Here is a 144,179-nt window from a genome sequence, read left to right as displayed (position 1 = left end):
GAGACTGTAGAGTTACAGCCTAAACTGTTGAGGTAAAAAAAAAATTACTGTATATTGTCTGTATATATGAACAGCTTATAGTAGCATTAGGCTTTGTGTCCACCGGGGACGTTTTTTTCAAGACAGACTACTTTGAAAAGCAAAAAAAAAATCTCAGAGCGTTTGCCTGAGTCTCGCGACTGCCGCGGCGCCACTTGCTCAATGTTGATTGGTCGGCCGAAAAAAGTTACCTTGATGAGCGCCGATCCTCTCAAAGTTGAACTAGTTTCAACTTTAGGCGCTGGGAGTGCTCCGCCCAAAAACGCTGGCCGCAGAGAGCGCTAAAACGCGAGGTGCGGCACTGGGAAAAGGAGCGCGCCTGTCGCCTGGGAAGCTGGGAAGCTGATGGGTGGGTATCGGACGTTGTGGACAGCGACTCCTACAGGTCGGTTGGTGCGCCTGCACAGTAGAATCAGGAAGCGACGGGGGCGGCGTCCCTCCAAAGCGCAGACCCCCGACGCTGAAAGATCGCGCTGCGCAGGTGAAAAGATGCCACGGCTGCTACCTCGAGTACCGGAGGGGACTCGTGCAATGTATGGCTTAGTCCACATTGCAGCCGGCTTGTGGGAGGCATGGTCAGTTCGAGACAGGGGAGGGTAGAATTGGACGATATGAAATTGGGATGGGAGAAAATGGGAGAAAAAGTAGATAAAAAAAAAAGAAAGGAGCTGACAACTCATAAAACGTCCCCGGTCGACCGGGCCCTTAGAATGGAACTGAAGTAACTCTACTGCCGGAGTGAATTATTTCAGCTCTCTTTTCGCCTGCTAACGAGGTCTCTTTCCATCCCTCAGGGTTCTTTGCTGATGGAGGAAGCTCGGCCCAGGGAGAGTTCCTGAAAGCTGCCAGTGCTCTGAGAGAGTCCTACCGCTTCGGCCACACCAACTCAGAGGCCCTGCTCCAGAAACAGGGTGTCGAGGGAGAGTGAGTCCCCGTTTCAAGTTCATGTTGTTGTCATCTCTGCTCCTTTCTTGTTCACGTTTGCTTTTGTTTCCTGGAAGGTTCTTCTCCTCTTCCACCTCGGGGCGAAACTCGGCCTGTGTCTGAAAGCTTGTACTACTACTATAGTCACAACTGGTACAATGGCTTCTGCAGTTCACTCATTGCTTGTTAGTGGAATTTAACGCCAAAATAGTTTCAAGCGAGTGTCTGTAAAATACCCACTACGTGGTAGGTAATGTGAGATCTTTGCTAATAATGCATGTCATACTATCTCAGGTGAGGTTACTAGAGTATGTAGGGGTGGGCGATAATGGCCAACGTATTGTATAATTTCTACACATTTTCACAAGTTGCAATATGTAATGTATCGCAATATTTTTGACTGTACTGTTTAATTTTTACTATGTTTACAACAGTACAGACCAACGTGTAACAATACGGTGCTCTATTTGTAGCCTTTATAGGCAAGGAAAATGAGGCTTAGACTAAAGTATCAGCAGAGTCAGAGCGGCTATGTTCTGAATAGAGAGTAAGCAAGGATTGTGCAAGAATTGTATGATAATCTCCCTGTGAACACGCATCATGATTAATTATAACGGGTGACGATCTCCCTGTGAACACGCATCATGAAGAATTATAACGTGTGACAATCTCCCTGTGAACACTCATCATGATGATTAATTATAACGTGTGACAATCTCCCTGTGAACACGCATCATGATTAATTATAACGGGTGACGATCTCCCTGTGAACACGCATCATGATGAATTATAAACGTGTGACGATCTAAAATCGTCATAGTGCCCAAACCTCTGCGAGGAGGACCCTTGTTTTTGTGCCGCATTTGTCTGATCGGTACCTTTTTTCTTTGCTTGTTCCCAGGGCCGTCGTCCTGTTCCGCCCACCTCGTCTCAGCAACAAGTTTGAGGACAGCACCATCGCCTTCAGCGAGGACAAGTTCACCAGCAACAAGGTGAAGAAGTTCATCCAGGACAACATGTGAGTATCTCTTTATTTGTTTTGTTTTTTCTCTTTTTTCTTTTCTTTTTTCTTTAGCCAATGCAACGTTGTACAACCAGGCGTGCTGGTTTACTGTGTGCTGCTGAGTCACCAGTCCTCCTGTTGGGAAGTACAGGGACCAGCCTACATATGAGGACACAGTCTGCATTATACACTATGAGGACAGACCGTCTGCATGATACACTGTGAGGACAGACAGTCTGCATTATACACTGTGAGGACAGACGGTCTGCATTATACACTATGAGGACAGACGGTCTGCATTATACACTGAGGACAGACAGACTGCATTATACACTGAGGACGGTCTGCATTATACACTGAGGACAGACGGTCTGCATTATACACTGAGGACAGACAGTCTGCATTATACACTATGAGGACAGACTGCATTATACACTGAGGACAGACAGTCTGCATTATACACTATGAGGTCAGACTGTCTGCATTATACACTATGAGGACAGACCGTCTGCATTATACACTATGAGGTCAGACTGTCTGCATTATACACTATGAGGACAGTCTGCATTATACACTGAGGACAGACGGTCTGCATTATACACTATGAGGACAGACGGTCTGCATTATACACTATGAGGACAGACCGTCTGCATTATACACTGAGGACAGACGGTCTGCATTATACACTATGAGGACAGACGGTCTGCATTATACACTATGAGGACAGACCGTCTGCATTATACACTATGAGGACAGTCTGCATTATACACTGAGGACAGACGGTCTGCATTATACACTGTGAGGACAGACAGTCTGCATTATACACTGTGGACAGACAGTCTGCATTATACAGTATGAGGACAGACAGTCTGCATTATACACTGAGGACAGACAGTCTGCATTATACACTGAGGACAGACAGTCTGCATTATACACTATGAGGACAGACAGTCTGCATTATACACTATGAGGACAGACAGTCTGCATTATACACTATGAGGACAGACGGTCTGCATTATACACTGAGGACAGACGGTCTGCATTATACACTGTGAGGACAGACGGTCTGCATTATACACTATGAGGACAGACAGTCTGCATTATACACTGAGGACAGACAGTCTGCATTATACACTGAGGACAGACGGTCTGCATTATACACTATGAGGACAGACGGTCTGCATTATACACTGAGGACAGACGGTCTGCATTATACACTGAGGACAGACAGTCTGCATTATACACTGAGGACAGACAGTCTGCATTATACACTGAGGACAGACAGTCTGCATTATACACTGAGGACAGACAGTCTGCATTATACACTGAGGACAGACAGTCTGCATTATACACTGAGGACAGACAGTCTGCATTATACACTGAGGACAGACAGTCTGCAGCAGACACTGTGAGGACAGACTGCATTATACACTGTGAGGACAGACACTGAGGACAGACAGTCTGCAGTCCTTTGCCTCCAGGCGTATCGGTGTGCAAGCTGAGCCGTAATATTATTGGATGCTTGCTTGGTACACGTGGACACAGTGGCACCATGGCACGTCCAGAGTCGTGAGTTTTCTCACATCAATGGATTCAATCTCCTAGTCTCGCCACATGTGAGTTTTCAGCCTGTTCACAAGTGAATACCAATGGAGTGATGGTAACCTATATTATAATACTCTAATAATGGAGTGATGGTAACTTATATTATAATACTCTAATAATAGTGATTGTAACCTATATTATAATACTATTAAACAGCTTTGCAGAACTTTCACTCCGGTGTTCTTGACCCAGTATTTGGAGACTTGTCTACTAAAACGTACTGAAACATTTTTGGTGGAAGGCTTTCTCAGGAATGGGAGGTTCTGTTGATTCCATTGCAGTACATTGTGGGGTGTTGCCCAATGAGACGACAGTATGAGTTATTGTGTAGCGATGACCTCACCATTGCCCTAAATGTAATCATTGTCTGTGGAGAAAACGATGTATGAGTAGAGCTACATGGAATATGAAGGTATACATGATGCCAACGTATGGATTTTTACTATACAGTCATCCACGATATATATATTATTGTATAATATAGATTCATATTTTTTCAGAAAATAAGAAATTTTCTGTCCCCTGAATAGAAGCACTCAATCCTGGGGTGGTGTATATCTCTCCTGTCATTGTGTTATTAATACGATGGACTATACATAATGTCTCATCCCTCATTGTGTTATTGATATAGTATACATGTCTCATCTGTCATTGTGTTAATGATATAGTATACATGTGTCTCATCTGTTATTGATATAGTATACATGTCTCATCTGTCATTGTTATTAATATTGATATAGTATACTATACATATGTCTCATCTGTCATTGTGTTATTGATATAGTATATATATGTCACCTGTTATTGATATAGTATACATCTGTCATTGTGTTATTGATATAGTATAATAGTATACATATGTCTCATCTGTCATCTGTTATTGATATAGTATAATAGTACAAGTCTCATCTGTCATTGTGTTATTGATATAGTATACATATGTCTCGTCTGTCAATTGTGTTATTGATGTAGTATACATATGTCTCATCTGTCAATTGTGTTATTGATATAGTATACATATGTCTCATCTGTCATTGTGTTATTGATATAGTATACATATGTCTCATCTGTCATTGTGTTATTGATATAGTATACATATGTCTCATCTGTCAATTGTGTTATTGATATAGTATACATATAGTATCTGGCAGATCAGACCCTCGCCTTTTTATTCATATCTTGTTCTTACCTTTTTATTCTCATTTTCATTGTCATTTCTATTACCCTATTATTATTATTATTATTATAGGACCCTCCCTGTGCTGCCATGTCCCCTGAATTTCCCCAAGGGTATTAACGAAGGAACATCTTAACTCATCGTTGACTAGCACGCGATTTAAAGAGGTCTTCATGATGACATGTGGGAAACGCAGCTTGTCGGTAAAACAACCTAATGGATTGGTCAACAAAATCCACAACTGTTTGTCGACTTAAGAATTTATTTAATGGAGAATGACCAGTGTGAATATGACCTAAAGACGAGCAGCAGTTGACGGGTTCTTCTCCTCCTCCCGTCAGCTTTGGCATGTGCCCCCACATGACGGACGACAACAAGGACCAGCTGAAGGGCCAGGACCTGCTGGTGGCCTACTATGAAGTGGACTACGAGAAGAACCCCAAGGGATCCAACTACTGGAGGAACAGGTACACTCCTCTTCTTGTACTAATAATAATTATGAGCAACATATTATTTGTACAATACAAATTTCATACAAGAATTGCAGCCCAAAGTGCTTCACGGCAGAAAAATAAACATAAAAGTAGCATAAAATAGACGGAATAAAAGCAATGCAGAGAATGAGAAAAAGGGTAAAAGCAATGCAGGTAATGATATAAATATTGACTCACACAGTTTAAAACCTCAGTCTTTCTTCCCCGTTTGATACAACATTCAAATGGCTCTCACTTAATGACAGTGTGGATGTAGTGAGTGCAAAGTGTCATTAATAGCAGCAGAGTAGGGATTTCTGGCACCGTGTCGCCTACTTCCAAGGTGCAAGGAGGAGGGAATAAAGTCTAAAGGGGTCAAAACTCCAGCAAGACTTCTAGTGTGTGTGTGTGTGTATACAGTATGTATATATATTAGAACAACCTTTCAACACGAGACATTTCTTAATGGGGCTTGGGAAGCTGATGTCGGGTGACGTCACAAAGCCGCCATTAGTAGTTGATCTCTCCCATTAGTAGGTTCAAGTTTCTTTAATAGTTGTCATACAGAAGTACAGAATACTTTTATACAAAATGCTTCTTACTTAGTAGTTGATCTCTCCCATTAGTAGTGGATCTCTCTGCTGACTCATGTGTTGACGGTCGGATTTCTTGGGGGTAAAAGGTGGTTTGGAGGTGATGTTGTGTGAAAAGCTCACGACCATCACAGGGGAAAAGTCCACCCTTTTTAAATTTAATTTAATTTTACCTTTTATTTAGCCAGATAAAAGTTTCTTATTTACAATGTTGATCTGGTCCAAGAGGCCCCAACATGAATACAAAAAAAAAATATATATATATATATATATATTAATAATAAAATTCAAATGCAGTTAATAATCATACAAATAAACGCATGCACAGCCTATGTACAAAAACAATTTATCGAGGGGGGAAGTGTGTGTGCGCACGCATTTGTATGCAAACGGATGCATTTGTCTACTGTCTAGGTGCGAGTATGAAGATTAATGAGTGCTTGTATGTGTGTGTGAGCGAGGGTGTATGCAAGTGTGAAACTGGGGTATCAGCAAGAGCAGGAGGGATCTACTAAGACTGTTCAGTATATTCTTGAAGGCAGTCGGTGAAGTAAGAGCTATAAGTTTAAGGGTGTCTTGAAAAGCGTTCCAGTCATAAGTGAAAGTAATTTCGGCCAAAGGTGGTCTTGATTCTCTATCCCTTCCTCGTACATTTTACAGTTGTAGTGATTTTTCAATGCAATGGTGACCGGTCTCCGTAGCAACCGTCTAAAACTTTCCGCCCACTGCCATGATCCCACCACACCGCAGTCTTTATGCTCCGGTTTTAAAGCTTTCCCCCCAGAAATATGGTTTCAGTTTAATGAGAGACGGCTTAAAGAAAAACATTTTCAAAAGAATCACTGAAAGAATGACCAAATGACTTAACTTTTGTGTTGCAGGGTGATGAAGGTGGCCAAGGGTTTCCTGGACCAGGGGAAGAAGCTAAACTTCGCTGTGGCCAACAAGAACGTCTTCGCCCACGACATCTCGGAGCTCGGCCTGGATGTCGCCTCTGGCGAGGTGCCCGTGGTGGGCATCCGCACCGCCCAGGGAGACAAGTTCATAATGACGGAGGAGTTCACGTAAGTGACCCTGTGTGATGTCGGAACTCGTCGTCGTTTCCACCTAAAAAGTTGTTTTCAGAAGTGTCTTTAGCGTGTGTTCGAATCCAGCTCCCGGCGTTGTCACCAGCTTGGCTGGCCGTTCACACTAACACAATTGGCAGTATTAGGGGGTGGGGAAAGCTGGCGGGTGGGTCCTGGGCGTTGTGGACAGCGACCCCTACAGTTCGGTCGGGGCGCCTGCTCAGCGAGGGTAGGATCTGGAGAGATGTAGTGCGGCCTCCCACACACGTTACACTCTCCCAGTGACTATCTGCGCGGCCAGGCTGGCTGCACATGCGTCGGAGGAAAGCATGTTACAGTCTCCGGCCTCTCTGACCTACGGTAGGGGAAAGTGCGCAACAACCAGGAAGGGGGTTGGGAATTGGCATAACGACTAATCGAAAAATCGAAAAAAGGAGGGGGGGAAAAAGATAATAAACAAAAAAAAAGTATCTTTAGTTTTTTTGTTTTTTTTTTACCCATACGCCCATACCCCTCATTTGGGTATAAAAAGTCAAACCAATATTATGTAGGTCCACAAAATCCGTCTGCTGTCCATTGTCAGTAGAACAGCTCCAGACTTTATAACTGAGGACATCACATGTTTGAATCCTGCTTTGCTGGCTTCTGGCTTTGGGAGAGAGTAGCTCATGTTCATAAGATATTGAAATGGCAATATTGAATATGTGAAATCTTAACATGTTGTTTTTCCTCCACAGTCGTGATGGAAAAGCCCTGGAGCGTTTCTTGCAGGACTACTTCGACGGCAAACTGAAGCGCTACCTCAAGTCGGAGCCCATCCCAGAGAACAATGATGGACCTGTCAAGGTGAAGCACGGCTACTGACTCTTATTCTCTACTGCATAATGTGCAGCAGCATAAAGAACAACAAACGTGAATCTTCTCTGGCTAGCCAGGTGCATCGTTCAGCCTTAAAACATTAATCTTCTCTGGTTAACCAGGTGGATCCTTCAGATTTAAAACATGAATCTTCTCTGGTTAGCCAGGTGCATCGTTCAGCCTTAAGCCATGAATCTTCTCTGGTTAGCCAGGTGGATCCTTCAGATTTAAAACATGAATCTTCTCTGGTTAGCCAGGTGGATCCTTCAGCCTTAAAACATGAATATTATCTGGTTAGCCAGGTGGATCCTTCAGATTTTAAAACGTGAATCTTCTCTGGTTAACCAGGTGGATCCTTCAGCCTTAAAGGGGCTATGCACTGCTATTCCTAGCACTATTTGGGCAACTTTACACAATTCCTGTTAGTCTATTGAAGACATTTGTAATTTTTTTTTCAAAAAAATTCATTGTTTTATATTTCTAATCAAGTACTCGAAACCATCATTTTTCAGCCTCGAGAAATCAGGCTGTTATGGCCTGGCTCCGCCCATAAGCACTTTGAGTGACAGTCAGACCACAGTCTGCACTGGTAGAGGGAGGGAGGGAGGGGGGGTAAGAGAGAGAGAGAGTTCAGTTCAGTTCAGAGTTTTTATTTGCCACATGGAATAATACAATCATAGTTTCTTCATTAAAAAAATCATAAATAGTCATTCCATGGACAAAAGGAGCAGGAAGAAGAATAAATCTTATAGTTATATAGTTACCTGCCCCTTATTCCTAAACTAACATGTATTTTCTTAATGGTCGGCGTATAACCTTATTTACACAAATAATCATTTATACCATGAGAGAGAGAGAGAGAGAGGCCCCTCCCTCTCTCTTCCTTTTTTTCTTTCTATCACTCCCGTTCGGAGGTGTGTGTCGCGCGGACCTCCGTGCGGCAGGTCCCCCCCCCCCAAGTGCTCTCTCTCTCTCCCTCCCTCCCTCCCTCTCTCTTCCTTTTTTTCTTTCTATCACTCTCCCGTTCGGAGGTGTGTGTCGCGCGGACCTCCGTGCGGCAGGTCCCCCCCCCCCAAGTGCCCCCTCTCTCTCCCTCCCTCCCTCTCTTCCTTTTTTTCTTTCTATCACTCTCCCGTTCGGAGGTGTGTGTCGCGCGGACCTCCGTGCGGCAGGTCCCCCCCCCCCCCAAGTGCCCCCTCTCTCTCCCTCCCTCCCTCTCTCTTCCTTTTTTTCTTTCCATCACTCTCCCGTTCGGAGGTGTGTGTCGCGCGGACCTCCGTGCGGCAGGTCCCCCCCCCCCCCCCCCCAAGTGCCCCCTCTCTCTCCCTCCCTCCCTCTCTCTTCCTTTCTCTCGGCTCCCTCTCGGCTCTCTCTTCCTCTCGGCCCCGCAGCCCCACTCGCTGTCTAGTCTAGGTAGAATGGGGGCGGGCATTAGCTCCAACCACAGAGCCAATCGCATCACTGTGTCTATCCACAGCGCCCAGTGACGTGCTCAGGGACTTCAAATCAAAATGACCCGATTTTACTAGAGGCACAGAGGGGTTGGGCTGAAACGGAGCAATTCGCCAATATGGTATTTAGACCCTAAAACACATTGATACGAACTCCTATTACTATAATACAATGCTAGAGACTGAAAAATGACATTTATAATGCATGGGACCTTTAAAACATGAATCTTCTCTGGTTAACCAGGTGGATCCTTCAGCCTTAAAACATGAATCTTCTCTGGTTAACCAGGTGGATCCTTCAGGTATGAAGAGGCCTGAAACGTATTACTGTAGCAGAGGTTCTGTTACTTCAGTGAAATAGTTACATAACCTCTTAAGCCCGAGCCCTATTATCTGAAAATCAGTTTTATGACTAACGTTCAGGTTTGTGGGAGATGATCCCGAAAAATAAGAAATAAAAAAGTCAATCCAGAAGTCGGATGATTGAAGGGGCCTGGTGTGAGCTGGGAAGTGTAGTTTTTTTTGTAATTTGAGCCCTGGGTCTCTTCTCTCAAAATACTACACAAAGTTAGGTCGCGCCAAATCCTTGCGTCAATCCTCGTCTTTTTCCGACTAGATTTATATAACTAATATTTCACTAAGACTTAACCATTGATAAACAAACATAGTGCTGAAATATACACTTTGACTGCTGTTTTGACAGGGTTAGGGTCTTTACTCTTGGCTACATTTGGGGGGGAAAACTCAACATTAATTCATACATTCTGTAGAGATGGATTTATGGCATGATGTCATTGTCGGTCCGGTACCGGACCGCTCGGGCTTAAGAGGTTAAGAAATTATTTTACTTCAGTGAAATTTGTTACTTAAAAAAACTACAAAAAATCATTACGATGAGACCCCTCTTTCCCCTTCAAATATTATTGTCAAAAGAAGGTTTGGGGTATTTTATTTCAACACTAATATCGCATGAGCAGTGAAATCCAGTATGTTTTACTGTAAACAACATAATGTCATCATGGTACTCGCAACCTTGTTTTACTCAAGTAAAATACTTGAAGATGACTCGAGTTGAATGAATTTGCAGGCTGTTAAAAGTAGTCCAAAGTGGTTCGAAGCTTTTCCCTCAAATCACCAACACTCCTAAACAAGACTCTGCTTCATATAAGGGTTCAAACCAGGGTGGTGTTGATGTTTGGCTCTGTTCCATCTGTCCAGGTTTTGGTGGCTGAGAACTTTGACTCCATCGTGAACGACGACAGCAAAGATGTGCTGATTGAGTTCTATGCTCCATGGTGCGGCCACTGCAAGAGCCTGGAGCCCAAATACAAAGAGCTGGGAGAGCTGGTAAGTGACCCTCAAGGAAAGGAAAGATATGCGTGTATGCACACACAACACACGCACACGGAAATAAATACTTTCTAGACGCACACAACCTATAGAATGTTGTAGTTCCTTCTCTCTCCTCTACTCTCCTCTACTTCTCGTCCTCTCCTGCTTCTCTTCCCCTCCTCTACTTATTACCTCTCCTACTTCTCTTCCTCTCCTCTACTTCTCTTCCCCTCTCCTCTACTTATTACCTCTACTTCTCTTCCCCTCTCCTCTACTTATCACCTCTACTTCTCTTCTCGCCTCTACTTATCACCTCTACCTCTACTTCTCTTCTCCTCTCTTCTACTTCACTTCCCCTTTCTCTACCTCTACTTCTCTTCCCCTCTACCTCTACCTCTCTTCCTCGCTCCTCTACTTATCTCCTCTACCTCTCTTCCTCGCTCCTCTACTTCTCTCCTCTACCTCTCTTCCTCTCTCCTCTACTTCTCTCCTCTACCTCTCTTCTTCTCTCCTCTACTTCTCTTCCCCTCACCTCTACACCTCTCTCCTCTACTTATCTCCTCTACCTCTCTTCCATGCTCTACTTCTCTTCCTCTCTCCTCTACTTCTCTACTTCTCTTCCTCTCTCCTCTACCTCTCTTCCCCTCTCCTCTACTTCTCTACCTCTACTTATCTTCCCCTCTCCTCTACTTCTCTACCTCTACTTATCTTCCTCTCACCGCTACTTATCTACCTCTCCTCTACTTATCACCTCTACTTCTCTCTACCTCTCTTCCCCTCTCCTCTACTTCTCTCTACCTCTCTTCCCCTCTCCTCTACTTCTCTCTCCTCTACTTCTCTTCCTCTCTCCTCCACCTCTCTTCCCCTCTCCTCTACTTATCTACCTCTACGTCTCTCTCCTCTACTTATCTTCCTCTCACCTCTACTTCTCTACCTCTACTTATCTTCCTCTCACCTCTACTTCTCTACCTCTCTCCTCTACTTATCACCTCTACTTATCACCTCTACTTCTCTTCTCCCCTCTACTTCTCTCTACCTCTCTTCCCCTCTCCTCTCTACTTCTCCTCTCTCCTCTACCTCTCTTCCTCTCTCCTCTACTTCTCTTCCCCTCTCCTCTACCTCTCTTCCTCTCTACTTGATATGTTGATTTTTCATCACTACTCCCTATGTAGGCTATATTATGTGTAATTTATTTTACACCCATACTAATGTTGGAAGTGGGTTTCAAGAGCATCTGTTAATGTCTAAAATGTAAACTGTCTTGTAAGTAACTTCATCCTTCACCCTCAACAGGTGGCCAATGATCACCATATTGTCATCGCCAAGATGGATGCCACAGCCAATGATGTGCCATCACCATATGATGTCAGAGGGTGAGTTACGAATCCTCATTCCTAATCGCTCATTAAAAACAATGGTTTGAAGAATGTTGTCTAATGCTAACCTAATAAATGTGTTGTACTGTGTGATTTTATTAATCTCTTAATGCTAACCTAATAACATGTGTTGTACTGTCTATGGTTTTATTAATCTTTAATTTTCCCTTTCCTATGGTTTTATTAATCTTTAATTTTCCCTTTCCAGGTTCCCCACAATCTTCTTCTCCCCAGCAGGACAGAAACAGAACCCAAAGAAATATGAGGTGAGAACCAGGCTATATCTATCTGTGCTTAAAGGGGAATGTCGCCCATTTTAAGAATTCGCATATGTTCTTCCTGTGTCCCAGGAGAGTTTAGTGAGTATTTGTGAACTCTCACCACTCTTTCCTAAAGCTAGAAATCTGAGAGAGAACCCTCCAATCATCCAAAGTTGCTGGGATGTAGAATCTGAGGCTGCTCCATAGACTGTGAAAAGGGCCTATGATTCTATAAGGCCATCAAATGTTGTCCGATCAATAAATTAGGGTATAGGAAAAGCAGGGAAGGCCTTTTCTGTGTGGAGTTTGCATGTTTTCCTCATGTTTTGCATCCCACAGCCTAAATGTCATGCATGCTAGTTACATACCGCTGCTGTCGGGACAAAACCTCATAACTCCAAAAACCCAACTTTTCAGCAGATTAAAAAGAACTAACACAGATTTGAGGGTGAATAGAGTTAGGAGGTTTAGACAGATGATCGGTTTAATGCTTTTCCATTGTTTAAACTTTGTAAAACCCACACACACATATGGAGGATGATCTATGGAGTTGATTTATATAATAAAAAATGGAGTTATGAGGTTTTGTCCCGACAGCAGCGATACTCATGTCATTACCCTGGCATTAGAACTGGAGTTGGTCCCTGGGCGCCAGACTGTGGCTCCACACTCACTGTTCTCTAAATAGACAGGATTGGTTAAATGCAGAGGACGCATTTGGAGCATAATGTAAATGTACTTGCCTTAAACATATCCTGTTCTGAACACATACAACCTTCGGCTAATTTGTCCCCGTTGTTGCTGTTTTTTCGCCACAGGGCGGTCGAGAGGTCAGCGACTTCCTCGCCTACCTGAAAAAGGAGTCCAGCAAGCCGATGGTGGCTGCCGATGAGGATTCCAAGGAGAAGAAGTCGGAGCTATAAAGGAAGTTCCAGATTGTGGAACTTTCAACGTCTCCTCCTCCCCTCCCCCCTCGGAGATTTATTTTGGGGGGGGGGGTGGGGATCCCAAACGGAGAAAGAACTAAATTATATTCCAATCTCTTTAGTGAACTACCGAATGCTCTGAAGCCAAGTCAGGACGACGTGGCCCTACCGTGTGGCTCCTCCGCCCCGGTGGGAATACTGTGGAAGGCTGGGAGGTTGGTGTGGCCGGGGCCTGCCTGATTTTAAAAAACAAAAGCCAAAAAAATACAAAAGTAATGTTTTAGGAAAGGGGGACGGCTTTGAAATTGAGATTATATCCCTGGGTCTGTCTACTACACCTCAAACTGATGCACTTTGGTTTAAGATCAATCTACAGTCATCGCTTTGTTTTAGTTTTTTTTTCTTGTTTGTTTGTTTTCCCTCTTCTGGACGAAGGGTGCTGGTTATGGTGAATTCCTTTTTTTTCTTTTTTTTTGTACCACATCTTTGTTTTTGTACATTTTGGAAGGATTGTGAAATAAAAAGGCCCACAAAACGAAAAAGGAACTGTATGATTTGCTTCATGTAAAAGTATTGTTTGTGATGCTAGTATGCCTAATGGGTTGGTTGCCGTCAACTAATGCTTTTGCAACTTTATTTAATTTTTTTTTCTGGGTGATATCGTTGCATTACTGCTTTCAAGAGGGATATGTAGCTCGGTTCTCTCTTTAGATGCAAAGCAGTTGTACTGTATGCAGAGTCATGGTGCTGCATCGTCAAGTCCTTGTTTCTCTATTTTAAAAGGGGGAATTCCATTGAAATTAACTTCTACTGTTTATAAAGTATACATTTCCTATTTGTCATTCAAATAAGGAAAGTTAAATGTGATTGCATAAAGGTGCTATAGATGACATTCAGCCATTAGATGTCGCACTAGTGCACTCATCTCATTTACCCAATCGGGTGCATTCCACATGGGGAAATGGGAAGAGGCAAGGGAACATGTAAAGTAAATGTTGAACCTGCAAAATATATTTTTTATGATTGTCATTAATCAAAATGTTTCTTGCTGAATGTTATTTATAGCACCTTCAATTTAATTACATTGCCGGAGACTATGTAATGCACCTAAATTAAACATCTACAATTGCTTAAAACAACCATGTAGATGTTTTACGGTGGTGCGGGAAATTACATTTCAACCAGTTTGTGCAATTCCAAGGATGTCACCGCATTGCATTTTCTTTACCTGGAGAGCTTGCAACAACAATTTCTTGGTAATTTTTGTAAAATGTCAGAATTTCAACCTAAAGGTGTATTTTGGTGGAATTCCTCTTATTTAAAAACTATATATATATATATAATAAAATGTATAGGCCCAGCCCTAGCCAGTAAATGACATGCATGCTGTGTTAAGTCATCATAAAACTGGTATGTCTACATTTGAATCTCAGGATGATGGTAACATGTTGTCTGGTGATGGGCTTCATAAAACATGTCCTGGAATAGTTACTTCCAGGAATTATCATTACCCTACTTCTACAGATTTGTGTATCCAGTAACAACACGTACAGGTAGTGTGAGATATTTACTCGCGTTCGGTCAATCAAATTACGATATTCCATCACCCAAATTGACTCTAATATCTGACTGTATTCAATATTCATATTGTCATGGTTATCAATCATATCCATCCAATAATGAAAGGTAGAAATGTCTTCCAACGGTTTATTCCAAGTGCACACAATTTACAGACGGGAGACATTGCAAGGAAATTGAGGAATTGATCATTCTGCCAAGAGCAGGGAGTAACGAGTGACTTTTATCTTGTCCATAGGCCAATGGAAATGCTTCTTCAGAAATGGGATCAGAAGCTATAGGCTAACACAAAGTCTAAACATGGTTAAGATACCAGACTTTAAGACTAGTGGTCTAGAATTACCACTTGGTTCAACAGTTTAGAAAAGCTGAGGACAGTCTCCTGACAACAGGTGGCTGTTGTGAGGAATGTGATGGCATTCCCTGTGTGCACACCACACATAGAACCTCACTTTACCACAGTAGATAAGTACATTGTAGATGCTTTTTAAGTAATTTACAATATATTGAATTATAGACTGATTGATATGGTAGATTTATAGATATGGATATTCTTATATTCACAAAAAACCTGCTAGATCCTGACAGTAGATGCAGAAATGTATAAGGTATTTTATAAGCTCTAGTCTAGGGCCTGAACATGCCATGTAACAATCCGACAGTGGCATGGCTGCATTTCTATAGCACGTTTCTAGTACTAGTACCTGTATGGGTGGCCCCAGTGGATAAATCCTCTAAAACTCTGGTTAATGCCAAGCACTCTACCTATTGACGCAATGCTATGCCGTTTTAATATATCTGTCTTTTGTGTCACTGTTTTTATGCGCGAATATGAAACAAGTAACACATTATTTCATAAATAATAATGAAATAATATGTATACGCAATAACCCTCCAGTCCGGTAGGTGGCATGCATTTCAGCATTGGGAACCCAATTGCAACGACGCGAAACCGAGCAACAACAACAGGAGCCAATCGCGACAGAGGATTCAGACCACGAGGTTAACGTCAAGTAGCACACAGCCGCTGCTACACGTGTCGCCGGAACAGGTACATGTTCATGTTTTAACACATTGATTATTATACATTATGTCTGTGTATGTCAGTTAAAACACTATTATTACTATGAGCTATACCTCTGTTTTTTAGTAATCAATGTCGTCTTTCGAGATATGATTGTTTATGTGATTTGCCGTGCCCTTAATTTGCTATGATGTTGCTGCTGCCTTTAGCCAACCGTTAACTAGCCCGTTAACTTGAGACGGAGACAGCACCGGAGACCTTCAAGAATAGATAATAATGAACCCCGTGTTCCTCCTAGTTCTGCATGTAGAACCCTCTGTTTACTTTGTCTGCTCCTTGTTGTCACATTGTGATTCTTCCATTGCCCGAAAGAGTTCTGTAATATTGCTAGCTTGCACTGTTGGGCCTTATGTAGCAGTACTGTCTAGACTATCTGTATGTTATGATTAATTGAAAATGGGGGACCCTGATGTAAACGAGACGAAAGTCTTTCTCTGGTCTGCATCCCCTTAACGATTGTATGTATTGAGCTATACTGTATCCATTCTGCAATCTGTTAATAAAGTTTTCAATCAATCAATACGCAATGTTATGCAGCCTCTATATCAATATATAATTGGGTGACATTTCAAAATAAAGATAACGTTTGCATAGGTGTAACGTTAATTGTGCAGTTAACACGTTTAAGTACCAGTAAGGAATTCGTTTATTAAATTGCATAGCCTGTAATAAAAATGACCTTCTCTATCTACTTCCAGATAATATGTTTCATATGCATGATGTGCTGATCAATGGCAGAATCCTCAAATAGGAATCCACCTCACGGCTCCTCATGGGGGCTCCTCAAATGCAGGAAGAGCATGATGAGTGGAAATGTGGGGAACGCCCAAAACAGGACAAAACGCCAGCAGAAGAACAGAATAGCCAGTTTGAAGAGAAAGAGGATAGAAAACGTCAATGAGACGTTGGACACTAACAAAATATTCAAAAAACCTAAATCCTCTGCGAGTCATAAAGGACAAGAGGCCCATAGCGATCTCCGCTCCCAGGACACAAGGACTGACGTGTCTGACACTGGACACCAGCTGTCCAGTTCCCAGACGTGTGCTTCTGAAGAGCCCAAAGCACCTGCCGGCCAGAAGCCATCTACGGCTCTGAGAGACATTTGGGAAGTGGACAGTGGTTTCTCCTCCGAGACGAGTCCTCCGGCTAGCGGGCGTAGCTCCCCCTGCCAGTGCCCGTGCCCGACCACCGTGGTGGCCTTGGACTGTGAGATGGTGGGCACGGGGCCTGGTGGGCGCAGTAGTGAGCTGGCCCGCTGTAGCATACTGGATTACCACGGCAACGTACTGTACGACAAGTACATCCATCCCTGCCAGCCTGTCACAGACTTTAGAACCCGCTGGAGCGGCATCCAGAAGCACCACCTCCACAACGCGGTGCCTTTCTCTGAGGCCAGGAAAGAGGTGAGGCTTGAAGAGAGGTCTGCAGTCAAATTCAAAACAGAGTGATGCACAAAATAACTTAAAAGGAAATTAATAATTTAAAACGATGAATAAAGTGTGCATGAAATAATAGGGGAAAGAAAACGTTAGGAACTTGTTACATTCACCCACACAAGGGCTGAGTACTCACCCCCGCCTCTCTCTCACACACACACACACACACACACACACATACACACACGCACACGCTCCCAGCTCTCTTTCTCTCTTGCCCCTTCCTCATCTCTCTTGCCCCCCCTCTCTCTCTCTATCTCTCACACACACACGGAGTCAGAAACAAACATAGTATCAGTGAGAGTATCAATAATACACCTGAGTGAAGTCTATTAAATTTTGTTTTTTCTAAAGTTAATCGTGAGTTAAAAAAAATAGTGGCGTTAATAGAATTGTGCGTTAATACTGCGTTAACTTTGACAGCCTTACTCGATACTAGGGATGCCCCGATCACGTTTTTTTGCCACCGATACCGATCACCGATCGTCTATGAGCCATATCGGCCGATACCGATCGTTTTGCTTTTATAAAAAAAAAAAAAACATCTGGGCATCCCTACTTGATACCCCGCCTATACCATCTGAAATCCAACACACACATCAGACCTAAACTAAACAAAGCGCAGTACCATGTTGTCATCTTTTGCCTAGAGGTCAATGTTTGACCTCATTACAGATTTGACCTTTTAACATCTTATTTGACCCACATCCCATGTTTGGTTCAGGGTGGCCCGTGATTGAATACATTTTTTTTTCTCAGATATTCTTCTTCTATATAATTCTTCTATGTCAGCCAGGAAGGATTACATCCTGATCTGCCTCTAGTGGATAGATTTTTCAATCCTTCAGGTACACGCAAAATATGCAGGCAAGTATGTGTGAACAATGCATTTCACAACCCAGCCACGCTGCGGTTAAAAGCAAGTACACACACAGAGAACCTAAGATGCACATTAACTCATTCTCTGCCACGCTGGGAACGGGATATGGCTTTGTGCTGCCACGCATTAAACAATGGGGTCGGTCACCTTGTTTGCAGGCAGGGACCGAAACTAAAGCCCGCCGCCCGCCAGGGGCGGTCAGTTTTTACCGTTGGCGCTTGACACTTAGAGGGCTGCCCGCCGTGTGACGTGTAATCACTGTGTGACGTGTAATCAATCAAGTTCATAACGATACTCTTATTTTGAAAATCTGTGCGGGTCTCATTTCCGCCCCAAGCGCATCTCCAGTCATAATATCGATGGCTCTGGCAGTTAGCAACAATTAGGTTCGTATGATACTCTTATTTTGAAAAGAACCGTGGCAACGAGTCATATCCGCCCAGCCCTGCAGCGGGATACTATTGGCTAAGGGCTTCTGCTCGCAGTGCTCATGTCAACACAGGCAGTCTGCTCTAGAAGAGCGGACCTCCGTTACAATGACCCAGTCAACTATTCACTTTTAGTTTAATACATGACGAGGCATTGTCTAACGGTATCTAGCTGGCTAGCTACTGATAGCTGCTGATATCAACAAATGCTCCAGCAATAGTCGACTCGAGTGCATAATACCTCCGTTCCCTCGTTAGCTCGCGTTAGCTATCTCACGTTAGTCGATCTGTCCCAGTAAACTAAATTGTCTTAACGTTATCTACCGGGCTAGCAGTAGCTACAGATAGCTCCTGATATCAATGTCTTATAACATTGATTGAATGCGTATTCTAGCTGAGGGCATGTTGAATGTGATTTGACACAAGAACAGTAACGTTATAAATGGGTCCAGCTGCATCGCCGGAGAATCCTTGCATGCTGAATGTAGGGTCTAGCTGAATATAGGGTCTAGCTGCAGGGCCGGAGAATCCTTGCTGGAGCTGGAGGCTACTCAAGTATACACACACAGACAGTGGAGCTGTTTGCAGATAGCAAGCATTTTGACTTATTGCGTGGTGGCGATGTCTCGCAGATAATACAACTACAAGTATGATTATATAATATATTATTTTATTTAAAACATTTTTTTTTATATAAAATATATATATATATTTTTTTAATCAAAAAATTTTTGGCAGGTAAGAAATATGCTTGGCGGGTAGACTCTTCCCATCTACCCGCCACTGGCCGGTGAGTCAAAAAGTTAATTTCGCTCCCTGTTTGCAGGGCTATAACTATATATATATTTTTTTATCCACTTTTTTTATCCTATTTTTCTCCCATCCCAATTCCACTGTGCCAATTCTTCCCTCCCCTGTCTTGAACGTTGCTCGCATATGCTCCCCACTGGCCGGTTGTAGGGAGGATGGAAGCCTTGCATCACGTGTCCCCTCCGATACACAAGGAGGCAGCCTGTCACATCTTTTCACCTGCTAGCGCGGACTCTCATTGGCGAGGTGTAACGTGTGGGAGGCTCACACTACCCCCGCCATTTCCTGTCTGCTGTGCAGGCATCCCCAACCGACCTGTAGGAGTCGCTGTCCACAACGTCCAGATTACCACCCATCGACTTCCACCCGCTAACTCTGCCAATTGAGTTAGTATGACGGCTGGCCCAAGCCGGAGGCAACGCCGACAGCCGGAGTCGAACCCGGTGTTTCTTGTGTTGGTGACTAGTGCAATGTCCGCTGCGCCACCCAGCCGCCATGGCTATAACTATATTCTATATTATAGCTATGGATGCAATACTATGGCCCATTTGACATCGAGTATCTATCGTTCAAGATGTGAAAAAGATAAAAAAAAATCATCCATACATTCCCATTTAAAAAAAAAATCTTTTCCCCCCTCCTTTTTCCTCCGATTTTCTCCCATCCCAATGTTAGTCATTATGCCAATTCCCAATCCCCTTCCTGGTCGCTGCGCACTTACCCCCCACAGTCGGTCTGGGAGAGTGGAGGCTATCGCGTGCTTCCTCCGACACGTCTAGCCAATCAACCGCTTCTTTTCACCTGGCAGCGCGGACTCTCACTGAGAGGGTGTAACGTGTGGAAGGATCACACTACCCCCCTTAGATCCTATCCGCGCTGAGCAGGCGCCCCCACCGAACTGTAGGAGTCGCTGTTTACAACGACCCGGACCCACCCCACCAGCTTCTCCCACCCTCTAATACTGCCAATTGTATTAGTGTGAACGGCCAGCCAAGCTGGTGACAAAGCCGGAGCTGTGAGCTGGATTCGAACAGGCGAATCCAGCGTCTCCGGCGTTGGGTGACTAACGCAATCTCCGCTACGCCACCTGACCGCCCTCTCATACATTCCCGTTTTATACCGTGGTGAATAAGTATGGTTTTAGAGCGGTTTAGGGTAATTCCTGGGAGGCTAGTAATAGCCTGTGACGTATATTATACTTAATCCATTGGCATTTAATCCCTATACACGCTACAATTAAAAATTCAAATGCATATGATCGGTATATAATGTTCCATCACCAATGCATGAAGGGGGGGGGGGGGGTCGTTTCTGATTAATTGATTGTCAATAACGGCATTCGTTAGTACAACAACGTACGCTGATCAGGGTGATGGCTATGAAAACGGGGCACAATCAAGCTGAAATTGACGTTAAATTGCTCTTATCTGTGGCCGGTGGGATTCCAAAAAGAATATTCCAATTATTTGATTGCCATCTGGTAGTCCGTATGTCCATTTGCCTCACGACATAACCCCATCACAGCATAATGAATCGGGGGTCTCGAAAGAGATTCAATGCGATTGGGTGAAGCCCTCTGTCCAGGTTACTAGAAAAGTCCGCCCGGAGGCATTTCATCAACGCACAGCCCCATACACAGTCTTGGACTTTTGCGATCTCAGACTCATTCCCTATGGTAACACCAGCCTTCCTGGATGGATACTGAATGGAAATAGAGAATAAAAGCAATAACGATCAAATAACGAGTATACTCGTCGTTGGCAGTGAATGAGTTAAAGTGCTGGGAGAAAACTTGAGTCTGATGAGCAGCTGATTGTATAACTTATTCTGACCCACTTCCAAGTCATTCCTGACATGGTGGCATACTTAGCGTTTCCCCCCCCCCCCCCCCCCCCCCCTATGTTCCAGATCCTAGCCATACTAGAGGGCAAGGTGGTTGTGGGCCACTCTGTTGACAATGACTTCCAGGCCCTGGATACCTACCACCCAGGTCACATGGTCCGGGACACCAGCCGCTCACGCCACCTCACCCGCCTGGCTGGCTTCGCTCGCGGCCACTGTGCTTCTCTCAAGATCCTGACAAACAAGCTGCTGAATAGAAGGATACAGGTAACTGTTCATACTTTCCTATGGCAACAAAAAAACTGAATGCACGTGTCACTCGGACATCCTCAACATTCTATTAGTAGGCTGTACGTGTCACAGCCAAAGACATGCTCAACGTTCTATTAGTAGGCTGTACGCGTCACAGCCAAAGACATGCTCAACGTTCTATTAGTAGGCTGCAGTGCACGTGTCACAGCCAAAGACATCCACAAAGTCAGACCTCAGATGAAAACACAAGCTGTCCTCACGCGCAGGTTTTAATGTTCTCTTCCTCATGTGCATTGAAGGTGCTATGTATAGATAACATTCAGCCACTAGATGTTGCATTAGTGCACCAGCGTGTAATTAATCTAATCTGGTGCATTCCACACAGGGAAATGTGAAGTAGAGAGAGGATACATGCAATTGCAACATGTAAACAACAACATTCATTTTGGACCCGCTAGATCAGGGGTGGCCAACCAGTCAGAGACTAAGAGCCACAAAAATTACAGTGGTACCACAAAGAGCCACACCATATACCAGCGTTTCTCAACCTTTTTTTTCAGTCACGGCACCCTTCATGTGTTTATAGGTCTCACCCTCTGGCCTCTGAAGTTGCTAATGTCTTTTTTATTTGGGCCTCACAGGGTTAAAAGTACCCTGTGAGACCCACGGTTGCAAAATTACAAAATCACTTTTAGCCATTTAAAAAAAGAATGTTTATTTAAAAAATGTTAAAGGGGAACTATTTTACTATTTCTTTCACTATTTGGGCACTTTTACACAATTCCTGTGAGTCTATGGAACACCTAGGTTTTTTTCAAAAAAATAAAATGCATTGTTTTGTATTTCTAATCAAGTACTCAAAAACCGCATTTTTCTACCTCAAGATCTTAAGCCGTTTTGAGGCTGGGCTCCAACCACTGTGTGGCCTGGTGCCAACTGCCACATCAACTGCCACATTATTATGCAGCTGAGAAATTTCTGACATCACAGATATGCACATTTTCAGATCACTCAGTTCAGTGAGGGTGAATATTGTGAGAGGAGAATTGGAAGAATGCGCCAATATGAGAATTAGAGACATAGATCCTATTAACTCTTTCAGTGCCACGCCTGGTTTTCCATTTTACCGCTTGAATGCCACCATCCGCGCCAATGTTAACGTTAATATCGCCTAATCTATGTTTTAAATTATGGCTATGTGTCTAATCTGCCCATCGCATTATCAAAGACTATTTTCCAGACAGTGCTGTGAAGGCAGATTGTTTTTTTATCGCGTCGTTGCCGTTTCAGAGCAGTTAGAAAAGCCCCCGTTTTGATATAAAAAACAGCTCATTCTGGAGCATTCTATGAAAATCGTCTTTTAGTGGAATATTCCACAACGTTGATATTCGTCGGCCTTTTTATGAATCGTTTTCAAATAAACGCTAGATGATCAATATTATACGTGCACGCACGCACATTACGGCCGCGCGCGGATAATCGCCTCGTTGATTTCCTCTCTGAGTTTTACATTGAAACCAAAAGAAGACATTTCACAAAACAGCTTATAACTTCATCAAACTTACTCTGATTATCCTACCACTGATAACATAGAGTCCTTACCTGACATCAGATGGTATCCAACTGGTATATTCCAATTCCTGATCACCATTCGAAAAAATCGATACGTGTATGGATCCAACGCGACACAGTGGATCTCCATGATCCGCGGGGATCTGAGGCTCCAGAATGAACTCTAGTAACCCCTGCTGGATCAGTGAACTGGAAAATGTGGAGTACCGGATTTTTTTCCCCATTCATTTTCATTGAGTCCATTCCAAAATCACTTATGTCATCTGGGAGACGACAGGGGGCGCTTTTTTCCACAGTGATCACCGGCGCAGCTCGGCAATACTCGGGTAGGCTCGGGTGATGCAATAATTTTTCAGATCGCAAAAAAAAAAAAAAATTCAGAGAAATCTCGTGAGTGGCTAGCAACCACCTATAAAAAAACACGAGAAATCTCGTGAGTGGCACTGAAAGAGTTAATATAAGTCCACATAGCTAAGAAACAATGGTAAACACTGAAAAAGGCCATTTATAAGATAGTTCCCCTTTAAGCACATGTATAGTCAATTGGTCCTGTTGTTCAGCCTCACAATGCTATTTGATAGTAAATGTGTTTATATGTCCCACCCTCTGGCCTCTGAAGTTTCTAATGTCTTTTTAATTTGGGCCTCACAGGGTTAACCTCTTAAGCCCGAGATGACAGTAAAAGTGTATATTTTCAGCATTACGTTTGTTTACCAATTATTTTAACTGTTATTAGTGAAATATAAGATTATAGAAATCTCAGGGCATTGAGTCGGAAACCGGCGCATATTGACAGGAGGAAATGGCACATCCAAAAGTGAGTATAGTCTTTTGAAGGAAGAGACTCAGGGCTTTCAAATTTAGAAAAACGACCCTACCAGCACCTGCCCCTGTCAATCATCTGACTTCTGGATTTACTTTTTTATTTCTCTTATTTTTTGGGATTATCTCCCACAAACCTGAACGTTATTGCCATAAAACAGAACGCAGTTAGTTTCTCTACCTTTCTGTGAACGTCGCAAAAAACGGTGTTGCAATATGATGAAAAATTTTGGAGAAATTTACATTATAAAAAAGATGGCAGAATTCAGTACTGTATCTACAAAACCTTCTGTTTAATCATCTTCCCTTTATTCATTTGCTTAGATTTTTCAGGTCTGGTCAATTTTAGCATGGTGTTATTCACAGTCAAAGATACATTTTTTTTTTAAATAGAATTGATATTCTCCTTTGGTTCATTACAATTTACTCAAGCCTAGTAACAGACACTATTTCTGACACTGATCCATTATGTCCCTAGATTCAGATACCAAGAACATGCAAATGGACCATTAAAAAAAAAGTGTATTCTAAGTCATTATGGAATGAGTGACATAAAAAAAAAAAAAAGTAAAAAAAAGTAAAAAAAAAAAAACGTTTAGTTTTTTATGGATGGAAGAGCCGCACATTGACGGGCAAAGAGCCGCATGCGGCTCGCGAGCCGCGGGTTGGCCACCCCTGCGCTAGATGCTCGCAAAGTGCCGTGACTTGCGTGCATGGGCATGAGGGCCAGATTTCGGGCTGGTGTAAGTTAAGACGTTAACAAGACCCTATTATCTGTGCCTGGTCACATATGTTCTACGTTATGTGCGCAATGTGCCTAAAGTCAAGACTCTACAGTACTGAAACAGGGAAAAAATTTGCGAGCACATGTGACTGTTCGATGACCTAAACTTGATTGATTGATTGAAAACTTTATTAACAGATTACAGAATGGGTACAATACAGTACGGCTCAATACACACAATTGTTAAGGGGATGCAGACCAGAGAAAGACTTTTGTCTTGTTTACATCAGGGTCCCCCATTTTCAATTCATAGTGACATTTATGACATACATGACATACAGATAGACAGGACTGTTTCATCAAGACATTTATGACATACACGACATACAGATAAACAGTACTGTTACATCCAGACATTTATGACATCCAAGCAGTGTTAATTTTGGCAGCTATTTTAATTTTAGTCTTCGATGATCGATGTCATACTGTGACACTGAAAAGAAAAAATATTTCATCAACTAAAATATACAGTACGTCACACCCCGCGCCTCTCCCTGCCGTCTGCAAGTGGCTAATCTTGAGTTTCCGACCCCCCATTAAGCTAACCATGGATAAATCCAGAAAAGGGAAAGTCTGAGGAAAATAGAGGGTTTAATTCAGCGTGGACAGATTAATTTGCTTTCACGACTAGCGATGCAGGCTTACCTGTATGTCTGATATGTGGTGCGAAATTTGCGAACAATGAAAAATTTACTTTTTATTTGATAGATTTTCCACAAATAAGGGAAGGACTCAAATAGAGCTGCATAGTTAAGGGTTTTATTTCAAAGTCGGTCTACAGACACCAGTGTTTTTTCTCCTCTTCTGTGTTTTATTTAAAAATAGGTCTACACAGCCAGTATTTTTTCTCTTCATAAGAGTTTGAGGTTTTCCTTTGTTATAACAGGTAAAAACAGCAATAAAAAGTCAAACATTTTCTTTTTGTTGCTTTATAATTCCATTAATGCACCAAACTGTGCTATAAGTATAAAGTATAATAAATATCAAATTACTTTGGGTATGCAATTGTCAGGCGTTTTATGCTAAATGTGGGGTATGCTTGGGGATATATAAAACGTTATACACTGTGTTATCTTCATTTTAAGGGTAAATAGGTTGTGTGGCTCCCTGAGCATTTTATTTTGTGGGAGGGGGGAAAAGTGGCTCTTTTGATAGTAAAGGTTGCTGACCCCTGGTCTAGCCAAAATCCTATCAGCTGATTCACAATAAGTTCAGTAGAAGGCTAGAAGCCCAATAGTAACCAAACATTCCTTGAAATGGTCAATAGATTCCGAAATAGTCAGACATGGAATGGAACATATTCTGATTTAAATTGCTTATTTTTCTTTGTAACCAACAAAGCAACATTAGGATAGTGTAAATACACAGTACACACTGATTGCAATTCTCACTGGGACCTACTGTACAAATTTCACACACGTCACACACATTCCCTTTTGTCCGTCGAGTCGTACCGTAGATCGCTGACGTCACTTAAAATGGCGGCCTCCATCAGAGCATTCGGCTAACAGTAGCTTAGCGAACCTGCCACCGCACTTCTATGTGCATAAAGTGTGGTAACAAAATATCACAGCCCCTAAGACTGGGAGCATTCTAACTCTACTGAGCATGTACCCAACATTATATGAAAAATAAAGTCATTACGATGTTTTAGTGCACTTCAAGCGCTAAAGGGATACATTAACAACTTATATTAGTAGGGTCCATCTCACTCTGTGTTAGTACTCATCTGTGTCTTTTCTTTTCATACCAACATTACCTTTTTAAGTGATGATCGTGGTCTTGTCCTTGTTGTATCCATGTGTAATGTTGATAGTAGTGGGTGTACACAGACGAAGGAGTATCTACGGGCCGGGGAGAGCCTAGCCATCCTCTTTAGCATCCGTCATCTTAAATGCTATGTTCTTTTGGTAGAACTCTTCGGCTGCCGCAGAAGTGTTGAGAGAGTAGCAGATTCCATTCATGGTTATTGGCATAAGCTCATTAAGCTGTAGTCAAGAGAGACCTGGGACGCGGTTTTTAGCCTTGCGTAGCTTGGCTTTTAGCTATCGATTAGCCGAAACATAAATGGGAAATGCTGAAATAATAACGTGAATTATTCTAAAAGTTATAATTATTTTGTCTCATCTTGTTTTAGTCAACATAAATTAAGAGAGAATTCGTCATGGTTTTTGTAAAGTACCGTACATTTTTGTGTCCTCAGATGTAGTCAACTATAATGCATAAATAATGTAGTCACGTTAGTGTCACATGATCTACATTAATGTGACGTCACGTCTCATCGGGGGGGAAAAGCTTTTTTTTTTTTTTTTATCTTCCCCTCCTTTTTCCCGATTTTTCTCCCATCCCACCCTTCCTGGTTGTTGCGTACTTTCCCCTACTGTTGGTCCGGGAGATCGGAGACTGTCACATGCTTTCCTCCGACGCATGTGCAGCCTGGGGCAGGCCAACCTGGCCGCGCAGGTTCTCACCGGGGAGAGTGTAGCGTGTGGGAGGCCACACTATCTCTCCTCAGTTCCAACCCTCGCTGAGCAGGCGCCCCGACCGAACTGTAGGGGTCGCTGTCCACAACGCCCAGGACCCACCCTTCAGCTTTCCCACCCCCTGATACAGCCAATTGTATCAGTGTGAGAGGCCAGCCAAGCTGATAGCAACGCCGGGAGCTGGATTCGAACAGGCGAATCCTAGTGTCTCCCGGTGTTGGTGACGAACGTAGTCTCCGTGCGCCACCTGCCCCCCCCGGGAAAAGCTTTGTTGACAACCATATTTAGTCATTATTTTCGTTGACAATTAACACTGCATACACTACTGTTTAAGAGAGTTTCTAAAAGAGAGTATATACATTTGAGGGGGAAGAAACTGTACTAACGTTAGCTGATAATGTCAACCAAGCTGGTCCCCGATTTTTTTTATCCCCGGTTTATTTCTCTTACAGTGAGGGTTAGTGTGAGTCTCTTGCTCTCTCTCTCTCTCTCTCTCTCTCTCACACATGATTAAAAACGATTGTTCGAAGGTCCGTTCGAAAAACCCTGCCGAAGTTTGAATCCTAAAAACAGGCTTCAGGGACAGCTCTACACTGGGCTAATCATTAGGCTACAGATGTCCACGGTTGCTATACAAACACACTTTTATTTATTTTTATCCACTTTTTCTCCCATCCCAATTTCGTATTGTCCAATTCAACCCTCCCCTGTCTCGAACGCTGTTTCTTGCCTCCCACAAGCCGGCTGCAATGTGGACGAAGCCATACATAGCACGAGTCCCCTCCGATACTCGAGGTAGCAGCCGTCGCATCTTTCCACCTGCGCGGCGCGATCTTTCAGCGTCAGGGGTCTGCGCTTTGGAGGGGCGCCGCCCCCCATCGCTTCTTGATTCTACTGCACAGGCGCACCAACCGACCTGTAGGAGTCGCTGTCCACAACGTCCGATCCCCACCCCTCAGTTTTCCCTCCCCCTAATACTGCCAATTGTATTAGTACGGATGACCAGCCAAATTGAAAACAATGTGGAGAGCTGGGCTCGAACCCAGCGTCTCCAGCATTGGTGGTGAGTGCCTTGCCCACTGCACCACCATACAAACACACTCTTTAACTTACATACAGTTTCATTCTTCCACAAACAATATTAATTTCTTGGCATTCAACTGCAGGCTACATTTCTCTCCTTTTTCTCACTCTTAACTCCGTCGTTCTCCCCAGCTCAGAGGTCAACTAGAGTGCAACAGCGCAATATGCATCATGTGATTGGTTAATTGTTTAACAAGCTCTATTTCTCTAAAGTAACAAAGTATTTATTTGCAGGTTCACTGAGTAACGGGTGAAACAATTCTGAGTGACCAACTTGAATCAGTTTCTCCCTGAATGTTCACAATGTATATAACTATGTATGTAATGTACAAGAAAATCAAATACTGATTTTTGGCAACGATTGAAGTTTCGAAGCATTCAGGGTCAGCCCCAGCTAGGCCTGCCACGATAACACATTTTGCTGGGCGATTAATTGCCCCCGAAAATATCGCGATAAGCGATATTATTGCGACCGGTTAGAGAATTTTTTTTTTTTGAGAAATTTATTTCCCAAAACTTTTATTTTGAAGCCCACCGCTCCGTCTTTTCCTGTGTTTTAGACTTTTATTTTGAAGCCCACCGACCGGACCGGAAGTATTGTTGTGATTATCAGGTACTTTCAATAGGGGGTATCTGCAGAGCCGCAGAGCCAGGCTGGACGGGTATAAGTGGTCTGGACAAGTATAAGTGGTCTGGACAAGTAGTTGCGAATGGGGGGGGGGGCGGGGTTCGTCTCGTTTACATAGGTACATTATACATGGACAGTAATGTTACATCTAGACATGTAATAATAGAGTAAACTTGTACCCATACAGTGTTACATCTAGATATACCAGATCTAGTAATAATAGAGTAAACTTAACTTTCGTCTCAGTAACAATGTTCATAAAGTGTACATCTAGACATTTATGACATACCAGATCTAGTAATAATAGAGTAAACTTAACTTTCGTCTCAGTAACAATGTTCATAAAGTGTTGAGTGCTACAGTGTAGGTTAGTTTATTAGGACAAGTGCATGACAGTAAGGTTAGTTAGGGTTAGATTTTTTTTATTTAGATAATGCAGTAGTGAGTCTTTAGTCGACGGCGAAAGATTAGACGGGATTCGGCTGTCCTAACTGGGGTGGGTAGTTCATTCCACCATTGTGGGGCAAGGACTAAGAATAGGCGACTTCTCTTTGATGACCCGACTTCTCTTTGATGACCCTCCCGGAGCTTGGATAGGAGTAGGAATAAACTGTACATATACAGCACTGTTTGAACCTGGCACACAACATACTTCACATGTCATTTTTCTTTTTGTGGAGACGAAGATGATGAGTACCGGTCTTCTCCTCGGACATATAAAATCAGTTTTTCAATACAAGTACGCAGGCATGCGTTGTTCATGGGACGGGGTAGCACGGTGTGCTACCTCACTGAGTATTAAAGATTTGAGCAGAAGCGCGTGCACGCACATGCACGCGCTCGCGAGAACGCGCTGCCCTCGACTCGGCTCGTTGTGTTTACCTGCCTCCCGGGCCCCGGCGCTACCTCGCATTATCATAACAATAGCCGCTATAGGCTGGTGTCTTCAACCAGTCTGGGACTCTTTGTGATGTAAATATGGAACGTCCCAAGTTGCCGCTGCCCACAGAGTGCACCGCCGTCCAAAGGTGAACGACGGCGAACGAAGGGCCAAATCAAAACAGCCGTCAATTCCGAATTGACAACTGTTTTGATTCAACCCCCCACCCACCACCACTCACCCCCGGACAACAACACACTCTGCAAACAGCAGCAACCCGGGACATTCCATATCTACATCACAAACTTCGGGACTGAGTAGATAATTAATTAATCTTCTCTTTATTTTTATTATTTATATTAAAACTGAATCAAACCATAAACAAGGTTGCCTGTTGGGATGTTAGATCCTAATGTGAAAAACTGATTTTATATGTCTGCACTTTATGTGCTCATTTTATGCCTGTCTTAATTCTGTTGTGAAGCACTTTGAGCTGCAGTTTCTGTATGAAAGGCTATACAAACAAAGTGTATTATTGTGCGCGAGGGAACATATGCGCATGCGCGCGGGGCCGCGCGCCGTCATTATCCTGCGTGCCGGCTCAGTCCATAATAACAACGCAACACTGCAAGTACGACTCAAGACACAGAACATTAGTATCCAAGCTCCGGGAGGGTCATCAAAGAGAAGTCGGGTCATCAAAGAGAAGTCGCCTATTCTTAGTCCTTGCCCCACAATGGTGGAATTGTCCTAATAAACTAACCTACACTGTAGCACTCAACACTTTATGAACATTGTTACTGAGACGAAAGTTAAGTTTACTCTATTATTACTAGATCTGGTATGTCTAGATGTAACACTGTATGGGTACAAGTTTACTCTATTATTACATGTCTAGATGTAACATTACTGTCTATGTATAATGTACCTATGTAAACGAGACGAACCCCCCCCCCCCCCCCCATTCGCAACTACTTGTCCAGACCACTTATACTTGTCCAGACCACTTATACCCGTCCAGCCTGGCTCTGCGGCTCTGCAGATACCCCCTACTCGGTACTTTGGGTACCAGAAAAGTCACGTGAAACACTGCAGACCACTGATTGGTCAGAATAGAGACGCGTCTCTAGGATTTCATAATCATTATGTTTGCAACAGGCACAAGTGCAATAAACAAAGGATACAGTCACTGTGTATTCTGCCTCATTTATTGATTAAACAAAACCGACATCAACACAATTTGCCACCGAGCGGAGAGTTTAGTCTCGCAAAAAGATCGCTGACTTGTTAAGGCTTGTTGTTAGGTTAGGTGCTAATGTTGTGCTAGCGTTTTAGCATGGCTATCGTACATAGCGTGATCAATATAACTCGCTATTGATTGTTTGTATGAGTAACGTTAATGCTAGTAGAATAGACACAACGTGAGGTAATCACCATCCATTTTAAACCGGTTATTACCTAATGCTAACGTTAGCAAATAGACGCGACTGGTAACGTTACAGCTTGTTAGCCTAATGTTAACGTTAGCATAGACAGCCTAGCTAACGTTAACGCTTGTAGAATAGACACAATGAGAGGTAACGTTAGCGTTAGCAGAATAGACACAACGAGGGTCTCGTTAATGTTGTTATTGATTGATTGAAAACTGTGTTTACTCTGTTTGTATGAGTAACGTTAATGCTAGTAGAATAGACACAATGAGGGGTAACGTTAGCCCCACGGAGCTCCTGTGCTGTGCTCTGTAGTAAAGCCAGCGGCCCGCCTCCCAACACGGACAGTGACTGACAAGGGGCACTGGGTCCGCCTCATTAAAACAAACGCGCAAATAGCAATTAATCGCGCCCGTCAAAATCATTGCATTCATTTTAATTATCGCGGCAATTAATCGATTTATTGCTTATCGCGGCAGGCCTAGCCCCAGCTGATGGTTTATAATCCTTGCTCACTCCCACCATTTTAACTCTTTGACTGCCACACTGTCATTTCAATTCCAAGAAGATCCGGCGGACTGTTTTTTTTTTCTCTACTTTTTCTCCCCATTTTCTATTTTTCTCCCATCCCAATTTCGTATTATCCAATTCTACCCTCCCCTGTCTCGAACGTTGTTAGACCATGCCTCCCACTGGTTGGCTGCAATGTGGACGAAGCCTTGCATCACGTGTCCCCTCCGGTACACGAGGAGGCAGCCGTCGCATCTTTTCACCTGAACAGTGCGATCTCTCAGTGGCGAGGAGTAACTCGTGGGAGGCTCACGCTGCCCCCGTTGCTTCCTGATTCTGCTGTACAGGCGCACCAACCGACCTGTAGGAGTCGCTGTCCACAACGTCCGATCCCCACCCACCGGCTTTCCCACCTCCTAATACTGCCAATTGTATTAGTATGAACGACCAGCCAAGCCGGAAGCAACGCCGAGAGCTGGGCTTGAACCCAGCATCTCCTGCGTTAGTGGCGAGCACCTTGCCCACTGCGCCACTTAGCCGCCCTCCGGCGGACTGTTTAGAAAAAGAAAAGAAAACGCAAGTATTCTCGTTTTTGGCGGTCAACGGTTGGCTTTGAAAAACGAGAATACTCGTTTTTGGCGTTCAATGAGTTAATATAGAAGTTATTCACTTAAATTGTGATTACACTACCATGTCTATGGTGGAGGAAGGGAACCTCTGGAGAATAGCTGGCAGATATGGATGTGATTCTGGTAAGAGAATCGCAGACGAGATTCTATGGTAGACTGGATTTATTCAACCCTTCTGTGGTCTGTAAGATATGAATAATAATAATACAATGCATATATGAGTAATAAAGAGTGATATGGTACAGTTACACAAATTTGTCAACACCAAGTAAAATAAGGGTGTTTACAAATGATAAAGACCGATACAAATAGGCAAAAAGTAAGATGGACATGTGGTGCTCTGGCTAGCTAAATGTATAACAGCCATGTGGTTCTCTGGCTAGCTAAATGTATAACAGCCATGTGGTTCTCTGGCTAGCTAAATGTATAACAGCCATGTGGTTCTCTGGCTAGCTAAATGTATAACAGCCATGTGGTGCTCTGGCTAGCTAAACATAACAGCCACCTGGTGCTCTGGCTAGCTAAACGTGTAACAGCCACCTTGTGCTCTGGCTAGCTAAACGTGTAACAGCCACCTGGTGCTCTTCCTCGCTAAACGTGTAACAGCCACCTGGTGCTCTGGCTAGCTAAACGTGTAACGGCCACCTGGTGCTCTTCCTAGCTAAACGTGTAACAGCCACCTGGTGCTCTGGCTAGCTAAACGTGTAACGGCCACCTGGTGCTCTTCCTAGCTAAACTTGTAACAGCCACGTGGTGCTGTGGCTAGCTAAACTTGTAACGGCCACGTGGTGCTCTGGCTAGCTAAACTTGTAACAGCCACGTGGTGCTCTGGCTAGCTAAACTTGTAACGGCCACGTGGTGCTCTGGCTAGCTAAACGTGTAACAGCCACGTGGTGCTCTGGCTAGCTAAACTTGTAACGGCCACGTGGTGCTCTGGCTAGCTAAACGTGTAACAGCCACCTGGTGCTCTGGCTAGCTAAACGTGTAACGGCCACCTGGTGCTCTTCCTAGCTAAACTTGTAACGGCCACGTGGTGCTCTGGCTAGCTAAACGTGTAACAGCCACGTGGTGCTCTGGCTAGCTAAACTTGTAACGGCCACGTGGTGCTCTGGCTAGCTAAACTTGTAACGGCCACGTGGTGCTCTGGCTAGCTAAACTTGTAATGGCCACGTGGTGCTCTGGCTAGCTAAACTTGTAACAGCCACCTGGTGCTCTGGCTAGCTAAACTTGTAACGGCCACGTGGTGCTCTGGCTAGCTAAACGTGTAACAGCCACGTGGTGCTCTGTAGGGCTGACCTTCGAATTTCTTTTTGGAATTCGAAGCTTCGGGGCCGAGATTCGATTTTAATTCGAAGCTTCGAGATACAAAATTATAATAATTAATTATAAATATATATATATATTTTTTTTTATGTTTGTCTTGTACAGCACTTTGTTCAACTTTGTCAGTGCTGTAAAGTTTAAACCTTTTAAAATCTTGAGACAAACGAAACACTTTGCTTTCATGAAATATTGTAAGCCGTCATTTGAGGCTTTATAAAAGCAGCACAATGAACTAGGGCTGGGCGATATGGCCAAAAACGTTATCGCGATAAAATTATAAAAAAAAAATCATATCACTTGATATCGATAATTATCGTCGATATAATTTCTGTCAAGTTTAATTAACTTCTTATGCCCGGCGCCGACGGACGGACTATTAATAGACTCACTTGTTTTGCTGCTGCGAATGTCTCGAGTTGATGCCGTCATCAGTCCGCGCACGTTCTTCTACACCAGTGCATATATTATTATATTCCACCAGGGGGCAACCTACCGCCACTGGATCATATGCATTATAAGAATGGAACTAACAGTTAGCCAGAGCAAGCGGTGTATCCCACGACAATGTACTAACTATCACCCTAAAATACTCCGTTCCGCCCCAATACATTGCAACGACGTCCACCGCATACCCCACACTACTCTAACCGTTACCATCAAAATTCACGCCACACACCCACTCCGCACGTAAACTATAAAATAGCGGTGTGCAAGCTAATGATCCTAGCCAGCCTTGTTTCCAATGTACTAACTATCACCCTAAAATACTCCGTTCCGCCCCAATACATTGCAACGACGTCCACCGCAGCGCAGCATACCCCACACTACTCTAACCGTTACCCTCAGAATTCACGCCACTATAATAAATAAATAGCGGCGTGCAAGCTAATGATCCTAGCCAGTCTTGTTTACTACCCAGAGGTGTACCGCGGGTCTCCTTTGCTGTCGCCATCTCCTTCACTGATTGGTTGTTAGTGCGTGTGCGCTGATATCCAAGCTTGGAAAATCGATATCGAAACTTTGCGACCACGTTTCATGTTTATTTCGAGGAAATAATTTATCACAATAGTTATCGTTATCGTTTTATCGCCCAGCCCTACAATGAACACAAATGTCAGTGCCAAGTCCGACCTCATATTAAATAACAAACGGCATTGCTTGTTGTAGTTAACAAAGAGAGGCAGAGTTGATTTTGCACAATTTTTTTTTTACATACCGGTATATATATATTTTTTATATATTCGCATTTTATTTTCATATTCGAATCCCATGCTCATCGAACGAAGCTTCGAAGTATTTAAGACAGCCCTAGTGCTCTGGCTAGCTAAATGTATAACAGCCACCTGGTGCTCTTGGTAGGCTTTCTCACGTGTCTTTTTCTGTTCCTGGCCAGGTTGGGAGGGGAGGCCACAACTCTGTGGAGGATGCCCTGGGTTCCTTGGACCTGTACAAGCTGGTGGAGGGGGAGTGGGAGCTGGAACTGCAGGAGACGATGAGGGACGTAGACGCACCGCTGCAGCCCAAGCCTGCCGCCTCCAACCACTACATGCAGGACCAGTACTGGCCAGACCACCTGACTCAAACCGGCCAGTAAAGAGGAAGCGTGTTGCAAGAGTTGCTAATCAAAGAAGGGTAGAAAGTGAACGCCTATCTTAAAGAGATAGTCCAGAGATATCGGTAGCTATCGGTAGCAGAAAATGTCACCATTTGTTAGCAATGGTAGTGGACGTTAGCATGTGTTAGCGTGAAGTTAAGAGTCACGCTTCATGCCCCGTTAACTTTGTCATTGTTAACAAATGCCAACAGTTTCTGCTTCCATCGTCTGAAATGGAATTCACTCAAATCCAGTCATCTCGTGTATTGCGTGTCCAATGGGCATTAGGGTTACTTTGGGGCATGAGGGTTAGGGTTACTTTGGGGTGTGAGGGTTGGGGTCTGTTATAGGGTTATGGTGGGGGTGAAATTCCAGAACACTGGTATCGGTTATTTTTTGATGGACTGAAATGACTCCCGGTTTGTGACATTCAGATTTTAGGCTCTTCTTAAAAATGCGAACCATCCTTTTTCGGTCTTTAATTACGGTGTAGTCCATACTAAACAAAATGCTTCTTAAATTGGAACAATTCAAAGCAACTCTATATATATTCAAAGCAAATAATTTGTAGATATTTAGTGAAATACCCCTTTACTACATTATTGTCATCACAAATACAGTAGGACAGCATCTCTGGATAAATCGGCTGTCGTCTGAATGAAATTTGACACAGAAATTGAGAGTGAAAAAGAGAAAACATGATTACAAATCCTTTGAAAACAAATATGCCAACCACATAATCCAGTATTACGTTATACTGTATAAAGTGTCCCTGTTAAGACACAAAGTGCTTAAACCTTGTGCCTCCTTAACAACTATTTCCTGTATTTAGTGTGTGTGTGTGTGTGTGTGTGTACAACGGTGGCTGTGTTGATGATTGTCATGAAGTTAAGTCCGTTTGCTTATTTTCCATATATTTACAGAATTTGAAAAGATTAGATTTTGAAACCCTCTAACACAAAAGTTAACAATATTAGCTTTCAAATCGTCCATAGTGGTTTATTTCTTGCCATTAGGGGGTTAGGGTTAGGGCCGGGGTAGGGTTAGGGTTAGGGTTACCCAGACAGAAAGATTTGGAGAAGGTAAAATCTCATCCCTGAACAGTCCCCTAACCTACCGGTAACCCCAACCCTAACCCTAACAGAAACAGGAATATAAGGGGTTACAATTTGGCAATCTTTGGAATCTTTGATAGATATGTTGAGTTAGGTTCATAGTGGTATTCATAAAAAAAAGAATTGGAACGAAATATTACAAATTACGTTTTTTATGACCTTGAACGTGATGCAATCTTTTCATGCACTGATGTGCCAACTCTGTCAGTTACCTAACGAGGCACAAGGGTTAAATGAAACGCGTGTTAACTTATTACTTAGATTTCTAAACATGTTAAACATGTGTTTGAACGTTTCTAACAGCATGTTGTTTTGCTGTGTTGTCAGATATTTGCACAGTGGTGCATTCAGTTCTTGATGATTCTGTTCATTCTGTGAGACGAGCCATTTAAAGTAGAGGGGAAAATAATAGGTTCTTGTAATAATCCCGGTTCCACCTTTTTGTGATTCTGCATTGATGTACACAATCAAAAAAACAATACAAAAAAAATCGTTTTTCTTAATCCAGTTTCTGTGTTTTCAATGTGATATTTTTCCTGGTATTTGTGTGGCAATTTTAACCCCTTAAAGTTACAATCGGCTGATTTGGAAACGACAGAGAAACATGAAACATTGGAAACATGAGCGTTAAGAGTTGCTACGTATCTTGAATAGCGAAGGTTTTGCGGTGTTGGTTCTACTCAGTTGAGTGCATTCTTAAATGGTAAAGTAAATTCTATTGACCTTTTAACCATGAAGTGTAACAACAGAAATTGGAGTTTTTTACTGGTGTAAAAACTATATATACAACTATGAGATAAGATGCAGTATATCTCAAAACATATTCAATGGGATCTTATAAATAATCATGATGCACTGATGGTGAGAATAATTTTATAATAATAATTTACTTTATTTATATAGCACCTTTTTCAAAAGATTTACAAAGTGCTTTAAAAACGGAACACATTAAAACTAAGCACATTATAAAACAGAGTAAAACTAGAATGCCATAAGACATCATCTACACAACATCAGGAATCTTTATACCATGGGATAAGACTAGATCAAGAGTGTGACCTTTTGAGTGCGCAGGTCCAGTCAGAGCCTGTGGTCAGTTAAGATTATAAGGTCTAAGAACTCCAGGCCCAGGGTGGTCGTCAGGGCAGCAGACATGTATATTAAAGTCTCCAAGGATTAGAAATGTATCAAATCTGGGCAAAGTTAAGGACAGCGATTCTTTGATAAAACTGCGATCACATATAGGTGGTCTATATATTATCGAGCACAAACAAGGAGAATTTCCTTTTTAATGAGGAAAGGAAGGGCTTCAAGTGCTAAACGGCCTCAGATCAGTGCATTTGTAGCTATCTTTTATGGGTATTACCACTTATAATCCAATGTTATCAATAATAATTGTAATCTGATTGTAACGTGAGGTTCCTGGGGATTCTCACCCCTACTTTAAAGTGAAGTTTAATTCAAAATGAGTTATTTAACAAATGTTTTGGAGTTTGAGTCAGGTTTTCACTGGACTTTAACAACGTGATATATAATGTCTGTTAACACATTCCCTGCCACGGTTATATCCATCAATGTAGCCTCACTGCCACCACTCTAAGCCTATGGAGATGTTTACCTTCTTTGCAGGGCTATAACTTTTTTAATTGTATTGCTAAATTGACATTACTATGGCCCATTCAACATCGATTATCTATCGTTCAGGATGTAGGAACGTTATACTTTTTCATTCATAGATTCTTCCAAAAATACCTTCTAGAATATAAGTGTTTTTATCGTTTTCTGCAGTAATTCATAGAACGTGAGTTATAGGCATAAACGCATATATAGATTATCAACTGCCGTTTATTCCCGATACACGCTATATTAAAAAATGCAACTGTATATGATCCTATACGTTATGCTTCATCATGCACGGATGAAAGGGGGGGGGGGTCGTTTATAATTCCGTGATTGTCAGTAAATGCTTTATGTAGTATGGGTGATATATTGATCAGATCGGTTTGCAGTGAAAAGAATAAACAATTGGGCTAAAAATAGGGTCAGTGTCCTCTTACTGTGCGTCAATGAGACTGGCGGTGAAAGATCCCAGGTATAGGACGTCGATCGCCTAGGTCCATTTCCGGTTTGTATGTCGCAATAAACGCCGAAATCATATCGATTATTAAGTTTATAAAGCGATCGATATGTACTATAGTATCTGTCGGGAGCCTTGCAACAATGTCTGACGGCCGGAGGACTTTCATCGATGCACTCATGGCACTTCCTGTTGTTCGAGTGTAACTCGCCCGACCATCCACCAGGCGGCGGTATTGAGCCGGAGGTATATATATGAATTATGAATGCCATGGTGAAAAAATGAAATATTGATCTCAATATCGCTGTACAGCGTGGTCTGGCGGTCAAAGCATGGCAGGCAATAACGTTTTAAAGCGTTTCCGGCGATGGATGTGTTAAAGGCAGAATCTAATGCCACCAAACCGCGACCTCTTGGTCAAAAGAGTCCCACTTGTTAATGCGCCTTTTTGTTTTTTGTTTTGGTTTGAGTTTAGTAACTTATTATAGTGTGAATTTCTCCAGACCTCTCTTGGCAGAGCCTGGGGTGTGACCAGCAGTATAACAACCCCTCCCCTGTACCCACTCAACTCCAACCCACACATCAGTCAAAAAAAAAGAACATACACAAAACGCAATACCAAGAGGTGCTCTTTTACTTAGAGGTCGCTGTTTGACAGCATTACAGATTCTACCTTTAAGGTTCTAGTGACCATTTCTGGATTTCTGTTCACTCTAAATGGTGGGATTTCGGTTTCACTAATATTGTATGCTGCTCTCCCCTATGTGGCCTGTTAACAACACAGTGAAATAAAGGTGTGAAATAAATAAAAAGGTCTTCAGTCCTCATTTGACTTCATGTCTTTTTTGTAATTGATGAGAGCTTCCTCAGTCGAGTCGATTAATCAGTCCCTTTGGTCTTAGTTGACAAGACTTTGATAGTAGATTTCTATGTTGAATGAGTTATTTCACGAAAATGTACAAGCACAGGTTTAGTAATCGCTAGTGACTAGTCTGTATTATTGCATGTTGTGGGGAAACTCACATTTGTACACATTTGTTGGTCAACAAATCCTGTGCCTATTAGTCGACTAAGAATTTCTTTAGTCAAAGACGGCCCTAGTAGATCTTGTGCTTCACACTTGACCTCAACTATATCAGAATCGGAAACGTATCCGCCAATACAATGAACGTATACTGGAATTTGATGCCAGTGGTGCAAAGATCTCAACAACCACTGTACACAAATGGGGCTGGGTATCGGTATTGACTACTGATACCCAGCCCCATCTGCATGCAGTAGAACTTGTTGTCGAGGTCTTTTCACCACTGGCATCAAATTCCTGTATACGTTCATTGTTTATACTTTTGTACAATACTTTTACGGTATTAATCGAATTGCTTCAATACAATCGGGCATTGAAAAGTGCTGTCATTTGATACCACATTTCGATATCGAAGTAGTTAATCTCATTCTCATCAGCATCACTGAGCCCAGAAGCATGTTTGTTCCAAGATATAAGGCTGATTCATTGGCTGTTTCTTCTGTTAAACCAATGCAAAATGTAATAAAGCCTCTGACTCATACAGCAACACACGATGCACATAACTCATCAAAGTATGGTATCGAAAACAAGTATCACTTTGTTATCGGTATCAACATTTTAAACTATAACCCAGCCCTAACTACACATGATGGTACGATGACAACAGGATCTCACATGCAGGGCAATGGATTTTAGATTATTATTATTACTCAACGTACATTTGGTACCAATTTTCATAAATTTGGAACTACACCACAATGGATTTGAAATGAAACAATGTGTTTTAAGTGCAGACTTTCAGCTTTAATTTGAGGGTATTTACAACAATTCCTCCTTTTTAAGGGACCAAAAGTAATTGGACAATTGGCTGCTCAGCTGTTCCATGGCCAGGTGTGTGTTATTCCCTTATTTAATTTACAAGGAGCAGATAAAAGGTCTAGAGTTCATTTCAAGTGTGGTATTTGCATTATACAGCAAGGCCGTCGGAAATCTTGCGACGTTGTCGTTATATTCATAGAGGATCACGGCGGCATAAACATGTGCACAAATATGCGGATACTATGTGTTCATTTTGGTCCTGTGGCCATCGTGTGGATAGTAGCCTGTGCCATTATAACATTAATAATAATCATGTTTCAAATATACATGTCATTGTAACTAATGGACCTACAAGCCATAACTTAGGGATGGTCACTACTCGTCAGAGTAGCCTAACGGTTCAGACTACAATTCATATAGCTATACTGTCTCTAACTTGGGCACAGTCCCCATGGAATCATCTGTTGTTACACCTTCTAAATTGCCAATTATTTCACCTGAATCCACAGTCGGTCTGAATCCATTTGCTTAAAATTAAAAAATAAATTGCCTGGGTTTTATACATTTAAATGTGAGGAGTATATTGCAACATAGAAATTAGACCACTTGATGTCGTAGTAATAATAGAATCATGGTTAAAGAAAATCTGATGACTCCTATCAATCATTGATAAACATGCACCATTCAAGAAACTCAGAGTGAAGGCTAGGTCAACCCCTTGGTTTACACCTGAGCTTGCTATTCAAAGAAAGGAATAGAGCCTGGGCTCTAGCCAGACGCTCTGGGGATCCATCCCATTGGTTGTCTTTTAGACGGATTGGAAATGAATGTACATCATCTGTCAAGAATGCCAAATCAAGCTATTATTTAGATTTAATCACAAGTTCATACTCGGACCCAACTAAATTTGGGGAAGCTGTAAATTCTATTAAAACCAAGGCAACCATTTCCCTGCCTACAGAGGTCAAATATAATGATTGCTTAATAACTGAAGGTAAAGAGATTTGCCTGGCCTTCAACAGCCATTTTGCCAAAGCTGGACATCTGTTTAACGAAGTAGACCGTGAGCATGATTGTGAAGGGCCTCCTCCTGGTGACTGTTATGAACACAATGAGGGGCCTGCCACCACATTTCTCTTTTCAGTTTTTAATATGTTGGCGTCTATTGATACCAGAAAGTCGACTGGGGAGGACAATTTGACCCTTTCTTTCTTAAATTCTCTCTACATCAACAGGCACAGTTCCCACCAGTATTTGGAAAACTACCCATGTCTCTCCTTTGCATAAAGGTGGAGACAGAACTGACCTGAACAATTATCGTCCAATTTCCAAGGAATCACTAGTGAATAACCAACTCAAAACATTTCTCTCTAACCACTCTGTTCTAAGCCCCCATCAATCTGATTTCAGAGCCAACCACAGTACAATCGCAGCTACCACTTTAGTTATAAATTATATAGTTTCTGCATTAGACAAAAATAAACATTGTGCTGCCCTATTTATACATATGTTCAAAGCATTTGATACGGTTGATTATTATCTTCTGTTGAATAGACCGTAATAGTACATTGGTTTTGATGAGATTGTTTGCGGTTGGTTCCGGAGCTATTTATCAGGCAGAAACCAATGTGTGAAAGTGGGCCAAACCCAGTCAGAATTATTACCCATTACAAAAAGTGTTCCACAAGGATCGATCCTAGGCCCCGTTTTATTCACTTTATATTAATTATATTATTTTGTCCTTGAAGGGCTGTCAAGCCCATTTATATGCGGATGACACAATTATCTACTGTACCGCAGATTCTGTACAATTAGCTACTGATGATCTACAACATTCATTTAATACTCTACAATATGAGCTTATTAAGCTTGTACTAAATGCAAGCAAAACTAAATTCATGGTGTTTTCTCGGGCCAGAAATATTGATCACAACAGTTTGCTTATATCGACTAGAAATTGGTCCGACATAGAAAGGGTAACTAAATATAAATATCTTGGAATCTGGCTCGATGATACATTTTTGTTTAAACTTTAAATATCATAATAGACAACCTTGCCAGTAAATTGAGGCAAAAAATTTGTTTCCTGTACAGGAATAGATCTAGTTTCCCAATGATGTGTAGAAAGAGGGTTATAATAATAATAATAATAAATATTTGTGCCAATCTCAAAGTGCTACAGGAGATAAAGATAAAAAATAAAAACAATAAAAATGTATAAAGCAACCAATGAAATGGAAGAAACATACAGATCTAAATAAAAATAAAAGAATAATTCAGGCAAATACCTTGTTAAAAATAAATGTTTTTAGGCCCCTTTTAAAAACCTCAACGGACTGATGCTCTCAGATGGTCGGGGAGGGCATTCCACAGCCGAGGAGCAGCTGAGCAGAAGGCCCGGTCGCCCATGGTGCGAAGGTGTGTCCTGTCTGTGTATGGGTTGGAGTGTGTTTGAGTGTCCAGAGCAAAGGGAGAGGGTGGAGGTCGGGGGAGCGATGAGTTCCTTTAGATAGGAGGGGGCGTTGCTGTGGATGCACTGATGGGTGAGGAGGGAGACCTTGTATTCAAACCTGAAGGAGACATGGAGCCAGTGAAGGGAGTTGAGTATGGGTGTGATGTGATCATATTTCCGCACTCTCATCAGGATCCTAGCAGCACAGTTCTGGATGTGTTGGAGCTTCTGGATGCTCTTGCTAGGGATCCTGATGAGCAGTGCGTTGCAGTAGTCAAGCCTTGAGGAGACAAAGGCGTGAATGAGTTTCCGCATCTGGCAGGGTGAGTGTGGGACGGAGTCTGGCTATGTTTCTAAGGTGGAAGAATGAGGTTTTGCACAGGTGCTTAATGTGGGAGTCAAAGGTCAGGTGGGGGTACATTTTTATGCCCAGGTTAGTGATTACAGGTGAGAGGGGGAGGTTCTGGCTGGAAAAGGTGATGCTGGTTATTGGGGATGATTTGGTGTGGGGTGCCGATTAGAATGGCTTCTCTTTTGGAGCTGTTTAGTTGCAGGAAATTGTGAGTCATCCACGCCTTTATCTCCTCAAGGCAGGTGGTCAGTGTGGATGAAGGTGACGACGGTGGTGTTGACAGCGGACAACGGACAGTAGTGGTTGCTAGCTTACTTGTAGATGACTTTAGATGGAGGTAAGACTGCTGAATAAAGTGAAATCTCCGTGCCAGACCCAGCCATGACACTCACACATGCCTGTTTCAATAATGGGGAATCGGTCAGTTTGGGAGATTTGCTATTGTAAGCCGGCCCACAATAATAGGCAAAAAAGATAGCACACAGGCGCTACGGAGCAAATACGCTCATAGGAAACACAGTGGCAGTACTGCTCATGGCCAGCAGGTGCCACACATTATCGCTTTAACGACACATGGTTGCGTTACTCCATCAATAATGCAGTTGGCTAAGTAGGCAGCCCCTATTTGACAGAGTGAAACAATTATCATGACCTTGATCATTCACACTTCTAAACCCCAACCGCTTGTTATTTTTAGGTCAGGGGTTATTTTGCTCAGCCAAAAGGAAAATCCTGCAAGCATGGCGTCATGGAGCGTGAGGGAAAATCCCCAGCTTTAGCAAGTGTTGGCTCAGCGACTCCAGCATTAACAGGGTCAAATGACACCGCAGTTGTGTTGCAAAACATTTCTATTGTCGGGATCATCCAGGTTACGGGCCGGTCACAACTCTACTGTAGCAACAACACCCACCGGTATCATCCAGGCCACGGGCCGGTCACAACTCTACTGTAGCAACAACACCCACCGGTATCATCCAGGCCACGGGCCGGTCACAACTCTACTGTAGCAACAACACCCACCGGTATCATCCAGGCCACGGGCCAGTCACAACTGCTATAGCAACACCCACCGGTAATGGTAGATCTCTTTCCAACATGCATTTCTAAATCCACTCCCTAACCTGGTTTGACCCAGTAGTCTCAATTCACTTTGCAAGGTGGAAAATGCAACACCCCACATGTATTCCACCACTTTTCCGTTCCTTTTTTTTTTTTTTTTTTTTTTTTAAACGTGTGAAAGATGAGAGCTGTAACGGTGCATCAATGTGTGTGTTCAGTGTATTGGTTAGGTCTTTGGGTGTTGTGATGTATTGAGGGTGATGTGTAATGTGATAGGATCATGTATTCTATGCTACTGTATCAAGTAAAGGAATAGCTCAGGTGTCCAGAGGTGGTTTTTTGATTGATTGACTTTTATTTCCATGTCATGGACACAAAGTGCCCAAGCCCAACCCTCATGGGTTTATAAGACACCGAAAATACTGTTATTACATTACATTTCCTTTCATTACATAAATACAGATTAGAGATTACAGCTCGGTCTTAAACAAAATTTAAAAGTACAGTTTTTCATCTTCATCCCGCTCAAGAACATCTATATAAATGGAGGACATTTTACAAAAAAGTACTTCCCTTACGTCCTCGTAGACGGAACAGTAAAACAGAATTTTTTTTGAATGAAATTTCACCTACTGTAGATCACACACCAAACAAAGTCTGTCCTCCTCTGGGGTGGCATTCAATTTGCTGGTCTCTAGAGCTAGTGGTAATATTCCTGACCAAGTCTGTGCTTTGTCTTTTGTTTAAACTATACTTCACATAAGGTTCTGCACTGTAACTATTCTTTATGAGAATATATGTGGCATAATGGTTATGAACCCCATCCCTGGTAACACGCCAGAGCCTTTTCTCCCGTGTCAACCTCACCAGCTAACATTTAATGTCCAGGACTTCCAAACAATGGCCCAAAGGGGGTCGGTTGATGGGGAGGAGGAGGGGGAGGGCCCGGAGGGGGAAACAATAAACGCATGTATATGAGCAGATTTTGGCCTGCGCCAGTGCCTACGGTATCTGATTGGCTCTGGTCCATCATTCTACCTTCAGATTTATTACTGGTGACAGATATGACACTCACCACTGTGTCCTTTAAGAAAAGGTTGGATGGCCTTCTCTGGTTGAAAGGTGTAACTATAATTGGTATTTGTTTATTTTTAAAGCCCTTATTGGTAAGCTTCCCCCTTACACAACACTGTTGGGATGGAATCTTGGAACCTATTGTGTGCAAATAACTGGCTGGTTCTTAGGGTTCCTCGAGTTTGCTCTGAACTAGGAAAAACTGCTTTTTACTTTGATGTCTGCTTCCAGTATCTCAAAAACCAAAACAAAACTGGTGCGTCAATACATTTCTGGATGGACTGAAATGGCTCCCAATTTGTAACAAATCAGGCTCCCTGAAATAGGCAAAATATCCCTTTAAAAACTAAAACCATTCTGCAGAAGGATACCTATATTGTCCATATTAGCTGACTTTGTGCCTTATAGTCTCTCTCTCCCTCTCTCTCTCTCTCAAACACTGCACACATGCACATTTACTTAAATTGGGGGACACTATGTTGATTTACCTGATTGAAACTTATTTAGCAAACCGGAAACAAATCGTTTTTCTTTTATGGGAGTTACTCAGAAGTTAAAACGGTAAGGTGTGGAGTATCCCAAGGAAGTTGCCTTGGGCCTTTGCTCTACACCATATTTACAAATGACATGCCTCTTGTCCTAAATAAGTCCTATATTTCAATGTTTGCGGATGATTCAACGATTTACACATCAGCCTCTACAGCCAATGAATTAAATACAGTCCTAAAGGCAGAGTTGCAATCAGTGATGGAATGGATAAAGAATAACAAACTAGTTCTAAACATATCAAAGACAAGTAGCATCATTTCCGGTTCAAACCCAGTCTTGAAACTTTTGATAAGTGATGTGGTAATTAATCAAGTCCAGGAGACTAAACTCCTAGGAGTAACATTAGACAGTAAATTGTCATGGTCACACCATATAAACAATATAGTAGTGAAAATGGGAAGAGGGATTTCTGTTGTTAAAAGATGTGCTCATTTGTTACCACAAAATTCTATCAAACGGGTCATTCAAGCTCTGGTTTTGTCAAATCTTGACTATTGTCCTGCAGTATGGTCGAATGTAACAACGAATAAACTGAAAAAAATTGCAAATAGTACAAAACAAAGCAGCGCGTATAGCTCTTCGCTGTGAGTACAGAACTAATGTCGCAGCGATGCATGCACAGTTGTTTAACTTGGTTACTTGTCAAACATAAGTTACTCTGCTCACTCCTGTGTTCACTAGGAATATTCTTGTTACAAAGATCCCCTCAATTTTATATAACAATATCTATAAGTCTTGACAGACACAACCATTCCACCAGACATGCTTCTGCACGAGGTTTTACACTTGCAAAAGTGAGGTCGAATGCAATGAAGCTAACTGTCATGTTCCGTGGTATGCAGGAATGGAACTCTCTTCCCAGACATGTTAAGCAGGAAAATAGTAAATGTCGGTTCAGAATCTTGGTAAAACAACATTTTCAACCAAAGAAATGGACATTTCCTGATAGATAGTGTGTACGTAAATGAAAATGTATGTGTCTGATAAAGAAATAGGGATATACGTAGATGAAAAGGTATGTGTCTGATATGGATATATTATTAGAAGATTGTATAATTGGGGGCGGCCGGGTAGCGCAGCGGACTAAGCGTCTGACTACCACCACAGAGACACTGGTATCGAATCCAGCTGTCAGCGGTACTTCTGGCTTGGTCCGTCGTCCATACTAACCAATTGGCAGTGTTAGAGGGTGGGAAGCCGGCGGGGTGTGTATCCTGGTCGTTGTAAACAGCTACTCCTACAGGTGGGTCGGGGCGCCTGCTCAGCGAGGGAGGGAACTGGGGGAAGTAGTGTGAGCCTCCCACACGTTACGCTCCCCCAGTGAGAGTCCTCGCTTACTTGTGTCAGGTGAAAAGAAGCGGCTGGCTGACTCCACATGTATCGGAGGGGACATGTGAGATAGTCTTCAACCCTCCCTAGACTGGCAAGTGGGGGGCAAATGCGCGCAACGACCAGGAAGGGGAGGGGGGAATTGGCATAACGACTAAATTGGGATGGGAGAAAAATACAGAAAAAAGGAGAAAAAGTAGATACAAAAAAAAGAAGATTGTATAATTGGTTGTTATGAACATAGATAATGTATGTACAAGCTAAATAGTATATAATTCTGTATTGTATTATGATTATTAATTATGAGTAGGTATTGTTGTATTGTATTATGAATTGGATGGAAATGGAGACAAGCATTTGTTTACCAATTATAGACCGGTATCCCTGCTATGCTATCACAGTTCTCAAAGATACTCGAAAAACTATATGTTGCAAGATTAGACACTTTCATTGAAAAACATAATCTCCTAATGGACAGCCAGTATGGTTTTAGAACAGCTAGATCTACCTCCATGGCATTAATGGAGCTTGTAGAGGAAATAACGGACGGTATAGAGAGAAAGAAATATGTATTAGGAATATTCATTGACCTAAAAAAAGCTTTTGATACAATACTTATAAAAGCAACTTACAAAAGATATGCACACTGCAAAAAAGAGCCATACGGATAGTACATCATGGTAGATATTTAGATCACACAAATTGTAAGGAGTCAAACATTAAAATTCATGGACTTAATCAAATTCAAATCTGCACAAATTATGTTTCTGGCAATAAAAAACAAATTACCAAGCAACATTCAAAAAAATTTCATGGCTAGAGAGAGTGTTTATTGGACGTTGTGGACAGCTACTCCTACAGGTCGGTTTGGTGACGCCGGTGCGGCGGAAGCAGGAAGTAGCGGGGGCAGCGTGAGCCTCCCACGCGTTACTCCTCGCCACAGAGTTCAAGCTGCTGCGGTGAAAAGATGTGACAGGCTGCCTCCTCGTGTACCGGAGGGGACATGTGATGCAAGGCTTCTGTCCTCACTACAACCGACCAGTGGGAGGCATAGTCTAGCAACATTCAAGACAGGGGAGGGAAGAATTGGATAATACGAAATTGGGATGGGAGAAAAAGTGGATAAAAAAAAATAATAATTAAAGGTGCTGTAATTAGTATTTTCTTTGTTCAAATAATAGCTCTACACTCCGACAGTTATCACTGATATAGAGTGTTTGGCCAGTAACATGGGTCTCCCAGTCCCTCCGTTCTGCAGTAAACAGAAGAAAGAAAAATCCGGTATCCCGTTCCCACTTTATCCAATCAGGAGAGAGAAGAAAAATGGTCTGACAAAAATAATAAATAAAAACTAGTTTTAAGGAAATGTGTGCTAGTAAAATAATCTACCAATTCTGTTGACTGCAGAGTTGAGGGACTTGGAAACCCATGCTACTCACCAAACACTCAGTGATGGCTGTTGGAATATAGAGCTATGATCACTTATTTTAACAAAAAAATACCACTTACAGCATTTTTTTTATCTAACCCTAATCCTAACATTTACCACTAACCACTAACTCACCTCTGTGGCCATGAAATGTTTCGAGAGGCTGGTCAAGGATCACATTTGTGCCTCCCTCCCCAGTGATATGGACCCTATGCAATTTGCATACAGGCCAAACAGGTCCACTGATGATGCGGTCTTCCAAGTACTGCACAGCACCCTCTCTCACCTTGACCGCCAGAAGGGGGGCTATGTGAGACTGTTGTTCATTGACTACAGCTCAGCGTTCAACACCATAGTCCCCATCAGACTGGTGGACAAGCTGATCGAGCTGGGTCTGAGCTCCGCTCTGAGCGCCTGGATACTGGACTTTCTGAGCAAAAGGCCCCAGGCGGTCAGGGTGGGGGGTCAGACCTCCAACACCATCACCCTGAGCATCGGGTCCCCCCAGGGCTGTGTTCTGAGCCCCCTGCTGTACTCACTATACACACACGACTGTGTGGCCAAGTTCAGCTCCAACTCCATAGTGAAGTTTGCGGACGACACAGTGGTGGTGGGGCTGATCTCGGACAACGACGAGAAGGCCTACCGGGAGGAGGTTGAGGTACTGGAACGCTGGTGCCAGGACAACAGCCTGCTCCTGAACATTGGTAAAACCAAGGAGCTGATCGTGGATTATAGGAGAGGACAGCAGGAGACACACACACCACTGAGGATAAACGGGGCTACCGTGGACAGGGTGAGCAGCTTTAAGTACCTGGGGGTCCACATCTCAGAGGATCTGACATGGACAACACACATAGACTCAGTCGTAAAAAAGGCGAAGCAGCGCCTCTACCACCTGAGACAGTTAAGGAAGTTCAGAGTATCTGGGAAGATACTCCAGTCCTTCTACTCCAGAGCTGTAGAGAGCATCTTGACTGGAAACATCACTGCCTGGTATGGAAACAGCACGGCACAGGACAAGAAGGCCCTACAGAGTGTGGTGCGCTCAGCTGAGCGTACTACGGGTATTGCACTACCACCCCTGCAGGTTCTATACAACAAGAGGTGCAAATTCAGAGCCTGCAGAATAATGAAAGACCCTCACCACCCCAACAACAGCCTGTTCATGCTGCTGAGGTCAGGCAGACGCCTGCGAACACCAGCTACTAGGACAGAGAGACTTCGGCTCAGCTTCTTCCCCCAGGCCATCAGAGCCTTGAACACTGAACTCTCCACACACAAGCACACATGAGCACACACACGACACACACACTGTACACGCTCACACACTAGCAGCCACTTTAACATGAGCAAGCACACACTCATGCTGCACACGCCCACACTTATGGCCACTAAGGACAGGTCACTTTAAGAATAGTATAGTATAACTTGAGATTGTATAATATAGCATGTACAGAAAGACCACCCGCATTTCATTGTATACTCGTATGCCGTGACAAATAAAACCCTTGACTTGAACCACTCTGTCACCTATTGGGAAAGTTTGTAGTCTGAAATATTATTACCTCAATCCTTTATAGCTAAATCAGGAAAACACACACACACACCCACACACACACACACACACACACACACACACACACACCCATACACATACACATACACACACACACACACACACACACACACACACACACACACAAAAGCAAGCCTTAAGTTGGCCCTTGGGCTCAGGCTTGGTTATAAACAGTACAGAGCATGGCATTGTGCTGTCAATCCAACTACTTTAGCTCCACAGAAGCCCCTCTACTCGCTGAGAGGATCACGGCTGATTGATCAGCTTACTGGCTGGTTGGCTGCCTGGCTCCCTTCATTACTGCATCCGGAAGAAAACGTGAACAGATGTCATTAGCGACTGCCCCAAATCTCAGAGAGAAAAGAGGTCCGACTTCCAAACACAAAGTCCCAATTCCAGCTCCCGCGGGCCAGACCATGTAGTGTTATAATGATTGTGTTTGTCAAGGAGGACCGTGTTTGGCTGTACAAGAACACAAAGGCCTTGGAGAAATGCATTGGACTTTATCTAGTGTTTTTCTATGGAGTTTTAAATACTTTTCTAATTGTTCATTGAACAAGCCAATGTACTAATAAAGGTTTTTAATCTCCACACATTGTAAAATCACCCTGCAGGCTGGGTTGTGCCACCTGTGAGCTGGATCCAAGATCCAGCCTGAACCATTGATTGATTGATTGAAAAGTTTATTAACAGATTGCAGAATGGGTACAGTACAGTACAGCTCAATACATACAATTGTTAAGGGGATGCAGACCAGAGAAAGACTTTTGTCTTGTTTACATCAGGGTCCCCCATTTTCAATTCATCATATGACACACACAACATACAGATAGACAGTACTGCTACATCTATACATTTATGACATACCAGATTTGCAAATACAGTACTGTTTGTGATACAAAAAGTGTCCAGAAAAAGAGTGTATATACATTTGACATAGAAACTGTACATTGGAGGAGGTTGGGTAGGTGGGGTGGGGTTGGGTGGGTGGGGCTGTACATTGGAGGTGGGGGGGGGGGGGGGGACGACGACACTGTACACTGTACATTGGAATACTGACAAAGCCATACCACTTGTTAATTTGTTTTGTCGCATAGCCTGTAGGTCTCATCCCTCCCACTTCCTGATGTGTCAAAAAGACGATGCAAAAAACAACAGCAGCAGCAACAGCAAACCTATTTAACCTATTTATCTATAGTTTCCCTATTGACACAAGATTAACAATATCCTGTTTTGTCCTTCAGTGTGTCTTTGTTAGTTTCTTTTCACACACACAGATTAATGTCCGTCATTTTTCTTAATCTCATTCAATTGCGATTAGACTTAAAGATTGGGTACATATGTATCCTATGTAACAAAGTGCTTAAACTGAGCTGAGCACTTTATATAAATGTGACTCAACACCTAATCTTTCCCTTACTCTTAGGGGACCCTGATGTAAACAAGACAGGTCTGCATCCCCTTAACAATTGTGTGTATTGAGCCGTACTGTATTGTACCCATTCTGCAATCTGTTAAATAAAGTTTTCATTCATTCATTCATTCATTCATTCATTCATTCATTCATTCATTCATTCATTCATTCATTCATTCATTCATCCCCACAAGTAATAAACACACAAGCAAAGTAATAAACACACATGCACCAAGTAATGAACAGACATGCACAAAGTAATAAACACACATGCACAAAGTAATGAACACACATGCACAAAGTAATGAACACACATGCACAAAGTAATGAACACACATGCACAACGTAATGAACACACATGCACCAAGTAATGAACACACATGCACAAAGTAATGAACACACAGTACAGTACATACAGACACATATTCCACACCACCACCACAACCAGAAAGACCAATATCATCCACATACAGTATCTGTATCATTAACATCTGTGTGGTAAGAGATGTCTTTGGAAAACAATCTGATCACAGGGAGTCATGGCTAATTTGGGGTCTGTTTGTTAACTGATATCCAGACCAGATCTTGAAGGAGTTAGTGTGGGTATGTTCTAAATTTGATAGGTATTAATTTAACCGTTGTGTTGTGTTCATGTTCAATGTTGGACCTAGAACATTATTGGAATTTTAAAACAATAAAGCCATAGCAATTTATGTAAACATACTTAACATATGTTAACTGTACATATTACAAGCAATCTAAACAGCATATGGTTAATATTAGCCATTTACCTCTTTTTTGTGATAAAATGTGGGAAAAGGGATTACATTTGAATCAAGACATTAATTGAATAAATCCTGTTCATCCTGATACACAGTGAACCTTTTTGTAAAACCTTTACCATATTTACTTGTTTTCACCTACAAGTTCCACACTTTCGGGTCCAGTAGACTTGATATAAATGTGTGTGTGTGTGGGGGGGTACACAGTGTGCACTCAATGAAAATGTGTTATGTTCTTAACATATAAGCCAAGGCCAAAGAGTCTCAGGTTGAAAAAATTATTAATTGCATTATTTCTCTTTTAGTAAATATTGAAAATGGGTCCCACAGACCTGAATATCACACACGGGTTAATATATCCATGGTTTCTGTACCAAGTTTCTTTAATAGTTGTCATACAGAAGTACAGAATACTTTCATACAAAATGCTTCTTACTGTTACGCTCCAGAGACTGTGCTAGACAAGATAGTATCAAATAACATAGTATAGCATGTAAATTAGAAGTAGAAAATGAGGTCCCAGTGTTCAGTATAGACATATGTACAATGTTCGATGCAGAATAGACGTAACTGAGTTACCATATAATATACAATACTATGCAGTGTACTAATGTACAATACTATATAGTGCAAAGCAGAAATGGGATGAGGTACAATTTAGGTACAATTTACAGTAAGGTGTACGAGTTGTAGTGCAATCCTTCATCAATAAATATAAAGTGTGGGGAGTGGGTGCTACAGTGTGTTTGTTTAAAGTGAGTGTGTGCTATAAAGTGTGGGGAGTGGGTGCTACAGTGTGTTTGTTTAAAGTGAGTGTGTGCGTGTGGATGTGTGTGCTATGTGCGTTTGATGGTTGTTGTTGTGTAGTGTTCATTGTTCGTTGAGCAGCCTGATGGCCTGGGGATAGAAGCTTCTTCTGAGTCTTTCTGTGCTCGCCTTGAGACTCCGGTATCGCTTGCCTGACCGCAGCAGTTCAAAGAGGCAGTTGTTCGGGTGACTGGAGTCTTTAATGATTCTCTTAGCCTTGCCCCTGCACCGCTTGTTGTAAATGTTCTGGAGGGTGGGGAGCCCCCCTCCAATTGTGCGTTCGGCTGAACGTGTCACTCTTTGTAGTCTGCTTCGGTCTTGTGCAGTGCTATTCCCAAACCAGGAGGTGATGTTGCCAGTCAGGATGTTCTCTATTGTACATGAGTAGAAGTTCTTAAGGATCTTCTGACTGACTTGGAACTTCCTTAGGCGCCTGAGGAAGTAGAGGCGTTGTCGTGCCTTCTTCACAACACTGTCAATGTGTGTGGTCCATGTCAAGTCCTCGGATATGTAGGCTCCGAGGTACTTAAAGCTGTTGACTCTCTCAACCGGTGCCCCGTCGATGCTGAGGGGGCTGTAGTCCTTGACCCCCGACCTCCTGAAGTCCACAATCATCTCCTTTGTTTTGCTGACGTTCAGGGAGAGGCTGTTTTCCTGGCACCATCCCGCCAGGACCTTGACCTCTTCCAGGTAGGCCCTCTCGTCATTGGCAGAGATCAGGCCCACCACCACTGTGTCGTCAGCAAATTTGATGATTGTGTTGCTACTCCGCTGAGCCACACAGTCGTGTGTGTACAGGGAGTAGAGGAGGGGACTCAGAACACAGCCCTGGGGGGCCCCTATGTTGAGGGTGATGGATGAGGAGGTGCAGTTGCCTGCTCTCACCACCTGGGGTCTGCCCGTCAGGAAGTCCAAGACCCACTGGCAGAGGTCATAGTTCAAGCCCAGGTCCCTGAGCTTGGCTATGAGTTTGGAGGGGACTATGGTATTGAATGCCGAGCTGTAGTCGATGAATAGCATTCTCACATAGTTCCCCTTCCTCTTGTCCAGGTGTGATGCTGCTGTGTGCAGCACATGGGCTATGGCGTCCTCCGTGGACCTGTTGGGGCGGTATGCAAATTGCAGGGGGTCCATGTTGATGGGGAGGGAGGAGCAGATGTAGCCCTTTACTAGCTTCTCAAAGCACTTCATGGCTATGGAGGTGAGAGCTACAGGGCGGTAGTCGTTGAGGCAAGCAGGCTTGGATTTTTTGGGTACAGGGATAATAGTGGACTTCTTCAGGCAGGTGGGGATGACAGCCTGTTCTAAGGACAGGTTAAATATGTCAGTGAATACCGGGGCCAGTTGGTCGGCACAGACTTTTAGGACGCGGCCGGGGATGCCGTCCGGTCCTGCTGCCTTCCTGATATTCACTTTTTTAAAGGTCCGCCTCACCTCATGCTCCGTTACCCTGAACACTGAGTCTCCATCAGCAGCAGACCCCCCCCCCCATTGCCGTGGCTTGTGGGCTGGTGTTGTTATTACCAGCATCAAACCTCGCATAGAAGGTATTGAGGTCATTTGCTAAGGAGATGTCACTGTTCAGTTTGAGGGAGGTGCCTTTGTAGTCTGTCATCGTTTTGAGCCCCTGCCACATAGCTCTGGAGTCAGCCTGTTCAAACTGGAGTGTTTGTACCAGGCAGGATTACAAATGAAACACAAAAGAGATGGAAAGTCTTCAGCCTACAGCACTGTCATAGTTTTGTTTTTTAGGATGATGAATTGCTGATAGTTAAAGATCTCATTTGTGGGGCGCTCTAGTAGCACACCATGTATCGCGAAGCGGTCGACCCGGGTTCGATTGCCAGACCCGCCGTCCTTTGCCGAATGTCCCCCCCCCCCCCCCCCCCCGCTCTGTCTCCCGTTCTTCCTCCCTCTCTCTACCGGACTGCCCGGTAGAACAAACAAATAAATATCTACCAAAAACATAATAAAAAAAAAATCTCATTTGTGAGAAGTGAAGAAATGACGGTTAACCTGACAAAGGTCCAAAGCGTTGTTGTCAATAATAAACGTAGGGTACCAAAATGTCATCACCGATAATAATGTAACTGCAAGAGGTGAGAAGACCGTTGGCGGGAGCTCTTTAGTTTAGTTATTGTTGATGCTCAAGTCTCCACACCTGTGACCTTGTAATATAATTTGAATTATACTAAATCATAGATATACTTTTGCATGCTGATCCAGGTCAGTCATTGTTGACTTTTCCCAACAGGTTGTTGCACTGACTGGTGTCAAGAGCCAGATTCATCCATATATGTGAAGCAGACATGTTGTACACAGGCTCTACCTCTAGTCTGTTCATGTTGCAGGTTGGAGAGGGAGAGAATCTCAGCAACAACGGCTTCTCTTCACTTGGTCCGATAGGAATGCAATCAACTTACTCCCCCTGTCGATGCACTGCATCACCCCCCCCCACCTCTTACCTAAAAGCATAGTCCCAACATTACATCACCACCAGGCATCTGCTGTACTGTAGCCCAGACCAGCACCCTAAGCAGCAACTCTATACCATTGGCTCTAAAAGTCACCATGGTTACCACACACTCTCCTCGCTTTCAACCCCCCCCCCCCACTTCCCTCCTCTTTTCTGACACTTTTCTGGTGATTATGAGAAGAAAAAAAAACAATGTGTTGGGTTTTAATCTGGTGTGACGTCACTAATCCCCACGCTACAAAATCAAAGTGTCCCTTCGCCCCGCGCTCCACACGGACTTCTGTGGCTTCAGCATCCTCCCTCAGGTAAGGCCGTCCGCCATCGCCTCCTCCCTTCTCCTCTTCATGTGTGATACCAGGCAGAGCCTTGGACTACGGTATGGTTACTTCAATTGCTTACTTAACCTAGTTGGAGTTGACTTCAAGTCCTCTCTGTGAGAGACTAGGGTCCAGATCTGCTCGTGGCAGACGGTGTCGAATGGATAGATGCCGTCGTCGACCAAGGGGACGAGGAGGGCGTTAAGATGTTTCTTTCAGTGACGTGAAATATCCGACTGATGTTAAAACTAAGTTTGATTTCTAAAATATTTCTCATCAAAATATTGTCGCCACGTCTTTCAAAAAGGTATCTGGGTGCTTAATGTGAGGAAAGGTTTTATATCTTATATATTTGATATCTGTGAGTGTAGTGATTTAGTCTCCAGCAGTTGCAGTTGTTTATGACGCGTTGACTGGTGGAACGTCACTTTCTTGATACTCATCATGACACCTTCATCCTTGCCCACCAGAAGAGGGTTTCTTTCTATAGACCTTTTCAGTCTAATTCCATTGCTATGGGAACAGCTCGGACCCAAGTTTATTTATTACCTGCCACCTATTGATGTTGGCAAACACACATGGTTCCGTTTATAATATCTTATGTTGTCAAGTTTGAAATGGGCTATAAAATAACTAGTGGTTTGACCACCTGGTTCAGAGCAAGGAAACTATAAAAGAAGGAAGGGTCATCATCGTACTGTGAACACACATTGGTACCAAGTGTGGAAACTTTCAGTTTGGCCGCCATTGAGTTGAATGGGATCGCCATCGCCTTGTTTATTAATTTAAACAGGTAATTACCTCAGATGTCAGAATCATCTGCAATTTATTGCAAGTTAACTAGCTAACGTTCGATAGATTGGTTGATGTATATTTCCTCAGGTGGCTGGTATATTTTTTTGTATAATTTTTTGTATAAATTACATTTCTACGCCTAATGTATATACTCTTTTCTTTCTGGACTCTTTTTGTATCACAAATACAGTACTGTAATTGCAAATCTGGTATGTCATAAATGTATAGATGTAGCAGTACTGTCTATCTGTATGTCATGTATGTCATATATGTTACGATGAATTGGAAATGGGGGACCCTGGTGTAAACAAGACGAAAGTCTTTCTCTGGTCTGCATCCCCTTAACAATTGTATGTATTGAGCTGTACTGCACTGTACCCATTCTGCAATCTGTTAATAAAGTTTTCATTCATTCATTCATTCCCATAGGCTTCAATAGAACTGGCACCAAAGTCTGTTACATAGAACGCTGATATTCTGACATGATGACCCTTCCTTCTTTTATAGTTTCCTTGGTTCAAAGTTGTAGAAAACTACAATCAGCATAAAAAAATACATTAGTTGGATATAGTAATAATAATAATAATAATAATAAATAATAATAATAAACTTTATGTAGTAGTCTAGTCCATAGTAGTTAAATCTACTTCGGAGCTTCTGATCGCAATGGAGCATATCTTGTGAAGTTAATGTAACCCAGTGTTGGTTATGAAAGCAGTAAGGAGGACTGTGGATTTACCTGATAGATCATCTAGTAAATGTGATAATGCTAAAAATAGCACAAGGCACCCCACCGTGGCTGAGAGGTCGGGATGGGGGGGGGGGGGGGGGTAATCTGGAGTACAATGGGTGATTTGTTTCTTTCTATATTTAACTGGGAGTTAAACTGGCCTCCACGTGAATAATCAAATCCCTCTTATCGTTTTCAACAGAGTGTACAGAGCCGCTCGAAAGACCAGAAAACATGGCTGTCGTTGTAAGTATTGTATAATGTTACTGTCTTTCGCTTCAGAGGGAGTGTTCACAACCGCTGTAGTTAGGCTGAGTTCACTTAAAGGGTTTGAGACTTTCGTTTTAAGAGTCAATAGATCAGACTAGATGGAAGTGGGGTCAGTCTCTATTATAGACCAAGCCCACAGACATTTTCAAAGGAATTCAGTTGCTAGGGAAACAGCTTGGGCCCCTGTGTTTCCTGTCAGCTACTGTATTAACATTATGTCAAGAAATACACTGGGGTCAAAATAGGATGTTTATGAAATGGTCTTATATGCTTTGCACAGAATGTTTGGAATGCCCATTTTTCATCCACATTGGGAGGAGACAGAGTTTGCTATATAAACAAAAATGTAATAAACTGGTATTTTATTACCAGATCTTGTAAACAAGTCACAGTGGAACAGTAATATCATGCTACTCTACTCTACTCTACTACTGCACAGAAGTTAGGCATTTTCTTGTTTCCGTTTCTTTTAAAAGTAGTTACCAAGTGGTAGCCATGTCGGAAGAAATAGAACTTCACTGCAAAGCCTCTATGATGTAATGCGATTGTTTAAAATGTCCCCCTTCAAAATAGTTCCTCCCAGGACAACGTTTCCTTTCAATTTCCAGGAACGTAGACCAGGGGAGCTCAACAACATTTCTCAAGACCAAAGCCCATTATGAGTGCTGGGGTGCAGTCAACAGCTAGCTTTAGCTGCTAATCTCTGATTCTATTCCTTGGTTTGCCAGTGGTCTTTACCATGTGTTTACAGGCTTTAGTGGGTTCATGTGAGTGAGATTAGCATGCTGCTAACACTGAGGCCTATTGATATGGCATCGCACCACTCAAGGCATTTTGGAACTCACGTGGATTAGACGAGTTTAAACCTCATGCACTGCTGATTTGTTAACTACCGTGAGTGAGCTCTCCTTGAGTCACCATTACAACACCCTCTCTCTCTCTCCTCAGAGTGGAACATTCCGTATGGTGTCAGAGGAGGAGCAGGCTCTCAGGTCCAAGCTAGAGCGCCTCACAGTCTCGGACCACGGCCCGGTGTACGGACCCTGCGCCAAGCTGCCGGATCACACCATGCAGAAGGTCTCACCACCTTGTTGGTCTCACGCTTAACACAAAAAGAAATGCATACACCAATTCCTGCCCGGGAGCAGGAATCGAACCTCCGGATTGCCAGACGACTGCTCTACCTCCCGAGCCACTGTCGCCCCCCCCCCCCCCTGTCATGTGAAGAACATGACGTTAATGTTTCAAAATCCCAATAACGTTGTGGGTCCACCAGACACGCAAACCACCACATACAAGGGTTAAGAGCCGGGCTACTAGTAGTGTGATCATCATAATCAAATCAAATAAAATGTATTTGTAAGGCCCGACAACACACGTTAATGTCCCCATGGGCCGGACACGTCTTCTTTAAACAAGTCAAGAAGAAACATCACAATAAGTCAAGAAACAAAACAAGAACACCATAAGGTCCAACAAATTTAAAATAAATGCAAAATAAATGAATGCAATGCGAACACTCCCAGACATACCCCACGCGAAGGTAAGGAAAAACTCACTAAAACCTAGCAATAGGAAAAAATGCACCACAGGCAATGTGGAGGAGAGAAACCTTAGAAGGGCCGTTCAAGGGGGGATCTCCCTTCTTAGATGTCGGTGATAGTAGTGTTGCAGACGGACAGTTGGTAAGCATGCACTCATGTGTGTAGTGAAACACAGATGAGTGCATGCAATAGCAACTGAACATTTAGAAACATTTAAGATAGAGCTGATAGAGATAGCAACTGAACATTTTGAAAGATTAAAGATAGAGCTGATAGCGGATCTATTTAAGGCACAGGGGCGGCGCAAAGAGGGTCGCATCCTCCCCGTCTTAATCACGGGACTTTCAGCACTCCGGTGATAACTCCGAGACAGCCGGAGACAGGGAGACAATAATGTCTGATCAAGTTATTTTGCCGCTGATCCCAATCTGAGTCACAATCCATTATTTGTATTTCTCTCTGGATGATACAGCTGCACAGTGCAGACATAAAAAGAAATAGCCTACATCACAGCTTTCCCTTAATTGTTTGCATTTCTTTTTCAACAAATTAATGAAGCAAATACAAATCAATTAAAATATGCATCAGCTTAATTTACGGATCTGTTCCATCCGATCGCAACATCCCTATAGCTATTATTCTCCTAGTTAGCTTCCAGGCACTTAACTGTCAGGTGTGGCTCCCCCTGCAGGCCAAGGACGAGCTGAACGAGACGGACGAGAAGAGGGTGTCGGCTGTGAAGGAGTTGAGGGGGATCATCAAGGACAAGGCGGACGCCGGTGATGAGCTGGCCAAGGGGGTGCTGGACACCTTCGGGGAGAAGCCTGATGGCGTGCTAGTCCGCTTCATCCGCGCCAGAAAATACGACGTGAACAGAGCCTTTGAACTCATGAAGGGTGCGTCGCTGAGCTGGACCTTGAACCAGATACATGACTCTCAGAAAAGTGGTTTTAAAGAGACCTAACCTAACTAGGCGGGGGGGGTAACTGTACATTGGATTATCGACAAAACCTTACTAGGTCCAAGAAGAGGGTCTTGTGTATTACTGGGTTAGGACATTTACTGTACATTGGAGGGGGGGTTGGGTTAGGGTATTTACAGGGGCCAGTTTCGAATTGCAGTCTCCCGTAGGTGCTCTTTGAGAGTGGTTTTGAAAGTGGGTAGTGATTCACATTCCTTTACGGCTGTGGGTAGGGCGTTCCACATTGATGTGGCATAATTGCGAAATGTGTTTAGTCCCTTGTTTGAGTCGAATCTGGGTTTAACATGATTTGTGGAGCTCCCTCTGGTGTTGTGGTCGTGGTATTCACTGACCTTTGGGAAGTATTTTGACATGTACATGGGTACCTTAGTCGTGTAGTGTATCTTGTAGACCAGGCCCATTGCAAGTTGTTGTACTCTGTCGTCTACTCTAAGCCATCCTAGGTTGTCAAAGTGTGCAGGGGTGAGGTGGGTTCTAGGAGTAAGGTCAAGCAGTAGTCTGACCAGTTTGTTTTGTGATGTTTGTAATTTTGTTTTTAGCGCCTTTGAGGTGCTTTGGTACCATGAGGTGCAACCATAGTCGTAGTACCCTTGAATGAGTGCTCCTGCCAGAGTCTTCAGGGTATTCTTGTTTACCAGAGAGGAGATCCGGTACAAGAATCTAGTTCGTTGGTTGACTTTTTTTATTACATTGGATGCCATTTTGTCACAGGAAAGATATCTAGGATGGAACCTAGGTATGTAATTTCATCTTTCCTTGTGACAATATTGTCACCCACTGTAACTGAGAAGCCGTTGGTCTTGCTGAGTTTGTTATTTGAACCGAAGAGAATGGACTGTTTTACCCAGGTGTAATGATTTTTGTTGTTTGTTGTCAACGAGCCAGGTGCAGATTCTCAGAGCTGAGGTTTTTTTTTCAACCTGTAACTTGTTCTTGTCAGAGACCAGCAGGGCTGAGTCGTCCGCGAACAGGAACAAGTTGCAGTCACAAGCTGACGACATGTCATTTGCATAAATTAGGAACAGTAGCGGTCCTAGTATGCTTCCTTGTGGAACACCACAGCTCACTGAACTTAGGACTGAACTTGTGACTCCAGTTAGGACTGAACCTGTGGCTCCAGTTAGGAGACACTCTCTCTAACCACCGGCTCACCCTGCCACCCCAGGAAAAGATGTTCACATTTAGCCACCTTTGAAACAACCTCAGAATAAACTACAATAAATCCAACAGCAAATTTGGCTCACTGACCCAGTTTTGTCTCCACCCAGGTTACGTGCGCTTCAGGAGGGACTACCCTGAGCTGTTTGAGAACCTGACCCCAGAGGCTGTGCGCAGCACCATCGAGGCCGGCTACCCCGGCATCCTGTCCAGCAGAGACCGGTACGGGCGCGTGGTGCTGCTCTTCAACATCGAGAACTGGGACTACGAGGAGATCACCTTCGACGAGGTAAACAAGACCAGATACTGTATGTCACAATGTGCACCTATACAGTATATGATCTATCGAAGATCTCACAACGGTGCGGTTCATAACTGGAGATGAAACATTCTCAAAGAACCCCTCACTCTCAAGGCTATTGGCAATTAAAAACCCCAATCCGTGATTCTTTACCATTTAAATGTGGGGTATATTCACATGCATTCTTGGGAAAAAAACGATCGGATAGAAACTATGCAATTTTCGGAATATAGATGTGTTTTAATTGCGTTTACAAAAATTACCTACATAAACAAACATTTTATATCTACAAAATACAGCAAATATAATAAACTCATATGTATCTGTTGTCATAGTGTTAGTCACTGTATCAAGAACTCAGTATCAACTAGACAATGAAAACATCCTATGTCTTATTTTCGGTGGTTGGGCTACTCATTTGTTTACGGTTGGAACACTGATTGGGCCTTTTTTTTTTTAGGACCGTCGTTTCCCATATTGGACTAATTAGTGGTGGTGGCCCATCGTACTATCAAACAAACCCACGGCACTCATCGCATTCCACTGTGCCCCTAGCCTTAGCCTAACCTAAGATCCCGTGTCTGTCGCCTTAGCCTAACCTAAGATCCTGTGTCTGTAGCCTTAGCCTAACCTAAGATCCTGTGTCTGTAGCCTTAGCCTAACCTAAGATCCTGTGTCTGTAGCCTTAGCCTAACCTAAGATCCCGTGTCTGTAGCCTTAGCCTAACCTAAGATCCCGTGTCTGTAGCCGTAGCCTAACCTAAGATCCCGTGTCTGTCACCAACACAAACACCGGTGGCCTCCTGACCTAAGATGGGAATCTCTGAAGAGTAGCTGGGTAGACAGGTTGGCAAGCATCAAGTTGAACCTCAGCTGACTTAGTAAGATCTCTCTCTCTCTCTCTCTCCAGATTCTGCGTGCTTACTGCGTGATCCTGGAGAACCTTCTGGAGAACGAGGAGACTCAGATCAACGGCTTCTGCATCATTGAGAACTTCAAGGGCTTCACCATGCAGCAGGCCGCTGGCATCAAACCCACCGAACTGAAGAAGATGGTGGACATGTTGCAGGTAGAAAACGCCAACCAATGACGTTTTCCTCCAACAGAAGGAGTTATAGATGGATAAATGGATATTCCATATATATATATATATATATATATATATATTCATCAACCTCCCACCTTCCTTGCATTCTTATCACCTCCACTCTGTCCCTCTTTGCCGCTCGACTACATCCCCCTTGTGTTTTCTCCATCAAAACCCCTTTCCATTTTCTCTTTATTCCCCAACAACAGGACTCCTTCCCTGCCCGTTTCAAGGCCGTGCACTTCATCCACCAGCCCTGGTACTTCACCACCACCTACAATGTGGTCAAACCCCTGATGAAGGGCAAGCTGCTGGAGAGAGTGAGTGGGGGAGAGGAGAGAGGGAGGGAGAGGCAGAGTGTGGTACTGAACAGGACAGTGAGTGGGGGAGAGGAGGGAGAGACAGTGTGGTACTGAACAGGACAGAGTGGGGGAGAGGAGGGAGGGAGAGGCAGAGTGTGGTACTGAACAGGACAGTGAGTGGGGGAGAGGAGGGAGAGACAGTGTGGTACTGAACAGGACAGAGTGGGGGAGAGGAGGGAGGGAGGGGCAGAGTGTGGTACTGAACAGGACAGTGAGTGGGGGAGAGGAGGGAGAGACAGAGTGTGGTACTGAACAGGACAGAGAGTGGGGGAGAGGAGGGAGGGAGGGGCAGAGTGTGGTACTGAACAGGACAGTGTGTGGGGGGAGTGGGGGAGAGGAGGGAGGGAGAGACAGAGTGTGGTACTGAACAGGACAGTGAGTGGGGGAGAGGAGGGAGGGAGAGAGAGGCAGAGTGTGGTACTGAACAGGACAGTGAGTGGGGGAGAGGAGGGAGGGAGAGACAGAGTGTGGTACTGAACAGGACAGTGAGTGGGGGAGAGGAGGGAGGGAGAGACAGAGTGTGGTACTGAACAGGACAGTGAGTGGGGGAGAGGAGGGAGGGAGAGACAGAGTGTGGTACTGAACAGGACAGTGAGTGGGGGAGAGGAGGGAGGGAGAGACAGAGTGTGGTACTGAACAGGACAGTGAGTGGGGGAGAGGAGGGAGGGAGAGACAGAGTGTGGTACTGAACAGGACAGTGAGTGGGGGAGAGGAGGGAGGGAGAGACAGAGTGTGGTACTGAACAGGACAGTGAGTGGGGGAGAGGAGGGAGGGAGGGGCAGAGTGTGGTACTGAACAGGACAGTGAGTGGGGGAGAGGAGGGAGGGAGAGACAGAGTGTGGTACTGAACAGGACAGAGACAATATGTTGAGGGGAAAAAAGGACAGATTACTTTTATGGTAGCAACTAACATTCAACTGCATACCATTCAACAATCAGCCACTTGATGTCGCACTAGAGCACCAAATTTGAATGGATCCAATCAGGTGCATTGGGGAAATGGGATGTAGATAGGGAGGGGATACATGCATGCAACATGTAAACAAGATTCATTTTGGACCCGCAAAACCTTTTTTAAATGATAAATTCAATAATTTATTTGGGGGGGGGAAATCTATGTTTTCTCTTCTGCACCTTTCTAAAAGCTCTGTGGATGTATTATTTAAAAATGACTACAACGTTCTATCTAACACCTTTAACTGTGCTATCTATGGTATCTGGCTAATTCAAAAGAGAGATCCGGAATTAAAGAATAATTAATTTTTTTTCCTTTTTCAAACTAGGTCATATATATTTTTTTTAATATCATCTAGAGGACATTTTCTGACTTGTGCAGCTGCCCCAATGGATTGTATTGCAGCCGGGGGTAAAGCAACCAGAGGGTGCATTCGTTTTTAATTAAAAGCATCGATTAGTCTGATGCATTTTTTTTTTATATAATTTTTTTTGTTAACAATCATCTTCACACAACAGGATATCCATAAAAATTGCAAGTTGTTTGAAAGTTGTCATTTTGTGAGAGTCCCCTGAAAGGTGTCCAGTCCTGAAGGCTTCACCATAACAATGTCTCTGCTGCAGGTGTTTGTCCACGGCGACGAGCTGGACAACTACTACAAGGAGTTTGATGCAGACATCCTGCCCTCCGAGTTTGACGGCAAAGGCTCCAAGTACGACGGAAAAGCCACGGCGGCCAAGCTGTTAGACTAAACACCCACCCTCTCGACCGGGCCGGGACCCCATTATACACACACACAACAACACCCCCTTATACCGTGGAGACCTCAAAACCCAACTCAAGCTGTGTGGCCGTGGAACAAAAGTCATGTAAAAACGATATGAGTTAATGTGTACGTGTGTGTTGTTGCATTGATGTTGTCCAGGGCTTATGTTAAGTGCAGAAGTCTTTACAAAGCAGTAGCTTAAGAGCACACAGGCAATTGTAACCTTCTTTTACAGGTTTAAGTTCATAATTACCCTTAGCCCTATTTCCTACTTACCAATGATGTTGTCAATTGAGTCCTTTCTCAGCAGAATCCGTGTTCTTCAGCCACAAAACGAATTGAAACAATGGGGCCATGTTCCAGTCTGTACAAGCACTGAAATAAATGTTGAAACCTACTCCACAGACCACCCAAAGCAAAGAGGTTTGTTTTGAGTATCATAAAGTGCTTTTTCTAGTGGGCCCATTAACTTTACATTCGTTTTGTGGCCAACTAAGGAGGAGCTGGGTATCCAGTATGAAGCACAGCGTGGACTGTGCCGAGAGAGGACTCGACATCATACACGAGTAGGAAGTAGGGTTAGAGGTGTAAAATTCTGAACTTACCCTTTACCTCAAAAGGCCTTATTTTGGTTGAAGACCGCTGGTTCTTGAAATACCCTTTCCTCTTGACATATAGTAGATGTTTTATCAAGAAGAAAAACACCCAAATATATAATAATAATTAGGGATGCTCGATATTGGCTTTTTTACCGATACCGATATTCCGATATTGTCCAACTCTTAATTTCCGATAACGATATCAACCGATACCGATATATGCAGGGTTTCCCCCCCCCCAAAAAAACTGAATAATTTCAGGTAACTAATCATTTCACTGGATATATATATAACAAATATTGTTATTGTTTTTTATTTTTTTTAACCGATACCGATATTTTCCGATATCACATTTTACTGCCGATATCGGCCGATAATATCGGTCGGCCGATAATATCGGACATCCCTAATAATAATATAATAAATAATATTTCAAAATGTGAACGTTTACCTGCACTGAACCAAAATGAGGTCTTCCCAGAGAAACTCTGTTAGCTTTGATTAGCTGTACCATGGGTAGAATGAATGAGGGTACAACTCTTATGCTGATGAATTCTGCTTTGTACAGCAAAGTCCACCCACAGCTTATTAAAACTGGCAGGTCCCAGCTTTCTCAGTTTCGACTCCCAAGACCCCCCATATCCCCCTCAGGTTGATACAAGGCACACGTTCCAACAAGTGCCCGACTCTCGTTTGTCTTTTGGATATAAATATTATAAGGTTTTGCCCTATACTACCTGGTGCACAGGTAAGAACATCACCACTGTGTACAATAAACTGTATATAAAGCTAAATGTGATATTCTGTGTGTATGTATGTTAAGTCCACATTCTAAAATTCTTTATTAAAAAAAAAAAGAAACAAGAAAACTGATATCGGATATCACACACACAAAATAAAGTTACAAAGCTCTTAAATAATAAAATAAATAAACAGGCACATGTAGATGAAAATAATTTATTAAGAGAATAATTTCAAATAGAGTTAATTACAATATTATTTTACATCAGAACAAAGCATGTTAGGATTGATTTGACTATAAATGTAGAAGATTCTGATATGATTAATACAGTACAATATAGGGACTGTAAAAAAGTATAAATAAATAAGGCAAACACAAGACATATATTGCACAAGGAGAGGCAGTAGTGGTCATAGTGCTGGTGGATGCCTTTAAAGGGCAGGTTCAACATTTCTTCTTAAGTCTATCATATTCATTTTGTCGATCAAAAACTGTCAGATTTAAAAAAGCTACCAAGTGTTTGGTGAGACATTGGCAGCAGCCCTCAGTTAGCAATGCTAATGGAATGAGAGGGGGGGTATCTAAAAGAAACCCACATGTAAACAGTTATATTCTAAACAGTATGCTTATAAATTATGCATTCTTATGGAATAAGTCAAATGGTTTCCATGTGATCTTGAGAGAAATGGTTGTTCCCCATCGACAATGCTAATGCGTGCTAGCAAAAGGCTACTGCCAATCTCTCCCAAACAAAAAATGCTAACAACCGTTAACCCTTGACCTTCCTCAGTGATTTCTGGAATGGGATAGGCTGACCTAGACTAGATATAATAGACAACTATTAACTATTACTTATTAAGGACGTGATAGACCTCTCAAGTGTTGAAACAAACAAACAAACACAGCCCTGGTTTCTTTCCCCGCCAAAACAAACAATGTTTTCATTTCCCGTTTTACACTCATTTTGTCCTTTATACTGCATTTGGGGTGAGAGGTAAAGTCACGTTTTACAGGAGGAAACTAACTAGCCTAACTTTAAGAGCCACATCACTAAACGACCGGATGTTGCAATTCCGTTACCCCCTCACTACGAGAAAGGCTGGTGATGGCTCGACCTATGGCTAAGGCCGAGCTATGGCCTAACAGGCTCGACCTATGCCGCAATGCTAAGCTAGCGATTTTTCCTTTTTTTAAACTACCACTTCGAAATTCAAAATCCCCCGTCTTATCAAGGGAGAGGAATGTACAGTATATTAGAAGAGTTGGTGTGTGAACCACGGACAGGTCTAGTTTAATAACCCATTCAATTTCCCATGCCGAAAGAGCAGAGAAATTACTTCCACACACGAGGTCTATTGTCAATGGGAAGAATGCTCAATTGGGTGTTATGGTTCATTGTGCACCATGGAATATTCAATGAAGCCAAGTTAAAAGTTTAGATTGATGTGAAAGCCAGCAACATGATACTGCAAGAATCACAGTATCTAGCTCATCAACCACAGTGGTTATTCTGCAAAAATACAATTAAAAACAAAATCACTTAATTTTTTTAAGAAGTTTAAGAAAGAAGAGATGAGGTCATATAATAAAAACAGTACATGTGAAGCATGAGGACATAAACACATTGTTTGACTTGTACAGAAGACAAAATACCTTAGAGAGCTTTTTAAACACAGTTTTAGTTTTTAGTTCTGGGAACAGCTTGTAACGTTCAGCTCAATGACTCAAATCAGATAACAGTTGATCTGAGTCTCCTGTCCGTCGCTCTAACTTCTAGCCAACAAGGCCTTGTTTTAGTTGAATGTCGTTTCTCAGCTGGTGTGTTTACATGCACGTTAATATTCCGGACACAAGCAAGTATACAGTTTTAAGACTTCGGCGGGATAAGATATTTCTATGCATTTTCATATATGTCCATATAAAAATTGAATATTACAAGTATTATCATGGAAATGGCACAGACACAGACCACAAACCTCAACGTTAAATGGGATGAGTTGTTTACATGTCTCAGTATCCTAGATAATATCGTTATATCCTTTATCATAGTAAGGATGGCTCATCTCAGCTAACGTATCCCAGCAATTGAGAGGATAATATCTCATATGATGGCGTTTAGTCCTCCGAGTCCTAATAACCAGAGTATTCAGAATAATATGGGAATACATGCATGTAAACGCACCCAATTTGTCAGTGTCCCCAGTTTCTTGTATGCATGTTATCTGAATATTTAACGCAAGCCAAAATGAATGCCAGGAGGTGTGTGCATTAAGGTTCAGGTATCCCTTCCCAAACAGGAAATGTCCTTGCTCGCATCTCAACTCTTTCAGGTGCTGGGATTGTACACCTGAGAGAGTTAAACTGTGATGAAAGAAGGACAAACGGGAGGGCCAAGGAAGAGAGGCGGGGCTTTCAGGGGCGAAGTGTGGCCAGCAATACAAACACCTCCCCAATAACCACTGAAATCCAACCTGTACATCAAACGAAAACAAAAAAATGTAAACAAAGCGCAGTTCCAGGAGGGGCTCTTTTGCCTAGAGGTCGCAGTTTTGACAGCATTATAGATTCTACATCTAAATGAAACTAGTGCAGTGCCCGTTCAAAACGTGGCCGTTGGGAACCGGCCGATTACTTGGCCCCAGGAAGTGCTGCTTGCAGCGTTGTCGAGTAACGTAACGTGGTTTTGCTGCTTGCATGCATTTTCAAGAACCGTGCATCCAATCAACTGCACATTGCACTTATTTGGGCCCTCAGCAATACAGCCACCCAGTGTGAAGTTGATTGGATGAACGGTTCTCAAGATATGCAAAGGAGAGACAGGAGCATTATGGCTATTTAAACTTAAGATGCTGCTACAGCGCCACCTGTTGGCCAAATGGCACCGGCTTTGTCGTGTCACTCGGACATCATGTCCGCCAAATGTGGTTGCAATAGCACAAAGCCAGCTAGAGCAAAACTGTTGGGAGTATCAATATCAAGCTTTTTTTCAGCTTGGCCCAAATTTGGTGACGATTGCTCAAGGTAGGAGTAGCAAAAAAAACGAAACAGATTTGGACAAAATTCTAAATGGCGGAAAAATATATCTAGACACAAATTACATGGATAGAGTCGACTGTAATAAAAAAATAAGTGTTTCTCAGTTAGTTAAAAAGTTACAGGCCAACATGTAAAGTTTGTCGTTATAGCACCACCATCTAGCCAAATGGCACCAAATCCGACACTGAACTGACCTGGGTCCTCAGCAAATACACCACTGAGTGTGAAGCCGATCGGATAACAGTTCGAGATATGTGAAGGCCATTCTATCATAGCAGCGCTGATTGTCATTTACAGTAAGTGAGGCAAAAAGGTTAATCTATTATTTTCTGTCTCTTTACCTCTACAAATGGAGCGTGTGTGAAGGACAGTAAGTTTTATCTCACCGGTCACACCTAAAAGGGTTAATACACTGAAACTGGGTCTCAGAAACAGAGGCTACAGTGAGAACAAAGTGCATCAGGGGGGGTTGCCCTCTCTATGGGGGCGTTCCTTCTCTGTAGTTTCCGTTTCCAGGACCCAGAACGCTGCCTTTCAATTTACGCTGCACATTAATGTGGTGGGTTAGGCTGTGGTCAAGGCATTTTTACTCCAATTGGAAACCTCCAGCATGCCACGCATTAGGGGTGTAACGTGGTTTGGCACGCATGTGAACTGCAGAATCATTGCAAAATGTAACTATTATAGTGAGCTAGGCTATATCATATGATATTCTGCAGAATCACTTAAGTCTGCTGTGTTTTGGGCGCATTACAGATTTAGTTTAGTCTATTATAGAGATGGATTAAACGGCGTGTGTGTGTGTGAGAATTGCGCACCGCGAGGCATAATGCGAGCGTCAATACATTTACTGTTAAATCTGGATACCGGTCCGTTACTAGCAGATCTTGGAACGCAAAAGCTCCGCAAATTATTTAGCGTTACACAAAACAAACCTCTGCATTTAGATATCGACAGGGCACAATCGAAGCCTTAATGTTGTTATATATATATATAGCGAAAGCGAACTATGCAGCCCAATGCAGTCGCGGGTAATTTGTCATTTCAGTGCTCAATGTCGACTCGAGCCACAACGTTAATATTGCCTTTCATAGTCACTTCAGCAACACAGTCATTTCCAAACGTGAACAGACACAAAGCAGAAGAATTCTCCAACATGTCCACTATAGGCTACACTAGGCCCACACAGAAGGATGGACCTTCAGAACAAAGTTACCGGACCAGGCTTTTTGCTGATCGGAAAATGATCGGAGACTCAAAACCGTGAGTTTTGTGATCCATTGCACCAAGCGTCCTGCTCTTTATTCCTCCTATAGTAACTCCATGATGTAGCACTGCTATACACTTCTCCCTATATATATATATATATTTATTGCCCTCCACCACGTGTTTGTGCGACTCTATAATATGTGTGTGTGTGTGTGTGTGTTGTGTGTGTGTGCGTTACACTCAACGAGTCACTCCTTGGCTGTGTGGTGTGAGCAGGAGTGAGTGCTGAGGCGGCTGGTCCTCTGGCAGGGCGGCCGGCTCCTCTCCCACTGGCAGATGGTGTCGGCGTAGCCCACGATGAGCTTGTCCATCCAGGTGAGAGGCCGAGCGAAGAGCATGTCCCCCTCGAAGAATCCCAGGTGACCACCGTGCTGGGTCAGTACGAACATCACGTTCTGCTTCGTCTCTGGAGGGGGAGGTGAGAGAGATGTTAAACCCGGTTTGAAAACCTCAGACATTATAAAAGTTCCTGCTTTGTATATAAATGCCTGCACAGATTAGCCCCTTGTACAATACGTGGTTGCGACCGCTGTGACCCACATTCTGGTGGATGTATAAGCTCTGTTACATGGAAATCCTTGGGTAGGATGGCTGGGTGTTTAGCCTCTTCAGGCATCGCCGATTTGTCAAGCCTTCCACCTACTCTGAGGATTCCCTCTTGCAGTACTGGCTGGAGCTTAGCGATATGACGGCTCTTCTTGACGTAGTCACCCTTCCGAAGCGCTGCGATTTCTTCTGAGTATTTCTGTCGCTGACTGTAACAAATGATCTCAAGCTCTGCTTCCTTTATATTCTCCACAGTGAGGTTAGTCTTCTCCAGGCTTGCCTTGAAGATCTCCATTTGTATCTGTACCTCAGACTGTGGGAGCGAGGCATTCATCTTCTTTCTCTTGCGGTACAGCATCCGCAGAATGCTTCTAAACCTCAGCATCCAACCTACTGCCTTCTTGAGCCGGTTCCAATTGGAGTAATATTCCAGCAACTGCTGAACCGGGTCGAACTGCTCTTCAGCTGCAGTAGCGCTGACCACGGCGTTCTTTACCTCTGGATCGTCCGTGGTTAGGTCCTCCTGGTGTTCTGGGTTCCGAGGCCATTCCTCTTTGGGCTTCATGAGGAATTCCGGCCCCTGTATCCAAGTCTCATTGCGCGGGAATGATTCCACATTGAGTCCTCTCGACGCGTGGTCAGCAGGATTGGTTTCAGTATTTACATACCGCCACTGTCCTACTTCTGACAGCTTCAAGATGGTCTCCACTCGATTCGCTACGAAGGTGCGAAACCTACTGGTTCTGTTTGCGATGTATTTGAGCACAGTGGTGCTGTCGGACCAGAACATAGATTTGTGTAGGGGGAGCTCCAGCTCGGATCTCAAGGTCCTGTCCATGCGCGCTGCCAAGGTAGCGGCTGCTAGTTCCATGCGCGGGATAGTAAGGGGCTTGAGCGGTGCCACTCTAGAACACAAGTTGGAGAACTATCTCTCTCTCTCTCTCTCTCTCTCTCTTGCTCTCACACACACACACACAAAAGGAGCCGCATGTGATTGGTGGAGGCGGGACCCTTACAAAAAACTGTTGTTGCTAATCATTGACACATGCTAGCCTGTAATAATCCCCCCCAGAAAAATCTACTTTGCATTTGATATATTGCAAATATATGCCATCACACACACTGGCATTTGAAGGGTTAGAATTATAAAATTAATATGTGGTGTTATGATCAGGGCTGAAGTTGAATAAAAGATTGTATTATTTTCAATCTGACATTACAAAAAAAATCCATTAAAATCAGTGTTGTTGCTAATCATACATATGCTAGCCTGTTTAACAATAATTTGTGATGCCATCACAAACACTGGAATTTAAAGGGTACAAATAAAAAAAAAATGCCTGCACCAGAATGCAGGAAATGAAGTCTTTGTAACAAGAAATGTCCTGGTGGGGGACCCCCAGACCCCCTGCTTAAAAAGTGGCCTGACTGGGGCTATATTTTGCACTATATTTCCTGGCCTGAATGATTTCCCCAGTCCGGCCCTGGTTAAAAGCCTCCAATGCTTATTAGTGTGTGTGCGTTTGAACGTGTGCATGTTTCAACCATACATTTCCACGTATAAAAAATAAAATAAAAAACGTTTTACCTCCTATAATAGTGGGGTCGCGGCTCTGAGTTATTTTTGGGTCCCAAACTTTTCAGGCCGCGACCCCCAAATAACGGTGTCAGAGAGCCGCGAACCCCACTATTATAGGAGGTACAATTTTTATTTTATAATTTTCTTTTTATAATAATAAAAAATGTAATAAATGGAAATGTATGGTTGAAACGCACACACACTAATAAGCATTGGAGGCTTTTTTTTTTTTCTGTTTCTGATTTTCTCCCGGTCCCAATTAGTCGTTGTGCCAATTCCCCCCCCTCCCCTACCTGGCGCTGTATGCATGTTCTCCTACGAGTCGGTACAAGGCGTCCCGAGTCGATCGCACGCTTCCTCCGAGATGTGCGCCGACAGCCAGTGACGTCTTTTCACTTGGCAGCGAGGACTCTCATTGGTGAAGCGTAACGCGTGGGAGGGCACGCTATCTCCACCAAGTCCTGCCCCGCTTAGCAAGCGCCGAGACCTGACCTGTAGGCGTCGCTGTCCACAACGCCAGATTCCCACCCGCCAGCTTTCCCACCCTCTAATACTGCCAATTGTATTAGTGTGAACGGCCAGCCAAGCTGGTGACAACGCCGGGAGCTGGATTCGAACACGCGAATCCAGCATCTCCGGCGTTGGTGACGAACGCAATCTCCGCTTTTAACCAGGGCCGGACTGGGGAAATCATTCAGGCCAGGAAATATAGTGCAAAATATAGCCCCAGTCAGGCCACTTTTTAAGCAGGGGGCCTGGGGGTCCCCCACCAGGACATTTCTTGTTACAAAGACTTCATTTCCTGCATTCTGGTGCAGGAATCTTTTTATTTGTACCCTTTAAATGCCAGTGTTTGCGATGGCATCACAAATTATTGTTAAAAAACAGGCTAGCATATGTATGATTAGCAACAACACTGATTTTGATGGATTTTGTTTTTTTGTAATCTCAGATTGAATTTTTTTTTATCTTTTATTCAACTTCAGCCCTGATCATAACAACACATTCATTTTATAATTCTAACCCTTTAAATGCCAGTGTGTGTGATGGCATATATTTGCAATATATCAAATGCAAAGTAGATTTTTCTGGGGGGGATTATTACAGGCTAGCATGTGTCAATGATTAGCAACAACAGTTTTTTGTAAGGGTCCTGCCTTCACCAATCACATGCGGCTCCCTTTGTGTGTGTGTGTGTGAGAGCAAGAGAGAGAGAGAGAGATAGTTCTCCAACTTGTGTGAGTTGCAGTGATCTCCTGGTTGTTCCCCACCTAGGTTATCTAACTATTGCGCTGCTGCAACTAGAAACACTGGCCTGGCCTGCTTCTAAATTCAGTGGCCTGACTGCATAAAAAATAAAAAAAATTTTTTTTTTTTTTATTTTTTATCATCTCGCGACCCCCACTTTGGGAACCCCTGCTCTATAGCACCAATTTCAACTAGTGGCCAAAAACTCCATTGGATACCTTTAATGACTAAGTGGTATTGGTGACAATACAAGTATGAATCATGATCAATTCCACCCCATTTCCAAGTTGTCTAAACATACAAAAAGGATTCATTAAAATTATTAAAGGCATCCTCATCTTGTCAAGAGGTAATTAATTAGTTTCCCCCTTTTTGGCCAGCTGAGGTATTGTTGAAAACAGCTAAGTGATTCGCTCTGAGGTCACAAGGTTCAAGACCTTAGCTTTCCTCACGGAAACACAAGTCTCTGTTCACCTTCCCTTTGCTGTTACCCTACACCAAGGATACTCAACTGTATTCACAGGAGGGCCACTTTGAAAAATGTAGTGGATGTCGGGGGCCAGAGCATAGTGCTAGTTTCTGTACTGCATTTGATTTAGACCCAAAATTCGGACTTTATGGTGATTCTGTATATAATCGAGGGTATCTAAATTGCAGTCTCTGCTTTACAGGGTAGGTACAAAACATTCTGTGAAAATTAAGTGAATTTCTTATGGTTCCAATGACGTGAATTTGGAGTGTGATTTAATCACCTTCCCAGTAACTTCGCATACAATTTATTTATATATAGAGCACCTTTCACTCGAAAATCTGAATTTCAGTGGAATTCCATTGCTAGGAAAATGTATTTTCTGTCAACTATTGTATTAGCAAACACTGTAACAGGAAATACACTTGGGTCAATTTAGGATGTTTGATGTTTATTATCTATATACGTTTTTACTGATGTGTTACTTGACATTGTTGATATTCTTGAGGGAGGTGGTTCCAGAGTTTTGCGGGCAGCGACTACAACAGCAGTCACCTTCTGATTTGAACTATGACCTAGGAACATCCAAGAGACCCTGATCAGAGGAGAGGACCTGGTCACAAGAGACCCTGATCAGAGGAGAGGACCTGGTCAGAAGAGAGGACCTGGTCACAAGAGGACCTGGTCAGGAGAGAGGACCTGGTCAGGAGAGAGGACCTGGTCACAAGAGGACCTGGTCAGGAGAGAGGACCTGGTTAGGAGAGAGGATCTGGTCACTAGATGACCTGGTCAGGAGAGAGGACCTGGTCAGAAGAGAGGACCTGGTCAGAAGAGAGGACCTGGTTAGGAGAGAGGACCTGGTTAGAAGAGAGGATCTGGTCAGAAGAGAGGACCTGGTTAGGAGAGAGGATCTGGTCACTAGATGACCTGGTCAGGAGAGAGGACCTGGTCAGGAGAGAGGACCTGGTCAGAAGAGAGGACCTGGTCAGGAGAGAGGACCTGGTCAGAAGAGAGGACCTGGTCAGAAGAGAGGACCTGGTCAGAAGAGAGGACCTGGTTAGGAGAGAGGACCTGTTTAGAAGAGAGGACCTGGTTAGGAGAGAGGACCTGGTCACAAGAGGACCTGGTCAGGAGAGAGGACCTGGTCACTAGATGACCTGGTTAGGAGAGAAGACCTGGTCACAAGAGGACCTGGTTAGGAGAGAGGACCTGGTTAGAAGAGAGGACCTGGTTAGGAGAGAGGACCTGGTTAGAAGAGAGGACCTGGTTAGGAGAGAGGACCTGGTTAGAAGAGAGGACCTGGTCAGGAGAGAGGACCTGGTCAGAAGAGAGGACCTGGTTAGGAGAGAGGACCTGGTTAGGAGAGAGGACCTGGTTAGAAGAGAGGACCTGGTCAGAAGAGGACCTGGTCAGGAGAGAGGACCTGGTCACTAGATGACCTGGTTAGGAGAGAAGACCTGGTCACAAGAGGACCTGGTTTAAGTTTAAGTTTATTTGGATCCCCATTAGCCACAGCAGTGCTGGGGCTATTCTTCCTGGGGTCAGGAGAGAGGACCTGGTCACTAGATGACCTGGTTAGGAGAGAGGACCTGGTTAGAAGAGAGGACCTGGTCAGAAGAGAGGACCTGGTTAGGAGAGAGGACCTGGTTAGGAGAGAGGACCTGGTCAGAAGAGAGGACCTGGTTAGGAGAGAAGACCTGGTCAGAAGAGAGGACCTGGTTAGGAGAGAAGACCTGGTCAGGAGAGGAACTGTACGACATTGTAGGACTAGAAGTCCTTATAAAACAAGGAAGGGAATACATGCACTTCAATATGTTTAAATAGCTGCCGGCCCAGTGCTTCTCAGGCTGGAGAGTAGGCTACTGGAGTGCACAGATTTGTTTTATTTATTTTGGTATATGACCAAAATACATACAGTATTAAGTAAAAACAAATACATGATGTCATATTTGTACCTAAATAAATAAATAAAACTAAACATGATCCGTGTGCTCCAGTAGCATGCTCTCCTCTTTGACCGTTGACCTTAGGAAACAACTCAATAATAGAGAGTGAACAAAAGCCCCCGACACACAACTCCCTGAGCTAAAGGTCACTGACTGGCCACAGACATGCCCGGATGAGTAACCATGAGTTGTCCGATACCGCGCGCGTGTGTGTGTGTGTAGGTTCAAAGTAGGTTCATGGGGAAGAGGACATGTGATTAGCAGCATGTCCTCATCGGGCCTCCACCAAGCTTCCATCTTTGTTAAAGGAGCACACCTAGTATTTTTTTTTCTTTTTTATCCACTTTTTCTCCTCTTTTTCTATTTTTCTCCCATCCCAATTCCGCTGTGCCAATTCTCCCCTCCTCCGTCTTGAACGTTGCTCGCATATGCCCCCCACTGGCCGGTTGTAGGGAGGATAGAAGCCTTGCATCATATGTCCCCTCCGATACATGTGGAGGCAGCCTGTCACATCTTTTCACCTGCCAGCGCGGACTCTCATTGGCGAGGTGTAACGTGTGGGAGGCTCACACTACCCCCGCTACTTCCTGTCTCTGCTGTGCAGGCGTCCCCCAACCCACCTGTAGGAGTCGCTGTCCACAATGTCCAGAATACCACCCATCGACTTCCACCCGCTAACTCTGCCAATTGAGTTAGTATGACGGCTGGCCCAAGCCGGAGGCAACGCCGACAGCCGGAGTCGAACCCGGTGTCTCTTGCGTTGGTGACGAGTGCAATGTCCGCTGTGCCACCCAGCCGCCCTGAACACACTAGTCTTTTTGACAAGTGGGTTCCAAGTCATTCTCACCTTGTTACAAAAAAATCAAGGCACTCTTCTTTTTTCATAATCTTTTACCGTTACAGAAACTATCTGGTAGTTATTTTCCTGTCGACTCACCACTGCCCATGGCTTCCAGTGTATCTGAAAATGTGTCTTAACCTCTTAACAGGCGGGCAGAAAAGTGCCACATTTTTTTTACTTGAACTTGAGAACTGCATACTTTTTTTGCAAAGCTTATCTTTATACTTATAGCACATGCATGAGCCTGGTCTCTTTTGAAAGATAACATTCTGAAGCTACTAATGCAAAGGAAAATCACTTTTAGTGCTAATGAAATAGAGTAACAGAGGTCTGAATTTGAGTTGAACTTGAACCCATGTGGGGTATCATTGGAAAGCTACACTCATTGGCTACAACGCTGACCAATAATTTTCACCATCAGCGGATGATTGGCAGTTCTGGAGCATCCGGGGTGGTCATCCGAGTGAGGTGGCGTCCGAACGGCAACAAATATATCTTTAATTCGGTAATTTATATGTTCTGCGAAAAATGCAGCCCCAAGCCGCTAGACGCTTGCAAAGTGCCGTGACTCTGTGCATTCCATGCACGGGCACGCCGGGACGTTTACGTCCTGGTTCATTAAGAGGTTAAGAATGACAATGAAAGTTGAACTTGCATGTCAAAAAGACTGGTATGGTCCTTTAAATATTTGAAATGATTGTACAAGAGCAAGGCTAGGCAAGCAGACAATGAGGAGTGAGTCAGCCAGCCATTCAATCATTCATTGCCAGTCAGTCATTTAGGGACATTGGTTATCGTAGGACGGCCCTCCTGGTCCAACAAAAGAAAGCAATGACACTCAATATCATGCTATATTGTGCTTATTGACACAGGGTGGTACAGTATCTTAACACATTCATCTTAGTTGCGGAAGGTGTTGCCCTGGCTTCCCGTTACACCACTGACAAGGAGGAGCAGTAGAACAACTGGGTTGGAACTTTTTCTTTCAACCAGTTACTTTTTCAACTGAAACATTATGAATCTGATCTAATACAGATCTAATACAGTTCCAATAGAGATCTAATACACCATCTAAAATAATTATATTTTGGTAGTTCGACAATTCTGCCCCACCAATACATCTTAAAGGAAAACTCCAACATTTTGGGAAATTAGCTTATTTAACATCTTCCCTGGAGTTAGACAAGAAGATACATACCTTTTTTGTCTCTGTGCGTGCATTTAGCTTAGGGAACAGTCGCTCCGTTAGCATAGCTTAATCACTGGAAGTGAGGCGGATCCGGAGCCTTACAGTGTATAGAAATATCTCATGGCACGGTTCTGCGCCAGGTCATTAACATAAAGGGCGAGAAAAGCGGGAGAAAGCACATCTCCCTGTTTTACACCGAATGGAGTGGAGAACCAGCCGGTCCTAGCATCATTCAGCTGCAGACAGGCAGATGGGGCTTTATACAGGCTTTTGATAGCCTTATAAAATAGACCATCAATACCAGAACAAATTTACTTATAATCCAAAACCTCTCTATTAATCCAATCAAAGGCTTTTTTAAAGTCAACGAAACAAACAAATGTATTCAAGGGTATATACGTGGTGAGCCACCGGGGCGCCCCAAACCTTCTGAATATTGACTGATTTTGAGTTTGAGATCATAAAAAAATATAATTCTAAGCACAAAATATATCATGCAAGCTTTAAAGGAAAACTCCAACATTTTGGGAAATTAGCTTATTTAACATCTTCCCTGGAGTTAGACAAGAAGATACATACCTTTTTTGTCTCTGTGCGCGCATTTAGCTTAGGGAACAGTCGCTCCGTTAGCATAGCTTAGCTTCATCACTGGAAGTGAGGCGGATCCGGAGCCTTACAGTGTATTGTTTGATTGATTGATTGAAAAGTTTATTAACAGATTGCAGAATACACTCCAAATACAACTCCAAAACGTTCATGTAAACATGTTGTGACCTGTGTATTCACCACGTGGAGAAATAAAAAATAATTGAATTAGACAATTACGAATAAGCAAATATACTCTGAATTTTTTTTTTGCCCAACCACTACTCTCTGAGCGCAGCCAGTGATTTCAACATGACGCTGCGTTTGTTTACATTCTCATTCATTCAAAAGATCCGAACCGATTGAAGTTTATGGATACCATGACTTGAAATCCTCTTACCTTGATGATTAAAAGCCTCCCCAACAGGGCCGGACTGGGGAAATAATTCATACCGGGAGATATAGCGCGAAATATAGCCCCAATCAGGCCACTTTTTAAGCGGGGGGTCCCCCACCAGGAATTCTTTTTGTTACAAAGACTTAATTTCCTGCATTCTGGTGAATTTTAGTGCATGTGAATCACAAACTAATGAGCCAACAATTGCTTAGTACAATGTACTGTTATGGACCTCAAATAAAACTGTTGTGGCACTAGCAATGCTACTCTCTCCACCTTCAAAAAGAAAAAAGCAAGAGCACAACATATTTTTCTATTTACTATTATAATACAGTTAACCACTCTCTCCTGTAAGGGCCTTTCTTTTTCTTTGTTTTATCCCTCTCTCCTCCACCCTCTCTCTTTCTTCCACTGTCCATCTTGACATCAACGTTAATTGACTTTCGCTCTACTGTATCTCTCCCGAGTCCCTCACTACCTGGCTCATTGCCTGGCTGTTATTCTGCATCTGAGTGCCGTCTGCCATTCCATTCGCCGCCTCCGCTGTCAATCAGTTGTATCGCCTGGTCCCGCCTCCACCAATCACAAGTGGCAGCACGGCTCCATTGTGTGTCCGTCCGCGTGAGGGAGAGAGAGTCAGATAGTTCTCCAACTCTGTCGCAGACAGTGAAATCCTGGTTGTTCCCCACCCACCTAGGTTATCTAACTATCGCGCCGCGCCGCCGCCACAACTAGAAACAATGGCCTGGCAAAAAATAAAATAAAAATAATTTTTTTTTTTTAAATATATATATATTTTTTTTAATCTGTGCAGGCCAGGCCACCGGGATCCCGGTGCTCCCGATGGCCAGTCCGGGCCTGCTCCCCAATTTAGAAAACAGTAATCCAAGCCCTGGTATATTGTTATACCGGACGCTCTGAGCTAACCGGAGCTAACGCAGAACAGGAGGATTGTAAAGCATATATAATGATTTCCTTTCTGGGGTTGTCAAAATAAAAGCGACGTTTATAGCAGCGGAAAACTTTTATTTTGTACATTATCTAACGTTAACACGAACCTAAACTAACTTTAGGTTAGTTGTAACGTTAGTTTAGGTTCGTGTTAATGTTAGATAATGTACAAAATAAAACGTTTTCCGCTGCTATAAACGTCACACTTTTATTTTGACAACCCCAGAAAGGAAGTCATTATATATGCTTTACAATCCTCCTGTTCTGCGTTAGCTCCGGTTAGCTCAGAGCGTCCGGTATAACAATATACCAGGGCTTGGATTACTGTTTTCTAAATTGGGGAGGCTTTTAATCGTCAAGGTAAGAGGATTTCAAGTCATGGTATCCATAAACTTCAATCGGTTCGGATCTTTTGAATGAATGAGAATGTAAACAAACACAGCGTCACGTTGAAATCACTGGCTGCGCTCAGAGAGTAGTGGTTGGGCAAAAAAATAGTTCGTTTTGGAGTTGTATTTGGAGTGTATTCTGCAATCTGTTAATAAACTTTTCAATCAATCAATCAAACAATACACTGTAAGTGTAACTGAGGGGTACAATTCCCTGACTGTATTGATAAGTATGGTATCATTAAACCACTACCGCTTTATGTACTTTAATTACTGGCCATACAGTACATGATATATAAATATGATGAACACTTCCCACAATGAATCGGTTCTGCACAAAGGTGTAATCAAGTATTTATTGCAGCAAAAGGTACATAATATACTTCTCTGTATTTTACTTTGGATGCGCTTATAAGGCAAAGGAATGTGCGTAGGCAAATCAATAATGAATGTCCATTCTCTGGTTACGCAGGAGGTAATTATACAACCTGAATCTTAGGGAATTATATCTATGGTACACTAGTAATATATAGCGGGAGATACTGGAAGGGTCCCCCCGGTTGTAAGCCAGCAGGGGTAGAGGATCTGTCGGTAGTAGAGAGTCTGGTCAACGATGACTAAGGAGACTCCAAGTACAGGAGACGGTGCAATAGTCTCTTGATCCACAGACGAATACAGCTGTTCTCCGTAGACTGTAGCTCCACAGTGAAGAAAGCTAGCCGGCCTCAGGCTCTCTGAGGCGCAGACTCGACTGGTCTCCTCACAGGGTAAATCCAACGCGTGTAGGCGTCGGCGATTCTCCGCTCCATAAATCACAGGACCAAAACAAATATAATCCAGCCGCAAAGGGCTATGTAGTCGTCGGGTAGATTAATCCAGTGTACATGTCCACACGGTTCTCGTCTAGGTCTCCTCGGGTGAAAGCGCCATGAAAGCAGCCCAGCCTGGATAAGCACTCTAGCTGATACGAGGAAGCGTTGGTGATGCTGGTCACTGTAGAACTTTAGCCGCACGATACACTATACACAAATAGACTATTACTGACTTAATAGAAATATGTCGCACTCGACGGTATAGCGCCAAACTCTGACAATTCAGTTATTAATTTGCACGCGGTCTCAATGCTCTATTTGGGGCCAAACAGGCCATACTTCACCGCACGGAGTATCGTGGGTGAGGCTTCAACTTATTGGGTAACTCTACTTCTGTATTCACCTGCGCCATATTTATATGCACGGCGAACAATCTAGTGCCAACCTCATTTCTGTCTCGTATCCCTGGGCAAGGCCGGGCATGTACAGACATGTCTTGACGGTGGCCTTGAACCTGACTCTGGAGGCATGGCTCTGGCGCCTGTGGACCGCTGTCCAATAGGAGAATGAAATATTATGGTCTGGGCTAGGCTAAAGGGATATTCCGTGTATATGTACAAGGAATATACAAGGGATATCAAACGATATACAAATACTATGCAATATATATCAATCAATAAATATATATATTCGGTTTAATCTGATCCTTTGTAACAGTAAGGCTCCGGATCCGCCTCACTTCCAGTGATGAAGCTAAGCTATGCTAACGGAGCGACTGTTCCCTAAGCTAAATGCACGCACAGAGACCAAAAAGGTATGTATCTTCTTGTCTAACTCCAGGGAAGATGTTAAATAAGCTAATTTCCCAAAATGTTGGAGTTTTCCTTTAAAGCTTGCATGATATATTTTGTGCTTAGAATTATATTTTTTTATGATCTCAAACTCAAAATCAGTCAATATTCAGAAGGTTTGGGGCGCCCCGGTGGCTCACCACGTATATACCCTTGAATACATTTGTTTGTTTCGTTGACTTTAAAAAAGCCTTTGATTGGATTAATAGAGAGGTTTTGGATTATAAGTAAATTTGTTCTGGTATTGATGGTCTATTTTATAAGGCTATCAAAAGCCTGTATAAAGCCCAATCTGCCTGTCTGCAGCTGAATGATGCTAGGACCGGCTGGTTCTCCACTCCATTCGGTGTAAAACAGGGAGATGTGCTTTCTCCCGCTTTTCTCGCCCTTTATGTTAATGACCTGGCGCAGAACCGTGCCATGAGATACTTCTTGCGAGTCCATAAATATACAGCAAAAGGGGCTATAGAAGGGGACATGGGTTGAGAGACTCATGTTTGGTCAAGCAAAATGTGAAATGGTTAGGTTATGGAATCGCCTGGTTGAGCTGCCAGGGTGATTGAGAGATTGATGGTGGTGGGGATTGTGGGGTGATTGTGGATGGGGAACAGGAAGATGGATTGTGGAACGATCAGGATTGAGATAGAGAAGGAGAGAATGGGAAAGTTGGGAAAGTTAAGAGTGCGGAAAGGATGACAAGAGGAACAGAGAAGAAGGAGATAGAGACGATAGTAATTCAGTTTGAAGATGAGAAGAAGAAGAAGATTGTACACTAGATTGTAGTTAGGCAGCAATACGCCAAAGGGTGTCTAGACTGCCGGAAATTCACAAGAAGAAGAAGAAGAAGAGCTGCCAGGGTGACTAAAAAGATATTTAACTGGGACAGAGCACACGGTCATCCCTGGTCAAGAGAGATGTCCATGGTTCTGCTGATTTAAGTATGACTTTTATAAATAATCTGCAGTGTAAGGTTAATATAATTAAACCAAAATGATCAACAATCCATCAGGATAAGTGGAAGGTGGAGATATGGAAGAAACCTAAACTTAGGAAATATGTTGAAATTAAAGATGATTTTTTTTACTGAACCTTATGTAATGTTAAATTTAAAGAGGACGGCGGCCTCTGTGTGCCCTGCCATTGGCTGTGGAAGTGGGTAGATTCCAAGGTACACCTGAGGAGGAGCGGTTGTGTGTTCTCTGTGATCTGCGAGTGGTGGAGGATGAATTCTATTTTGTTTTTCACTGCCCCTTGTACACAGACTTGAGGGTTTTATTTGAGAAAGTTCCATTTGTAAATCCAGATTTGTTTTGGCAGTCTGAGAGTTGTATGTTGAGTTGTTTTTTTGTGGAGGGGACTTGGAGAAAGTATGGCACTTAAGACAAAACGCATTATATCCTGTGTAATTTGATATGAATTCCTCTTGTTTCTTTGAAATACATTGTTTACAGCTTGTTATGTTTTATTTCGTTAAATTTTTTTGTGGCCATCTTGGTCTATATACTTATTGTTAAGTATATTATATACTTATTGTTTATGCGTCTTGTAAGATTTTTTTTTTTTAAATATCAATCAATCAATGTAGCGTAATCGCAACGTCCTGGGTTCGAATCTCCCAATTTCCCAAAAAATATATAAAAAAAAAAAAAAAACTTTATTCTGAAGGTTTACAGTTTGAGGCAATTAGTTCAAATCACACTATGTAGTAAAAACGAAAAATGTATTTACAGTACACTATTACTTGTTTCTACAGACACCATGCATCATGTTTTCTTATACCAACGCTTTACGGTTTCACAGGTGGGAACCTAAGTCACCTTCCCCTCATACAGCTTGCTAATGATGATTTATACTCATGAAGGGCCTTGTGACCTGCAATCACTGATGCTGAACCAGGCAGCAGGGAGTGACACACACACACACACACACACACATGAATAATCCTGCAGCACAGGGGGATCACATGGCCCTGAAAAATTCAAGAAGACCGTCTGGTCAGGAAGCCGTTGAGGGAGCTCTGACTCCTGCTTAAAGGACCATAGCAGGGTTACTACAGGTCACTGTCCACTGACAACATCAGCCACATAGTTTACGTAAAGCTCCATTCTTTTGAGATATTGTGTTTGTTTGTTTACCTGAAAATGTGCGTCAGCTAGAAACTCTAACGTTAACTGTATCGTTAAAAGCCCTCTTCAAGCAACATTTCGAGTTCAAAATGCAACACTTGTAAGGAACTATTTTCCCAATGATAAAAATTCGGCTCAATGGCTCGTGATTGATAGCTTGGGAGGCAGAACCAAAGTATAATGGAGGTCAACGATTGGCTGAAAGTTACACCTCAGACGGGAGATTTTGTAAACAGGAAGAGGAAGTTGGACTCGCGATCTGCTAGATCGCTGCTGGATCGCTGTATGGTAAATGGCTGATTTTTTATATAGCGCTCATCGGGAGCAATTAGGGGTTAAATGTCTTGCTCAAGGACACATCGACACGCTGCGCGGGAGGAGCGGGAATCGAACCGGGAACCTCCGGATTGCCAGACGACTGCTCTACCTCCTGAGCCACCCTGTATGGAGGAAGAATGTTGTAAATCGAGTGTTGAGGCCGTACCTGCGAGTGTGCGTGGAATAGTCAGTAGTGACTGATGAACTAGTGGGTCATCTGCAGAGTTGACCAACAGGAGAGGCACGCTGACCTGGAAAAAGACACGCACCATAATATTATAACATTAGAAATGACCATGGGTGAGAGTTTTAACATGCACCATAATATTATAACTAGGGATGTCCGATATTATCGGCCGACCGATATTATCGTCCGATATCGGCAGTAAAATGTGATATCGGAAAATATCGGTATCGGTTTAAAAAAAATAAAAAACAATAACAATATTTGTTATATATATATATCCAGTGAAATTATTAGTTACCTGAAATTATTCAGTTTTTTGGACGGGGAAACCCTGCATATATCGGTATCGGTTGATATCGGTATCGGAAATTAAGAGTTGGACAATATCGGAATATCGGTATCGGTAAAAAAGCCAATATCGAGCATCCCTAATTATAACATTAGAAATGACCATCGGTGAGTTTTAACACGCACCATAATATTATAACATTAAAAATGACCCGTTATTGCCCGCCATGCCTTGTGCGCCAGAAACGAGTTAACTCGTTTTTGGGATCAATATTTAATTTTTTCGCCATGGCATTCATAATTCATCCAGCCTCCCTCCGGGACTGCAGCTGGACCCTGTCTGATATTGCAACGCCTCAATATCGCCGCCTGGTGCATGTCGGGCGAGTTACACTCCAAGCCAAACCGGAAGTGGCGCTCGGTGCATCGAGGAAATTCCTCCGGCAGTAATATCTTGTAGCGTGGATCTAGATACACACTCGAGTGCATTGGGATCGCTTTCGAAACGCAATAATCAATATGATTTCGGCGTTTATTGCGTCATACAAATGGGAAATGGATCTAGCAGATCAACGTAAAATAATCGGAATATTTTTCCTCCAGTCTCATCGGCGAACGGTAAGAGGAAATTAACGTTATTTTCAGCCCCGATTGTTTATTCATTTCACGGCAATCCATCTGATCAACGTATCAACCCATAGTAAGAAAAGACGCTACTGACGATCAAGGAATTATAAACGACCCCCCCCCCCCTTTCCTTCACGCATGATGAAGCATAATGTATACTGATCATATACATTTGAATTTTTTAATATAGCGTGTATAGGAAAGAAACGCCAATCGATAATCTATCATATGCGTCAGGGCCTATAACTCACGTTTTAGGAATTACTGCAGATAACCTTAAAAACATACTTATATTCACGACGGTATTAACACGACAATGTATGAATGAAAAAATATAACGTTTGCACATCCGGAACGATACCCAATGTTGAATGGGCCATAGTAATGTCGATATAGCTATAATATTTAAAAAGTTATAGCCCTGCAAAGAAGGTAAACATCTCCATAGGGTTACAGCACTGGCAGACTGGGCCCAAGGATGGGTACAATGCATGGCGGACAATGTGTTAAAGATGACCACCTGTGGGAGTTGTAACATGCACGATATTATTCCAATGTTAGAAATTACCAATTGGTGAGAGTTCTAACACCCACGATAATATTCCAATGTTAAACATTACGCATGTAAACACTATATCCCATCTAAGACCTTGAACGGGATATTAGCTAGTACCCAGAACATTAATGTGAGTTTACATGAAGACCAATATCCCGTTCTTATATTCAGCATTATTGAAGTATTCCGTTTATAGGGGACCTATAATGAGGGGCTGTCCCAACACTTTAAGAAATTGTTAAATATGTGCATTGTGCCTTTTCTACAGTTCAACTGTGACAAGAACCCTCCCTCTTGAAACAAGCCACTCAGAATTGCAGCCACAATCGCTGTAGTTAAGCTGTAAGGTCCCCTTATAAGGGGACCCTGCTTTTTTTTAAATCATAAATCGATCAATAGAGACCGTATTAGTGGAAAGGCACACTCGTCGGCTACAACCCTGTAAAAAAAAATCGACATCCCCAAATGATTGACGGAGCTAGAGCCCCGGGAGTCATGTACGTGTCGTGTACTTTGGCGCACGCCTCGCATATCGGCATGTAACTCGAGAACCGCTGAACGGATTTTGTCGTCTGAAATGGCAATCGACAGGAGACAAATAGGGCTTTAATTCTATATATATATATTAAAAGAAATTCACAACCGAGCCACTAGAGGTCGGCAGAGTGGCGCATCGCGAATCGTCCCACATGTGGGCCCTTGGATGTTAAGAGGTTGCGTTTCTTTTTCAAATGTAGCCAAGAGTAAAGACCTTAACCCTATCAAAACAGCAGTCAAAGTGTATATTTAAATTTGTACCGATGTTTAAGATTTACAGAAAATATTAATTTATCGGAAAAATATCTATTTTACTAAATCCAGATTTAACACCGCCACTGGAAAGAGGAGCTTTTTCCATAATAAGGTCAAGTTCAAGGTCAAATATGAATTTATAATGTATAAAGTATGTTTGTGTTTAAAATGCACAATAATGTGTAATATATAAAATCAGCTGCTTCAAATATGATGCCTGAAGGGAGATTTTTTTAGCACCCCAAGACGAACACAATAATGGACGCAGGGATTCGAGAGACGCTAATAGTTGTTGTCGTCGGAAATTGATAATAATCACAAGATACATTCAGACAGTGTTTGATCTAACAAAATGGTTTCATGGACACATGTATGCCCGGACCACGAAGCTTATCGAAGGGTTAGCGCGACGGCTCTTCCAATTCGTACAGATACAAAAGTGACTCTCAGCCGGTCATGATATGAAAATATAATTGTAGTGCTGTCAGATCCTGATACGGGTCGTCTTTTCCATTTATTTTCTTCTCCCGAGTGCTTGGTTAAAATCACAACAATTTTCTTCTGGGGGACAATGGGTTTGGTTTACAAACATGTGACATGTTTCACCTCTCATCAGTTTGCAGGTCTGGTTATATGCTGTAGTTACTGAAACTGATATGGCACCGCCCCACCTACAGTTTTCACCAGCCGCCACTGCCCCCCAGGATGAGTTTACCTGGAAACAGATAAGCTTTGCTTCTTCCATCTCCTTTTAAAACAGTGTATATAGTTTCTGGCTGTTGTTTTATTAAATTTTTGGGGGGGGGTTCCTCTTTTCACATTTCATTTATTTTTCAAATGTTGTTTTGCCGGACAATGGTAAATGTAGCCAAACTAACACTGTGGTTTGAAATAAAACGATTGAATCTTGAATCAGGTAATGTGTTCTGTTTTGGTGGTAGTATAAAAGATGCAGGACCGCACCCATTGGTCTCTCCACAAGTTCGTTTATCTAATAAAGTTGTTTGTTATCTAAAAAGATCTCCCAGTTGGATTAGAACATCCTTCAACAATATCTTGATAAAATGCGCGTGTACAAGATGCTTTTCTACCTAAAGTTTAACCTACAAATGTTTCTGACAACATGTTTAACGAGAAGATTGCTATGCTATTGCTAGATATTGAGTCATATTTGATCTGTAACATCTAGTCTGAAAGTTGGATCTGAATTTTGTTCCGACGGTACAAGCTCGCGTACCAATGCTAATATGTCCTACAGACACACGCAACGATTCAGTGTCTTCTGATGACATCACCACCAGAGGATTATAACTCACTAATTTCCAATAATTGTCAAACCAAATGAATGTGTGCAAAACGGTTTAGAGTTTAGGGATATGTGTGATAATATGTGCATAATAAATCAGCGTTGTTTTTCGGTGAAGTGCCCCTTTAATGTCATCATTAACCACCATCATCATCATCACCACCACCACCACGGTGATCACATCAACCATAATCAATGTCTGAACACAGTGAGATGTCTCGACTTACGTTGTGAATGTAACGAAGGCAGCTCTCCTTCTCGTAGTATTCTTTCAAAGTGTCATAACCATGAAACTTTCTGCGATAGAAATGGTCATACGTTAGAAAATACAGCATCGAGTACAAGACGAGATAATCATCAATGACTTCCACTTAGATATACTGTACTGCATGATAGATATACTGCATGATAGATATACTGCATGATAGATATACTGCATGATAGAACTCTATGTTTCCACATGGCTGCCCACCAGTAGACGTGAAATGAAGGAGATACTGACCTCATGATAGTGTCATCAATCTGCATGAGTGACGTGGCTGTGTAGAGTCTGCTCAGGTCTGCCTCCTCCAAGTTGCTGGAGTTCACCCCAAACAAACTGTCCCTGGGGACAAACACATAATGGCAGGCATTTCAGCACAGTGGTCCCGAAGAAAACGGTTCAACATGATGTCTTTATCACGTTTTAAAACAATGTTTCAAAATGATGTCTTTATCATGGTTTAAAACAACGTTTCAAAATTATGTCTTAATAATGTTTTAAAACAACGTTTCAAAATTATGTCTTAATCATGTTTTAAAACAACATTTCAACATGTCGTTTTAATGTTTTAAAACAACGTTTCAACATGATGTCTTTATGTTTTAAAACGTTTCAACATGATGTCTTTATAAAGTTTTAAAACAACGTTTCAAAATGATGTCTTAATAATGTTTTAAAACAACGTTTCAAAATTATGTCTTAATCATGTTTTAAAACAACGTTTCAACATGTCTTTTTAATGTTTTAAAACAACGTTTCAACATGATGTCTTTTTAATGTTTTAAAACAACGTTTCAACATGATGTCTTTATCATGGTTTAAAACAATGTGTGACATAGGTGGGTTGGTCATTACTACTTACCATTATTATTGTATTTGTAACACCATGTAAATATCAGGTTAGTATGGGTAAGTTGTTTATGGTATTTGTGTACGGTGGTGTCACCGGGTAACAATTCCCTCTCGTGTTTCCCCCCCTCCTCAGATGCCGCCCGTCCTTTGCTGTGGAGACTGCTAGGCGCTCAATGATGACTACAGCCGAGGGAAATCACTCATTACGGGGCGGGTGGATAAAGCCTGAGAGACTGCAACCACACGGGGCGTCTTTTGCCATTGTTGAGACTAGTCTCATGATTGTGTCGGCCTTGTTCCACTCGGGTGTGGAAGAGAGTATGTGAACGTAAGGTTCATATGCATAGCCTGTGGCGTATATATTGTGTTGCTGGGTGGTTTTCCCGGTTTGCCAACCATACTTGTATATATATATATTTATATATAGTGATATTGATGTCTTTATCATGTTTTAAAACAATGTTTCAACATGTCTTTATCAAGTTTAAAACAATGTTTCAACTTTATGTCTAGCAGGTTTTAAAGGGGACCTTTCCCTGTGTGTTGCATTGTTTTTACAGAATGAGGGGTTGTTCCAACACTGAGTTGGACATGTGCATTTTCTTCAGTTCAGCTGAACCCTCCCTCTTGAAAGGAGGCATTCAGAATTGCAGCCACAATGGCCGTAGGTAATAACGTATGTGTATGTTAGAGCTGTCCCCGAAGCCTGTTTTTGGGATTCGAACTCCGCCAGTTTTTTTTTTACTCCTAAATAATTTTTCTGGTTCAGTACTGTCCAGTCTTGACTTCAGGCACATAGCGCACATGCGCATATTGATGCAGTTATTAGTAGTAGTACCTACTTACTGGTCACGGGAGGCTTCAATAACGTTTGGATGGTAATCCATTTTGTGAATAATTTTGTTGAAACAACATCTTTGTTGGCCGACGGCTCCTGCTATCTTAACACATTCAGCGCCGGAGCTATATAGCGAATATAGGTATAGATGGCCACCGCTTTAATCAATGGGAGGACGGGGAGATTTGCGAGTGCTTAAAATATATCTTAAATTATGGCTATGGGTCTAATACACCAGTCGCTTATCAATGAGTTGCTTGCAGTCAACATGTACAAAACGGATTGTTTTTTCATCGGTACATTTCCGTTTTATACCGTTTTGAATACGAGTATAGTTTTGGTGATTTCTAGTAATTCCAGAGAAAGACGCGATAATAGCCCTTTAGTGGAATACACATTTTCGGCTGATTTATGAATCGTTCTCTGCCTGTGAAAACCTGTTTGAGGAAGTGTCGGGTTACACTGCACTACAACCATAGAGGGGGCGTTACTGCAAATCAGTGCTATATTAACGTCAGCAAAACCGTCAAATCAGAACGTCTTAGTGGAGTGAGGGAGGATCTCGTGAACTCGAGACTAGACTGATGAGTCAATATGGTAATTAGAGACACAGACCCATTGATACTAACCCGTATTACTATAAAACCATGCTAAACACAGAAAAAAGCCATTTATAATGCATGTCCCCTTTAATGTCACTGACATTTGCTTGTTAAATCACATTTTATATTTGAAAAAGAGCTGACTTGTGATTGAGGATAATCTTCTTCATATTTTAATGTTTTAAAACAACGTTTCAACATGATGTCTTTATGTTTTAAAACGTTTCAACATGATGTCTTTATAAAGTTTTAAAACAACGTTTCAAAATGATGTCTTAATAATGTTTTAAAACAACGTTTCAAAATTATGTCTTAATCATGTTTTAAAACAACGTTTCAACATGTCTTTTTAATGTTTTAAAACAACGTTTCAACATGATGTCTTTTTAATGTTTTAAAACAACGTTTCAACATGATGTCTTTATCATGGTTTAAAACAATGTGTGACATAGGTGGGTTGGTCATTACTACTTACCATTATTATTGTATTTGTAACACCATGTAAATAAATATCCGGTTAGTATGGGTAAGTTGTTTATGGTATTTGTGTACGGTGGTGTCACCGGGTAACAATTCCCTCTCGTGTTCCCCCCCCTCCTCAGATGCCGCCCGTCCTTTGCTGTGGAGACTGCTAGGCGCTCAATGATGACTACAGCCGAGGGAAATCACTCATTACGGGGCGGGTGGATAAAGCCTGAGAGACTGCAACCACACGGGGCGTCTTTTGCCATTGTTGAGACTAGTCTCATGATTGTGTCGGCCTTGTTCCACTCGGGTGTGGAAGAGTGTATGTGAACGTAAGGTTCATATGCATTGGTAAATAGCCTGTGGCATATATATTGTGTTGCTGGGTGGTTTTCCCGGTTTGCCAACCATACCAGGCTATGTATATATATATTTATATATATAGTGATATTGATGTCTTTATCATGTTTTAAAACAATGTTTCAACATGTCTTTATCAAGTTTAAAACAATGTTTCAACTTTATGTCTAGCAGGTTTTAAAGGGGACCTTTCCCTGTGTGTTGCATTGTTTTTACAGAATGAGGGGTTGTTCCAACACTGAGTTGGACATGTGCATTTTCTTCAGTTCAGCTGAACCCTCCCTCTTGAAAGGAGCCATTCAGAATTGCAGCCACAATGGCCGTAGGTAATAACGTATGTGTATGTTAGAGCTGTCCCCGAAGCCTGTTTTTGGGATTCGAACTTCGCCAGTTTTTTTTTTACTCCTAAATAATTTTTCTGGTTCAGTACGGTCCAGTCTTGACTTCAGGCACATAGCGCACATGCGCATATTGATGCAGTTATTAGTAGTAGTACCTACTTACTGGTCACGGGAGGCTTCAATAACGTTTGGATGGTAATCCATTTTGTGAATAATTTTGTTGAAACAACATCTTTGTTGGCCGACGGCTCCTGCTATCTTAACACATTCAGCGCTGGAGCTATATGGCGAATAATAGGTATAGATGGCCACCGCTTTAATCAATGGGTGGACGGGGAGATTTGCGAGTGCTTAAAATATATCTTAAATTATGGCTATGGGTCTAATACACCAGTCGCTTATCAATGAGTTGCTTGCAGTCAACATGTACAAAACGGATTGTTTTTTCATCGGTACATTTCCGTTTTATACCGTTTTGAATACGAGTATAGTTTTGGTGATTTCTAGTAATTCCAGAGAAAGACGCGATAATAGCCCTTTAGTGGAATACACATTTTCGGCTGATTTATGAATCGTTCTCTGCCTGTGAAAACCTGTTTGAGGAAGTGTCGGGTTACACTGCACTACAACCATAGAGGGGGCCTTACTGCAAATCAGTGCTATATTAACGTCAGCAAAACAGTCAAATCAGAACGTCTTAGTGGAGTGAGGGAGGATCTCGTGAACTCGAGACTAGACTGATGAGTCAATATGGTAATTAGAGACACAGACCCATTGATACTAACCCGTATTACTATAAAACCATGCTAAACACAGAAAAAAGCCATTTATAATGCATGTCCCCTTTAATGTCACTGACATTTGCTTGTTAAATCACATTTTATATTTGAAAAAGAGCTGACTTGTGATTGAGGATAATCTTCTTCATATTGTCAGCCATCAGGAAATTGTACACCCTCCGGCCTTGTTCCCACTGGAGAAACGTCTCCATAGCCCTAGAGACACACAGACACAAACACAGACACACAGACATTGTTTTATCAGTACCAGACGAATCTATGATTTGTTTTAGTCCACTCAGGTGCCAGATGGGTGGGGTTTAACACTATGACTACCAAAGAGTTTACACCATCATCATCACAGGAAAGGATATTTACCAACCCGACACTAAATGCCTCACGTGGTAAAACCACACCCATTTAGTGCAACAAGTAGGTCAAACAAGGAAACACAGTGTCATAGTTGCAGAGCGCATTTCCTGTGAGCGATCATTAGGGGTAGAGTGGCTAACTGTGAGTGAGTGAAAAAAAATACAGATTACACACAAATGTCATTTGACCTAGTTGCCACTTTTTTGTGTGATATATTAGCACTAGTGGTAAATATAATAATAATAATTCATTACATTTTATATAGCGCTTTTCTAGACACTCAAAGCGCTCTGCACAATGTAGGGTGGAAATTGCCTCCTTCACCACCACTGGTAGCACCCAACCGTGGGCTATGCAGGCTCAATGGCTGCCGTACACTGGCACCAGGCACACATCACACTACTACACAAAGGCTGAACGGCTCAGGAGACGGGGATTGATATCAAGGGATGATTAGGTGGCCTTGATCAGTCAGAGACCTGATTGGGAATTTGGCCAGGAACGTCGGGGGAACCCCCTACTCTTTACAATAGGCGTCCTGGGTTCTTTAACAACCGAGATTCAGTCAGGACCCCTCATCAGTTGGGGAAAAAGCTCTGTGTACAGTCTGACCTGGTGGTGGTTTACTGTGTGAGAGGTACAGTCTGGCCTGGTGGTTTACTGTATGTTGTGTGAGAGGTACAGTCTGACATGGTGGTTTACTGTATGCTGTGAGAGAGGTAGGGCTGCCGCGGTATTGATTTTTTCCTTACCGCACAAATTTGCGAAGCCATTCAAACCGCTGCGGTAACTGCAATTTTTCTTTTTAAATTTTTTTTAAATGTAATGTAATTTAATAATTGGTTCATAAATAAACGTTTCGAATGCATTTATTTCTGTAGTAGTCTATCCTTTATAGCCTCGAGTCTAGTCTAACGTTTAATGTCTATCTTTATTCCAGGATGACTTTGCAGCAGGAATAATATTGGTTGAAAACAGCTGGCTGTTCTTGAAACTGCTGGTCGCGACTCACGGTAGCTAACGTTAACCAAACGCTTGACTGTCCTATCTATCTGCATAACAGATAATAACGCCATGAATCGTTTGTTCAACCCAGTGGCCAGCGAATTAACACCAGCTAAAGCTAGTGATGGATCCGGTTATTACATGGGGCTTACTCAAGAGTTAAACTGCTCACTCAGCCCTATCGTTACATTAGATAGCCAACAGTTTAATCCCTAACGTTATGTGTAGCTGGCTATCTTTCAACACATAATACCATAACACGGCCCAGGAGTACATTTTAGCTTATTCTACCAGGTGCCGCTTTCTACCAACCTGTTACACAGCACGGAGCCAACTTGCTAACGTTAACCCCCCCCCCAAACACACCTAACGTTACTGCTCCAGAACAGAACCAGAAATTACCTGTCCTCGCTAACCGTGACCACTCCGTCTTTCGGGATCAAAACGGCAGCATTTACGGCATCCGAATGCCCTTCGATTGGGTTTCGCTACAATATCCATGTTTTTAGCAGATTCAAAGCGAAAACATTCCGTAGCAGCAAAACAAGTTCTGGGGTTCGATCAGAATGTTAACTGCGCAACTGCGAATGGAAACTTTCGAACACATGGCGTGAAGAAAATTGGCTATACACAACTATAATTATCATTATTATTATTATTATTATTATTTTTTTTTTTAAACAGCCGGTGATGCGGTAATCAGCTTGACTCTGCGGTGGGCGTGACGTGATGGCGATAATGCGGTAACCGCGGCAGCCCTAGGTTTAGGTTTACTTTATTTGATCAAGGGGGACAGCGTACATTAATAAAACATTTTACAAATGTAAATGCACCCAATTTTAGAGAGAGGTACAGTCTGACCTGATGGTGGTTTACTGTATTCTGTGTGAGGGGTACAGTCTGACCTGATGGTGGTTTACTGTATTCTGTGTGAGGGGTACAGTCTGACCTGGTGGGTTACTGTATTCTGTGTGAGGGGTACAGTCTGACCTGGTGGGTTACTGTATTCTGTGTGAGGGGTACAGTCTGACCTGGTGGGTTACTGTATTCTGTGTGAGGGGTACAGTCTGACCTGATGGTGGTTTACTGTATTCTGTGTGAGGGGTACAGTCTGACCTGATGGTGGGTTACTGTATTCTGTGTGAGGGGTACAGTCTGACCTGGTGGTGGGTTACTGTATTCTGTGTGAGGGGTACAGTCTGACCTGGTGGTGGGTTACTGTATTCTGTGTGAGGGGTACAGTCTGACCTGGTGGTGGGTTACTGTATTCTGTGTGAGAGGTACAGTCTGACCTGATGGTGGGTTACTGTATTCTGTGTGAGGGGTACAGTCTGACCTGGTGGTGGTTTACTGTATTCTGTGTGAGAGGTACAGTCTGACCTGGTGGTGGGTTACTGTATTCTGTGTGAGGGGTACGGTCTGACCTGGTGGGTTACTGTATTCTGTGTGAGAGGTACAGTCTGACCTGGTGGGTTACTGTATTCTGTGTGAGAGGTACAGTCTGACCTGATGGTGGGTTACTGTATTCTGTGTGAGGGGTACAGTCTGACCTGGTGGTGGGTTACTGTATTCTGTGTGAGGGGTACAGTCTGACCTGGTGGTGGGTTACTGTATTCTGTGTGAGGGGTACAGTCTGACCTGGTGGTGGGTTACTGTATTCTGTGTGAGGGGTACAGTCTGACCTGGTGGTGGGTTACTGTATTCTGTGTGAGAGGTACAGTCTGACCTGGTGGTGGGTTACTGTATTCTGTGTGAGAGGTACAGTCTGACCTGGTGGTGGGTTACTGTATTCTGTGTGAGGGGTACAGTCTGACCTGGTGGTGGGTTACTGTATTCTGTGTGAGGGGTACAGTCTGACCTGGTGGTTTACTGCATGCTGTGTGAGAGGTACAGGTACCTTTGGGTGATAATGATTAGACCTAGTTGTGCCAACGGCTTTTCTATGCTCTCTATTGTGTACCGACTTCAGTGTGTTTGTACAGTGTAGCTATGATTACAGTGTCTAAAAGGATAGATAAATACACACACACTGTGTATTGAGGTGTGTCTGTGTGTGTACATGTGTGTACCGTCACATTAACATTACACTAGCGGTACTGCTGTGCAGAACAAAATAAGCTAAGTAAGAGAAGTCGTGTCAGTTGGCCTACATATATACGGGATGTATAACGAGATCACAGCCAGCAGGCACAGGCCAGAGAGAGAAAATCGTTCATCCACAGTCTGATACATACAGACACAGTATATTAATGCTGGGTCGTGTGGAGACCTCATAACTCAAGGTTTTGGTAGTATTTTCATGCTTTTAAATACCACTAACCTGAGTGACTCTTAGCACCACAACACTGCTACTAACCTGAGTGACTCTTAGCACCACAACACTGTTACTAACCTGAGTGACTCTTAGCACCACAACACTGTTACTAACCTGAGTGACTCTTAGCACCACAACACTGTTACTAACCTGAGTGACTCTTAGCACCACAACACTGTTACTAACCTGAGTGACTCTTAGGCTCTTAGCACCACAACACTGTTACTAACCTGAGTGACTCTTAGCACCACAACACTGTTACTAACCTGAGTGACTCTTAGCACCACAACACTGCTACTAATCTGAGTGACTCTTAGCACCACAACACTGCTACTAATCTGAGTGACTCTTAGCACCACAACACTGCTACTAACCTGAGTGACTCTTAGCACCACAACACTGCTACTAACCTGAGTGACTCTTAGTACCACAACACTGTTACTAATCTGAGTGACTCTTAGTACCACAACACTGTTACTAATCTGAGTGACTCTTAGCACCACAACACTGTTACTAATCTGAGTGACTCTTAGCACCACAACACTGTTACTAATCTGAGTGACTCTTAGCACCACAACACTGCTACTAATCTGAGTGACTCTTAGCACCACAACACTGTTACTAATCTGAGTGACTCTTAGTACCACAACACTGTTACTAATCTGAGTGACTCTTAGCACCACAACACTGTTACTAACCTGAGTGACTCTTAGCACCACAACACTGTTACTAATCTGAGTGACTCTTAGCACCACAACACTGCTACTAACCTGAGTGACTCTTAGCACCACAACACTGTTACTAACCTGAGTGACTCTTAGCACCACAACACTGCTACTAACCTGAGTGACTCTTAGCACCACAACACTGCTACTAACCTGAGTGACTCTTAGCACCACAACACTGCTACTAACCTGAGTGACTCTTAGTACCACAACACTGCTACTAACCTGAGTGACTCTTAGCACCACAACACTGTTACTAATCTGAGTGACTTTTAGTACCACAACACTGTTACTAATCTGAGTGACTCTTAGCACCACAACACTGCTACTAACCTGAGTGACTCTTAGCACCACAACACTGCTACTAATCTGAGTGACTCTTAGGCTCTTAGCACCACAACACTGTTACTAACCTGAGTGACTCTTAGGCTCTTAGTACCACAACACTGTTACTAATCTGAGTGACTCTTAGGCTCTTAGCACCACAACACTGTTACTAACCTGAGTGACTCTTAGCACCACAACACTGCTACTAATCTGAGTGACTCTTACCACCACAACACTGCTACTAACCTGAGTGACTCTTAGCACCACAACACTGCTACTAATCTGAGTGACTCTTAGCACCACAACACTGCTACTAACCTGAGTGACTCTTAGCACCACAACACTGCTACTAACCTGAGTGACTCTTAGCACCACAACACTGCTACTAACCTGAGTGACTCTTAGCACCACAACACTGTTACTAACCTGAGTGACTCTTAGCACCACAACACTGTTACTAACCTGAGTGACTCTTAGCACCACAACACTGCTACTAACCTGAGTGACTCTTAGCACCACAACACTGTTACTAACCTGAGTGACTCTTAGCACCTCAACACTGCTACTAATCTGAGTGACTCTTAGCACCACAACACTGCTACTAACCTGAGTGACTCTTACCACCACAACACTGTTACTAACCTGAGTGACTCTTAGCACCACAACACTGTTACTAATCTGAGTGACTCTTAGCACCACAACACTGCTACTAATCTGAGTGACTCTTAGTACCACAACACTGTTACTAATCTGAGTGACTCTTAGCACCACAACACTGCTACTAACCTGAGTGACTCTTAGACTCTTAGCACCACAACACTGCTACTAACCTGAGTGACTCTTAGCACCACAACACTGCTACTAACCTGAGTGACTCTTAGCACCACAACACTGCTACTAACCTGAGTGACTCTTAGCACCACAACACTGTTACTAACCTGAGTGACTCTTAGCACCACAACACTGCTACTAACCTGAGTGACTCTTAGCACCACAACACTGCTACTAACCTGAGTGACTCTTAGCACCACAACACTGCTACTAACCTGAGTGCGCTGTAGCCTTGGCAGACGCTGATGCAGCAGAGCACCCTGTCCTGGTTGGCGCGGCTCTCCCCCAGGAACTTACACACAATGTTCCCCCCGAGGCTGAAGCCCACCACCACCAGCAGACTCTCGGGGAAAGCTTTCTTGATGTAGCCCACCATGGCCGCAAACTCCCACGTACAACCTAGGAGGCGAAGAGGGACACTTGAGAACTGTGGAGAATGTATTGATTGGCGTTGTTGTAGCCTATAGTGTGATAGTGTGGTGATTTTGATTTTGCCATGTACCCTGTAGTTCCATGTAATGCCATGTAGTACCCTGTATTGCCATGTAGTACCCTGTAGTACCATGTAGTACCCTGTATTACCCTGTAGTACCATCTAGTATCATGTAGTATCATGTAGTACCATGTAGTACCCTGTAGTTATATAGTTTTGTCCGCTATTCTTCTGTGGGCCTTTATCGGCTACTGTTGCCATGGCAACACAAATTCAAGAAAACTCCCAATACATTTTATTATTTATTTTATGTTATGAATCAGCCTGCCAAGTTTCATAGATACTGTATGCCCCCTAAGGAAAAATATGCCCCATAGCCCCCACATTTTTAGGGTACCAGTCGAGGGCCTGTTCACGGACACTTTGGTTAACCTTAATTTACAGGGGGAAAATCTTTTATTTTTTTTATTTCAAAATTGTAGATAACTTTTGAAACAGCACCAAAATAACATTCTAGAGTTGAAATTGTGAATTTCCAGGTATTTCAAGAAGTGACGGTAAAGGGTTAACTGCGCGTGTTTTGCGCCCACTATATGCTCCATCTTTAAAAAAAAAATTATATAATCTTTTTCCTCCTTCTTTTTCCGTTTTTTTCCCATCCCAATGTTAGTCGTTATGCCAATTCCCAATTTCCTTCCTGGTCGTTGCGCACTCTACCCCCTACCGTCGGTCCGGGAGGGCGGAGACTATCACATGCTTCCTCCGACACATGTGTACCCAGCCCACCGCTTCTTTTCACCTGGCAGCGCAGACTCTCACTGGGAGAGTGTAACGTGTGGAAGGTCACACTACCTCTCTTAGATCCTTCCCTTGCTGTGCAGGCGCCCCAACCGCACTGTAGGAGTCGCCGTTTACAACGACCAGGACCCACCCTCTAACACTGCCAATTGTGTTAGTATGGACGGTCGGCCAACCGGGAAGCACCACAGCTGGATTCGATCCCACTGTCTCTGTGGTGGTAGACAAACGCTTAGTCCGCTGCACTACCCGGTCGCCTTATTTGCTCCATCTTAAGGACCTATTCACCCATACAGTGTGCAATTTGCTCCCGATATCTGGCAGCACAGATGGCTCGTGGAGCATCGGAGTGAAATTTGCTCCCGATATGGTAAAATAGTATAAATACTTCCCATGCAACAGTATGCATGTCCTAGGACAATGGCAGACAGAAAATGGAAGCTTCAATTCTCTGATTACGAATTAGAAGTCCTGACGAATCAATACTGTAGCTCTTCTAGTCCTTGGGCCAAACACATTTTTGGTACCAATTGGGTGGTCAAATTCTAGATGTGATTTTTGTATTCCTATTAGGGATGTTCGATATTATCGGCCTACCGATATTGGCATTCAGGGGGGGGGGGGGACCCTGCATATATCGGTATCGGTTGATATCGGTATCGGAAATTAAGACTTGGACAATATCGGTATAGGTAAAAAAGCCAATATCGAACATCCCTAATTCCTATACATCCCTAGATTGTGTTTTGATATGATACATTTGTTTTGTAGCTTATTACTGGTAATAAGCGTAGGAAGGTCCGATCGACTTAGGGTTTATCTCTACGTGTTCTACGTGTTCAGGAGACTTCGGTGCATAAAAACGTCTGCCCCACAACCCGACCTACGAGCAAATCTATGAAGGGGAGCAAAATATAGCAGGAGACTTATTTGAGCAGACCTGTCCATGGTGCTGAATCTTTCGGCCGAAGTTAGGCCAGTGAAAATAATTTTAGATTTTCTTTTTTTTTATCCACCTTTTCTCCTATTTTCTATTTTTCTCCCATCCCAATTTCGTATTTCCAATTCTTCCCTCCCCTGTCTTGAACGTCGCTAGACTATGCCTCCCACTGGTCGGCTGTAGTGAGGATAGAAGCCTTGCATCACGTGTCCCCTCCGGTACACGAGGAGGCAGCCTGTCGCATCTTTTCACCGCAGCAGCTCGAACTCTCAGTGGCGAGGAGTAACACGTGGGAGGCTCACGCTGCCCCCGTCACTTCCTGCTTCCGCCGCACCGGCGTCACCCAACCGACCTGTAGGAGTCGCTGTCCACAACGTCCGATCCCCACCCACCGGCTTTCCCACCCTCTAACACTGCCAATTGTGTTAGTATGATGGCCGACCAAGCCGGTAACGCCGAGAGCTGGGCTCGATACCAGCATCTCCTGCGTTAGTGGCGAGCGCCTTCCCCACTGCGCCACTCAGCCGCCCTTATAATTTCAGAATATTTTGAGTGAGAAATTAAGTTGCATTTAATTTAGTTAAGAGAATTTTGTTGTGACAAATAATAAACAAACTTGAATATAACCCGCATTCTCACTCCAGAATACACTTTTCATTGACCATGTTTCCAGCGTCTACTCATCATGGACCTGACGAAACGTTATAAATTAAAGGTTTATGAGTGTGCGGATTCTATTATCTTTATTGTGATTATTACCTAACCCAACAGATCACCAGAGAGACGCTGGCAATGACAACCCTTATAAATGCGCTTAGTTACCACCAAATCTCTGAAGACGTAAATAGCGTCACTTTAACTGCGCGTGGCAATTAGCGCCGATCTTTGTGAATTGGAGTGTTTTTGCAATGAGGCAGAGGCTCAATTGCATAGAAAGGGGCACATGTTCCGCCCATATTACCCAATTTAAATACCCGCAAATAGCACTGACGCATAGAGACGCACTGATGATGGCAATGTTGTTAGCACGGTATTTCACCCTTTGAGTGCTTTGTGAATAGCAAGGTTTGTTTTGGAGCTATTTGCACAGAAAAATAGAAAAAAATAAGGAGAAAAAGTAGATTAAAAAAAAAAATGTCAAAAAGAAAATCAATATTTATCGATAATTTTGTCCCGATTTATCGATTCTTCCAAATGGCATATCGTCTCAGCCTTACATAATATAGAATAAAATAAACATTGTTTTACAAAAAATCTTCTGTACACTTGAACACAAGACTTGGGAAAACAGGTGCATCGTAGAAAAATGGAAAAGGTCCCACACACCATCTTGAACTTGCAAATGGAACGTTTTAATCAACGCTAAGTTCGTTTTACAAATTAAAAAAAGGTTCTATTTACAAGCTCAAGACAGTGTGCTAAAATGTTATTTTTTTGTCAACTACTAATCATAGCCTACTTGGTGACCATCGTCTTTGTACAGGGTTTACATTATACATTACACCTTCACAACAGGCTCATGACATGATTCATAACATATTCATGAATGAACAATCAATATTCATAATAGCAGAATGACATTTACACAATGTTTCTGGTTTTGCAAATAGGAGTGTTATTCCCTCAGCACATCCCCTCTGATCGAGGTCAGATCGCCGCTATTCAATCAATTCAAATATTGAAAATGTTTTGGCATGAGAAGGTTGTCCTAGCCAACATTGTAAATAATTAATTACTTATTAAGATTCAATTGTCTCCAGTCCTCCTGGTACAAACTGTACTGGCATCCTCCGTTCCCTCCTTAGGAAAACGGATACAATACTGACACAATGACCTATTATGCTCTCAAGGATAATCACAGCCTCATGAAACGTACACCTATAAACTAGAGACCCGGGCCAATACGAAAGTGTATGGGTTGCTTAGGTAAAACAAGGGGGTGGGGAGGGGTCTGAGACATTTTCAGACATGTTCATCATTCAATCGCTGAAATGGTACATTTTTGCAGGAATTTTTAGATGTCAAAAGTTAATTAAACCAAATCAAAGTAGAAACTTTTCCCCAAGTGTTCTTCAAGGTCTTGGAGTGATTCTTTGACAATTCTATTCGTATTGCATTACCCAAAACGTGGTGCAGCCAGGGAGCGAAATGAACTTTTTGACTCACCGGCCAGTGGCGGGTAGATGGGAAGAGTCTACCCGCCAAGCATATTTCTTACCTGCCAAATTTTTTTTGATTAAAAAAAAATATATATATATATATTTTATATAAAAAAAAAAAAATTTAATAAAATATATATTATATAATCATACTTGTAGTTGTATTATCTGCGAGACATCGCCACCACGCAATAAGTCAAAATGCTTGCTATCTGCAAACAGCTCCACTGTCTGTGTGTATACTTGAGTAGCCTCCAGCTCCAGCAAGGATTCTCCGGCCCTGCAGCTAGACCCTATATTCAGCTAGACCCTACATTCAGCATGCAAGGATTCTCCGGCGATGCAGCTGGACCCTATTTATAACGTTACGGTTCTTTTGTCAAATCACATTCAACATGCCCTCAGCTAGAATACGCATTCAATCAATGTGATATCAGGAGCCATCTGTAGCTACTGCTAGCCCGGTAGATAACGTTAAGACAATTTGGTTTACTGGGACAGATAGATCTAGCGTGAGCTAGCTAACGAGGGAACGGAGGTATTATGCACTCGAGTCGACTATTGCTGGAGCATTTGTTGATATCAGCAGCTATCAGTAGCTAGCCAGCTAGATACCGTTAGACAATGCCTCGTCATGTATTAAACTAAAAGTGAATAGTTGACTGGGTCATTGTTTAAACAGTAACGGTAGCTCATGGAGGTCCGATATAGACTAGAGCAGACTGCCCGCATATCGCAATGGTGGCGTTTCAGAAAGTAAACAAGCCAAATGAGAGCTTCCGATTGGTCATTTGCTTTCTTTCTCATGAAACCAGTCACGTCACTCTACTGTGATTGGACCGTTGACTTGAGTGCAATGTGGGACTTGTAGTTTTTTAACGATCTCGCGGCGGAGAAAAAAAAGACGAGAGAGGCTATAATCTGTACTCGCACAATCAAAATAAGAGTATCGTTATGAACTACACGTCTACACGCCACACGGCGGGCAGCCCTCTAAGTGTCAAGCGCCAAAGGTAAAAACTGAGCGCCCCTGGCGGGCGGCGGGCTTTAGTTTCGGTCCCTGGGTGCAGCATATTATTATTAACTCACAATGAGCTTGGTAATCATATTTATGAATAAAGGGATTTCCTGTTTGTAAACACATTGGGTCTCATTCTCCAACGGACTTACGACAAAAAGGGCTTTCTCTTAGGGCCATTTGAGACCTTTTCGGGCAAGACATGAATATAGACAATATATTATAATATAATATTAATTATATATGTTTTATTGGGACGGTTGGTGAATCCCAAAATCGGCGCGAAAAGGTCTCAAATGGCCCTAAGAGAAAGCCCTTTTTGCCGTAAGTCCTTGGTGAATGAGACCCAGTGTGTTTGAGCCAATCAGTAATGCCTGCTGAAGCACGAGACCGAGCTCTTCCGGACATCACGGATTTATTTTCGGACATCACGAGGCATGACTGTAAATGGAAAACTAAATTCATACAAATATTGTCATATTTATTATTATGATTAATTAATTCCAAGGATGCCTGTAGAGTTGACATGAATGAACCATGATTCCTCCCAAATAAACCCCTTAAGAACACGGCGCACAAGGGGAGCTCCAGTAGCTCACCGCGTACCTCGAGCGCTATTTCGGGGCCGGGGACAACCGTGCTCGTCACGGATCTGGGGTTTAGCGAGTTCGAATCCCGGACTGCAGCCGTGCCTTTCCCAGAGTGTCTTCCCCCCCATCTGTACCCCTTCAGCCTGTTTCTGTCGGTCATTCTTGACCAGAGTAAATGCGATAAACGCAAAAAAGAGCCAGCGGAATGGCCAAAGTAAAAAAAAAAAAAAAAAGAACACGGCGCACACCAGTCTGTCCCACTTGCGACTGCTCTTCAGCGCTCTTAAATCCTGCTCTTAGTTAAGACCGAATCCAGGAGAAGGGACCGTTGGTGAATCCCAAAATCGGCCCGAGAATGTCTTAAGTGGAGCTAGGACAAAAATGTGTCTGATCTTTTGTCTTAAGTCCGTTGGTGAATGAGACCCATTGTGCTTAAAATCCAATAGAGGCCTTTCATACCATGCTTAAAATGCCCATTTGCCAGTTGCTATGCGCAAAACAATGGCTGCTACTTGTTGATATGAGAAATATATCAACAAATATATAACAATTTGGTATCTTGTACATTTTGTAAACAAGTCACAAAAGAACAGTAATATCACGCTTTTCCAGTGTTTTACCTACTCTGCACAGAAATGTGGTATTTTCTTCTGAATAGTGGTAACCAATGGTTACAGGCAGCCATGCTGAAAGAAAAGAGGAACGGCAAACATTCTGTGCAAGGTCTCTTTTGGACAATTAAGTAGAAATCTTTTTTTTACCATAGGTGAACATGCGAGGTGAGGTGAGCTGGATGTTGGGCAGAGCCCCCAGGTGGTTGAGCACAGCACACCTGTAGCCTCGCCTCTGAGAGTGGTCCACGAAGGTACGGATATAACACTTCTCGCTATGGTTACCGATCCCCGGGCAGATCACCATGGTGATGTTGTCTGTATGGTAACACACACATGCAAAAAAACAACACAGAGTCACATGGGGTTACTGCAGTCATTGTGACATCAACACTTGAAGGACTGAGGGGGGTCAGGGACTGAGATGGGGGGGGGGGCTTGTGTTTCACATGACAGAATTAAGTGCTGTGCTTTTGACAAATCACAAGAGTGTGACTCTTACTCGCTCCGATTTAAAATAGTCTTCTGTGGGCTAAATGTGCATTCTTGGCACCTCGTAAGAGGGTTGGGGAGCTTAAAGGGTTAACCCCCCCCCAACCCAATGTGAGAGACTGCTCCCAGAAGTTATATAATCACCTAAACTTCTCTAAAAGCCAAGGGGAAACCCCTCTAGTGTGTGTTTTTGCCTACACGGCCAGTGGGTCTCTCACCTCCTGTGCTGTGGTCGCCGAGTGGTTCGAACAGGTCAAAGGTGGCTGTGGCCCCGTCCTGCATGGGGAGGAACTTGCGGACCCCACAGGGCGTCGGGGTGTTGACACGCCCCATCTTTCCATACAGAGCCGTCTGGATGTGGCCGCTCTTCCCCCACAGCAAGGGAGGAATGTATCTGGAGAGGTGGGCAGGCAGGCGCGTGAGTGCATGGGTCCCTCATGGTCCATTAATCCATCAGTTTAGTCATAGTCGATTAAGACTTTACTAGTCGATTTTTTCACATGCTGAATTAATTGGTTATTTCCTGAACGGTTATGAGCACATCTCTGGTATGCACTAGATTTAAAGAGGTCCTACTGCATTATTGCATGTGTAAAACTCTAATTTTACAGCTTCGTTAAATCAACAGATCGATCAGTGGAAAGGTCCTAGGACAATCCGACAGTCGACAAAGAATTTATTTAGTCAAGGACAGCCCTAATGCACACAGACATGTTTGCATAAGGTCTGAGGAAGAGCCTTGCTGCTCGAAACGATAGTGCGTAATAAAGAAAATTCCTTTGCATTGTGGGGACATTCCATAGACTAAATAAACATAATAACTACATGCCTAACCATTACCCACAGTGTTTCCTAGGATTTTTTTCAGGGGGGGGTGGTAGGCCCCCCAAAACTACTAGTGTTGTCGCGGGGCGCGGGTGTCAACCGTGTCGTCATAGACGCGCGCAGTAAGGCGGTTGTTAGTATCGGTCCATTTCTCTACACTGAGCTGAAATTAAACGATTGCACATAAATTAGGTAAATAAATATTAACAATATTAAATAAATATTAACAATATTTATTTACAACACATAAATGAACTTATTTACAATTATACATACAGTAGTGACAACACACATATGAACTATTTACAATACAGGTACAGTTTTTCCCACAGGATTTTATGAGCCTGTGGTGGGTGAACCTCAGACCCTCTAGGGGGGTCTGGGGGCATGCTCCCCCGGAATGCATCAATCTGGTGCACTTTGAGAGCAAAATAAAGAGGCCAGATCTATGATGAACTTTGTGCTCAAAACACAAAATCAACTAGATTGCAGTGCTTCCAAATCCTCTCCTCGAAGCACCCCAGCCGTTCAATGTATTTGTTAAATTCCACCACCAGCACACCTGATTCAACTTAACTAGCCCTTTATTAGTTTATCAGGTGTGCTGGTGGTGGAATTTAACAAATACATGGAACGGCTGGGGTGCCTCGAGGAGAGGTTTGAGAACCACTGGACTAGAGCATACATTTGAGCCATCAAAGAAATGAAGCAAAAGTGGTTACCTGTGTTGAACTGGTTTATTTTTTAGAAAATATAATAGATTACTATTACGACTACTACCACTGCCAATACTACTGATACATCCCTATTGGCAATGTATCAGTCTAGGTAATTAATGGGAAACACTGAGGGAGGCACATACAAGGGCGGCACGGTGGTGTAGTGGTTAACACTGTCGCCTCACAGCAAGAAGGTCCAGGGTTCGATTCCCGCTTGGGGACCAGGTTTCCATGATGCCAGATACCCAGGTGGGGTATCTCCCAGGCCTTTCTGTGTGGAGTTTGCATGTTCTCCCCGTGCTCGCAAGGGTTTCCCCCCCCCCCCCCCCGATAAGTTAAACCCAATGGAAAAACATGCACAACAACAGATCGCTAACGCTGTGGCGTCCTTGACGAAGACGGACAGGAGCACTTGGATTGGTCCCCAGGGCGCGGCTCACGTTGACACCCTATCTGCTCCCGGCTGCCCATGGGGGGAAGGACGATGGGATGGGTTAGGCGCAGAGACTATCGCATCGGTGACTGAGGAAAGAAAATGCATGTGTGTATCCCGGTGTGTGTGTGCCGCTCCAATTGCATGTCCAGTTCGTTGCATGCCGATTAAAGACCCCCCTAAAAGAGGTCCTGCATTATACAACACTCATAACTATTTACAACCAGTGTCAGAGCGAGCGCACTCAAGTTGTTCGGAAATTCTGAGTGCACACTGGACGCTCTGACCAAAGAGTCAGTTTATCAGAGCGGAGCAGATTTTCAGAGTGAATTTATTAACTCACCTTAACTAGGGCCCTATGAAATCCGTTTTTATCTTTTCCTGTTTTCAGATATGAATTTTCCCGTTTTCGGATTTCTCTGATTTAATATTTTTTCATTTGGATTTAACCAAATAAAAACTATACAAAATTATGTTTTTAACTAACTTTAACACTTTGGATGCCCAACCCGAGTTTTCTCGGGTTTACCCCCCCGCGGGTCGTTTTTTCTCGTTTTATTTTATTAGCGATCTGAATTCATATTTCATCAACCGAGTCTACCGTTGGTAAATCAGCCACTCCAGGCGCTCAGATGTGAAAAAATCACCCCCATCGTCTCCCAGATGGTAATTCACCCTTTTGGATTGGACTCAATGAAAAGGCATGAGAAAAAAACTCCACATTTTACTTCTCACGCATGTAACCGGAGATGATCCCAGTCATTGTGGAGCCTCAGAACAGCATGTAATATGTGTTTTACAGTATGTAGCGATGGATCAATAAAAGGATAGATTTTTGGAATGGCGATCAGGAATTGGAAATCTTTTTGGATACCATCTGATCTCAGGTAAGGAATCTATTTTACCAGTCTTAGGATAATCAGACCGGTTTTCACTGAGATATATATCACCACTTCCTGCTTCTGCTATGCAAGCTGCTTTTCACTGTCGCTCCGTGTTTTTCTACCTATCGCTACCTTAATGATTTATTATAGCCCTTTCAACTCTAAATACTCTGTATGTTAACTCCCAGTTCCTATGGTACTTCTCCAGAACTGTGAATTTATTTATTTAGATTTATGACCACAGTACTTCACCGAAAGGACGAGTAGCGAGATCTCTCCGTGGGAGGACCGGCGAGATGAAGAAGTCTCCGTCTTATCAGCTACACACAAAGGACTATGTCGGGCACTGCTGAAGTCGAGGATATTTATGAAAGGCGAGAATACTTCATAAAGACCCCGGCTGAAAGAAAACAAGACCCACCATCACCAGCTAAGTACCTAGCTTAGCTTCAGTTTAGCCTAACCTGAAAAGACAATAAATAAGGGAAGATGCCGGGACTCGGCTCTCCCACAGAATGTACTAGCTGCCTGAGGATGAGTAAGAGGATTGTAGAGCTGGAGGCTCGAGTTTCTATCCTGCACCAAATCCAACAGGATGAGCAACTCATTGACTCTATTTTTGAAGCTACTACAAATATAGCCAACGATACCATGATTGAGACCTGGCCTAGGCTAGCTACAGAACAGCACCACCCAAAAGACGGTCCCTGGCACAAGCAGGGAGCTAGACCAAAGTAGTGGACCACCGTCAAGGATAAAAGGAGAAATAAACGAACCAGGAACACGACTATTACCTCACCCCCGGTACCGCCAGGAAATAGTTTCAACCTACTCTCGGAAACACGCATATCAACACCCAAAGCAAAGAGACTTAGAAGCGTGGCTAACGACGCTAGCGAAGCAAACAGCGAGCGGAACGGAGCTCACGCTAACGACGCTAATAGCAGGAATACCGGAGCTCACGCTAACACTAGCGAAGCAAATAGCGGGCATGCCGGAGCTCACGCTAATGCTAGCGAAGCTAACAGCCGGCACATCGGAGCACACGCTAATGACGAGACGACGAGGAAAACAGAGCCACGAGCGACGCGGCTAGCAAACACGACCCAGACTGAGCAAACGGCTAACAGCGAAGAGACTACCATGCGCTGAGGAGAACGTCGCGGTAGCCGACACCGAAGGTATGAGACCAGCGTTAACATGCCGGCTATTGAGAAGGCTAGTGGTACAGCTAGCGAGGCTTCACCAAGGCCACAGGACTGTGGTAAGAACCGGCAGACTAGGCCTAATCCAAAAACAAACGGCCCCAAAACCGTTGGAAAGAACAATGCTAACTCCACACAGAACACAGACTGCATACTGATTGGAGATTCCACAACAAGGTATGTGGAGATGGCAAACACAGAAAACACATGTCTAGACAACACATCTGTGAAAGATCTGGCCGAAATACTTCCAACACTCATCAGACCGGGTATAACAAAAATTGTCATTCACTCTGGATCGTTTGACATCCTGCGAAAGAAGACGGGCACAGAGACTTTGAAAGAGGATTTCACACGTTTAATGAACACACTAGACAAACATCAGTCTGTGTACATAGACACTGATGTGTCCATCAGTGGACCAATTGCATGCTTTCGCAGAGGACAAGAAGCCTTTAGTCGACTCCTAAATTTTAATTCATGGTTAGGGTCTGCCTGTGTTATACACGGCCTGAAATTCATTGACAATTTCAATGTTTTCTGGAATAACCCAGAACGCTTTCAAAGAAATGGCTTCTTCCCAAATCGCTTAGGTTCGAGGCTTCTAGCAGCAAACATGCGTCATACCTTAATGGCCTCTAAGGATATCAAACTCATACCAGCACGAGAGATAATCACGAAGGACACAATCTCACCACGAGGTGCAGCAGCAGCACAAGACGTCCCCCCGCCCCCCCCCCCCATAATCACACAAGGCCATCTCGTCTGATCAAATGTCCCCGAAAGAGTACAGTACAGTTTAGTACAACTGCCATGCCATCTCTCAAAACATACCGGTAATCATAACCAGCCAATGGCATGGTGAAAAATATACGCCATCAATGCGTTTACCTGCCATTAACCTCAGGGCCATCAAGGTCAAGCCAAAGCAGACCTCCTCTAAAGAAGTCCAACAAATAAAATTAGCCCTCCTAAATGTCAGATCACTGAATAATAAAACATTTTTAGTAAATGATCTGATTAAAGAAAATAACTTAGACTGCATAGATTGCATGCCTAGTAGAGACATGGCTAAATAATGACACAGCTACATCAATAATGATAGAAGCTTGTCCACCAGACTATAATTTTCTTCAAATACCCAGAAAAAATAGAAGGGGGGGAGGAGTTGCAGCAATTTTCTCCTCAAAACTCTTGTTTAGAATCACAGAACTAGGCGAGTTCATGTCGATGGAATATCTTGCCATTGAGCTCAAAACAGAATCAACGATTATCGTCACAATATACCGCCCGCCTAGACACTCACCAATATTTATACAGGAGCTCTCTGAACTGATCTCACTATGTGTTACCGGATATGATAAGGTGATCCTAAATGGAGACTTGAACATCCATTTTAATAAGAAAACAGACTCAAAAACTATAGAACAAAAAAAATCTACTGGATAGCTTTGACCTAACACAGCATGTAACAAATGCAACTCACAGGCTTGGGAATACATTAGACTTAGTTATAACAACAACTGGGCTAAGCATAACAAATATCTCAATAACTGAATTACCTCTCTCCGACCATCACTGTATATTTTTTGATACTCAAATAACCATTACCAAAACAAAAAAAGAAATCATAGTTCACAAGAGGCTCCTAAACGACAAGGCTGAATCAAAGTTCATTGATCTTATCAGACTACATGAACCACACAATCATGACAGCTCTCTAAATGAAATTGTAGAAAATCTCAATGATGCACTGTCATCTATATTAAATTCTGTCGCCCCACTAAAAATGAAAAAGAAGAAAACCAGAGCCTCGCCCTGGTTGAACTATAATACGATCAACAAAGAAAAAAGGAAATGTCGTGCAGCGGAGCGAAAATGGAGAAAAACAAAAACCACCATATGCTGTGATATATACAAAGATGCTTTAACTGCTTATAATAAAACCATCCGCTTAGCAAGGAAAGACTACTTCTCTAAAATCATTACAGAAAATGCTGGAAACTCCAGAATCCTTTTTTCCACTATTAATGTACTACTCAACACTGCCCCTACACCTCCTCAGTCATCAACGGTTAAGTGTGAAGAACTTGCACTATTCTTTAACAACAAAATAACCTTGATCAGGGCCAGCATTACTCATGATGGAAATAAAGCTGATTGCAGCAAACCGCGCAATGTAACCATGAGAAGATTCACATGCATCACATTAGATGTACTCTGCAAAACTGTCTCAGAATGTAACTCCTCCACCTCAGACATTGACCCTATACATACAGCTTTCTTCAAACGGGTGTTTAATAGTGTTTCAAGCCCTGTGCTAGATATCATAAACACTTCCCTTAGAACTGGTATTTTCCCAGATGCCTTTAAAACAGCAGTTTTAACCCTTGTGTACCCCTGGTCCCTTTTTCTACTTTTTTGAAATATTTTGAGTGTGTGTGTGAGCACAGCGGTGTCTGTGTTTATTATTATTTCATGAAATTGGGTAAATATCTTAATTTTACATATATGTTCATTGTGTGAAAAGCTTATAATATGAAACACTCTAAAAAAAGTTATAGTGTTTAGTGCCTTCTTTACCCCTGGTCCCTTTTTCTACTCCCATCCACTTCCATGTTAATAAAACCGCTATAAAACCGCATGTCTAATTTTTCTTTTATCTCTAATCTCTAATTTTCACATCATATATCGATAAATAAACAGAATAATTACACCAGGCATTCAAAATACATACAATACATACCTTTTAGTAATAGATTAGTACTAACCGGTGCTTACTAACGCTTACTAACGGCTATTTCTGACCGCTATTTCTGACCGAAATAGTCAACCTTTCTTTATTATAATGGCAGATTCTTATTCACAGGAATTTTGTCGCGTTTTGATATGCTGTAAAGTAGTGGAAAAAAATAATAGATATATGGTGAATATGGCGGTTTATCAGTTTTTTTTCAATAAAAACTGACGTGGCATCAAACAAACACTAATTTAAGTGGTTAAAATTCGAAAATAATGTGTAATTTTTTACAGATATCTTGAGAATAGGCTATGAATGTTAAACATGGGTAAAAAAAAAATTTAAAAATAGTAAACAGTTAAAATTATATGGCTTTAAACATGATGTATCATTTCATCTCTTAAGCCCAGTGAGCTCCACCATTGCTAGGGATGCACATTTAAGCCATTACTAAAAAAAAACTAACTTGGATAGTAATGAAATGGCAAATTATCGTCCAATATCCAACCTACCAGCTACCATTCATTAGTAAAGTACTTGAAAAGATAGTTTCAGTTCAAATAAATTCCTTTCTTGAAGAAAACAACATCTTAGAAGAATTTCAGTCAGGATTCAGAAAATATCATAGCACTGAAACTGCCCTCACCAAAATAATCAGTGACCTCAAGCTAAACTCTGACGAGAATAAGATCTCCATCCTTATCCTACTAGATCTCAGTGCAGCATTTGATACAATCGATCACGATATTCTAATCGATCGTCTTGAAAACCATGTCGGTTTCTCAGAACATGTGCTAGGCTGGTTTAAAACATACATCAGAGGGAGGAAATTCTATGTTAAACTAGGAGATCACATGTCTGATATATACGACAACAACTATGGAGTTGCACAAGGGAGTTGCTTAGGTCCTTTACTCTTCTCCCTTTACATGTTACCGCTGGGTGATATCATCAGAGAACATAATGTAGATTTCCATAGCTATGCGGATGATACACAACTGTACATATCTGCTGAACCAAATGATACAGCGATTAGCTCCATTACAGACTGCGTACTGGCAATAAATAAATGGATGAGTAAGAACTTCCTGAAACTAAACGAGAACAAAACTGAAATTCTAATTATCGGCCCCAAAACTAAAAAAGAAACATTAATAAAGAACCTGGGAGGACTAACCCCTTGGATCAAATCTGAGGTCACTAGTCTCGGGGTTATCATAGATTCAGAACTGAACTTCAATTATCATATTAGCAAAGTGACGAAAACATCGTTCTTCCATCTCAGAAATATAGCAAAAGTACGACCATTTATTAATCAGAACAATGCTGAGAAGCTAATCCATGCATTCATATCTAGCCGGTTAGACTACTGTAATGCACTTTTCACAGGTCTCCCTAAGAAAACCACAGAGAGGCTTCAGCTAATCCAAAACTCTGCAGCCCGACTGCTAACTAGAACCAAAAGGAGAGAGCACATTAGTCCAGTCTTAGCTGCTTTACACTGGCTTCCTGTAACATTTAGAATTTACTTTAAGGTCCTTCTCCTTACATACAAAGCTCTAAATGGACAGGGACCTAGCTACATCGCCAGACGCCAACACTCTAATAAATTACACACCAGCAAGAACACTGCGATCATCAGCTGCTGGACTACTAGAGGCTCCCAGAAACAGTCAAAAGAGGATCTGTAATGCAGCCTTTATCAACTATGCCCCAAAACTGTGGAACAAACTACCCCAAAACATCAGAGAAGCCAACTCGCTAGACATCTTTAAAAGACAGCTTTGCTCAGGCATTTCACTGTGGGGTAATGCAGGCAAATATCTGAAGATAGATATCTGCTACCACCTAGTGACAAGAGGAAATATTATTATAGAAACATCAGAGATATCCTGACACAAATTGTACTTACCTGCACTATTCTTACCCTGCCTACTTTTATACACTGCCTATCAAATTCATGTGTCGGTTATCACACTTTTTTACTTCTTACTGATGACTATTTTAAATTGAATCATTTTAAACAATTTTTATTATTTGTATTACTGAATCAAACTGTAAACAGAGAGCCTATTGGGATGCTGGGTTCCTAATGTGAAACACTGTGATTTACCATACCTTGCTATATTCTTACCCTACCTACTTTCATACACTTCCAATGAAATTCATATGTCGGTTCTATGATGTTGGAGTGATGCTCTGTTGTGAGGAGAAGATGACTTTTGACCTAAATCTAGCAAAGTTGTTTACCATTCCAGTTAGGTACATCGTGAACCTCACCGCCTAGCCAAGGTTGATTCTCCTAGCTGGGCCATTTTCATCTGATTGAACAATCTTATCACACTTTTTACTGTAACCTTGCTATTTACATTTTAAATTTGTATGCTTGCTTATACCTGTATTTTTTACTGTTGTATGTCCGTTCTATTTTATTAGTTTTAGACTATTTTTAAACTTAATAATTTTAAACTATTTTATTACTTGTATTACTGAATAGAGAGCCTATTAGGATGCTAGATCCTAATGTGAAACACTGATTTACCATACCTTGCTATGCTCGCTCATGCCTGTATTTCTTACTGTTGTGAAGCACTTTGAACTGCAACCTCTGTATGAAAAGTGCTATACAAATAAAGTTATTATTATTATTATTATTATTATTATTATTATTATTATTATTATTATTATAAGCTTTTCCCCTATGTGTGATATGGCTGTTTGGCTGTGCGAGCGATCAGGAACTAAGAGAATATATTTTCAGCTCGCGGCACCAGCGTGCATACGTACACATATACTATCGATAATCTAGCATTTATTTGAAAACGATTCATAAATAGGCCGAAAAATAACAACGTTCTAGAATATTCCAGTACAGGGCGCTTATCACGGAATCTTTTTATTTTCCTTGAAAACAAGGGCTTTTCAATATGCTATAAAACGGAAATGAACCGATAAAAAAACAATCCGCTTCGACAATGTTGACTGGAAAATGACTCATTGATAAGCGACGGGCAGATTAGACACATAGCCATAATTTAAAACATAGATTAGGCGATATTAACGCTAACATTGAAGTGGATGGTGGGCATTCAAGCACTAAATCGTGCGCCCCCTGCTGGGCACTGAAAGTGGTTCATGCTTCTCCCCATCTCTGGCTGACAGCACCATTGTGATACATGATGGTTAGGCCTTTGTGTTTTCCTCACTGAGGGATTCTCTTTTGTCGGTCAGCAGTGTTTTGTACTTGCTGAAGCTTCTCTCTGTATAATTATTTTTTAAGTTTAAATATCAACATTATCTGGCCATCCTCAGTAAATAGTAAATACTATCAAACTTGCCAAAGACCAGAGTTGGGACGGGCACGCACACACACAGAAAGGGAGAATGGCTTATATGAGCTATCCAGTTCATATATCAACCATCCAGTTCGTTTTTATGGTGTTAACGTTACTTGAAGGAGAGAGAGAGAGACTGAGACTGAGACTTGTTAAGTGCGACGCTAGTCAGTCTTGGAATGGATTTGGTCGTTTTTTTCTGCCTCTCTGTAGGCCGTGCCGCACCACCGTTTTAAAGTCTTAGTGAAGATTGATTTATATGAAAACCGATTTATGTATAATTTAGCTAGCTCGCCAACGTTAGTGATTAAAGCAAACTAATTAAAAAAAATATTTGTTTTTTTAATATTTTTTATAAATAAATGTTTTATTATAATTATTTTCAGGGGGGGCGGGGGGGTCCCGTTAGCGGGGCGGGCCGCCCCACCAAGGCAATGGTAGGGGAAACACTGACCCATAACCCCTGACTCTAAAATAGCTCATTTACCTTGTGGGGTCCAGCCAATGTCCCCGACAACAACAAATAAAATCTTGGTTTTATTTGAGGACATTTGGTCCCTACAACGATAGGAAAACAAGGCCACAGACAAGATAACACACACGAGGCATCTCCTTCCTCTTACATAACACAGCTACTCTCCCTTCAAGTGTAATCAGTCCTAAAATCTGATAACAGAATGTAGTCATATTGTGGTCACACCCAGACCTCCTCCGAATATGGTCTGAGCGATCGGATCTCTCTGCCTCCTCAGTGAGTCTTGGGTGCCTTCCCACCTGTACCTACTTAGAGCTGTCCACTTGTGATTGGATCACCCAGATGGGATCTTAATGCCGGGTGGAAACGGGGCCATTTGACCCCATAGACAGACACTCCACACCACTCTGGCCCCAGGAGGTAGCAGCTCCGGGCCTCAAGCCTCCCAGCACTGGTCAAATGCCCTGCTAATGGCCTGAGTGGGCACCAGGATGGATGAGGTTTCCTCCTAAACAGAGTTTTTTTTAGTTTGTTTTCTTAAACAAAGGCTCCAATCCTTTTAAAAGTGAAATGCCATCCATTTGACAAATTCACCTACTACAGTATGTTATTCCTAACATGACAGTTCAGTCATTATTTGTGAACATCCACCACTCTCTCCTAGAGCTATATGCTTATATAATATCTGTATATATACGCAGCGTCGCGGGTAGGTGACAGTGGGGTAGCACATTGGCAAGTATAACAATTTTAAATAAATAATATATACTTTTCTTTTTGTTTTGTTTTGGCAACATATTTTGGCTAAATATGCCTCGTTTTATAAATGTGTATTGATAACATAGTGCTGTAATTAAATGTTCTAATAAATATGCATGATCAAGTTCAACAACGTGTGCTTTTATTTTGACATTCCTTAATTCCACATTCCTTAATTCCACATTTACATACATTAAGTGTGGGGTCCCCAAAATAAATCCAAAATAAAATGGGGTTGTGGTATAAAAAAGTTTGAGAACCCCTGGTATATATATATATATTTAACCATACATAATATCTGTATATAGAGATACATACTATGGTCAAACTAATCACATCAGGGCTTCTGATGTCATGCCAAGTTCTGCATGGCATGTGGAGATCTTGCTACCTATACATTCCTCCTGGTAGATCCTAGGTATAGTCAGTGAATGGGGGAAATAACCACATGATGTAAGAGCCGTGTTGTCCCTCTGTGCAGCACAGAACAGCACTATGCCCGAGGCACCATGACGACTGACCGTTATGAGCAGATGGCACGTTCAAGTGGATGCCAGTTGCCATGCTAGATTTGATTACAAAATGTGAGTGAATGAGGCGGCTGGGTGGCGCAGCGGTCTAAGCGCTCGTCACCAACGCGTGAGACATCGGTATCGAATCCGGCTGTCAGCGTTGCCTCCGGCTTGGGCTGGCCGTCATACTGACTCAATTGGCAGAGTCAGCGGGAGGGAAGTCGATGGGTGGTAATCTGGTCATTGTAAACAGCGACTCCTACAGGTCGGTCAGGGCGCCTGCACAGCAAGGACAGGAGATGTCGAGGGTAGTGTGAGCCTCCCACACGTTACACCTCGCCAATGAGAGTCCGCGCTGGCAGGTGAAAAGAAGTGGCTGGCTGACTGCGCATGTATCGGAGGGGACATGCGATAGATTCTTCAACCCTCCCTACGACCGACCAGTGGGGGGCACATGCGAGCAACGATCAAGACAGGGGAGGGGGTAATTGGCACAACTAAATTGGGATGGGAGAAAAACAGAAAAAGGAGAAAAAGTGGATAAATTTTTTTTTTTTTAGTGAATGAGTATCACAATGAAAAGAGAGAGATTGAATATGTGAATGTCCTCTATTTTGCACACGTGTGTCCTAGGGCTGCTCGATTATGGCAAAAGTTATTATTCTGATTGATATTGAAATCACTCACCGATTTGAGAACATAATATTATGACTGAATTTGTTTTACCTTTCTATTTCGACCAAAGGTTGCCTTTCTGTCATATTCTACAAGTTACCAAAGACGATGTTTCATAATAACTGGAAAAACGTGCCACGGCTCCCTCCTCCCTCTCAACACGAGCTGAGACTACCGTTTGGGCTCGAGGGGGGGAGGCGTAGGGCACTGCTGTGGAGGAAGGGTGCGCTGCATTTACAACACAAGGCTAAACGAGAGCAACACAGAATGCAGCACAATAATCATTTTATCTCGATTATCTTGTTTTCATGATCGTGGGAAGCCAAAAATCGTAATTTAAATTTAAACTCGATTAATCGAGGCAACCATGCAAAGTGCCAACCTGCTCATTGCGAGCAGTTAGGGGGTTAAGTGTCTTGCTCAAGGACACTTCAACACGCTGCCGGGGATGAGCCGGAATTGAACCTTCGGATTACTAGACGACCGCTCTACCTCCTGAGCCACTGTCACCTCTGCAGAAACATTTCCTGCACCAATACAATGACATGCGTCACCCTGCTTCACACATGCTACCCAGTGCAACCACAGACTGTCCACTTAAGTGCCTTGCTCCAAGGGCAATTTAGCAGTTGGTAGTGAGGGACATGAGTGTTAATTCATTCACTTCCCCGCCTATATCTTTCCAGATCAAACCGGCGACCGATAAGTAATAAGTAGGGATGTCCGATATTATCGGCCGACCGATATTATCGGCCGATATCGGCAGTAAAATGTGATATCGGAAAATATCGGTATAAAAAAAAAAAAGATTTTTTTTTTTTTTTTTTTACATTTATTTAACCTTTATTTACCCAGGCAAGCAAGTAAGAACCAATTCTTATTTTATTTATTGTCAAAAGTATGCATGTTGGTTTAATTCAACAACAAGAGATATGTAATGTTAATTTTTACTTTTTTAATTATCATATTTTGCACAGATAATGCTTACATTTAGAAAGCCTTTTGAATGCATCCAGTGAAATTATTAATTACCTGAAATTATTCAGTTTTTTGGGGGGGAAACCCTGCATATATCGGTATCGGTTGATATCGGTATCGGTATCGGTATCGGTATCGAAATTAAGAGTTGGACAATATCGGAATATCGGTATCGGTAAAAAAGCCAATATCGAGCATCCCTAGTAATAAGTCTTCTTATTGTGTTGCATGTACAGTAACAGTACACAGTATTTTTCATGCTGGTAACTTTCTATATCTGACCCACCCCTGCCTTTAACTGAGAAGAAAATAAAACCTAGGGGGGGGGAACCTCAAATGTTTGTCCGGTATGGGCTTGGCTAAAGAAATTCTTATTCCACAGTCATAAGATTTGTCAACAAATCTGTAATATTTTTGTTTCCCACATGCAATAATGCAGAATGACTTAAATCAAGTGCTTACCAGAGATATACCTATACAAACAAGAAAACCTAAAAATCTAATTATCGACACTCATTACATCAACAAACAGCAAACAACACACACTCATTGGTCAGAATGGGGCAGGACTTGAACAACAGAATGGGGCAGGACTTGAACACAACACTCACTCTTTGGTCAGAATGGGGCAGGACTTGAGAAGGTAGCGACCGAGTGCCGTGTCCTGGTAGATGATCTCCGGTGCCGAGGTGGGATGCTTCAGGTTGAGACAGCGGACGATGATATAGAGGACGGTAGCCACCGCTGCCAGCTTCACGCCGTCAAACATAGCCGGCATGTCTGGTCCGATGTAGTAGACATTCCCCTCCCCGAGGGTGCTCATGGTGGACATGGGGGAGGACCTATGTTTAGAAGCAATTATCATAGTTTACAGCAGCATGTGTCACATGACGCAGAGAGAGAGAGAGACAAGGCTGTCTTTTTAGCTCATTAGATAACTCGCTTGACAACATCCAATTTGCTGAAATCATGTAAACAAACATTATGTATGGAAGAATAGGAATTAGGAATACTTTAACATTTCACTCTTATCCCAAGTGAATTGCAACAAGTGAAACAGTAGAATACGATCAAACTCAAACAACTCTAGTGACAAAAACAGCATGTAGCCAAAACTATGATTAGCCTAAGGAGGGCAAATTAGGTGCCAAGTCAAATTGCCTGAGAATAAAAGTAGCTAAAATAAAAGTAGCCTACAATAAACAAGTATAAGGACAATTGCCAACAAATTGTTGAAGGGGCACTTCACCAGAAGAACAATGCTGATTTATTTTTAACATAATCTCACGCATATCCCAATACTGTACACAGTTTTACACGTATTTATTTTAGTCTGGCAGGTATGCCAAGGTAATTAGTTTGAATATGTAGTACTAGTAATAGTGATGTGGGCATGAAAGAATAATCCGTATAGCTGTAATTAACACAGCACAAGGGTACAGTGTCCAGAAAAAGAGTGTATATAACATTTGACGTAGAAACTGTACATTGGGGGAGGTTGGGTGGGTGGGGTGGGGTTGGGTGGGTGGGGGCTGTACATTGGAGGTGGGGGGGGGGGGGGGGGGGTTGGGTAGGGGGGGACAGACTGTACATTGGAATACTGACAAAGCCATATGATACTTGGTCATTTACTGTACAACTGGGTTAGGACATTTGTAGGGGCCAGTTTCGAATGGCAGTCTCCCGTAGGTGTTCTTTGAGAGTGCTTTTGAAAGTGGGTAGTGATTCACATTCCTTTACAGCTTTGGGTAGGGCGTTCCACATTGATGTGGCATAATTGCAAAACGTGTTTAGTCCCTTGTTTGAGCCGAATCTGGGTTTAACATGATTTGTGGAGCTCCCTCTGGTGTTGTGATCGTGGTATTCACTGACCTTTGGGAAGTATTTTGACATGTACATGGGTACCTTGGTCGCGTAGTGTATCTTGTAGACCAGGCCCATTGCAAGTTGCTGTACTCTGTCGTCTACTCTAAGCCATCCTAGGTTGTCAAAGTGGGCAGGGGTGAGGTGGGTTCTAGGAGTAAGGTCAAGCAGTAGTCTGACCAGTTTGTTTTGAGATGTTTGTAATTTTGTTTTTAGCGCCTTTGAGGTGCTTTGGTACCATGAGGTGCATGCATAGTCGTAGTACCCTTGAATGAGTGCTCCTGCCAGAGTCTTCAGGGTATTCTTGTTTACCAGAGAGGAGATCCGGTACAAGAATAGAGTTCGTTGGTTGACTTTTTTTTATTACATTGGATGCCATTTTGTCACAGGAAAGATTAGCCCCTAGGATGGAACCCAGGTAGGTAATTTCATCTTTCCTTGTGACAATATTGTCACCCACTGTAAACCGAGAAGCCGTCGGTCTTGCCGAGTTTGTTATTTGAACCGAAGAGAATGGACTCTGTTTTGCCCATGTGTAATGATAGTTTGTTGTCGGCGAGCCATATGCAGATTTTGCCTAGTTCTGAGCCGAGGGCTTTTTCAACCTGTAACTTGTTCTTGTCAGAGACCAGCAGGGCTGAGTCGTCCGCAAACAGGAACAAGTTGTGTTAAGGACAGTTGTCATCTTCAAGCCAACCTGATCAAACAAGTGATTTGGTGGAAAACAGGATGAACTAAAAATGATGTATGAAATATGAGGGAATTCATGATTTTTTTTATCTGCACTGATTCACTGCACTATATGAGCCAAAAAGCGCATTCCTTTTTGCACTTCCAGGGGTTTCACAATTTACCTGACTTTAGTCATTCATTGTGGAGGTAAGGCTTCAAATTTATAGTTTAGTGTGTTTGAGTATTTCCCCCCATTTCCCCATGTTTGGCATACAGGTCAATTTATCATACCTTTCATGTACACTGCATGAAATCGATTGCTGTGCCATAACTGGTCAAAATGGGAGGAAATATTCAAACACACTATAAGAATGATAAATTTGAAGCCTTCACTCCAAGATGGATGCCTAACATCAGAGGATTCATGAATTTTCTGAAAAATATCTGGAGGTCCAAATAAAGTGCTTTTTAAAAATCATACAATGTAACATTAAAACAAAGGGTCAATTTTGACAATCCCAAGGTATTTGCTCCAGGATGCGAGCATAAAAAATAACATGCATGACTTTTGTGGGAAAATGGCTGAGTCAGAAAATATATATGAAAGGAAATCAATGGAGGACAGAATCCGGAAACATCTAACTATTTGTGACTCATGGTGACAGGAAGTGTCCGTGGCGTGGTGGATGTTATTTACACTTTTGCTAAACAAAACACCCCCAAACATCCAAACAACTATTTACAAAAGGGCGGAATACGTCCTCAATACAATGGTTAACTGTCCAACTAAATGATGCGTGTAAAACAGAGTTTGGGAGATCCATGTGTGAGATCATGTACAAAATAAATCTAAATGAGGAAGCCTGAGGCGACAGTAGCTTCTACGCACCTTAGGATGTCAGAGTTTCAACAAGAGCTAAAACTTCCCCCTCCTTGGTAAAGTTTCGAGCCGAAGTAAATCTCACTGCTGGGATAGAGAGAGAGAACAAGTTAGACCTACTTTTGATCTGGAGACACATAGCCATTCTCTAAAAAACATTCAAAACAATTTAAAAGCGACGACTTTGTTGCTTGTCGAAATCTCATGTCAGCTGTCAATTCATACAACGCTATATTATTATAGCCGCAAATGCCGCGAGGTGAAATCATAATGTCATCAGCTGGTCAAGCTTCGAAGTGAACAATAGAATGCAACTAAAAAATTATGTCGCGCGGCTACAATGTTTCAATAAAAGTATGAAACTCGAATGACCCAATGTAGGTTACCATTAGAAAGTCAGTCCACACTGTCTAACAACTTATTTCATCGTGTACATGTAACTATCAACAAAAAATAAATAAAATCTGATTAGCATTTACGGCTTACCATATTTTGACCGTTGGCTATAATATCCTGGATGTCAAAACGACCCGTACTAAAAATCCGTCACTTGTTGGACAGGAGTTGCTGTCTGCGTTGACTGTCTGTTGTTTACATCTGCAGAGTGAGTCATGAGCTACAACACCCAACAGAGGAGTAGGGTATATCTGCAGAGCTGCACAGACACACAGCAACTGAAGCTGGACTGGACTGGACTTCCTACAAGAGGAGCTCCCTTCACTTTCCACGACACTCTTTTCATTGGACTAGCTGCTTCCTTACGTCAGGCTGTCGCTGTCAGACGTAACTCACATTTATCTGACGCTGCGCATCCAACATCGCGTTTATTAAATCCGAGGTTGTAACAGCTGCTGGACCAAAATTGTATGTGTATACACACACAGTCAGTAGGCCTACACATAAGCCAGACTGCTAATATTATCATCCATCGTCAAATTTGATCACTGAAAGTTGCCTACTCTCATGTTTCAGGTCCAACATATTCTAACTGGATGAACATTGTCATTAGCTGTAATTCATTGGTATGTTTGTGTTAAAATAAGTGTCAAATAGCTCTACATTCTGACAGCCATCGCGGATATAGAGTTTTTGGTTAGTAACATGATGGGTCTTCCAGTCCCAACGCTCTGCAGTAAACAAAAACAATTTCCTTCCCACTTATAATCCAATCAGGAGAGAGAACCCTATATATTTTCACTTATTTCAAGAAATCTTGCCAAGCCAAAATTAGTTTACTGCACTGGTAGATTATTTTATTTGTTTCAAGGACACATTATTTCTTATTTTTGTCAGACAAGGCAGTGTGGAGTTCTCTCTCTTGATTGGATAAAGTGGGAACGGGATACCAGAGACCCATATTACTGACCAGACAATCTGTGTATCAGTGATGGCTGTCGGAGTGGCTTTCGGAGTATAGCGCACTTGTTTTAACTAACAACAAAACAACAAACAACAATGATAACAAACTATCATTACACCTGGGTAAAACAGAGTCCATTCTCTTTGGATCAAATAACAAACTCAGCAAGGCCAACGGCTTCTCTGTTACAGTGGGTGACAATATTGTCACAAGGAAAGATGAAATTACCTACCTGGGTTCCATCCTAGAGGCAAATCTTTCCTGTGACAAAATGGCAACCAATGTAATCAAAAAAGTGAACCAACGAACAAGATTCTTGTACCGGATCTCTCTCTGGTAAACAAGAATACCCTGAAGACTCTGGCAGGAGCACTCATTCAAGGGTAGTACGACTATGCTTGCACCTCATGGTACCAAAGCACCTCAAAGGCCCTAAAAACAAGACTACAAACATCACAAAACAAACTGGTCAGACTACTGCTTGACCTTACTCCTAAACCCCACCTCACCCCTGCCCATTTTGACAACCTAGGATGGAGTAGACGACAGGGTTGGGAGGGGTGGGTGGGGGAAACTGTACAACTGTACACTACAAGCAAAACTGTACATTGGAATATTGACGAAACCATACTTGGTTCCAAGAGGAGGGTCTTGTGTATTCTTGGGTTAGGTAATTTACTGTACATTGGAGGGGGTTGGGTTAGGCCATTTACAGGGGCCAGTTTCGAATTGCAGTCTCCCGTAGGTGTTCTTTGAGAGTGGTTTTGAAAGTGGGTAGTGAATCGTGATTCACATTCCTTTACAGCTTTGGGTAGGGCGTTCCACATTGATGTGGCATAATTGCGAAACGTGTTTAGTCCCTTGTTTAAGCCGAATCTGGGTTTAACATGATTTGTGGAGCTCCCTCTGGTGTTGTGATCGTGGTATTCACTGACCTTTGGGAAGTATTTTGACATGTACATGGGTACCTTAGTCGTGTAGTGTATCTTGTAGACCAGGCCCATTGCAAGTTGCTGTACTCTGTCGTCTACTCTAAGCCATCCTAGGTTGTCAAAGTGGGCAGGGGTGAGGTGGGTTCTAGGAGTAAGGTCAAGCACTGTATACTGTATAATAACACACTGTGCCTGAGTCCGTGCAGAGCTTAGGAGTTAGTCAAACAGGTCTAACAGTTCTCGAGTTCTCCAGCTGTTAGTTCTCCAGCCGTTGGCTACTGGCATGAAGGCTTGACTGAGGCAATGTGTGGTGTGTCGCAGGGATGCATCTGTGGCAGAATGTGCTCCTTCTCTTGGCTAACTCCTCGTAGGGAAGGGTTCTCCAGGATAGCAACCAGCTTCTTTCTCATCCTCCTCTCCGCAACCACCTCTAGTTTGTCCAGTTATTGTCTCTTATGTTGATGTAGCCCCCCCCCCCAGCATACCATGGCAAAAAAGAGGATGCTGGCTACTACAGACTGGTAACACAACTACAGCAGCCGTTGAAGGACGTTGAAGGACCCGAGTCTCCTCAGGAAGGACAGCCTGCTCGGTCCCTTCCTTCCTGTATGGGGGCCTCTGTGTTGTCCGACCAGTCCAGTTTATTGTTAAATTGTACTCCCGGGAACTTGTAGGTCTCCACCATCTCCACCTCCTCCCCCCGTATGGGGATGGGAGTTAGGGGCCTCTTCTTGCACCGTCTGTAGTCCACCACCAGCACCCCAGAGGAGGTGAACTTCTGTGTGATCTCCAGGTCGCTATGCTTTCTTTTCTTTCATTCATTTACACATATAAAAACAATTACATATAATACAATATAATCCACAAAGAAATGTGAAGGAGAATTGCCTAAAAACCCTCTAGGGGCTGGTATGTGGCATTCTCCAAGAAGCAAAATTATAGACAGATTACATCAATATAAAATCCCCCTGGTTTCTGCAGACTCTATTATGGGCTGGAGTTTGGTCTGATGAATACTACCCCAAACTAAATTACAGTAATTGATATATGGGTACCGTAAACCATAGAGTGATATAACATAGTGGCAACCTCAGTGCTCATCAAGTGATGTGTTTTTCCAAGAATACCAATACTCTTGGCCATTTTTATAGTTATGGCCATGATATGAGGTTTCCATGATAAGAATTCATCAAGCAGAACACCAAGGAATCGTGTAGAACACACCCTAGTTATAAGGATTAGATTAAGATTAAACTGGACTTTGAAGAAGTCTTTATTCAGTGCACACATTGACAATGTAGTCATGCAGTGACACACACATGCGACGGGCGGCACACAGATACACACACATGCAATTTTTTCTTTTGGGGCGCAGATGAAATGTTCCTCTGCGTTTGACCCATCCGGTCATCCTTATGGCTGCTTTTTTATATATAGCGCTTTTATCCAAAGCGCTTTACAATTTGTTACTCACATTTTACCCATTCACTCACACATTCACTCACACGTTCACACACCGATGGCGGAGGCAACCATGCAAGGTGCCAACCTGCTCATCGGGAGCATTTAGGGGTTAAGTGTCTTGCTCAAGGACACATCGACACGCTGCCTGGGAGGAGCGGGAATCGAACCGGGAACCTCCGGATTGCCAGACGACTGCTCTACCTCCCGAGCCACTGTCGCCCCTTATCCCCCAAAGGCAGCCGGGAGCAGACATGGGCCGCGGCGTGGGGCCGCACCCGGGGACCAATCCAAGTGCTCCTGTCAGTCTTCGTCAGGGACGCGACAGCGTTAGCGATCTGTTCTGCATGTTTTTCCATTGGGTTTATCTCATCGGGAAGGGAAACCCTTGCGAGCACGGGGGAGAACATGCAACCTCCACACAGAAAGGCCCGGGGGATACCCCACCTGGGTAACTGGCAACGCGGCAACCTGGTCCCCAAGTGGGAATTGAACCCTGGACCTTCTAGCAGTGTTAACCACTACACCACCGTGCCATCGATCACAACTTTAGACGAGGAGTTAAATATTTGATTTGAGACCAAAACTAATAAAAAAAAATGTATTATGTTTAGTGATAATTTGTTGCATTTAAAACCGCTTAAGCCAGAGCGGTCCGGAACCGGACTGACAATAATTCCACGCCATAAATAGATTAATACAGTCCGTATTAATATTAAAACACTTTCAGAGCCCTTGCTTAACCTTGATTTACCCGTTGAATGCCACCATCCACTTCAATGTTAGCGTTAAAAACGCCTAATCTATGTTTTAAATTATGGCTATGTGTCTAATCTGCCCATCGCTTTATCAATGACTCGTTTGCAGTCAACATTGTCGAAGCAGATTTTTTTTTTATCGGTTCATTTTCGTTTTATAGCATTTTGAAAAGCCCTCGTTTTCAAGGAAAATATAAAGATTCCATGATAAAAGACATTTACTGGAATATTCTAGAATACACAAAAACGTTGTAATTTTTCGGCCTATTTATGAATCGTTTTCAAATAAACGCTAGATTATCGATAGTATAATTATGTGTACGTATGCAAGCTAGTTGAAAAATCGATTCTCTTATTTCCTCATCAGCGATCGCGCACACACACACACACACACACACACACACACACACACACACACACACAGGGCAAACGCTGAGATCTCAGCGAATACAACTCTGATTATCCCAAGACTGGTAAAATAGATTCCTTACCTCAGATCAGATGTTCTCCAAAAAGATCATTCCAATTCCTGATCGCCATTCCAAATATCGATCACGCTTATTGATTGAGTATTGGCTGCTGTGTATATATATTCCAGGCTGATTCCCGTCCCGCGATGACTTCCATGTTGATCAGACTTCTTGCCAGCACAAGGAACCAGCTGGCTCCGCCTCTACATATCTACAGATCCCAGGTCAGTCTAAGCGACTGACCTGCAGTTACACATGGATAGACGATAGGGGGCGCTTTTTTCCATTCTGAGCTCCTGTAGAGGCTGGTGTACCAACGGGAGACTCGGTTGATGAAATATGATTTCAGATCGCTAATAAAACAATAAAACGATATTTGTCGTCGTGGGCACTCAACGGGGGGGGCTGATAAAACGAGATATGTCGTCCGTGGCACTGAAAGGGATGTAGCGTTTTTTTTTTTCAAATGTAGCCAAGAGTAAAGTAAAGACCCTAACTGTTACGAATGGGATAACGTGTTGGACCCAGGAGGTGCAGTGCAGAATCAGAGGAGACGGGATGCAGGTGATTTTCAAACAAAACAATACTCTTTATTTCGAGTAGCTGAGTAAACACTCATATAAGGAAACAAACAAAAGGGGAGAAAACGTAGTCTCCAAAAACTGTTTCAATGAAAATAGCACCAAACAAGCAGTAGCAATACATAGTCGCGGTCGGGAGAAACTAAACTTTCCATAATACGTTAAACACTGCAAAATAGGAATGACACGCCAATATAAGTAAATATATTTCCTACTTATCTCCCTTGATAAGGTTTAACATGAATGCATACTTACTCACGCCATGGTTCAGTGAACAACTGACACTGAGGTAAAATACAGCAGAAGTGTTTTACGAAGAAGACAAGAAGATAAGAAGACACGACTAATACACACACTAACAATTACCGTAATTAAGGCAGATAGACATAGATGTACCCACCAGGGAATATAGAGCAAACCCCCAACGTTACACCTAACCCTATCAAACCAGCAGTCAAAGTGTATATTTTTCAGCACTATACGTTTGTTTACCAATGACTTTAAGTGTTATATGAATACATATGAGTTTATAGAAATCTAAGCGCATTGAGTCAGAAACCGGCGGATATTGACGCGCGGAAATGGCGCAGCCAAAAGTGAAAAAAGTTATGTGAGAAAAAGGGCTTTTAAATATGTTGCTCCTTCATCCTGGAACAATGAATGAATTAATGACTTTATTTGACAATATATAAAATAACACGTGGCAGAAGCACAGTCTGGAAATACTGCCAAGGATGGACACAAAACAGCTCAGAGCTTATTTCCATTGTGGTCCTTGTAGGGGGGGGGGGATGAGATGCTTACATGCATCATACAGACATGATGAATTGAAAATGGGGGACCCTGATTTAAACAAGACGAAAGTCTTTCTCTGGTCTGCATCCCCTTAACAATTGTATGTATTGAGCTGTACTGTATTGTACCCATTCTGCAATCTATTAATAAAGTTTTCAATCAATCAATCAATCAATCAATGATATCACAACACATCACATATACATAACATAGACGCATAAAAACATGTAACGGTGCCTTTAGCTGAGTATCTTGGTTAATTATAGTCCCTTTTGAGCCATGTCATTAGGCTGGACTTGAATCTAACTGAGCACTGTTTACTATTTTCAGGTCACTGGGCACTTGGGCAGACTGTTCCAAAAGACAGCTGCAGAATATAAAAATGACTCCTTCCCCATACAACTCCTGAATCTGACTGGCACAAAGTCAGTTGAGCTACGCCTAGTTGAATATGCATGGGTGTCCCTGATACGGTTGAAGTAGTCGTTGAAGTACAGTGGCACTACCCCGTGCACGATTCAGTGAACTAGGCACATCCCTGTTTGGTTGACTCTGTCTTCCACCTTTAGCCATCTCATGTTCTCAAAATGTGGAAAAACAAGCTACAGGAGGACCTAAAATTGCCAGGACTGGTCACCCTCTGAGAATTTAAAACCATCTTAAAAACCTGTGTATTCAGTTCCCTCGGACAGTGCAACTGTGTTTGATAACTTGCCTGAAATTGGATCTTGCTGTGAATGTTTTATCTGTATTTTATTGTGATGTCCTTTTTTATGTTTAACATTTCTGCTGCCTTGCATGGCCAGATCGCCCTTGAAAAAGAGATTTTAATCTCAAAGATGCTTATCTGGTTAAATAAAGGATTTGATTGATTGATTGATTGATTGAGTGTAGTCTTTTGAAAGAATAGACCCAGGGCTTTCAATGGGCTTTCGAATTTCATAAACTACACTACTTCTTCACCATAGCCTTTTAATACACTCCGCTGTTGATTGTACTGTAGAACTATTTTACTCTGTCCATTCTATTTTATTGCACTTCTATTTTACTTAACTTTTTATTGCATTATTTTAATTCTACTATTTTATTGCACTGCACTATTTTACTCTGTCTATTGCTTTTTATTACAGATTCAAGGCTGTCAGGTATATTAAACTGTGTGGGTATCAAACAAGAAAGACTGTCAGGCTTTAAAACTGTGGACCCAGGCCTAGAACTGCGCCCTGAGAGGGGGAACTTTGCCCTGAGGGGGAGTTTTTTTCCCGAAGGGTCAAAGTGGGTATCAAACAGGAGGGAAGACTGTCCGGTTTTAAACTGTGGATGCCAAACAGAGAAGGTAAAGACGATTTTAAACTGTTAAACAGTAATCCAGAACTATTTTATTGCACTGTAAAAAAAAAATGATTTTATATGTCTGCGTGTTATGTGCTCATTTCATGTCTATTCTATTCTACTACTTATTGCACTATTCTACTCTGTCTATTCTATTTTACTCTTTTTATTATTGTCTTTAAAACTGAATCAAACCATAAATAATGTGGCCTGTTGGGATGTTAGATACTGCAGTTTCTGTATGAAAGATGCTATACAAATAAACTTTTATTATTATTATTATTACCCAGCTGAGCTCACATCAGCCCCTGTCAAACTTGGAGCCATCTGACGTGAAATAATCTTTCAACGTTATTTTTCATGATTATGTCTCACGGGTCGAACAAACCTGAACATTATTGCCATAAAATAGAACGTAGTTCGTTTATTTACCTTTCTGTGAACGTCTAGAAGAAAAAAACGCATTGCAATCTGATGAAAAATTACAAATGCCAAAAGTAACTGTACTTACAGTAGATTTCATTCACGGTTTTTGCTGCCCTGTCAGGGGTGCCTGGTGGTATTAAATCCAGTTTGAACTCTGCCATTGAAAAGATGAGATTTGGCCTGATCCATAGATATATGACTTGGCCATAATAAGGTAATTTATAGGCCTGATATTCTATATTCTATATTCATGTATCCGGATGGCAAAATTCTGTACTGTATCTACAAAAAACCCTGTAAATCATCTGCCTTTTATTCATTTGCTTAGATCTTTTGTACACTTTATTTCAAGAAGGCGCTGAATGAGCTCAGTGACAATTATACCGTCAAAGATCAAATAAAAAAAGTATATTCTCCTTTGGTTCATTACAATTTACTCAAGCATAGTAACAGACACAATATTTCTGACACTGGAATGCATTCCCCCGAGGTCCATAGATGTCCCTAGATACCAGGAACATGCAAATGAGACTTGTAGAAGTGGAGCAATCTTCTTTATGTACTTTTAGGCACATTTTCTGAAAATATGGCTAGGGCTTAAGAAGAGGTTAAACCAAATTGATAGTTTGTTCTTCATTTAAGACCCCAATGATGGTGTAGGAGCCATTATGATGGTGGCATATTATTTATTATTTGTAATATTTTTATTATTGGACACCTGGTGGCGGGCTTTAGATTAGACAGCACTGGATTATGTATTTAGGGGGTCACAGGTGCAGTGATTAGGGAGAACACAGGTAGTGAGGAGCCACACCGTTCTTACCAGCAGCTCAGCAGCCCAGCAGTCCAGACAGAGATATCAATAACAGAGAATCACTACAGAACCCACACTGGCATTATAAATGGAATGTACAACTGCAACTTCAAGCAATAAATACACCTAAACCTGGAATCATGACTGGACATCCATCTGTGTTTGTTGCTGTGTCTACTGTGTAGGATCACTCCCATACCCTACCTGTGAACGTGCAAGGTAAAACAGGACATTGGAACATGAACATTTTATCATGGAGAGATACCCTGTCGGCCCCCCACCCCTACAGACGTATGTTCCCCAGGGCTTGGTCCTTGGACCCTCTTCTTCTCTCTCTACACCAAATATCTGGGTAACTTGATCACGTCTCATGCCTTCTCATATCACTGCTATGCCGATGACACTCAACTCTTCCTCTCCTTTCCTCCCTCAGATATCCAAGTCTCTGACGGCCTGTCTGTCCGACATTTCCGCCTGGATGATGACCAACCACCTCAAACTGAATACCTTAAAAGGAATATCTTATCTTATCTTAAGACTGTAGCACCCAAGTTCAACACTGTTACTTAGCTGAAAGAGTTGTACCCTTCCTGCTGACCTGTTGTACATAACTTGTAAGTCGTTTTGGATAAAAGCGTCAGCTAAATTACTAAATGTAATGCAAATTATGAAAATCTTTTACATAGTAAGTAAACATTTTTTTAATAATAATAAATAAAAAACACCCATGGAACAAAGAAAGTAAAATATCTCCCATGGAACAAAGAAAGTAAAAGATTTATCATGGAACAAAACAGTTAAAGAGCTCACATGGAACAAAGAAAGTAAAATAAACAAAAAGGAACAGTTCTTTCCTACATATGTTTGTACTGTGACGAATCCGGTGAGGACCAGACTCGTCATGGTTAAAATACAAACAAATCCAAAGGTCCACACAAGAGCAATATCAATCAATAAGAATATTTATTGAATTAAGGCAAAAATCCAGTTTGATAAGCAAGAGAATGGTCATAGACAGTCCGGTGGTCAAAAACACAAAACAGGCTTGCCGACAGAAAAAGGGATTGTTCAATACTCAGGGTAGTCGTCCGGTCCAGGGTCAGTACACAAGGGAGAATCTCAGCCAGTCCAGGGTCCAGTACACAAAGAACACCTACTCGCTTTCCTCTCACCTCTCACTACCTCTCACCATCACAACTCTGAATACTCAATCTCTCTCTTTCTCAACAACACAACTCCAACTCCTTACTCCGCTCTAATCAGCTAGTGGGTGTGTCAGGCATGTGTGCGTGTGAGGTGTGTGTGCCTAGTGCTGCGCATGTGTGTGTTCCATCAGTACTAATCAGCTACCTAACTGCCTTGACTCCGTCCATGACAGATATCTGCGGGGAGCTGGGAAATAAGGAAACGCTGTAATCACGCCCGTTCCTCGCTCCACGCTCCAATCGGCCGAGCTGTCTTTCCCCGCTCACCGTATCCCGGCCACCTCGCCTTCAGACGTGACGCGTCAGCAGTGTTTCGTTTTGTCTCCCTTGTGTTGTATCTATGTGCGTTTGGTCTTGTCATGTTTTGTATATTTACCCTGTTATGTTTTCTGTTTAGTCATTACCCCAGCTGTGTATCATTCACTAATCATCCTCATGTCTCTAATTAGTCTTTGTACTTAAGTGTTGTCGGCCCAGCAGTCTTTGCTGGGTCATTACTTTTGTTTGCTGTTCACCGTCGTGAGTACTCTGTGTAGTTGCGATTATATCGTTTTTGAGACCACGGTCTCTCTTTTCCTAGTTTCAAAGTGTTTCTTTTTATATTATGCTCTGTATCACAATAAAGTGCACGTTATTGTGAAAGAGCCAACCACGCATTCCGCCTCCTGTCAATTCTCTCTCCGTGTCTCTGCTGCAATTGGGTTCCACATACCACCATGCCAACTAAACGTTCCACTTGTAACAGTCTTGTGTTCCTCCTGTCTGTGTTTATAAGTGTGATCTAATCTAGTGTTGTTCAATGTGGGTATTTGTATTTCGGTCTAGTCAGGTATTGTGTTAGTTCTACCTTCCACCCCAGCTGTCACTCGTTATTAATCAGCCTCTGTATATATGCCTGTGTCCCTTGTATTTGGTGTGGTGTCATTTCGTTTCCTGCCTTGCTCTTGGTGTTTGTTTCTCCCCGATGGTCTGTTCCTGAGTTCTTGTTTATCGTGACGCTCCCTATGTATTCCGTTCACTCGCCTGGTAACGTTTGCACATATGTTACTTTTCCAGCTTAGCTGTGTTTATGTTTTCGTTTGTTTTCTAGCCTTCTCAGTTTAGTGTCGCTATTGTTTGTTTTTGCCTTCTTTAATTCAAGTGTCTCTACTGCGAGTATTGACATGTTTTTGTTTTTATTAGCGATTTGAATTCATATTTCATCAATCGAGCCTCACGCTAGTGCTGCAGACTCTCTCTGAGCTCCATTGAGAAAATACCGCCCCCTATTGTCTCTCCTTGTGTAACTGCACCCCATTGGATTAGACCAGGGGTCTCAAACTCAATTTACCTGGGGGCCGCTGGAGGTAGAGTCTGGGTGAGGCTGGGCCGCATCAAATATTCCATAAAAAAAGGGTTTCAAGTATTCAAAAAAAAGTACAACTGATCCAATCTTCTCAATCTTTAGCAATAACATTTCAGAACATGAACAGTTCTTCAGAACATGAATGGTTCTTCAGAACATAGGCTTCTCACAGTGGTGTCAGTGGACTCATCCACAGCTATGGAAATGCACTGTGCATTTCTTTTTAATTCTATCACAAAGCTGTTTAATCAAATCACCAGCCAGTATTTCAGTTATTCTGGTTGCTGTGCGATCTGAGGGGGATTTGCTTTTGTTTGCCTTCAAACATGGTCTCCATCACTTCAGTCATACATTATTTTCAAATTGCCACCCTTCACAAGAGCTACCGTTTCTTGGCATATAGTCACATTGGTTTGGTGCTGGGACTCAGGATGAACGCATATTTTTCAGTCCATTCACCTTTGAATTGCAGTCGACTTTTCTTTTACTGACCATCTTTGAAAATGCCATATTTTTCTGCTGGCTGCCCGCTGTCAACTCTGCTCTGACTCGGACCGTTTAAGACCCGCCCTACTCTGCATCTGATTCCCAGACTGTGGGTGAGGGGGAAAAACACTGATGGGACGCTGAATGTGATTGGACCAGACCCGTACACAGACACAGACAGACAGTGGCAGTGCAGCCGGACATGCAGAGCACTGCTCGCAGAGGAGATAGCGAGGATGCATTTGCTTCCACTTTACTTGATATCACTCCGGAATCACGTTTCAACCAAGTCACTAACGTAACGTTGCTGTCATGAGCCTGCGCTATGGTAGCCTACAAGTGATCAAATAAATAAAACGTCCAACTCTCGCGCAACGACTCGGCAAACAGTTGCGCGTGGGCCGCATTAACACTAAACTTTGATGTCAAGTGGGGGGGGGGGCGTTTCCTCATTTTACTTATCCGGCAAGTCATCTGAAGAGACCGAAGTGATTGCCGAGCCGGAAAACAACGTGGAATACATATTTACAGTACCCAGTGCTGAATCAATAAACGCGATCGATATTTGGAATGGCGATCAGGAATTGAACTAATCTTTTTGGAGAACATCTGATCTGAGGTAAGCAATTTATTTTACCAGTCTTGGGGTAATCGGATCTGTTTTCACCTATATATCAGTGTTTGCCCCCCCTGTGTGTGTGTGTGTGTGTGTGTGTGTGTGTGTGTGTGCTGATCAGGAAATGAGAAAATATATTTTTCAGCCCGCTTCTCTAGCGTGCATAAGTACACATATACTATCGATAATCTAGAGTTTATTTGAAAACGATTAATAAATAGGCCGAAAAATGACAACGTTTTTTGTGTATTCCAGAATATTCCAGTAAATGCTGTTTATCACGGAATCTATATATTTTCCTGAAATGTTGACTGCAAACAAGTCATTGATAAGCGACGGGCAGATTAGACACATAGCCATAATTTAAGACATAGATTATGCGTTTAGAGCGCTATCATTGAAGTGGGTGGTGGCATTCAACGGGGGTAATGCGCACCGCATTGCTGGTAATCAAAGTGTTCTTCTCAAAATATGGTGTTCCTTTTATTTTCAGAAACATGTAGAGCGATAATATATGCAGCAAGAAATAACATAAAGATAGCCAGGCTACAACTGAGAGTAATAAAGGAAGGATAGCGACTTCTCAACCGTAAGAATAAATAACAAAACTAAATAATAACACCGGGCCAGATATCCCACTTCTGCCCGTGGACGACTGCTTCCAGTAACACTGTTGAAGAACCGACACAGAGAGGCGAACAGAGGATTACTATAAAAGGCAAGAACACCCAGCAGACATCAATCAGTAATCAGTGACACAACACACACAGGTGACAACAATCAGAGAAAAGTGCAGACAGGGTGAAGTGCTCCAGGATGGCAGTATAGGGCTTCCATTCCTGTGAGAGGATAGAAAGCACAAACGTTACAACATGTTATTAGGCAATTTTTTTTTAAATTGTTTACTGTTTTGGGTAAATTGGGTGCATACATGTGATTGTTCTGAATAATAAACAAATGTTGTACTCCACAATTCTCCACAAAGTTTCATTATTATTCAAATAAAACCATATATATGATGGAATAAGGGACACATAAGGTGTAAGAAAAGCTAAGTATTGTTAATATTATATTATTATTATATATTATATTATTATTTACATTATTAACACTTTGCAATAGCTATGTATAATATGATGGCTGTACAGTCCACCCATAATTGTTATTTAAGTGCTTGAGCTCTACCAATACAAGTACCTGAAGGTTTTTTTTTTGATCCACTTTTTCTCCCATTTCTATATTTCCCCCCATCCCAATTTCGTATCATCCAATTCAACCCTCCCCTGTCACGAACGCTGTTTCTTGCCTCCCACAAGCCGGCTGCAATGTGGACTAAGTCATACATAGCACAAGTCCCCTCCGGTACTTGAGGTAACAGCAGTCGCATCTTTTCACCTGCGCAGCTCGATCTCTCAGTGGCGAGGAGTAACGCGTGGGAGGCTCACGCTGCCCCCGACACTTCCTGATTCTACTGCGCAGGCGCACCAACCGACCTGTAGGAGTCGCTGTCCACAACGCCCGATCCCCACCCATCAGTTTCCCACCCCCTAATACGGCCAATGTGTATTAGTATGAACGACCAGCTAAACTGAAAGCAATGTGTAGCGCTGGGCTCGAACAGGCGAGCCCAGCGTCTCCGCATGCGTGGCAAGCGCCTTGCCCACTACGCCACGTAGCCGCCCACAAGTACCTGAAGGTTAAACATGTAATTTACCTGATATACATTTTTTTTAAGGCAAAAAAAACATGATTTCTTTCCCAAAGGTTAGCACATTGAAAAGTCACCAATAGCCAGGAATGACCCAGCTAGCTTATCGCGCTGGAAGGATGAGGAGGCGTTCGTTGTATTTGAACCAAACAAGGGCAGGTTTATTCCCTATGTGAACAGCTCAAGTTCAAGTTTTGTTTTATTTGTCACATATAAGGTACATGTACATTACACTGAAATGCTTGGTTCTGTATTGTGCTTCATAGAGTAAAAAGTATAAAGACCGGTGCCCCATAGATGCTGAGGGGGCTGTAGTTTGCCCCAGACCTCCTAAAATCCACAATTGTTACGGTTTCCCGAAGGGGTGCATGTTCTCTCGAACTCGTGTTCCCCGGACATGGAACACCTTTCTATCCTGTGCCGTCCGTTTCACCTCCCGAGGGAGTTCACCGCGGTCATCATGACCGCCGTATATATTCCCCCACACGCGAATACGGGCAAAACGCTGGGAGAACTACACGATCACCTCAACAGACACCAGATCAAACATCCAGACGCAGCGATGGTAGTGGCCGGCGATTTCAACCAGGCAAACCTGAAGAAAGTGATGCCGTCCTTTTTTCAGCACATCGCTTGCTCCACCAGAGGGAAGAACACACTCGACCACTGTTATTCCCCGTTCAGAGCCGGCTACAAGGCAGTAGCCGCTCCGCCATTAACGGGGTCCTCAAGCTCGAGCGACCACGACTCCATCTTGCTATTTCCGGCATATCAACAAAGATCACGTGACGCCGTCGTGTCACGTGAGACAAAGAAGTGGACCGACGAATCAGAGGCCACGCTCCAGGACGTGCTTACAGATACGGATTGGGATATGTTCAAAGGAAGCGCCAGTGACGTCAGCGAGCTCGCAGACACAGTGGTGAGCTACATAACAACAATAGCTGATGGTATTGTCCTCAGGAAAACGGTGCGGGTTTTCCCAAACCAGAAACCGTGGGTGGACAGCACTATTAGAGCAGCTCTGAACTCTCGCACCACCGCCTACAACCTGGGTAGAGAGTCAGGAAACATGGAGGAGTATAAGGCTTCAGTCTATACTCTACGCAAGGCTGTTAAACTTGCTAAGAGGACATATGCTGACAAACTGGAGACACAAATGTCACAAAACGACACAAGAGGATTATGGCAGGGACTGAAGACAATAACTGACTATAAAGTCAGCGCCCCCTCAATGGGGAGCGACGACGCCTCCCTCGCGGACAAGCTCAACACCTTCTACGCTCGGTTTGGTGTAGACAGTGGCGCTGCTGGCTCTCCGGCTAGTGACGTCACTGGCGCGCCGGCTGTTGTGGAGGGGGGGGGGGCAACCGCGGGGGGGCGGGGACGCTCTCTCGTTGTCGGAACACAGTGTGAGAAGAGCATTTATGCAGGTGAACACCAGGAAGGCTGCTGGCCCAGATGGCATAACAGGACGCATACTCAAGTCCTGTGCCAACCAGCTGGCCCCAGTGTTCACCGCCATATTTAATCAATCCCTGGCGGAGTCAGTGGTCCCTGCCTGCTTCAAGATGTCTACCATCATCCCTGTACCGAAGAAACCCTCCCCAACATGTCCAAATGACTACAGACCGGTGGCACTCACCTCTGTGGTCATGAAATGTTTCGAGAGGCTGGTCAAGGACCACATTTGTGCCTCCCTCCCCAGTGATATGGACCCTATGCAATTTGCATACAGGACAAACAGGTCCACCGATGACACGGTCTCCCAGGTACTGCACAGCACCCTCTCGCACCTTGACCGTCAGAAGGGGGGCTATGTGAGACTGTTGTTCATTGACTACAGCTCAGCGTTCAACACCATAGTCCCCACCAGACTGGTGGACAAGCTGATCGAGCTAGGTCTGAGCTCCGCCCTGAGCGCCTGGGTACTGGACTTTCTGAGCGAAAGACCCCAGGCGGTCAGGGTGGGGGGTCAGACCTCCAACACCATCACCCTGAGCATCGGGTCCCCCCAGGGCTGTGTTCTGAGCCCCCTGCTGTACTCACTCTACACACACGATTGTGTGGCCAAGTTCAGCTCCAACTCCATAGTGAAGTTTGCAGACGACACGGTGGTAGTGGGGCTGATCTCGGACAACAACGAGAAGGCCTACCGGGAGGAGGTTGAGGTACTGGAACGCTGGTGCCAGGACAACAGCCTGCTCCTGAACATTGGTAAAACCAAGGAGCTGATCGTGGATTATAGGAGAGGACAGCAGGAGACGCACACACCACTGATGATTAACGGGGCTACCGTGGACAGGGTGAGCAGCTTTAAATACCTGGGGGTCCACATCTCAGAGGACCTGACATGGTCAACACACATAGACACAGTAGTAAAGAAGGCGAAACAGCGCCTCTACCACCTGAGACAGTTAAGGAAGTTCAGAGTATCGGGGAAGATACTCCAGTCCTTCTACTCAGGAGCTGTAGAGAGCATCCTGACCGGAAACATCACTGCCTGGTATGGAAACAGCACGGCACAGGACAAGAAGGCCCTACAGAGAGTGGTGCGCTCAGCCGAGCGTACCACGGGTATTGCACTACCCCCCCTGCAGGTTCTATACAACAAGAGGTGCAAATCCAGAGCTTGCAGGATAATGAAAGACCCGCACCACCCCAATAACAGCCTGTTCCAGCTGCTGAGGTCAGGCAGACGCCTGCGAACCCCAGCTACTAGGACAGAGCGGCTTAGGCTCAGCTTCTTCCCCCAGGCCATCAGAGCCCTGAACAATGAACATTGAGTGCTCAGAACATTGAACTATCCACACACAAGCACACATGAACACACACACGACACGCACGCTGTGCACGCTCACACACGAGCAGCCACTTAACACTTTAACATGAGCGGGCACACACTCATGTCGCACACACGCACACTTATGGCCAAAAGGAAAGGACACTTTAAATTAGAATAACAGGAACAGTGTATTGCACTACCAAAGCTAACTAGCATGTCCCATATGCTCTGTAAATAACTATGTACAGATACAGATAGAATAATTTTTTATTCTATTATGTTGTACCACTGTATTGCACATCGTTGCGGGCAAGACCACCCGCATTTCATTGTATACCTGTATGCCGTGACAATTAAAACTCTTGACTTGACTTGACTTGACTTGTTTGGTAGGTGTGTTGGACCCAGGTGCAGTGCAGAACAGAGACGACGAGAGACAGATGTTGATTTTTGAATAAAGCACTACGTCTTTAATTAGAGTATGAACACGCACCCGATGGTGATAAACAAAAGGGGAGAAATCTCCAAGTCTCCAAAATACGCTAAATCTGAATCACAATACATAGGAACTCATCACAATAATCGGGGGAAACAAAGGGGGAGAAAGCAAGGTCTCCAAAACACCCTAAATAGTCATTCTGTCAAACGACGGCGCTGCATACATGACTGATCGACTGACGGTGTTTGTGTGACACGGAAGAGAATATAAAGAGACATTTAATGAGTCACACCAGGTACAAATGAGTGTAATTAGGACAGGTAGACAGGGCAATTACCCACCAGCTAACGCTAGAGGTTTGCTCCCTGAGGAGAGCAAACCCCAAACGTTACACACAATCAGTTCTTTGGTTTTGCTGACGTTCAGGGAGAGGCTGTTCTCCTGGCCCCACAGCGCCAGGTTCTCCACCTCTCTCCCAGGTATAGGCCCTCTCGTCATTTGCAGAGATCAGGCCCACCACAGCTGTGTTCTCAGCAAAAAGCTACAACATGAGTTGGGAGCAGTGCTTCCAGAAAACAATCTTTAATTTCTTTCTCCCTCCTTTTCCCCCTATCCTATTACTGTTCCTCTGTGATTTGTTTATAGGATACAGTAATAAGACAACCAATTAAAAAAAAATTAGCAACCCTTGTCTCTTCCAACTTGGGAGGAAAAACAGGCATTCCAAACATTCTGTGGAAGGCCCCAGTTCTCTATCTTATCAATCTCGCTTGATGTGTTTGTGTTTGTATGGGCCATGTTGTCGTGGTGACGTACATGCTGCTGTTGCCGTTGGAGATTAGCGGGGCCTCTTTTGTATCCGCCAGCTACAATGTGACGGGATTCACAAAAATACTTGGTAGCCTGTCTCATGTACCCGTGTCCAACATGCGGTTAAGGTGGGGCGTGAGGTCCAATGAGGTTAAGGTTATGTATGGTATGGTATGGTATGGTATGATATGGTTTATTCTTAATCCACGAGGGGAACATGGAGAGCGAGTACAAATACACAAACAAGAAACAATAAGATACAGTACAAGTTAGATAACAGTAGAAAGAAAAGTAAGAGAAGAGAGCCTCACAATACAGAGCTAGTGTTAAGAATTTAACAGCAGCAGGAACAAAGGACCTTCTCAGTCGCTCAGTAGGGCATCGAGGCATCAAAACCCTGTCACTAAACGAGCTTCGCAGAGCATCAAAAGAAAGAATAGAGTTCAGTTTAGTCCTTGTTCGCTTGGCTATAATGATCTCCAAGGAATCAGAGGGGGATAGGCCAATCACTGAGCCAGCCTTTTCAATAATTTTGTTTGTATGATTTTTGTCAATGACCGTGACACGTTGTGCTTGTTTTTGTACAATAATCATAATAATAAATATGGCTCTGGCACAAAAGTTGTTTATTTTTCATCAAGATAATATGTTTTCTTATCTTTCTTTCTTTCATTGCTTGGGAGCCACAATTATCAGAAAACTATAAAAGGTTTAATTCATTTAGATGAATCGACTCAAAATTAACTAAGCAGTTCCTTCTGCTTAGACTGCCCAGCACTAGCTATATCAGGATTGCAGAGGAAGAGGAACCAGTCAAGGAATTTCCTCTCCCTTTCTAATCCTGATATCTACCCATATACTGTAATGTGTGTAAGAGTGGTAAGCTACCCACTCTTAGGCTATATTTTTTTTATTTGATTATTATTGTTATTTGTGGACATGAACAACTATCTTCAGAGAGGAAAGGTACAAGGACTGCCAGCAAAAAAGCGTTTAGCTAAAATGATAAAAAAAAAAAAAAAAAAAGAAAAAAAGCTGATTAACCACTGAAGCCCTAAGATCTTTTCAAAGTGGTTTCCATCAAGGTCAAAGTCAGCAGTAGGTGCCACATACGAGCCATGCCATACACCACTGGAAAGATGGGACCCTAGTGAATCATTTCAGATGCAGCTCAACACGGTATAGTCATGCACCTTCAAACCTCCAGGCTTTCCGTCTCCTGTCCCCCCTTGGTTTCCCCCCACTCTATCCAGGCCTAATCTACTGATTACTCATGTCATCATGCTGCCAGATCGTAGCTTAGTAGACCAGTGAGTCATTGTATTTAGCGCTCATTATTGTATCAGTCCATTATCCGTTTGCCTTGTCTAACCCTGGCTTGTCCTCCTTGCTCACAGTCCTCTCCCTGGCTCCTCTCCCTGTCCTCGTGTTCTGGATTCTGTGTATGACCTTCGTCTGCCTGACTACTCTACTCCTTGTGGACCCCCTGGTCTGTCTGAGAACCCGACCCCAGCTACGACTCCCACTTGTCTTACTACCCTGCTACTCCCTGGACTGTCTGAGACTGTCATATTTCCAGGTTACCATATTTTCCCCTTTATATAATGAATATACCCGCTGTTTGGGTTTTCTCTAATTCGTCATTGTCTCTGCCCGTTTGTGTCTGCGTCTGGGTTCTGGCTAGAGTACAAACTATTACATGTATGTCAATACTTTATGTCTATCAATATGCAATACACATGTTTTTAATACAAATCCAGAGTGATAAGAGGCTTGGGACATTATCTATGTCCAGTATGTCTAATGATAGCTGCATTGCCACTCAATTATGTGTTGTGACTCCCACCTCGATACCTGTCGAGCCTAATCAGGCAAAATTCGGAACAGCTGGGGCGCACTCGGAGGCAGAGACTGCAGTATAGGGAGGTGTAGTGGTTACGTCATTGGTGTTTCCCGCGTCATGGTCCACCCTCCTTGAAATGGCAATGTATTTCCAATGGACCCATTTCTAAATCGTCTCGTTTAAAACAAATAAAGCATGAACATTGGCATGGTGTACCTTTCTGTGTACACAATCTATAGCTCAACATGAAAAATGAATCGTAAAAATGTAGAAAAACACTTCACTTTGGCGCTGCTGACTGACGTCACCACAGCGTAGACTCCTGGCGACAGCACTGAACGACAGGCGTTCTACTGGTAAGTGAAGTTCTTTTTTAACGACAAATTAAAAACCTTATAACTAACTTTATTTTAACCAAAAATGCTTAAACAATAATGTTAGTTATAGAAGGAAACTCATTTTCTGCAAAAATGGAAAGCTTGCCAATGTTCATAATAATACATTTTCCCAATGATAAATCATACGGGTGGACCATGCGGGAAACCTCCCATAAAACATGTCCAAACTAAACTGTCAAGAAGCATTTCAGTCATGAGTAAAGTAAAGCACATTCTGGATAAAAAAATCACTCTACATTCTCTACTGTTCACTATAGTTTTACCTAGCCCCTTTCGTGAATGCGGTTTGCAAGCCTGGGGGCCCCAGGCTTGCCCCAGGGGCCCCAGGCTTGCAAACCGCATTCACGAAAGGGGCTACGTTTTTTTTTTTTTTTTTTTTTACTTCATTTTTTTGCGTTTATCGCTTTTCTGGTCAAGCATGACCGACAGATGCAGGGTGAAACGGGAGGGAGAACAGGGGAAGACATTCAGCAAATGACGGCGGGTCCGGGAATCGAACTCGGAGTCAACCAGATCCGTGACGCAGCACGGTATTCCCCGACGCTTTCGCGTCGAGGTACATGGTGAGCTACTGGAGCTCCCCAAGGGGCTAAGTTTTACCATATTTAAATTACTGCGCTGAAGTCTGGGGAAACACTTATAATTCTACACTACAACCACTTTTTATACTCCAAAAAAGGGCCATAAGGATAGTTCACATTGCAGGTTATCGTGATCACACAAACATATTATTTTAAAGTCAAAAACATTAAAGTTAAATGATCTTGTGGAATTTAAAACGGCACAATTAATGTATAAAGCAAACGGTAATGTACTTCCAGGAAACATTTAATAACTGTTCTTTGATAGAGAGAGAGGGGGGTTATAATCTGAGGGGAGAACTCAATTTAAAAGTTCTTAGTGTACGCACTACCATGAGAAGACACAGCATTTCAATATGTGGAGTGAAACTGTGGAACAGTCTGAATGTGGTGCTAAAGCAATGTCCAAATATGTCCAGCAATGTCCAAACCTCTGTTCCGCAAATATTATACTATCATTTGACAAACTTAATACCCTTCAAACATGCTCATTCATATTCAAGTTCATTAACAATAGGCAAGATCTTCCTGATACCTTCCATAGTTTCTTCATATTTTCATCAGAATTTCACTCATAT

General features: G+C 42.9%; 4 protein-coding genes across 5 annotated transcripts in view; 3 read left to right on the top strand and 1 right to left on the bottom strand.

Annotated features, from left to right (window-relative positions):
* pdia3 (protein disulfide isomerase family A, member 3) overlaps positions 1–13,626 on the top strand; it is a 17,566-nt gene extending 3,940 nt beyond the window's left edge. The window contains exons 5-13 of the mRNA XM_084334341.1: positions 834–963; positions 1,865–1,981; positions 5,090–5,215; positions 6,696–6,878; positions 7,619–7,727; positions 10,409–10,537; positions 11,816–11,895; positions 12,107–12,164; positions 12,977–13,626. Of these exons, the coding sequence (XP_084190467.1) occupies positions 834–963; positions 1,865–1,981; positions 5,090–5,215; positions 6,696–6,878; positions 7,619–7,727; positions 10,409–10,537; positions 11,816–11,895; positions 12,107–12,164; positions 12,977–13,081 (1,037 nt within the window). The 3' untranslated portion in view covers positions 13,082–13,626. The remainder of the gene's footprint in view (positions 1–833; positions 964–1,864; positions 1,982–5,089; positions 5,216–6,695; positions 6,879–7,618; positions 7,728–10,408; positions 10,538–11,815; positions 11,896–12,106; positions 12,165–12,976) is intronic.
* A 2,038-nt stretch (positions 13,627–15,664) lies between these two features.
* isg20 (interferon stimulated exonuclease gene) lies at positions 15,665–39,154 on the top strand. Its single transcript, XM_084335410.1, has 4 exons — positions 15,665–15,713; positions 16,445–17,152; positions 21,212–21,412; positions 34,935–39,154. The coding sequence occupies exons 2-4, from the start codon at positions 16,478–16,480 to the stop codon at positions 35,133–35,135; spliced, it is 1,077 nt and encodes a 358-aa protein (XP_084191536.1). The 5' UTR covers positions 15,665–15,713; positions 16,445–16,477; the 3' UTR covers positions 35,136–39,154.
* Positions 39,155–58,535: 19,381 nt separating this feature from the next.
* Positions 58,536–64,724, top strand: rlbp1b (retinaldehyde binding protein 1b; the record flags this gene model as incomplete). The annotated part of the gene is made up of 6 exons (XM_084334553.1): positions 58,536–58,661; positions 59,820–60,024; positions 61,379–61,557; positions 62,479–62,637; positions 62,865–62,975; positions 64,596–64,724. Exons 1-6 carry the CDS (start codon positions 58,548–58,550, stop codon positions 64,722–64,724), a joined length of 897 nt encoding a protein of 298 aa, XP_084190679.1. The 5' UTR covers positions 58,536–58,547.
* A 1,556-nt stretch (positions 64,725–66,280) lies between these two features.
* Positions 66,281–123,113, bottom strand: LOC311245227 (monoacylglycerol lipase ABHD2-like). 2 transcript variants are annotated; one of them, XM_084335057.1, is made up of 11 exons: positions 122,943–123,113; positions 122,466–122,543; positions 119,653–119,883; positions 105,720–105,895; positions 105,160–105,327; positions 98,676–98,859; positions 93,010–93,102; positions 88,890–88,991; positions 88,615–88,684; positions 84,798–84,882; positions 66,281–70,790 (listed from the first exon to the last, which is right to left on the bottom strand). In XM_084335057.1, exons 3-11 carry the CDS (start codon positions 119,871–119,873, stop codon positions 70,573–70,575), a joined length of 1,317 nt encoding a protein of 438 aa, XP_084191183.1. In that variant the 5' UTR covers positions 119,874–119,883; positions 122,466–122,543; positions 122,943–123,113; the 3' UTR covers positions 66,281–70,572. The 2 variants fall into 2 exon arrangements, with proteins under 2 accessions (XP_084191183.1, XP_084191184.1); XM_084335058.1 differs by having other exon boundaries at positions 122,466–122,540.
* Positions 123,114–144,179: the final 21,066 nt, after the last annotated feature.

This window comes from Notolepis coatsorum, assembly GCF_963971535.1.
Source record: "Notolepis coatsorum genome assembly, chromosome: 18".
Lineage (NCBI taxonomy): Eukaryota > Metazoa > Chordata > Actinopteri > Aulopiformes > Paralepididae > Notolepis > Notolepis coatsorum.
Note: the sequence above shows the minus strand (reverse complement) of the source record. Positions and strands in the feature narration are given on the sequence as shown.

Coding starts and splice junctions, on each gene's coding strand:
- isg20 (XM_084335410.1), top strand. CDS start 16,478: ATGGCAGAATCCTCAAATAGGAATCCACCTCACGGCTCCTCATGGGGG. Junction 17,153..21,211: donor TCTCTGAGGCCAGGAAAGAG/GTGAGGCTTGAA, acceptor CCTATGTTCCAG/ATCCTAGCCATACTAGAGGG. Junction 21,413..34,934: donor TGCTGAATAGAAGGATACAG/GTAACTGTTCAT, acceptor GTTCCTGGCCAG/GTTGGGAGGGGAGGCCACAA.
- LOC311245227 (XM_084335057.1), bottom strand. CDS start 119,873: ATGTCCACCATGAGCACCCTCGGGGAGGGGAATGTCTACTACATCGGA. Junction 105,328..105,719: donor CGGCGACCACAGCACAGGAG/GTGAGAGACCCA, acceptor GTTACCATACAG/ACAACATCACCATGGTGATC. Junction 88,685..88,889: donor ATTGATGACACTATCATGAG/GTCAGTATCTCC, acceptor TTTCTATCGCAG/AAAGTTTCATGGTTATGACA.